Source organism: Vicugna pacos, chromosome 2 (genome assembly GCF_048564905.1).
Source record: "Vicugna pacos chromosome 2, VicPac4, whole genome shotgun sequence".
Taxonomy (NCBI): Eukaryota; Metazoa; Chordata; class Mammalia; order Artiodactyla; family Camelidae; genus Vicugna; species Vicugna pacos.
Window position 1 is genome coordinate 92,801,604 of NC_132988.1, and position 108,647 is coordinate 92,910,250.

The window sequence follows — 108,647 nt, forward strand, 5'->3', positions numbered from 1 at the left end:
CATGTACACACTACAGGCTTACACACACACACACACACACCCCTCTGGGTGTGTCATTTCTGATGCTGTATAGCCCAGCCTTGGGACAGAAGTGGGGGGAAATCCTGGGGAGTTCACAGTGGTAGTGGGAAGGAAACATGGGTATGGAGTTCCAGTAAGAACTAGACCCTCGTTATAAGCTGGAAGTCTTCCATGATGGCCACCCACCCCAACTGTGAGCCAGGTTCATGCCCTCCCATGAGTGCCCATAGCACCTGTTTACACTGCCAAGTGTTCACCAAACAGCCAGTCGTGTCCGGGGCCCTGGAGGCCCAGGGCCTGGCCTTGCTCACTGGTGCGTCTCAGGCAGTAAATAGTCAGCCACTACAGAAGCATTTGTGACCCATGGATGGACTCCCTCATCTGATCTCACAACAGCCTTATGTGGTCATCATTTTTAAATATAATTTACAGCCAAGGAGCCCTCAGCTGGTTAAATGATTTGCATGAAATGCCACAGCCACGAAAAGCAGAACAAAGATTCACCCCTTCCTCCCGCCCTGGCTCTTTACTCTGCTGTCTCCAGTGGGGAGGGCTGGGCTGCTGGTGGGGGACAGCCTGAGCCCCAGACCGCTGAGCACCCCTCCTCTGAGGTTCCTAGGCAAATACAGTTGGCTAAAGGTCATGACTTGCTTTCTCAAAAACACCCTCATTTGAAACATCCTCTGATAAGGCAGATGAACAGCTTCTTTTCTCTTTAACAGCCTCCCAAGAACGAGGATCTCTTTTAATAAGATTCTTAAATAATGTAATAATTGTCTGTGTACTCTGAACTCACTCCTAAATGGTATTCTTGCCCACAGTAAAGGTCTCAGCCATTTATATCAAAGAGAACTCTTAATGACAATGGTAATTGTAACAAACAGGAAACCTTGAAAACCCTGTGATATCAATCATTTACTCAATTTTTACCCTGGGTTAGTAAGATGCCTCCCCCTTCTCCTTACTGTTAGCATATGAAGTGAAATGACTTGGATTTAGTGGGTAGCTTTTAATGTTTACACGGACCCTCATTCACGATATGCCACCCCAAAAATAAAATATTTCAGTGGGTTCTGAAGATGGGAAATATGTACTAAAACTTTGTCTGAAGGCTTTGAGTTTCAAACCCAGGGCATTCATCAGGCTGTAATTATTTTACCCAGCTCCCCACTAAGAGATAAACAACGGTATTAAACCAGAACATGCATTCTTTCTGTTTGATTTTATTATGGAGATTGTAAAATGTTAGCTCTTCATAAGAGAAAGAGCTTAACTCTGATGTATCACTTTCAGTGTAAAAATACATTCATATAAAGTACCCTTTAAAATTATAAATATTAAAATATCCCGGAAATGCCACAGGCTAGAAATGACAGGAATGATTTTCTCCTTATGCATTTTAATTCTTTATAAACAACAGCCTCCCTAACCGGGAGGAATATCATTTCAAATATCTTCTAACTTCCCTCTTCCAGCCACAGCCATGAAAACATCATTCCCCTGCTGTTATTCTCATCATCCATTTTCTCTTTAGCTGTTTTAATGTAACATAATGTATTGCTTTTTGTTTCAGCGAATGTCAGGTTCTCAGGATTCTCAATTGCCGTTTTTATCCTGGTTTGTTTGCCGTGTATAACTGTGTTTATCTAGCAAACATTTACATCCTGGTCCTTTTTACTGTAGAGCCATAATTCATAACAAGGCAGGGTCTTGTTGCAGAAGACGGCAGCATCCACTGTAATCATGCCAGCTGTGGCTCTGAAGTTACGGTGTAACTTTTTTTTTAAGTGTCAGAGCAGAGTTAATGTCAAATGACTGTTACCCTTCCAAGCAATCCCTGGATATTTGGTGCACTTTTCCAACACTGCAGAGGCTAGGCAAAGCACTTTTAGAACCTTTTTATAATATCTTTCAGAGACAGTTTAATGAACTACAAAAGAAAAACAGTATCACTGCATTCTATTCACAGCTTGTTTTTGATTCAAAATACAATCAGCTTGTTCCCCACCTTATTCATTGGATGTAGCTCCAAAGGGCTGTCTCCCAAAATCATATCCACCTGAAGAGGCCAAAGATTGGCTGTGATTGAAGAAATTTAAAAGAATGTGCCTGGGACTCCAAGAACAAATCCCGACAAGAAGTTTGAAACGCAACGTAAGAGCAGCGTCATTGGGTCAAATGCACAAACTCCCAGGGAACTTCTGCACTGTGCACAAGACCCTCTCTGATGGAGAAATCCTGATCTGTCTAAAAAAGGAGAAAAAGACCATCACTGCGTCTTCTCAAATTCATCTTTTACTCGTTGCCTTGATAGGGATCTTTGGTTTGGGCACAAACATCACAGTAACTGCAACTCAGCACACCTGCTCAGAGCGGGGGTTGTCAACGTTTCAGTCACAAGGCAGGGCCCAGTGAGTGCTAACTTGCCGTCGTTTCAAAATAACAGATCTCCCGCACAGTTCTGGAGGGAGTGGGTTGAAGCTTTTACCCCAGAACAATCTGAAATTTTGGAGCAGGTAGAAATCTGGATTCAGACAAAGCAAGATTCAAATCCCAGCTCTGCTTATTAACCAGGACAAGGCCCTGATTTTCCCATCTGGAAAATAGCTATAATAATATCTACCTGAGAAGGGTTCTCTGAAACAGCTGTATCGTCCTTGGAAAATAGTAGACATTCAATACATGGTGGCTATCTTAGCCACTCCTGTTTTGGATTTCTGCCTTCTGGAGATTTCTCCCTGCATTCCTACCCTCTCTTTAAATAACAACCGCTGAATTTCAGAATTTGACCTTTGCCAGTGCCCAAACTCTCAATAAAAGTGGTCCTCATTCTTAGGAGATTGTTAAAGCCATACAAGCTTACACATCATGCATAGGAGTCTAATGCCATGTGTTTATTGTCTTAACAGTTTTAAAGGGTCTAGAAATTTTTACTCAGGTTGTTAATGGTACTTTATTTCTTATGCATAATCTGAACAATCATAGAATCTTCAGAAATGCCCTCTGAAGTCTTCTGCTCATCACACTACAAATGTCTTAAGATAAAAAGTGTATCATTTCCTTCCTCGTTCAACAAATTATTCATTGAACACTTGCTATAATATTTACTGAACACTGTGCTAGGCGCTAGCAGTGAACAGTAACAACCCAAAGATAAAATAGCCTGCTCTTATGTGTTTACATCTACCAGAGAGAAAAGCAATGAGCATGATGATTTAGTAAGATAGTAAGTACACTGTACTGTGCTAATTACTAAAAAGGAAAATAAAGCAGGGAGGAGGAATAGGAAGCTTGGGTGGGGAGTATATTTAAATAGGATTGTCAGGAAAATTCTGGGTGAGAAGATGAGGGAGGTAAGGGCTTTTTTAAAAAACATCCAAGAGTCACTTTAATGTTTAGTGGTCCTTAACATCAGCATATATCCCTAGATCTGATGATCATTTGCCTTCTCCCTGATGAAAGGCCTACCTCCTCCTCCGGACTTGGGAGAGAGGAGCTAAGCTCCAGCTCAGGGGGGAAGCCTTCCCTCAGCTGGAAGGGGGGCTTGTGCACCCTCACCTGTCAGCCCCAGGTGACAGTTCCACTGAACTGCTCACTGACCCGTACTTCTGGTCCTTTCTGAGTCTCTTCTCTGAATCTTTGTAAGTCATTTTCATGACAGACTTCTGATGTCTAGAGAGATATACGACCAGAGCTAAGTACCTAGTGGAAAATTCCCAGGTAGTAAGAGGAGCTTTTTAAGACACAGTGTCATGATGCTGCCTTGTCCTTCAGTTTGCTGGTCTCTGCTCCCTTGATCTTTTTAACCAAGTCATAATAATAACAGAAAGTCACACTGGCCTGCCATGTATTGCACATTTAACATGTGCCAATTAAGTGCTTTTTATGCAATTTCCTACTTAGTCACCCCAACAGTTATGAGGTAGGTAATGTTATCTTCATTTGTAGAGGAGGAAACTGAGGCAGAGAGAGCTTACGTGTCTTGCTCAAGACCTCAAGGCAATAAATGGCGCAGCTGGTCCATAGTCCACCTTTGCATTTCTTTATGATGGTACCCTGTTGAATTTTGCCATATCATTGGTACACTTGACTACAGGAAACAGCTATATCATTTACATGTTATTAATTAGGTCTCTCACACTAGGTGGGTACACCAACCTCCAAGCCGGTTTGCCTGATTCTGCATGGCTTATTGACAAAGACTGATACTGAACTTAAAAGCTGTCATTATTCTCATCCCCAATTTTTTTTTCCTTCGCACTCTTAAGTAAAAGTTCTTTGCTCCTTTTTGTCTTTTTTCCCTAAGATGACTCACATTATAAGCATGAATTTTAGACACTTTTGTTTGTAGATGTTATTTTTATTAGCTATTGCCATCATACAAATAAGCTGGAGGAATTTCACCCACTACTGAAAAGTTGTGCTGACAATGTAAAGGACATGTGTAAAAATGACTTTCATGTGCATGAATAAAGTTCTGGAAGCTGTTACAGACATTCTGATTTATAGAAGAGGTGAAGCACCATCTTCTGAAAATCACATAAAGCTAGAATTTATATGGCTTATCAGTTCATACTCTGAACAGGTGGGTCTCTAAAATGAACAAAATACATCTTACAGGAACATATAACCAACACAAAGAAGTCTAAGTATGTTCTGAATTGAAGATATGTTGACCAGTGGTATTTTAACTTCATATAGCAGTTTAAAAATTTTTTTGCACAAATCCCAATCATGTGTGTAGATTGTTGGCTTTGGATGAATGCAGTTGTTTTTTGCTTGTTTGTTTTTTAAGATTCTGTTTACAGTATTAAAAATGGTTGAGAAAATCATCCCAGGACTTCTTTAAGCTCATCAGAAAGTAGCATACTTCTTAAGCTGGTGTTTACTTCAGTAGAAAATTTATATTTGACCTGTTGGCAAATCTGAACTAATTTGGCCTGATCTTTGGGAAGGCAGATTTGAATAAGCATATCCCTTCCTCCTTACCAATTAACTTTCTGCCTTGGAAATACCCACTTGCTCAAATGATGAATGTTGAGTTAACAAAGTAAAATTGTGAATTCCATTCCCTTTATTACGGATGCAGCCTTCATGGAGAGAACTCACTTGAAACACCTATGTGAAAGTTTGTACTTACAGTAGTTATAGATTACAATTAGGCCCCAAGATAAAAACAAAACAAAACATCATGTCATCCAGCTGAGACTTGACACCAGTTGGCGTTGCTTATTAGAAAAATAGTCATGGGTGCAATGAAGCAGAGGCAGGTGCAGGCAGTAGGGGCAACTACTTTCTTCTGGAAGGCACTGATTTCATCTCTTTGCTGATGGTGACCCAGTCCTAAGAAGCAGGCAATTTCAGCCCACTATAAATCAAAAAATACTTCATGAAGTGGATATGTGCACACAACATAATGTTAAGTGAAAAAAGGAGGACACAAAACTTGAATTTGAATTCAACTTCTTATATGCACAGATGCAGATGTTAATGGAGGTAACCTCTAGGTGACAGGACACCAGTGATTTTTGTTTTCCTTTTGTTTATATGAGCCAGTTAGAAAATTATTGGGATTTTTAACTGCATTGAGCAAGTCTGCCTAAGTTTTCTCCATAAACCGTTGTTACTGCTCAGTCGCAATATGTTTTGCGTTATAACCAGAGATTTTATAGTAGTTGATTCTCAGCGAAGAGTCACTGAACCATAGCTGAACCTTGCAAAGTCATCTTCCTCATCGCTCAGCCTGTGCTGGGTCACATTTAGATGATTTCAACCAGATGCAAATTCCACTCCCACACAGGCTCCAAAAACAAGGGATTCCAGAGGCTTTTGCATTCAACCTCTTAGAAGTCTTATCTTAAATTTCCCTAAAAATGGAAATCATAGCTGGGAAAGATCCTAGGCTGTCTAGCAGCTCTCATTTCTCATGCATAAAATAAAGGAGTACTCAGAAGTAAAAGAGTGAGGTTTCTGGGAAATTTATTCAGTCTCTGAGCTCAAAAAGAAAGAGGTAGTGGGAAATGCTTGATGCTTATTAGAGGAAAACATGTTTGTGACAAGCGCAGTCAACGATTGCAAAATTTGGTTTCAAATTAAACCTGCTCTTTTCTTCTTATTATCATTACCTAAATTATTATAGTTGTGCATTTTTTTAATCATTTAGGAGAAAAGGGAGTATTTTTGTAAATTCTCCTTAGTGAGTGCTTTCTGTTTAAATGACATTTAAAATTATACATAAAATTTCAAGGCTAGTCATAAGCGATTATCTATTCTTTTTACTTTTTTTAACCACATAAACCTTTAAAAGGACATTTCTATTAAAACATTTTTTTCCAAATAAAAATTTTAAGTTCTCAAATGTTTATCAGAAACAAAATTGTTTTTATAATTTTGAACAAAACTTTTCTGTGGTATGTTTATTATTCAAAATAGAAAATAAGACTGTTTTTGCTCTGTATAATTCCTGCCTTTTAAAATCTTCTAAATATAAAATAATGAGTTTTTTTAATGCTTTGGGAGGAAAATATTAAATTAAGCTTTAACTTTGAATTTTTGTCTTTCAGATTCAATTTACAACTTACAATGTACTTGTATGTATCTTAGCATACTTTGTCCTCACAAAAATCTCTGTAAAATAGCTAAACCATTATCACTATTATTGTCAGCAACCTCATTTTATAAACGAGAAAACTGAAAAATAAAGAGATTAAGCAACTTATATAAGTCCACACAGCCAGTGAGAGAGAGAACTCTCTAGATAATTTACACCTATAGCATTTTCCCTCCAGAAAACAAATTCCTTTTTTCCAGTTGATTCATTAAAATACAATAAGAGATACACACTGAAGAGAGACATGCAAAAAACCCCAGAAAATCTGTTATTTTTAAGTGATCATAGATTTATTAATATAAAGAGTAAGATACAAAAATAAAATATCTGTATAATGAAATCCTAATTTTACAAGAAAAAAATTTGTTCTTACATCTGAAAGACTAAAATTAATTATGTCAAACAATAATAATGATTATCTCTGGTAAAATTCGAGATAATTTTTTCACTTTTTTAAAAATTTTTTGCACTTTGCAAATTTTTAGCAATCAGTAAGGATCAACTGTATAATCCGAAAAATAAACATTGTAAGCTATCTTTAATAAAGTTCTATAAACATACAGTTCTTTTCTTCAGTGATTCGCTAATGTATTTGGTTTCGCTTCAGTTTTTTGGTTTGCTGGGAATTTTTTATTTAAAAAAAAGGCATTTGTGGTTTCAACGTAAATTTTTAAAAGTAATGTGAAGTCACAGTATCATATTTTGAGGATTTGGTTCTCTCTTCTAGCCCATGTAGCAGTATAGGGCAAGTTTGGAAAAGTTAACCTGAAAAACTATTTCTGTGCTTTTCTTTGTCTCTGCAGAAAGTCTCAATGTCTAACTGTTAACTTGGATGACAACTTGTCCAACAGTCCTTTCTTTTCCTTGCTGAAAGAACCTCTATTTGGTGATGGGCAAAGTGTCCCAAATCAGGGGATGAATCATAATGTCCCATCTAGTAGAAGAGATTCTTCTGGTTCCTGGCTTCCCAGGTTCCCTTGCAGCTATGGGTAACCATGTGACCCCATTCTACTCAATGAAATATTCAGGAAAGCCTTCTTGGGTGTTCCTGGGAAAGGAATTCCTCACCAGTTAGATCAGGGAGAAACATCAGACAGCCCCTGCCTTCCTTTCAGGCTTTGACTGTTGTCATATGAGAACGCAGTGTTCTGAGGGCTACAGCAGTCATCCCGGGACAACTGGGAAAGCCCAGAAAACTGCAGAAACCCAGAGCCAGAACATTGTTGACCCACTCACTACCTCTTTATTTTTATTATATGATATAAGAATATCTCTGGCTCCCTGTTGCCAAACTCAAACTTCCCAGATTTATTTTCAAAGCCCTTCCTAACATGGCCCTGCCTACCTTTCTAGCCCCATCTCCCACCTTATGTCCTGTTCCAGTCATAGTGAACACTCTTTCATGCCTGAAAAGCCTTTCTTTATGTGCAACATAAACATTGCTTGTTGTGATAGAGACTCTTGGTTATTCCCCCAAATCCCTTTCTTCAGTGATAGAAAGTAATTTTCAACTGCACACAGTACTGCCTAAGACAAAGGCTGTATGTCCCAGCCCTCCTTTCAGCTGGACGTAGTCATGTGGCTTTGTTCTGGCTCCTGAGGCGTGGGCAACTTCCGGGTCTGTCCTTAATAGGAAGAGGTGCTCTCTTCTTTGTCCTTTCCTTCTTAGATGCTTAAGTTTGAGCAGCCAACTTGTATCATGAAGTGAAAGCTGTGAGTTGAGCTTGGAGGAACAAGATAGAGGGAGGCTGGGTCCCTTATGAGCGTGTTGCTGCCACACAAGCACTGGAGCGCCTGCCTCTGGATTCCATCTACGCTGGAGGCAGAAATAAACTCCTTGCTTGCACATCCCATTATTGGTTTTGAGTTACCTGTCATTCATAACCTAACCTCATCTTAACTGATATATGAATTTATGAGATAAGCTAGTGATAAAAATGCTTTTAGAAGAGGGATGACAACAATATCACTGAATTCAGAAGAAATGAACAGAAAGCTGGAGGTCTGGGACTGGCATGCAAAGGAAAACAGAAGGCTGAAAAAGAGAGGGCTGGGGGCTAGAAATATGGTGAGAAGCCAGGGCCACTAATGACTATCTGGGGGAGAGGATGGGGACAAAGATTTGGCAAAAGAAATTTTAAGATGACTAGTAGTAAATCTTAAGTCACCTAGTGTACTCTGCTACGATGTAATTCCCTAATGTTACCATCAAATTCTTGGTAAAAATCTGATATGAACAATAGCCTGGTGTGAGCAGGTTTTTTGGAAAAATCAAGGAAAGGGGTTCGAGGTAGAATAAAACAACAGCAGAAGTGTAACAGCAAAAGACTGTGCATCCAGTGAAAGCTGGAAATTAGAACTTATAATAAGCATAAGCTTCCCCAAATCTCCTCAAAAATAGGTAGAAATGCTATATTTCTCATTTGATATGGAATGATTTTTAGAGCCAGTATTGTGCATGTTTTGATGGCATGTTTATATTCATTTTGCATATCATTTTTCTTTATGCCAGAAATAGAGTCATACTAGACATATAGTTTGACAACTTATTTCTGTTTTGTTTTAACCAATCAGTATGCCATGGACATCGTTCCAAATAGATTAACCTCATCCTTTAATAACAACATAGTATTCCATCCTATGGAAGTACTATAATCGATTTAAGTAGTCCATACTGATGTGAATTCACTTTTTTGCTATTGCAGACAGTGCTCTAGTTGTACAAAACAATGTAACGCTTGAGTGCAATAAAGTAGTCTTGTGGAATAAATGACAGGAAGAGACTTTGCAGGGTTTCCAAGTAGATATATTTTTTATTGTAGAGATAGTACCAAATTACATTCCAGATAAGTCTGCCAATGATGAATGAGACCACTTCTTTGCCTGTACTCTCACCACACTAGGTGTTATAAACCTTTTTCATTTTTGTCAGCTTAAAATTGGAATCATGCTAATCAATTAGTGAGATTTCACATCTTTTCAAATATTTACTGGTCATTTGTATTTCTTTTCTGAAATGAATATTTATGTCCTCTGCTCATCTTTTCCATTAAATTATTTATTGTTTTCATATTGATTTAGAAAAAGCATTTATATAGTAAAGATGTCAATAATTTGTCTATGTATATTTTACAAAAATATCTCTAGGTCTGTCTTTGGCTTTTAATTTTGTTTATGGTGTCTTTTGCTGTGCCCAAGTTTTTAATTTCAGAGATTGCTTAGAAAGACTATTTACCACTCTAAAGTGTAAACAATATTTTCCTATAATTATGATTTATCATTCTTTCAAAATTACATAGCAATAATGTAACAGTTAAACGTGTATAATCCTTAGTGCCAACCTGCCTGAGTTCAAATCCTAATTGTGCTGCGTAACCCAAGGAAAGTTATTTAACTTCTATGTGCCTTGGTTACCTCAACTGTTAAATGGAGATAATAATAGCGTCTACACCTCACAGAGCTTTGGGAGGGTTAAACGAGTTAGTGTACACCAGGTGCTTAGAACATTCCTTGCAACACAGAAATCTTCAATAAACATTAGCTAGTATCATTTTGCTGTGTCTTAATGACAGCAGTCTTCCAAAATGTTTTAATACCTCCCTCGTAAATAAATGCTCCAGAAGTGCATCCAATTCTTATATCTGGCCTTAACCTTTCTGCCACCTGCCTGGATCAGTAAAAATGAAACTCTGCAACTGAAAGACAGACAGAAAACTGAAGACTGCAGATGAGAAGGTCAGAGGGCCACATAGCAAATCACATACAAGTACCAGTAGCAAAACCCCAGCAAGTTAGAGGCAAATAGAAGAGCATGAGGTAGGAATTATATTTTTCAGCTGTGAGTCTTGCCCTGACAGGCAAGGCTCCCAGACAGCAGCTGCACAAACCTGTCTTATTCCATCTGAGGCAAATGTGCCAATAATATTCAAAGGAAGCTCGTTACCTATGCATTTAGCTTACACACTGAGCAAGTCTCAGGGATGACCCTGTGTGCAAACCTTTCAAAAACTCTGAAAACTTTTTGCTTAGTCCTGAGCAACTTAATGTTGTTATCTGGAGACCTTGATCATTGTCCTTGCCACGCATTTTAGCTGAAGATCAAGTTTGTTCATTGTTTTACAATGATAAAGTATGCCCACATTTTGTTAATAATCACTGAAATCTACCAAAAAGGCACATGCTGCCGGAGTACTGGGTACTCTTAGTTCTTGTAATTCCTTAATCTTCCATATCTGTATTTTTTTTGTTCCTAAAGCTGAATTTTTTTTTGTCTTCTTCCTGGTGAGTCTTGCCAAAGTTTTCTCTAAAACTCACCTATCTTGAGGAACAGCTTTTGCTTTTACTTACCAACTCTTGTTATATCTTTATTTTCTAATTCATTCATTTTCAGTTTTCTCTATTTCATTCATATTGACACTGATAGGCGACAGAAGGTACAGACCGCTTTTTGATTGTACTCATTTCCGAGTAAACAGTTCATCTCCCTCTTACTTTCTTTGCTTTATTTTGTTCTTTGTTTTCTTTTAAGTTGCTTAAGTTAAATGCTTAGTCTCTTTCTTTTGAGTTATTCTCATCTCATAATAAAAACATTTAGTTGTGGCAATTTAATCTGAATTTCAAAGGACAAGGTCACCCCCAACAGACATCGAGGTGACATATGATTTATAAAAGTAAGACCTGCTGTCACAAGAAAAGGCCTGTGTCATATGACTGTGGGGAGAAATGACAGAACCTTAGAACTGGAAGCAGCCTTGAGGAGAGCCAAAATCCTTCATGCTACAAATGAAGGCTCAGATGACAGATAATGAGATAATTTGTCTGATATTAACAAGTCAGATAGCCTCACACTAAGTCTGTGCTCTAGCTGAGCAAGAAGTCTTAAAAAGCAAAGCAAGGAAGAACTACCTCCTTCTCTCCCTTCCTTCCCTCTGCATGATACCAGATCACCTAATATCCCACAAAGAACCTAGTCAGCCATTCCCTTTCATAAACACCCCAATTCCGAAATACTGCGCAAATTCTGCTTTCCAAGTTGAGCTTCAGCTGGGCACTGCCCCAGGCCTCCTCCTCCCTCACTGGGGGAAAGTTCTAGAAGGCAGAACAAGGCTGGCTGTTGGCGACATCTGCTTTGACATTGAATTCTAGATGCAAACACAGAGAGCTTGAATAATTAAAGTTAACTCAGTGAAAAGACATGTTACGATTATTGGAAACTTTATTATGGTTCCTGCCCTCATATCCTCTCCCAGTCACCACGGAGTGACTTCATTGCCTTAATCCTGCAATTCTTAACTGGAGCTGGGGGAGAGCTTGCTTGCTTATCAGAATCACCTGGACAGGTTTTTTTTTTTTTTTTTTCGTTGAAATTATACACGCTTCAACCCTGGAATGACAAGCAATGATCTAATCAAAGAAGAAAGGCAATAACAAAAGAGTCAATGGAACCTAGGAACCTAGTTTTGGAAATAATCAGAAATCGAGACAAATGTTCATCAAATTTGGTTTTAATTTTTTAAATTATTATTATTTCTTTATTTGGGGGGTTAATTAGGTTTATTTATTTTAATGGAAGCACTGGGGATTGAACCCAGGACCTTGTGCTTACTAAGCATGCACTCTACCACTGAGCTATACCCTCCCCCCTCATCACATTATTAATGATGAAAATTTTGATCAGCATGAATGTCCAACAATAGGAAAATAAATTATGTTATAGTAATCCATATACAGAATGTTTATAACTATTATCAATGCTTTTAATAACATAAGATGCATAGTTTAACTTCCTTGATAAAACACAGGATACAAAAATATATGCAAAGTATGATCTCAAGTGTTTAAATATTTAACTTATATACACAGCAGAAAATGGGAAGAGGAAGATCACCAAAATGTTTTTTTGTTTGTTTGTTTTAAATGGGATTAATGGAGAGTTTTAAAATTCTGTTTTCTTTTTTTTTTTCAGTGTTTTTCTCACAAGTTGTATTCTTTTATAATCAGAAATATATTAAGATAAACAACAAGGACCTACTGCACAGGGAACTATATTCAATATCTTATAATAACCTATAATAGAAAAAAAAATCTGAAAAAGAATATATATGTATAACTGAATCACTTTGCTGTACACCTGAAACTAACACAAAATTGTAAATCAATTATACTTCAATTAAAAAAAATCAAGAAAGTTTTATGGGTATAAACTTTAAATCTGTACCTTATATTTCTTGTAATCAGTTCTGGAGAGAAAAAAAGGAATAAGGAAAAAAAAACCAGTTTGACTGTAACCAGCCCACTCACACTGATGTGTTCCTGCTGAAGGTCAGCCTGTTTTCAGGCTCCCTTCACAAGGGAAGGCATCATTGGGAATATACTGACCATCACTCTGAGCCCTTGTATACATTTTCTCCTTGCACAGAGCACATGTACCTCTAATTCCATCTGTCAAAACCCTGCTTAGGTGCTCCGTCTTCCACGAACCTTTTCCAGGCCCTGCCAGTCAAAATAAACTTACTCCTGTTTCCCTATCACCTTCTCCCCATATCTTTATTGCAGTATGTATCATAAATGCTGCCTTGTAGTATAGCAGTTATGTGTCCTATTGTCTTTCCTGCTATTCCGGACCCCTGGAGTACCTAACATGGCAGAGATCACATTTGATCAGCTGTATTCTAAGCAAGGCTCTTTGTCTTCATAGGAAACCTTCCAGAGATGACCGGGAGTTAGGGCAGCCAACTGCCTTTTGCAACTTTGGGTTATGGGTTGGCTCATATCCAGGATCTGAGCAATTTACTGAGGTGGGATAACAGACAGTTTTCTTAAACTGGCCCCTCCGAGGAGACGAGGGGCTCAAGGGAAAGGTGGCCTGATTGCAAGGGATGCCCTCTACTGACAGGGAGAGTAGACTGGGTATAGGTAGAGTCTGGGATAAGAGTTGGGGGAGCAAATAGACAACACCTGGGAGGTGTCAACTGGACCCACTCCTGGAGACACCTACAGAGAAAACTGGGTGGTGCTTTTGCAAAAAGACAAAATTCTTAGCTTTGAAACATCATAGATGCAATGTAATTATTTGTTCACTTAGTCATCAAACATTAACACAGGCCATGTGCTGGGTATTGAAGATTAGACTATATATTGCTGGGAAGGTTATAGTGAAATGGTCACTCTCACAGACTTAAATGCAGCTGAGTTGAATTGATTTAAACCCACTATATTAGTTTGCTGGGGCTGCTGTAACAAAGCGCCACAGGCTGGGTGGCTTAAACAACAGAAATGTGTCATCTCGTGCATCTGGAGGCTGGAAGTCCAAGAGCAACGTGTTAGCAGGGCTGATTCTTTCCGAGGCTGTGAGGGAAGGGTCTGTTCCAGGCCCCTCCTTGGTTGTAGATGGCCTTCTAATCCCTGGGTTTCTTTACATTCTATCCCTCCTATGCGGAGCTCTGTGTCCAAATTTCCCTTTTTATACGGACACCAGTGTATTGGATTAGGGAGCACCCAAACAAATGACCCCATTTTAACTTGATAACCTCTGTAAAGACACTGCCTCCAAGGAAGACCACATTGTGAGGTACTGGGAATTCAAACTTCAACACGTGAATTTTGGGAGAATACAATTCAGCCCGTAATACTCAGCCACATTGTAGGGGATAACCCAAAGCTAAATCCAGACACCATCAGGCAGCCTTGAACTGGCCACGTTGCATGGGGATTAGCACCCACATTATCCCTGGGAGCAAAGGAGCAGGGACACCAATCACAGCAGCACAAGGTGCAAGATGGCACTCACATCCTGCCAAGGGGGCCGGCAGGCTTCTCCTGAAGCTTGAATCCTAATTTCCTGTCCACTTCCTGGCAGCAGGGACAGGATGATGATAGCAGGTTCTGGATCTTCATTGTGGAGGGCTTTGCCAAAGGCAGGCAACAAACTGAGAAAAGTGAGAGCCCAGTCCTTTAAATACGCAGCCCAGTGAGACAGGCTAAACACATCTGAACGTCTCCACCAAACCCCAACTTAACTGATACAAGCATTAAACCGAATACCACTAAATAAAGCAGATTGGCATCTGCTTTCACTGAAATATAAAACTGAATTTTCAAACAAGTCCCAAAAAACAATTAAATCTCTCAATTGTATACATGTAAAATATCTACTTCATATCATTTATTTCCTAGTTTCAATCCCTTTCCAAACACCAAATAGGAACTAAAGTAGAGAAGACATCACTGAACAAAATGAGGATATTTGAAATACAGTTGCTTTTCGTAAATGGCCCATGACACATTAACTCAATAATTTAAGTTAACGCATAACTCGACATAGCTATTGAACAGGAAATGATCTCATTTGGTAGCATCTGGCAAAAAAGATACAGCTGAAAACATATATATAGTCAACAATTTTCAATTAGAGCACAAAAACAGATAAGATCTGCTGAGCTCACTCATGTATCCTCATTAGAAGTCTACCTAGTGCATTTTCTGTTTTACCTGTAATCTTTCAATCTTTTACCACAATGAACTCTTACATTGGGATGGTTAGTGCGTGTAAGTGTGTGTAACGAGTAGGTAAAAAAAAATTAAGGTTAATGATTGAGGGTGCGTTAGAGTGAAGACTCCATGTCATCCAGTTGCTAAATTTTGGTGTAGAAAAGATACAGGGATTCCTTTTAAACCTCAAAGCTATCTGATTAGTATTCTGAGCCTCATCAGAAGTGGGTAATAAAGGAAAAATACATAAAGCATTATCTACCAGCACGCTCTTGAAGAAGTTGTGCAGGATTCACGGGCTTATTTCTGATCCCTGCTGGTAAAGTCATAATAAGATCTTCAAGTGTATCACATTCTATTCTGAATTATTGCTGCCATTAGGGAGAGAATCCACATCTGGGATGTTAGTGAACTCCTTGGCTGGCTTACGCTTCAACCTTGATTTCAACCTCGTGCAGGCAAACCTTACCCAAGAACTCCAGACAAAGCAACAGTCCTTGGATTTGTGTTCAGACTCTTTTTCTTCTTCCTCTCCCCAACCTCATCAGAGCAGTTGTGATTAGCACAAAACCCCAAAACAAGCAAGCAAAGGAAAGAAGGAAAGGTGTGGCTGATCAACACCCATGTGCGTGCTAACAAGTACAGATAACATCACTTACACGCTGAGAAACAAAAGTCAGTACTGATATTCCAAGGGGAATGCAACACTTCAACATCAGAAAGTAATCCTTCCACTCTCATTTATAACTAGTTAGACTTAAAATGTTGAAACCATAAAGTGGATGTAAGCATTCAGACACTGGCCTCATCGTTTAGAGTTTACACCAACAAGATATTCTTTTTTAAATAATGATAGAGCAAAGATAAAATTTGGGGAAAAACATCTTTTTTAAGAAAATCAAAACTATCTTCCTTGGTATCAACAGGGTGATCATTTTGACTCAAGTCTATTTCTGTAAACATAGGAAATAAAATTGGAAATTGCCCAATCTTAATTAATTGTAAGAGCTCCTTAGAGAGAATGCTGCTTGTGAAGCCCACGACATCTGGTCCATATCACAGCCCTTTCCACCGTTCTTCAGAATTTTGTCTTCAGAACCCACATACACATCCAACATTGCCACACCCACTCTCCAAACCTAGCACTTTCTTATATTTGTCTCTATGTAGGCAGATAGGCGTGTACTTTTATCTTCTTGTTTACCTCCACCCTCCATCTGGCCCCTCAACCAAAGTTAACTACCTGCTGTTTATCTTTACGTAGCCTTCGTCTTGTTCATATAATCATAAGTATACACATATCGGAGTTGCCATTAACTGTTTTACAAAAATAGAATTGTATTATATACCCTTTTCCAATTTTATTGTTTGATTGCTTAACAACCATACATCATGGCATGCCTTAACTGGTAAGGATCTGTGGAAGATTGTATTTTCCAAAAATAGCCACAATGTGTCCTGTCCCATGTGTTCTTCCAGAACCTTGCCACTGACCCCTAAAAATGTGGAATCTGGCTCCTCTCCTCTTGAACCCACAATGCCTATGACTATCTTGACAAATAGAATGTGGCAAAAGTGATGGCTTGTGACATCTAAGACGAGGTTAGAAAAGATGACACATCTTCCGCCTGCTTCTCTCCCCGTCTCCCGGTCTCCCTCTCTTTCTCTCTCACCAGCACCATGTTGTGAGGGAGCCCAAGCTACATTGGGAAACCTGGTGTAGAATTTCTCACTGACAGTTCCAGCGAAAGTCTCAGCCAACAGCCAAATGGCCAGACATGTGAGTGAATGAGCCTTCAGATAATTCCAGATCCCTTCCAACAAGTCACCCTCAGCTTTCTTGTCTCCCGAATGATGCCTTGGACACCGTGGAGAGTAAACCACCTCCAACATGCATGTAATCTCTGCCGAGACTTGTCCGCATCCCTGACCCACAGGGTCCATATTCTTTATCTTTGGCGGGGGGTGGGGTGCTTTTGATTTACTTACCTTTTCTACTGTTTTCTGCATTTCATTAATTTAAGCCTTTCTTTTTATTAATTCCCTCTTCTACTGCCTTTTTGGTTCTTTTTCTAATTTTTCAAGATAAACACTGAGTTCTTGTATTTCTGATCTTTGTGTAGTTTTCATTGGGTCTTGTAGATTTGGCTTTGTGGGTTTTCCTTTTCCATTTTAGAGAGTTTACAATTTTAGTTTTAGTTTCTAATTTGATGCAAGGATTATTTAGGAAGGTAGCCTCTTTTTTTTTGGATGGATTTTTTTTCATTTTAATATTTTTATGAGGTATAATTGACATACAACCCTACATTAGTTTCAAGTGTACAACACAATGATTTGACACTTGTATATATTATAAAATGATCACAGGAGGGTAGTCCTAAGTTTCAAATTAGTTAAATTATCTTTTAAATTTTTATTTTTAATTTCATCAATTTACTTCTTATTTCATCAGATAATGTGACCTATAAAAATCTCAACTTTTAAATTTTATTATTGGGTTTTTTGGTGGCAAAGTTTCTGACTAGTTTTTATACATAGTCAATGGCCACTATGAAATATATATGTATTCTCTGAAGAAGGTAAGGTTCTGTATATATTTATTAATGTATGCATGTTGATTATATTAATCTTTGTGTAGTCTTTCTTATTTTGTCTCTACTAGATCAGTCTAGTTCTGAAAGAGGTATAATAAAAATCTACTCTAATTTTATTTTTAAGAAGTTGTCCTTACATATATTTAGTTATCCATACATTTATGTTCTTATATTTAGCTGTTATATTGTTTGATGCATATCTCTGTATGTTACATCTTTTATAGGCATTGTTCTTCTTCCTGTTCATTAATAGTTCCACCTTGTCTGATATTAATATTGCTTCTCCTGGTTTTAATTTGTTTGCATTTTTGTGGTACTGCTTTTTCAATCTCTTTATTTTATAATAATTTTTATTACATTTTGTGAGCTTCTTGAGGACAACATTTAGCTGAGTTTGTTTTTAACCTAACGTGGCAATCTCTGCCTTTTGATAGGAAAATTGAGGTCATTTGCATTTAATATAATCACTAATATTCTTAATTCATTTCTTCTCTCTTGCCTATGTTTACTATTGACCTTACTTCATTAATTTCCCTTTTTCCTTTAATTTGTATTTACTAGTATGATCAAGTGATAATTTTTTCCCTTTTCTCCTTACAAACTTCAAATGATATTCTGCTTTCTCATTCCACTAGTGGTTATTTTCTTTTTTAATGTGCATCACAAAACATATATTTTATTACTAGTCTTAGACACTGTCTCCTCACCATGTTAGTCTATTTCCTGATACTTTCCCTCCACCTCAATAAGATAATATTTTTAGAATGGTTTTAATTTCCAGTCCTCTTCCTCAAACCCCACCGCTTGGGTTTTGCTGAGAAATTTTGCAACTTTTACTTCCAGGCTCTCAATAGGTGAGTCTCATTTTCCTTAAGAGTATTTATTTAACATATACAGTACACATTTCTAGCCAATCTATCATTATCCATATTGTTACAAAGTTCACTGTTCACTCACCACTTTTTCCTTTCTACGTCACTTTTTCCTTTCTTGAGATCTCTGTTCTCATTATTTTGTTACTCCTCTTTTTATGGCTTCCTTGGATGGGGCATATGAGTGATATATTCTTGGTGTCTTTACATTTCTGCATCCCTTTCACCCTGGCAAGTGAATGATGCGAGGCAGGAGAGAGACTTCCGAGGTAACATCTCTGCTGTCAGTAGGTATAGACATTATTCCACTGTCTGATGCTGGTCCGAGTCTTTTCCTTTTATAAATAATTTCTTACTTCTGTCTAGAAACTTAAAAGATTTCTCTCTTCAACCTTGGGATTCAGGAATTCTGAAAGAATATATTTAAATGTGTGCCTGTTCTCATCAATCATGCTTAGAACTCAGTGTACTTTCAACTGCAAATTCAAGTCTTTATTCAGCTCAGGATAATTTATATCTATTAAATTTGACTTTTCCCTTAGAATTCACTCTGGAATTCCTATTACATATTCCATCTCCAGGATCTGCCCCTACCCTTTCTTCTAGCAGTCAGAGTAGCCCTCTAACAGCTTGAAAAGGTATATTAATGCTTTTCCTGATAATATTGTATCATCACAGAGATCAGCTAAATTATCTAACTATAACATTTGGCAAAGCAGCCTACAGTGAATAATACACCTAAGATACACACTAGATAATTCACTCTATCACGTATGACATTTTCCCTATATTTTAAAATATGCATCTAATATATATATATTTTTTAATATTCTAAAAGCAATACACACAGGTTTTTTTTTTAATCTGTTCAGACAATGAAAGTAAAATCTCCCTCTCCCACCTCTGACTCCCCAGACCCACCCCTAAGGTAACCTGCTCTACATGGTTTCTTATAAAACCTTTCAGAAATTCCTCATGTGTAACAGGAACAAGATTATCACTGTGGGAGTATTCATAGTTTCTTTCCACCCTCCTGCCTACCAACAGAAATGCTGACATTTGCACCCTGACCCCTTCCCACCTCCTGCATTCATACCCTCCCCCAACCTAGTTATGCAGATAGGACAAATAGGGGTGAGGGGGCTTAAAAGTTAAAAACCAAAGGTGAGTTAGGAGATTTACATGTTAAAGGTCCAGACCTATTCACTACAGGGAGGGAAACACACCCCATTAAGTGAGGGTCCTTGGCTCTGCACAGGAAAGAATTCAAGAGCCAGTCATAGTTAAGTAAAAGTGGATTCATTCAGAAAGATACATACTCCACACACACAGTGCAAGCTGTTTCAGAAGGCAAGAGAGAGTCACCATGACGTGCTGGGTTGTTAGTTTTTACAGGCTTGGTAACTTCCTATGCTAACAAGTGGGAGGATTATTCCAGCTATTTTGGGGAAGTATTCCAAGGAATTTAGCCATCACCTACTTTTTGACCTTTTATGGCCAGCCTCGGAACTGTCGTGGCACCTGTGGGTGAGTCATTTACCATGCTAATGTATTACAGTGAGTGTGTAATGAAGCTCAAGGTCAACTGGAAGTCAAATCTCCCGCCGTCTTGGGGCTAATTGCTGTGTCACTCATTACTGGCTGTGCCCTGCCCCCTTCCCTCCTGTCTCATCTCCATATGTGGGTTTGCATTCCTGTGTGTGTGTGCACATGTGCACACATAGAAAGAGATGTATAGTATATAAGTGGATTTATCTACATACACCTTTTTTAAAAAACATGAATGGGATCATACTGTAAGTACCCTTTTGTACCTTGCTTCTTTTTCCCTTAAACATACAGATTTATTTATCTATATACTGCCTGCTTCCCAAAAAGATCTGAGTTAGTTTACAGTGAAATCACAGGTACAGGACCTAAAACTATTAAAACGACTCCAAGGACAGGAACCAAGAAATATAAGGGCCAGAGGAGAAACTATATTCAGAAATTTTAGAATAATTTCACTTCATGAGTGTGATTAAAAAGTTAATACAGTGTTTTAAAAATAGATTCCTAAGTAACCAAATGCCAGACATTATTTTTAAAGGGAAGAAGTGAATTTTACCTAAGAGAAGACAGAACACTGTAAAGAAAAATTTAGCCCAGGGCTTAAAAAGACAGTGGGCACTTCTTAACTATACAGCTCCACCTGCTTCAGAGTGTTAGCAAAGAAATTCAAGAGAGTATCATTAATTCTCAATTAAACTGATGTGAACAGGGAAACTGAGAAAATCCAAAATAGTGGGTGATTTTTAAAGTATATTTCATTGGTTTTTGTATATTCAAATGGATAAATGAACAGAAAAGAGTGACTTCAAACGTAACAGTGAAATCCCACTGCAAAGAGTTATTTCTGAGACACCAAGAAACTGTGCATTTACCACAGTCCTCTCAGCTCCTCCCGATGACCCCATCCATCTCGTCTCTCTAGTCAGTGCAAAACAGCACATTAAAGCAGAATTATCCTTATAAATCCTTCCTCAAAGTGGGGCTGTGTTGAGTCAGATCCTATCAGTGTGAAGGATGGAGAGCATGCAAATAAAGAAAACATTTTTTAATCCATGCATATATTCAGCAGCCTGGCTTTCCATCTTCCCCTACACTCCATTGCCTGTCAGCTTCCTGGGCAGTAGGTACATAAAGTGGATGATCCAGAAATGTGGACCTTCTGCACTCTGAAAATCATCATCTCCATGCTCAGCCACAAATCAAACTCTGTTGGGAACAAATATCTGCATCCCTAATATCTTACACTGTGAAATTCTCTCCCTACCTGCAACCTCCTTCCACTTTCCCTCTCCCTCACTGTTCTGAAACTATTCTTTACCTTTACTATTCACCTCCATTTCCTCAGTCTACCAGCCCCTACGGGGTGCCACCTGATTCAGTCTGAATCACAGCCATTTCAACTTTACATACAGCACCCTAAATTCCTTCCTTCCCACATTGACCCCCCTACTGTACCATCCTGCCTGCAAACCACTAACCCTACTTAATCCAACTGATGTCTCTACTTGTCCCTGACTCCTCAGACTTGCTGGAGAAAAAGCACTTGCCCCTGACTTCTGGCAGAGAGCTCTTGAAACCCTTGTAATCCCCTAAGTAATAAGAACACAAGGAGCACTTTTAGTCTAATATTTGTCTTTCACTCGGTCGCTGACACAGGGCTCCTAAAGCCTCTATAAATTCCTAAGCAATAAGAGCACTAGGAGAATCTTATTCTACGGAGGTGACTCTGAGTGGGCTCCTGGATGAGGGCTGGTCACTAAAAAGACCAAGTCATAATTAGAAGCTTGGAATTTTCAGTCCCTCATCCGCCAGAGAGGGGAGAGGGGAGGAAAATGGAGTTCATAATTGATCATGCCTACATGAGGAAGCCTCCCTAAAATCCTGAGGGGTCTGAAGAACTCCCAGGTGGGTAAACACATCCACGCCAGGAGGGTGATACACCCCAGCTCCTCAGGGACAGAGTCTCTTGAGCTCAGGACCCTTCCTCTATGTATTTCATCTGGCTGTTTATCTGTATCTTTTATCACATCCTTTAACAACCTGGTAAATATAATGAAGTGTTTCCCTGAGTTCAGTGACCCACTCCAGCAACATAAATGAAACTGAGGAGGGGGTCATGGGAACCTCTAATTTGTAGCCAGGTCAGACAGAAGTTGTGGGTAACCTGGGGACCTAGTACTTTCAACTGTCATCTGAAGTAGGGCAGGGGGCTAGTCTTGTGAGACTGAGCCCTTAACCTGTGGAATCTGATTCTCTCTCTGGATAGATAGTGTCAGAATTGAGTTGATTGTAGAACACCCACTCATGTCACAAACAATTGTTTGGTGTGGGGGAAAACCTCCACACATTTGGTGACCAGAAGTGAAGTGTTCTGTGTGAATAGTAAGGGAGACACACAGAAAAGAAACACACAGGAGGAAAGACTGGGTTTTCCTATACAACCATAATATCATCCTCTCTAATAGAAAGGAAAAATATAAAGTTATTTAAGATAATTAAGTACCTAAACAATGGTCACATTGCCAGTTGTCTTGTTATTGTCATAAATTTTTTATAGTTTTTTTTGCTGAACCCGCAACCGAAATAAGGGCCGCAAATTGCGATTGGCTAATATGCCTCTTAAGTCTTAATTATAAGTTCCCTTTCCATTTGTGGGTTTTTTTTTTCCCATTGTAATTTATTTGAAGGAAATGTTAGAGTTTCTCATAGTCTATATTTCTGTAGTGGCATCCTATGGTGTTAACATATTCCTGTGCCCTCTGTAATTCTTAGGAATTGGGTGTTGAATCTATAGGTTTGATCAGATTTAGGTTCAATTTGGTTTTATTTTGGGCAATATGTGATTTTCACTGATTTTTGAGCATCTGATTCTATGTACTAGGTATCTTTCTGGGATAACAGAAGCCACCAAAAAAAAACAAAAACAAAAACAAAAGCGTAATATTCTGCATCCAATCAGATGGGACCACAACTATAGTTAATGGGGATAAACAAACTGACCCATCATTTGGACATCAGGGGCAGAAATCTTTCCTAACATATTATTTAACTGATCTTTTAAATTAACTGTACTCTAAAGAGGTAGCATCACCAAAAGAGAAGCCAGTTCATTAGCTTCCATAATGGTCCGGGTAAAACGTATCTTGCTTTTCTCTTGATAAACTGTTAAGTCTAAACTTCCTAGACTTCCTAAACTGTTGATTTTAGCTTATATAAAGCTGAGGGTAGGAAATCTCCCAAAGGCTATTTGGATAATGGCTTCCATAACTTTCTTGGTCAAAATTATAACATGTGTAACTAAATCCCAAAATCTGCTTTCATTGCTGACTGTTACGGCCAAACACAGGTCTCCCAAGACACACTTTACTGTTTCGTCTCTCGGGAGCATGATGTTTTCAGTAAGATTTAAATAGCTTAAGATCCTAGATAACCTCTATTTTATCTCACTTTACTAACATGGCCAAGAAGTTTTAGCAACCTCATTCTATTATTAGTCAGAATTCAGTTCAGGGAACAAGAACAGTTCTTGGTACTTTTTTAGAAAGAGATCTCAGCTTGTAACCATTGGCTCTACCACCCAGTTTTAGCATTAGCATTAGCCAGTTGGGCAAATTGGACCCAAACCAAACTAAAGCATGTACAGGCATCAGTTCCTAGAAACAAGCAAACTTTGGCCTCCCCTGAGCCCTGGACCACCAAATTATTTACTCAGTGGACTTCACAGCAGGGGGTTGTTAGCCATTCTCCCTACTTCATGGCACACTATCATCTTTGGTCAATGGAAGGATCCTACATTTTATTGATTTATTCCTTTCTTGCTGCCTTCCTCATTTCCATACCCTTTCCCTACTCCCAGAAAACTCTGTATTTTTCATGTGTATCTGTTTTTGTAAAGCATGCATTGTTGTTTTGTGTGCATGTATTTTTAATTCACATAAATAGAATTGTGCTATGTATCTTTTTTTCACATTCACTGTTTTTATCTACGTTGCTGTGTGTCCATCACGCCCATCGCCTCTAACTCCTTCACAGCGCTCAATAGTGTAGTATCCACCAGCTTCACATTCCCTAAGTGATGAAGACCCAAGTACCTCCAGTTTCCCACATCCCTGCGACCCTGTCTGGAAATTCCTATGGATATACCCAGCAGTATGGTTGCTGTGTGACTAGCTACATAAACATCTGAACCTAACTAAGCACTACTAGAACGCTCTCCAGGCCTCTCACAAGTCTGCGCTTCCATCAGTAGTGCATGAGAGTAACGAATAGCATTATCCGGGTTCCCATTTTGCCAGACTAACACATATGAGAATATTTCATTTTTACTTTAATTGTATTTCTCTTTTTAGGAATAAATTTGAGCACCTGTTTATTGGCTTATTAGCTTTTAGTCTCCCATTCTATAAATGGCCTTATATTCTTTGACTCATTTTCCATTTTCACAGTTCTTTTTATATTTAGAAATTAGTCCTTTGTCATTCAGACATTGCAAATATTTTCTGCTGTCACTCATGATGTTCTTCATTGGGCAGAAAACCTTAATTTTGTTATCAAATGCATCAAATTTGCCTTATGGCTTTCGTTTCTGGGGTTTTAAGTTCCTCCCCACCCCTACATCACAAAAATGTTTTCCAAAACTGTAAATGGTATTTAATGAAATCTCAGATGCCATATGTAAAGATGCACACTGATTTCAGAGATGTTTAACTGTGGAAAAGAATGGCCAATGGCAATTGTAGAAAATAATCTATGGTAAGATTCATCTTGATTTCAGAAATAATAAACTGATTTCTAAAGTTGATGCCATTAATTGTATGCAATAATTTTATAGCTTCACCTGTCACAAATGTATCAGAATTCTTCTGGAGCCCACCTATGTTTACTGTTAGGTAGGAAGCCAGTTTGATTTTAATTCATATAGATCCAGTTTCCAATCTCAGGAGGAAAGATTTCAGCATTTTACCTTTAAGTATACTTGTGCTTTGTAAATAAATATTTTTTATCAGACAGAAGTAGTTCCTGTCTATTCCTAATTATCCAAAATATTTTTATAGGATAGGTGCTGAATTTTATCAAACACTGTTTCCATATCTAGGAAGTTAATGATTTTTTTCCTTTTTTCTTCCCTTATGTTAATATGGCAAATTATATCCTTGTATTCCTGAAAAATCCACTTAGTTGTGATATATCACTGAATTTGTCTAATATTTTGTTAGGATTTTTGCATATATGGTAGTTAAGAACATAGGATATATCTTTACATGGCTATGTTTTAACCTACTTTTGTCAACTAAGGCAGTTTTTACAGGTCTGTTTCTGCTCTTTTGTCTCTAATAGTTACCATTCTTGAGTGTATTAGTTCCTTGTATGCTTGGTTATTTTTTTATTGTAAACTGCTTGTTTTCCTTGGAAATTATTTGTGAAAAAAAAAATTTGTTTTTAATCCTCCAAGATAAAGGCATATTCTTCCTGAAAAGATCTGTGTTTGCCTCTGCCAGGCAACTAAGGCTGGGACCTCTTCAAACGCAATTCATTGAAGTTTTTTGGACTACAGAGGTCATGTGACTTTGGGCTGCTAATCTGTGAGGGACAGTAGTGGTTATAAGTGTTTTAAGATTTTTTTCTTTCTTTTTTTTTTTTCTTTTGGTCTCTTGCTCTGCCAAGGCAACATTCCTTGCAAATACAAAAGATAAGAGACTACTATGAACAATTCTATGCCAACAAAAAGAAACAGATAAACTGCAACCTAAAAGAAATTGATAAATTCCTAGAAACGTACAACCTACCAAGTCTGAATCAAAAAGAAATAGAACATCTAAATAGACCAATAAGTAAAGAGACTGAATCAGTAATCAGAAACTTTCCAACAAAGAAAAGTCCAGGACCAGAAAGTTTCATGGCTGAATTCTACTAAATATTTAATGAATTAACACCAGTTCTTCTCAAATTCTTCCAAAAAATTGAAGAGGAGGGAACTCCCAAACTCATTTTATGAGGCCAGCATTACTCTGATACCAAAGCCAGAAAAAAATACGAGGAAAAAAAAAAAAAAACTACAGACTAATACCCCTGATGAATATAGATGAAAAATTCCCAAAAAAATACTACCAAACTGAATTCAACAGTGTGTTAAAAAGACCACACACTACGATCAAGTGGGATTTATCTCTGGGATGCAAAGATGATTTAACATACATAAATCAATAAATGTGATAAGCCAAATTAACAGAATGAAATGAAAAAATCATTTGATCACCTCAATAGATGCAGTGTTAGACAAAATTCAACATTCTTTCATGATAAGAACACTCAACAAAATGGGTATAGAAGGAGCATTCCTCAACATAATAAAAGCCGTATATGACAAACCCACAGCTAACATTATACTCAATGGTAAAAGATTGAAAGCTTTTCCTCTATGATCAGGATCAAGACAAGGGTGCCCACTCTCACTACTCCTATTCAGCACAGTACAGGAAGTCTTAGTCAGAGCAATTATGCAAGAATAAGAAATAAAAGGCATCCAAATCAGAAAGAAAGAAGTTAAACTGTCTATCTGCAAATGATGTGATCTTATATAGAAAATCCTAAAGATTTCACCAAAAACTGTTAGAACTAATAAACACATCGATAAAGTCCCAGGATACAAAATCAACATACGAAATGCAGTTGTGTTTCTATACACTAATAATGAACTATCTGACAAAGAAAAAAGGAAATAACCCTATTTACAATAGCATCAAAAACAATAAAATACTTACAAATAAACTGAACCAAGGAAGTGAAAGATATGTACACTGAAAACTGTAAGATGTTGATGAAGAAAACTGAAGACACAAATAAACAAAAAGATTATCTCATGTTCATGGGTCAGAACAGTTAACATTAAAATGTCCATACGATCTAAATCCATTTATAGATTCAATGCAATTCCTATCAAAATTCCAATGGCATTTTTCACAGAAATAGAATAAACAACCCTAAAGTTTGCATGGAACCACAAAAGACCCTGAATGGCCAAAGCAACCTTGAGGAAGAACAAGGCTGGAGGCATCACACTTCCTGGTTTCAAACTATATTACAAAGCTACAGTAATCATAAACACAGACACAGGGATCAATGGAACAAAACAGAGAGCCCCAAAACAAACCTACTATATCTGACAAGAGAGCCAAGAATACTCAAGGGGAAAAGAATACTCTCCTCAATAAATGGTGTTGGGAAAACTGGATATTCACATGCAGACGAATTAAACTGGGCCCCCATCTTACATGGCTCACAAAATTTAAATTCAAAGCAAGATTACCCAGAAGAGTGCTCCACAATCTATGAAAGGTGCAACTGTATGGTTATACATATACAAAAGCCATAAATTTGCAGTGTTTAATCTTTTCCCTACAAAAAAATCATATAAAAAATTTCAATCGAGAGAAAAATTCAAATTTACCTCCTTCCCCCCAAAATTGCTTATTCTCCCCAGTGTTTCCACAATTCTTTATAAACAGCATCTAGTTCTTAATACATACACATATTTACATCTCCCTACTCCAGTTTACTTAGCTTTAAATCACTTGTACCAAGTACTAAGCTTTTTTATAAATGAATGTGATTAATAAATGTTTAATTAAAGAAAACAGAACGTCACTATGCAAATATATTAGCTAAGCAGTATCCTAGAAATAACTTAATCTAGGTGCCACAACTGAGTTATTAGATCAAAAGTGATCCAATTAGCAGTTAAGTCATCAAGTGAAGCCCATTCCATTAGCCATGTAGGTTACTGATATTACTTGAATATTTAACTAAAAACACATACAACTGTGATTTTCTTTTTATTATTCCTAGTACATAGCAGTCATCAACAAAGATCTGTTGAATAAACGTATAAAAACTAATTCTCATATAATCTGCATTCAGTGATCAAAAATGATGTAGCAGAGACTGCTATTCATTTCCCTAACATCCATTCTCTTTACTCCAAGAGAATGTCCAAAGTTTAGCTGATGATATGGCAGTCTGAAATATAGACAATTTCCCAGCCACTCTTGCAGCTAGATGTGACCATGTGACTAAGTTCTGGCCAATATGATGTAAGTGGAAGTGTCCTTTGGCAGCTTCCATAATTCTTCTATAAAAGATCCTTGGCACGTGCCCATTGCTCCTGTCTTTGTCCTTCTCCAACAGAATGTACTTATGAAGATTGGAGCTGTAGCCACCCACCGTGCTTTAGGAAAATGAGGGCCACATCTTGGATATGGTAGAGTGGTGAGCTAAAAGGATCCTAGATCCCAAAAAACTCCATGGAAATGAGCATGTCCATCAGTCCTGGACTCTGTATCTCTGGAATTTTAGATTAAGACAGAAAGAAACTTTCATCTTTGCCAGTGGAAAAACCCATAATACCAGCTTCCCTTGGATAAAGGAGGAAGACAGGTTTATAACTGAGACTTTCACAGACATATACTGTGGAGCCACATCTCTCTCCACTGGGGATAACAGGGTATTAGAGCTTTTTCAGTAATTATTCTTACTCTTATGACAGATGCAGTTGCTCTATACTAGGAGTCAGAGAACCTAGGTTGAAGTCTTACCTGTGTCACTAACTAGGCAAATCAGTCTAAGTCTCTGTAAGACACTTAGGTAATAAGATTCTCCTGAATCTTAAAATAATGTATATGAAAATATTCCACACTATAAATCACTATACACAAAATAGCTGATGAGAATAATTATAAGACACCTGTGGATAGAAGCTCTGTCTCATTCTGTATCCCTAGTAACAAGTGTTGAATAAACATTTTCTGAATAAATATTTTAAGTCTTTCTTGAAAAAGTAAATTATTCTACTTTGGAACTGACTAAAGTTCTAAGGTCTTTAATATTAATTAAAATACTACTTAAATCCTTCAGGGACACAATTCTTCTGACAGTTAAAAAATGCAAGGGTGTGAAGAGCTAAACCTAGTTAATCCATTTATCTGGTTCAAATGTAGACCTCTGTTTGCTACAGCAAAATAATTTAAACTAGAATAAAAGTTGTGGTAGAAAAATGGAATTTTTATGACCTTTTTCCCTTAAAATTAGAAAGTTTCACATAAAAATATATGTTCATATTTAAGCCACTAACTCTACCACATCAAATGAAGGATTTCCTCACACTGGACAGTGACTAAAGTATTTTATTAAATTAAGGTATGTAATTTGCAAATGGTTTCATAAGAAATTTTAAAAGCAAACTTATAAAACATTTTCAATAAAAAAGTACAGAGTTAACAGCAAAATTACATTTTCTTTACAGTACAAATAAAAACATTTTGTTTGTGATACACTGTCTGAAAATTTTATAATATATTCTCCAACTGACAGCTGCAATATATTTTAATGAGAAGTCTCATGGTTAATTCAATCACTTGTTAATAATGGGTTCATCATTTGGACCATAAAAGTCAATTGCTCAACTTTAAGGTAAATAATAAAATTTGTCATCATATAATGTGAAGTTATAAAAGGCTTTTAGGGATGTAAATGTATTCTAGCCTTGTTTCTCTAATAAATTCTGCAGAGACAATGAGTAATACTGTAAACTTGAATTACATTTTAAAAATAAGCACCATTAACATACATTCTACATGAACTTACTTCACGATTTAAATGACAATTTTTTTGGCCACATAAACATTTAAATCTGTGTTCTTTACGATGTAAATAAAAATAAGCAATATTTAACCACTACACAGAAAGATTATCAAACTCCACCTCATTGCACAATGGAAAAGCACTTAGAAAAAGCACTTGGAAAAAACAGTACACCTTATTTTTGTGTTTTTATACATTTTGTCATTTTTCTTAAATTGAGAGCAGTTAAAACATTGTCAGAGCAATTTCCTGAGTTTCAAAGTTTCCAATTTCCAGCTCAGAAATAATCAGTCTTGCTATTATACATGTTCTTTTTCTAAGCATAAAACACACTTGAATTTAAAAAGAAAAAGATCAAAAGGATCGGAAACAATCCAACAGAATTATTTAGCTTTTCTTCTCAAAATGTGTTATAATACACAAGACATTTTAACATATTACTCAGGATTTCTACTATACAATATGTCCTATATTTAAAGGCCATAGAATTGCAAGTAGTATTGAAACACTAATAAATTGAAGAAATCTCAACTTGAAAATAATAGAGATGTAAGAACAGCCAATAAATGTAAGACAATATGCTTCCATTTCTCACACTGAAGTAAGGAAATGAATAGATTGAAAATACTGTTAAGAGTCCCCTCGGTCCAACTCCACTTCCCCTGTGGTTTGCACATTAGTTCTCTTTTTACCCCCAGTAGATCCTGGTAACAGACTACTGAAGGAATATAATTGTTACTAAAACCTTCCAAACTACAGAAGTGTTACACTTTTTTAAATATTAATAAGTCTGCAAAAAGCCATTTTTAATGAATCATGTATTAGCACAAGCACACCAGTACAAACATGAAACCTGTGTTTACTTTTGATCTATAAGATTTAGAAATGGGCAGAAGAGAAAACTCTGATAATCCCCAAACTCTGTTTCCCATCAGCATATATGATTAGAAATGGGTAAAACAAGAAGGAAGCAATTATAGAATTTTCTTTCACAGCTATGTGTTGCTTAAACTCTGCCAGGTAGTGGTGTTGGAGGCAGTTTGGTATTCAACAATTTGATAAAAACACTTATGATACTCAAAATTTGTCTATATTTATGAATGATGATTAAGAAAGAATACCCTAGATATATCAAAAAAAGCATAAAATTAAGAGTTGATACAGTATAAAGCACAGCTTCTTTCATTTGCTTTCTGCCCACAAAATACCTCACCTCTTGTTCTTTTTGACTGCTCCCACATTAATCATAATTATAGTAAATAATATTGAAATAAGTCTAGTTGAAGTGCTCAAAGCTGTTTTTTTTTAACTAGGTGAGGAAAGACAAAAACATAGAAAATGAGTATGCAGCAGCACACACTCAAATAATTCTAGGTTTTACTACTGTTATTCACATTTCTTAAATCATATCAATTTATACACAGAAATATTTTATTTCATTAACTAAAAACTATAGTTTTATAATAAGTTGTTGAAAAGAACTGCTTTATTTTTAATGTATACAACTCTTCTAGACATTACAAAAAACGTGCCAAATTGCTGGCATTTTTTAAACAAATTACTATAAACATAATGTGAATACTTCAATACCAATCACTATTTCTAAGCAATAAACATATATTTTTATTTTTGTGGGAATAAATTCAATGATGTGGCACTCCTTTTACAAGCATGCTTTCATGATATATAAAAATGTGTTTCTGAGTTTTATTTTCATTAAAATGTTTGTTCTTTTGGGAAGCCATTCTGTAATTTAGGATTCTTTCAGTAACAGCTCAATCCTGTAATTCCTGATCCAAATGCTTTTTTAAGCTTATCAAAAAGCAACACAACTGTTTGCTAAAATTATATATGTTTAAAATATCCCCCGCATCCAAAGTTCAATTTATTTAAACCAGTGTCTTACATTGGAAAATTATACTTTACCACATTAAACTTGTGTAAGGAAGTTGTAACTGACATACTAACAGGACTTTTCAGCTCACCAAAAACCAGAAGTAAATGAAAGTTTCCTTTCAGAAAGTTGGCTCTTTTTAAAAATAAAGGTAAAAAACTTTTCAATTGTAAGAATTTATGATTATATAAAAAATGTTTTCTATATTTGTTTTAAGTCAATAGGATTCTGACTTACTGCAGTTTAGAAACTACATGCCTCAAATATAAAATATAGCTCTTTAGTACCGTCTTAAATACCACTTACAGAAGACAGTTCTATGAGACTTGAAGCAATTCTAGAAGACAGTAACAGTTGGTAGGTATCTAACCATTTCTCCTTCTCTGAAAACTTTTTTGCCTATGAAAGGTATAAAACTGCAATATAAGCTCAGACCCCAATTTTACTCCTAGAAAATGTAGACACACAGAACAAAGGAACAAAAGGTAAGAGATCAAGATTATATACACAGCAGAAGAAAGTACAACAGCACGTCTTCCTGTAGGACACGGCAAAATGATTTTTTCTGTATTTTTTGAAATCAAAAAGTACTCAAGTGTTTTTGTTAGATCTCCTTTCTTTAGTTACTACTACTTTTTTTCATACAAGCCTTTGAAGGGCATGAACCAGGCCTCAAAGCACTTTAAACATCTCTCATAGAAGTCTTTAAGACTTCACTAAATGTCAAACGACAATTAATACAAAGGTAACATTTTCTGTCTGAGAAAGAATCAGAGCATTTCAAACTTTAAAATTGCAGCTGATAATTTTCTTAGACACTGTGTAATCAATAAAAATTCTCTTTAGTTATTTGTAACAGACAAATTTGGCATTTGATTCAGTAAAAAATTAAACTTCTCTTGAGTTTTGAAAAACATTATGTTTTTCTGTTTTATAATTGGACATTATTTCTAATAAAACACAGGTTTACTGTAAAATTGACTACTGCAAATAAAACTAATTTTAACCTACAAACCTTCACACTTTTAAATCAAGGACATTTATTTTACTTTAGCATGACTTTCAAGCACCCTGGTTTAATTTCAGAGAACCTGCAGAAATGAGAAAAGAGGTATTTTAAAGACAAAAAATTTCAAACTGATAAATATATCCTGTAATCAATTCCAAGAACCTATGCTAAAAAACATTTATTATCAAAGTACTCTCTGTTAAGTCACACCCAGGGCCATTATCTATACTTATGTTCCTTCTAATCTATTATCAAAATAAATACAAGTCTAAGGCTGAGGGTTACTCCTAACTTAGTGCTTATTACAACTTAAGATTTTTTTAAATTCTCAACCCTGAATTTGACCTTCATGAAGAAGAGCATGCTGTAAGAAGGGCAAGTCAATGTCTGCATTACATTACTTCCATGCACTGTGTCAGTACCAAGAAGAAACTTCTGATAGGTAAGTCTGATTAATTAGGCCATGAAGTGCTCTCAACTCTCTCAGTGCGAAATTTAAAGAAACACTAGTCTCTAAAATAGATCATTAATCCCAATATGATAATGTTCTGGTCTAACTACTCCTTTTGTAAAAATAACTCTGAAATGTCATCTGTTTTCATGCTCAGAATACATATACCATTTTCTATAATGTAGCCAGTATTTAATTACAGGGCATAAACAAAATATGCTACATTAACTGAAACCAGAAATAAGAAATATAATGATATATATCTTCAGGGAATCTATCCATCAACAAATTTTTATTCTTGGACTTTTCTTGTCATTTGCTGTTACTAAATAATAATCTCTTAATAAAAAAGGACGTTTCATGTTTGTCAACTAAGACCATTAATGGTATTTAATTTATAAAGGTGTACAAATTCATAATTGACTGGAGATTACCACTAAAGCTTAATTATATCCAAATTATAACCGTATTTTAGCAGAAGCCTCAATTTTTTCCAAAATCCACAAACATGTTTCCCTTTAAAGGAATTAAACAGTAACCTTAAACTATAATATGTATAATCTAATTATATCTTGAATAATACATTATCAAAAAATACAAATATACTTATTTTCTTTTACATTTTTTTCCTTTTTTAGATTTTAAACTTATGATAGAGATAGTTTTGTCACATGATTACTTCAACAAGAAACACATCTGTCTTTCATTTTGGGTTTCCTGGACATCACAGATCCAGCAGGGAATGTTATATCATAATTTAAGCATGAATTTGTGTCTAAAATCAGATAGTTAAATTTAGTTAACTATTTTAACAAACCGCTCCTAGCATATTATTCGTGTTTACTATCTGTATATGGGCAATTGCAATGATCCACAGAAATCTATACTCACCTGAAGCTATGGCTTGTGAGGTATTTGATGACGGCTGGTTTGATGCGAGCAACTCCTCCCTGGCTATGGTTTCCTCTTCCCGTAATCACAGAGAGATAGGGCTTGCCACCGTTCTGCTTAAGTTCTGTTACAAAAGGAATTGGAACAGGTAAAATTAATTTATCCTATATTCTTAAGAGAAAACAAACCTTTACTCAAACACATGAGATTATTTTCATGAGGATTTAGAGATTTACAATTTCAAAAAGCCCCCAAATGAATGTTTTTAATGTATGTTTCATCTACGCTTTGAGGATGGAAGCCTGATAGCAATTCATCTACCTACAGACGTAAGTAGAACTTCTTCTGTGGGGAGAGAATGTCCGTGTGCTACCAGAATTTCTCTCTGAAATAATGATGACAACAATAATATTAATAATATCTAACAATTATTACACACATGATTCAGGCATTGCGTTAAGTGACTTATTAACAAAGAATCTTCACAACAACCAGATTAACTAAATATTCTGAAGCCAGCCAGCTTTGGTCTGGTTAGCAGCTCTGCCAGTAAATGACTGTGTAATAGGACCAACGACAAATACTCTGCCTATCTGTACCTATTCCCTTATCAGTAAAATGAGGCATAAAGCTATTGCTTTATAGAATAGCACCCTCAGGAATAGCCATTAGCAAATCCACTCATTATAGCATGAACTGCCGTCTTACTGTTAAAGATAATCGATTGTTAACTTATGAAAACTATTCCAAACAGATGATTTTAAAATATCAAATGAACCTGAGCCTCTTGAAAGACCACAGCTCCTGCCTGTGGAAGTCAAGTATATAAATCCTGAAGGTCAACAACAGCTACAATAACATAACAACAAAAAAAATCTGTTAATAATAAGAGTTGATTTAATGAATTTAATAGCTTCTTGTTCCTCGGTTATAAACAGTACAAGTTTTGACCTTAAGCATAAAATACATATGCACACAAACATTCCATATTCTGCTCATTAAGTTGCCCTAAGACTCCAGCAGATCCACAGATTGTTTTTCAAGTATCATATTTCCAGGGCAAAATTTAGCCTGAAGTTTTAAGCAAATATATTGTTCTTGGATTTCTAATTATTTCTTTGCTTAAGACTTCCATTTCTATTCTAATCCATATTTATTACTTCAAGCAATATTTTGTTCAAAATTCAACTCTGAGTGACGACTAAACAGAGGTATTCACTTTGTAAAAATCTTTTACACTACATAATTCTTATTTGTGCATTGTCCTTTATGAATGTGATATTTCAAATAAAAGTTTAGTTAAAAAAACAGCCAACCAACCAACCTTGGGGGGTGGGTAGAGCTCAGTGATAGAACACATGCTTAGCATGCATGAGGTCCTCAGTTCAAACCCCTAGTACCTCCATTAAAAAACAAAAAAAAAACTTAGATCTCTTTAACCATAATTCAGCTCTCATCGCTCCTTCTCTACTGCTCCCCTCATCAGTTAAGTCAGTTATTTATAGCATCTCACCTTTCAGTAGTTAGCTTACTGCTCTGAAAATGTTCTCTAATTGAATTGCATGCCTCAACCAAAGTTGGTGTTCAAAGGATGTTTACTGAATGAATTAATGTATATGCTTATGTTCCCAAATTTCAAGCTATTTATCTGCTGTTCATCACATTTAAAAAAAAAACTGTTAACTTACTTTTAAGCATGTCCCAGATTTATCATTTCAACTGTAAATATTTCAGTATGTATTTCAAAAAGGACTCTAAAAAAATATATAATAACCACTGTGTCACCACCATCTTACAAAATTAAAAGTAGTTCCTTAATATGTTTCTTAAAATGGCTAAAAGTTTCCTCCAGTAGTCTCAAAAAATTGTCTTTACAGTGATTTGTTTGAATCAAGGTCAAAACAAGTCTACACATTGCATTTGACTGATACATTTAACTTAATCTAAAGGTTCTCCCCTATCCCTAAGTTTTTTTTGGTTTGTTTTTGCTGTTGTTGTTTTGTTTTGTTTTGTTTTGTTTATTTTTACAATTTGTTGAAAAAATTAGATCATTTATCCCAGATATTCACAGTTTGGATTTTCCTGACTGTATCCCCATGGTGCCATTTAACATGTTCCTCTGTTCCCTATAAATCCATATAAAGTAGTAGTCAGATTTAAAGGCTTTATCTGCTTCTGGTTATTTGGAGGCAAAAAAGCTTCATAGGTGGTGGTAGTGTATTTTTCAATCAGAAGACACATAAAAGGTCAGATATCTTTTTTAAAAAAATTCATCCCCAATTTTGACAATCACCTTTTACAACTAAAAGCAATCCAGGGCAGAGCCACAGATTCCCCCCTCGGACATTTCTGTTCAACAATACTACCATCTGGTGGTAACTGACAGTAACTACAGGCTACCACAGGCAGCAAGCACAACATGGACTTTGGCTTCCAGAAAAGCTTTGTATCTTGAGTCTGACCAAGTATCATCCTACACAAGTTATTTAACTCTTTCATTTTCATAATTTTTTTCTATTGAGATAAAATTCACATAACATAAAATTCATGCTTTTAAAAAGTACAATTCAGTAATTTTTATTTACAATTTAGTGGTATTTATCAATATTACAACGTTGTGCAGCCATCAACACAATCTAACTCCAAACATTCCACCATCTCAAGAAGAAGTTCTGTGCCTGTTAGCATTCAATCTCCATTCCCCTACTTTCCAGGCCTAGCAAACATAAATGTCCTTTCTTTTTCTATAGATCTGCCTATTTTAGACATTTCATATAAATGGAAATCATGTATGTGGCCGTTTGTATCTGGCTTCTTTCCCACAGCATAATGTTTACAAGGTTTATCCATGTTGTAACATGTGTCAGTATTTCATTCCTTTTTGTGGCTGAATTATATTCCATTATATGGATATACCACATTTTATTTGTCCATTCATCAGCTAGTCAGACATCTGGGTTGTTTCCACTTTTTGGTTATTTTGAACATTCATGTACAAGCTTTGCTATGGATAAATTATGTTTTCAATTCTCTTGTGTACAAACCTAGGAGCAGAACTGCTGGGTCATGTTTAACCTTTCAAGGAATACCAACCTTTTCCACAATGGTTGCACCATTTAATATTCCCACCAGCAATATATGAAGGTTCCCATCCTCTACACCCTTACCAGCACTTATTATTTTCCATTTTATTAAACTTTTAAAATCATCAGTCTCTTTATCTATAAAATGAGAGGAATGCCTACTTTTTATTCAGTCATTTATTCAGAAGTTTTTAAGTGTTAAATGAAAGGTTCTATATACAATAATGATTCAATAATCATTACTGACTCAATTCTTTGCCAGAAAGACAGACATTTAATCATCAATTATACAACAAGCTTTTTATAAATACTGTGATACATAGGAGTACTATGAGAAGCTATTAATATGGAGCCTAACTTAGTGTGGAGGTCAACAAATGATAGTGAAGATAAACATACAGAAAAGAAAGAGGAGCAAAACACAAGATGAGAATGCAGAGGCAGGCAAAGAATGGTTATGCAGGGATCTGGGAATTTATGCTAAATGAAACATGGCAACCTGTACTTTCTTATCACAATGCTAACTATTTATGTAACTATTTATTCACTGTCATCTATCCTACTAGATGGCAAACACCATAAAGACAGGGATCGTGTGTCCTTTTCACTATTTTATCCCTGATGTCTAGAATATAGAAGAAAATTAAATTTTTATCGAGTAAATGATTTCCTCATTCTCTACAGACAGAATACTCTCTTATAACACTCCTGTATAAGAGTTTTTCTCTTCTCCAGTTTAAATAATGTATTCAAACTGCTCTTATATTTTCTCTTATATCAATACAAGCAAAGATATTTTCTATTGAAAATTTGTCATGACTACAGTCCTACCTTCAGTTTTCTGCTGTAAAACTGTTGTCAAATGTTCTATAGCCTCATCCACATGCAGCCCATGGAGGTCTAAAACATTCTGTGGCAGCAGGGAGGCATTGACTTTCTCAAAGATCTCCACGGCAGCAAGGTGATTGGCTTCTTTCATCTTCTGCTCATGGAGACTACCCTTTAATTACAAACATATCACCAGTAAGCACTTTTGATATCTGCTACTTAGTAGACAGTGAAGAAAAAAATAGTGCCCCACACAAAAGAAGAACAAAAAGGGAACAAATCTAAAACTTTAAATAATGTGATGGGCTACTATGCAAGAATGCAACAAAATTTAGGTGAATTTCAGTAGACTAATAACATAGTCCATAAAATACTAAGTCATTATTTCTAACTTATTCTCTGATCCAAAAATCATACAAGAGGGAAACTTAAAACATCACCCATTTCAAGAAGGAATCCACCAATTTATCTTTTGATAATCCTGGGTCTCACCCCTCTTAACACCTTCTAGTCACCTCTGAAGTCATCCTCAAGGTTTGCTAGTATTGCTGACAAGGTTATACAAGTTTGATACTTTTAAAAAAGTAAGCTATACGGAACCACAAAAATAAAAAAGGAGATCAGTCAGGTTTCTTGTAATAGCCTGCCAAGTGAGCCCAGGTAGAAATTTTCCTTCCCTAAAAAGATGTTAATGTAACTTTTTCTGACTATAAAAGTGAAACTACTAAAAATTCAGACATGATAGAAAGCACAAGGCCTCTGTACTCCCACTCTGAGATGGCCAATATTAACATTCTGCTGCCTTTCCCCCAGAAAATTTCTATCTGTTTAGAAGTGGTACTGAATAAGAGAATCCAAACTAAAAGAAAATGTAGACTGTCAAATTCTCAGAACCATTTCTCACTTATTAGGATACTTTATATCACTTTTATAATCTACATTTCCCAGAATAACTGAATCTAGTCACAATATGAGGTATTATCTGCTTCAAGATTATTCAGACATAAGTGACAATGAAAAAATAATCAGTTTTCCTCTTTACCTGCTGGGCATAAAACGTGGCCACGTTCTTCTTCCCCATCCGATAGGCTTCCTTTGCCTTGCTGTAGCATTCCATTCTCTTCTGCTGGTGCAGGAACGCCTCTGCCCTGTAGTCATCGTACTCTGGGTACTCAAAATCCTGGAAAGATGGTTCGTTTGGTGTATCTTCAGTCTCTTTCAATTTCTTTACCTGTACAATGTTACACAGTAAGTAAAATATAAAAGAAAGTAGAAAAACACAAGCTTTACTTCAGAAAACGTATATGAAAATTGGGCTCTACTATTTTTCACCTTTCTTCTCAGAAAACAGACAAACTATCCCAGTGTCTACCCAGTAAGTCATGCACTTAGTGACTACCATTAATGTTTTCTTGTCATTAGGGTACCCCTTCTTTAGCCACTCTTATCTTAGAAGATGTTGAAAATTTCTCTAAAATTATAAAATGTAAGTAGGTCAAGCCAAAAGAGAGAATATAAGATATTCAAAGAATAAAACTCATTTATTTAATGCAATATTTTCCAAATTTTAGTTTGTAAACCCATTCAAAGGGTCAAGCCAGTCATTGAAGGAAGTGATGGCATATTTCAATTTATATTTTTTTAAAAAACAACTAATAAGGTAATTGAATAATGTATATATATTTTTAAAGACAGACAGGCATATGGAATGACCATGCCTGGTAGTTAGTAAAAATCGTAAGTAGGTTTATGGGCAGTTTTCAATCAGCTGACTACCAACTAGCCACTAAGGTAGTGTTGACTTTTTGAGATTTCTGAAAAATCATCCATCAAGCAGTTGCTATCCAAAATGGACCCTTAAATTAAAAAAGCTAAACTCACTCTAATTTAAAACATGAGGTAATGAAAATAATAATTATGCAATGTAGCTTCAATGTTCTCCACAAAACAGAAGAGTAAATAAAGGTATCACCATATTCCTAACTCATTACCAGAGTCAAAAATCTGTAAATGTATAGTCTATTTATTTTTGCAACAAATACCCAGCTTATTATATGAAAGAACACAAGACTCTCTCTCACACAGAATCTGCACAGAACCTGCATCCTTATGTCACTCTCACCAGCTTCTTTCACATACTTCCTTCATATTAATGTTTAAATATTCTACGATTATATGGTTTGCATCTCTGATAAAATCAAAGGCTTTGCAGGGAGGGGATAATAAAAATGCTTTTTATGACTTTTGAAAAGCCCATGGTGCCTAACACTATGAACATAAATATTTCATAGCCTTAAAATCTCTCTCTGCTGGTATTCATACTGAAAAATGCAAATCACATTTGGTTCTCTGGGAAGAAATCTCTCATTCTTGCTTTTAAGAAAAGAAAATACAGTATATAATAAGAGATACTTTATCAAATAGCTATTCTCTTTTAAAATAAAACCAAGATTTATTTTTTATCTCTTTCATAGAGATGTGGTCTACTGTAACTAACTTCACTAACAAAGGCCAAGTGAAATACATACTTCCTAAGAATTCACCTAATTAGTGCCACTTATTCTCTTGAAAGCATGATGTAGTGTAATATCAAAACCATTCCCTATGGTAACAAACTTGTACATTTTATTAAATGCTAAAGGGAAAAAGTAGTAGTACTAATGAAACGTTTAAACGTTTTTTAAAAATGTTAGCTTCTTGAACAAAACAGATAAATCAAAATGTTATGGGTATTATGATACTCCCCTTAGTATCTCTGGTCCCTTAAGGTCCTGAGATATCAAAGACAGTATTTTAAGATTTGTGAACCAAACAGTCTAAGTCATAAAAAAAAATTCATACAACTACAGTTTTTTTTTCAATTTTAATGGACAATGGATATAAAGAGACATTTCTTCAAAAAAATATACAAAAGGCTAATAAGCACCTGAAAAGATGCTCATCATCATCAGTCATCAGGGAAATAAAATCAAAATCACAATGAGATAGCACTTCTGAATTAACTCTGTCTTTTATTTCCTGTATTCTGATGCTCTGACATCTGGGGTCTTGCTCCCCTGGAAACACAGTGCCCACCCCCCATCTTGGGGTAGCTAATTCCTAGAAACAGGAAACAACCTGCCTGTTGGCACACCTTACATATGCAAACTATGCAACCTAGAGCCCATACACCCAACCACCTCCTTTAAGGAGCTCTCTCACTCTCTGGGTCACCATTCACGTACCCTAATCACTGAAGCAGGTACCCCAAAACTAGGGACAGCTCCTATGCCCCTGAGCCTGCTGAAATTATTCAAATTAGCCAATCTTACACCTGTTTATTATCCTGCCTTGCCCATTCCTTCCCACAGAAACCACAAAAGAGGCTCTTGCCCACATTTCCCCCTGTACTCCCTCTGTCTCCCAGACCCTGGTGCTTCCTCATGTGTTTTTGGGTGGCAGGCCTCATATTTCTAGGGATCTGTGAGTATAATAAAAGCCTTCCTTCTTGGCATTCCCATGTCTGCATGTCTTACCATACCTGATTAAAACAAACCCCAGGACCCGTAAAACAACTTCACACCCACCAGGATGTCTATAATCAAAAAGGCAGATGATAAGTGTCAGAGAGGATGTGGAGAAATTGTAATAAACCCTTACACGCTGCTGATGGAAACGTAAAATAACGTAGCCACTTTGGAAAATGTTTGGCAGCCGTTACTCAAATGGTTAAACATTTCCACACCCACATATTTATACACCAAGACCCATCATATTTCCACCCCGCTGCTATTCAATTAAGTTTCATACTCTACTGTGTAATCCACAGAGAAAAAGTTACAGAAATTTAAATGCTTGTTGTGCACAAAGATACTGAAGAAAAAAAATAACCAGTATAAATTCATTATTTTGAGCAAACAGATATTCTAAACCAAATAGGCTATGGTAGTTAAATTTCCAGTCTACACAAAATGTTAAGAAATAATCATTAAATTATCTAACAAACCAATTACATTTTCATATACGATCATTTACCATTATTGTAAAAAATAAGTAGCTCTATACCTTTTTCTCCTTAGACTTCTGTGCAGCATGAGAAGTGACATTCTCATTTTGGTGAACAAACTCTTGCGCTACAACTGTTTTTACAGGGTCTCCTTCAAGAACACAATTTAGAAATTGCACTGTGTGTTCTAATGAATAGCTGTAGAGAGTTTAAGTACAAATATAAGATCAATAAATGAAAATAAAAGTTATGTGGAAACATTAACATAAGCAATCCTTCAAACATTTTAGAAGAATATGAAGAACTAGCTCATTTCTAAGTTTTAAACATCAAACATTTAAACATTAAATGCTCATTACATATCTCAAAGATTCAAAAATGACAAGAGGGAAAGTGTCAAGTTACAGGCTCTCAAAAACTAATTTTTAAATGCATATCACAAAGTAACATGTTGATAATTAACCCATCTTCTTATCTTTTATTCTAGGTAGATTTTCCACAAATCTTTCTTTCATCTTACCAGCTATACTTAAGTCCCTTATTGGATTCACACATGGTTTCAGTTTCTATTGTGCTAAATTTCACATTTTACTTATACCATGTGGGTTCTAGTCAAAGAAATTCCAAGCAGAGATACAGAAGGGAAAAAATAAAACACTACCTTACCTCCCACCCCTACATTATTCAGGCATATTTTCATGGTGATACTATATTACGTGGAATATGAAATCTTACAAAAATTTACACTTATGTCCCCATATCCAAAGAAATTCATTCCAAAGCAAACTGTAAGTGATTTTACACTGCTCAGTATTTCAGACTATTTATGCCTATGATTTCTTCCAATGGCCAGATAATGAAGAGCTGACCACAAAGGAATATTTTTATAATGTGATACATAGTTACCTAAAATAGTGTGGTATTTTGCTATTCTTCAATTTATTGAAGACAGTCGTTGAAGGGGAACCATTTAGGACCACCAGTTCCACTTTAGCATTCTCATCTTGCTACCCCACATATGCTCAACAAATGGGGGTTTCTAGGGAACAGAAGCTACCAGAAATTATCCACATCCTAACTAGTCTTTAAAATAACCTGGCTTGCCCACTCACAGGGCTGGAAGCCAGTCTCCACCACAGGTGTTGTTAGAAGTACATGGCCCAGGAAGATTACATCACAGGCTTATATTGCAGTAACTGAACAAACCTACCCTTCTTACCAGGATGAAGCTGGAACTACTGCTAACTGAGAAGATTATCTAGCAATTGGCAGACAAATGGAGGTAATCATTTAATACCATAATACCTACCCTGAGGGGCCTGACTGACCTATCACTCTGGGTATCCCAGGGAAGGACTCACTCAGTCTCTTTAACTAGCCCGGGGAACCACAACTCTGGGTTTTTCCCACATCAGGCCTTCTTGTCCTGGTTCCCCCACAGAAAAGAGTTGCCACATGCCAGCACCACACTTCTAACCCCCAGTGCGTTGGGGTATTTTAACATATAACTCTAAGAAAACAGTAGTTTAGGTAGCAAAAATAAAAAGGGAAATTTTGGATTGAAATAATATCATGAAAAATTTGAATCAAGTGACATATTTAGAACTCTGCATAATCAGCAAAGAATATTTTTCAAAAGTACTTTCATATAATATTTACACATGATCATAAAGAAAATCTCAAATTCCAAAAAGTAGAACTCTTCCAGGCTGCATTCTTGTACCCCAATGCAACAAAACCAAAATAAACAGTATAAACAAAATAAACTCCCCACATCACCAAACCATCAAACCATTTAGAAAATTAAAAATTCTTGAACAAATGAGAAAATCAAACCAAGTTAGGTATCATTTAAAAAATAATAAAAATGAAAACGCTATATATCAAAATCAAAACATTACATATATATCAAGAACATTTTACAGAGAAAAATTCATACCCTTAAATATATTTGCTATTAAAGACTGAAAGGAAACTAAATAAAGAGTTGAAAACAGATCAATAAATTTTAAGAGAAAGGAACCATCAAAATAGAAAGGAAAGGGGTGGGGGTGTATAGCTATAGTGGTAGAGTGCGTGCTTGGCATGCACAAGGTCCTGGGTTCAATCCCCAGTACCTCTGTTAAGAGAAAAAAAAAAAGAGGAATCACCAAAAACAAAAGCAAAAGTAAATGATTAGAGAATATAAAACAGACTTTGATAAATAAACTAAGAGCTTGTTCTTTAAAAGGGCCAAGCTGCAAAAACAAAGAGAACAGAATAAAAATCGGGAAAGGAAAAAGGCATATGATCAAATATAAAATAATGTTTTTAATTATCACAGCAGATTACATATAACTTAACAATAATAAACTTGAAAGCCCAGGTAAAATTAATGATTTTCTAGAAGAGAAACTACCAGAAAAGACTCATTAAAAAAAAGCAAACATCTGAAAAAAGCAGTAACCTTAAAGAGAGTAAAAAGTTCTAAAAATCTTCTTCCTAAAAGGCACAACCCCAGAACCTTCAAGGTACTAATTTATTTATATTTTCCAGAGCATTATACTTGCCAGATTCCTTTATTAAGCCTAATACCAAATAAAACTCTGAAACCAAAATCTGACAAAAATAACACAGGAATAGAAAATCACAGATTAATTGCATTTATTTACTGTCACAAAAATCCTGAAATCAGTTTCTACACTGCATTAAAGGAAAAAAACCTGAAGGTAATTTTTATTCCAAAAATTATTGTGACTGACATGAAATATACTAATAAACTAAAGTAAAAACTCTGTTTTAGATTCTCAAAAAATTCTTAAAAGGTATCTATTTAAAGCAACTCTTGATAAAATTGAAATTTAAGGACTACATTAAGATTGAAAGTATGTATTACTACTCAAATCAGAAGCATTCCTAATATACCAAACATCAAAACACACTATAACACTACAATAATTAAAATAAGATGGTGGAAACCCAGGACCAAACAAACAGCTCAATGGAATCAAAGAGTCTATAAAAGAAAATGTACATTTGGGAATGTAGTAAATATTAGTGTTATATTTTATGTCAATGGATAAAGATGATCTATTCATACAGTTAATCATTTAGAAAAACAAGTTAAATCTCTACTTCATACTACACACAGAAAGCTTTTATTAAAGAAAATTTGGCATTAGCTACAAAAACTTTTAATGCACACACTGAACCAGCAATTTCACTTTTGAGAAGCAGCCTACAGCAGCATTCACCCACACACACAAAAACGTATGTTCAAGAATGCTCAGTGCAACATCGTTTCCAATTTTTCTAACAGTCAAAAAGCCTATAAATAGAGCATGTTTAAATAAACTACAGTACTTTCACTTAAGAATACTACGGAATACTCTATAGACTTTTAAAAGAAAAAAGCCGACGACAAAGTATGGACAGGAAAAATAAGTAACAGCAAAACTGTAAAACACAACCCATTTTTTGTGAAATATATATTTCTATACAGACACAAAAGCAAATAGATACACATGTATGTACACACATTAATGTAAGTGTATGAGAAAAAGATTGAGGAGGACTGTGACTCAACTGACAGAAACTTCTCACTTTCTACATCATTACATTTAAATACTTTAATATACCTATAGTTATTTTTGTTATCAGAAATATAAAAATAATATATTGAAATACATGGCATATGCTCTCAAATGGTATCATAACAGAAACTACAAACAACCCTTCTAGCACTCACTTGTGGTCCTTGAAAATGTCCGCCAGAAAATTTTGGTTAATGGCTGGAAATATCTTGAAGAGCTGCTTCTCCTTTAGTTTAGTGGCACAATCTTTTTCAAACGTAAGTGGCTCCCTTCTCTAAATCAAACAAACAAACAAACAAAAAGACAAAAATCACCCCTAAGATGGAATTTACAATACTCGTTATGCTGATCCAAAGCAAGGTTATTTTACTGCAAGACTAATAATTTAAAAGCAATCACAGATTTTCTTCACTGACTAAAGGCTGAAATTAGTAACGTGAGTATTCTTGCACTATTTATTTATATCCCATTTTTTGCTAAGTATTCGAAGCTGCTCATTAATATACACACACATATAATCACACATATACATATATATGTGTGCATGTGTATATATACTCAAATATACACACATAACACATTCAATCATATTATACACAAAAGGATAAAGATATATATATAAACAGGATATAAATAAATGAAGTCAGAGAGTAGAGGAAATAAAGGTAAGAGTATAGGATAAAGCTAATAAGTAAAATTAGTATATAAATGCATGCCACAAAATCCTGTACAATTTGCTAAAGGTGGGCCACAAATTCAGTTCTGAGCTTCTCAGTGGCCAAAGCAAAGGGGGAAACAAAGATTCTGTGTCCATAAAATAAAAACAAACCAGTTGCTCAGGAGAAGTACAGCTTTTTCTGGTACTGAGACCTGAGAGAAATTTCTCCCATGGGTCTTCATAAAAGGGACACTGTGTGATGCTGTGAACAACGTCCTCAAAAACATATTCTCCTCAATGGGCAGAAACTACAATGTACAAATAAGTTCAAATTCAGGTTGACAGAAAATCTTAAAATTCACATTAAAAAAATTTTTCACAAACATATTTATGCCAAAATAACTGTATGTGAATTGTTACTGTTATTTTTTTCAAAGTCACATTTGGATTGTTTGACTTGCCAAACCAAAAGAGCTTTCCTAAAATTTGCTATTTTAATTCTAACTGAGGATTATGGCAAACATTCTTAAAGTGATTTCTAACTCTAAGACAATTCATTGATGTGGTGTAACTATGTAGTATTTTTTACTCCAAAAATCCTAATGTCTGAAAAATAACTTCCTATAAAATTTCAAAGGTATCTCTGAAAATATAAAAATTACAATTTAAGACAATCCTAGAATAGTTTTTGGTTTTGAAGCCTAACCATATTTAGGCCATTTATAACACCGAACAACAAAAGAAGGACCACAATAGATGGCAATCTGACCAGCAAAAAGGACTGGTAAAGCTGAACATATCACATATCACAAGAGTGATGGAAATATGCCACCTCAGGATTTTAAATATTTCATATTTAAGATATACATTATAATCCAAACCTACTAAAAAATTCAGTGATCAGATTTACTAGCAATCAGCTAGGTAGTAGAGTTTCTAAACTATAAGGTCTCATCAATAAACTGGAAAACTCATAACCTTAATCATTTTACAATTAATTCTTCTATTCATACATTATGCCTAATGTTTATTATATATTCTTTGCTTAAAAAGAATTCAAAGTGTATTCTCCTTTGGGAAATTCTCCTACTGAGGCTCTACCTAAGGTAATATCCTTAGGATCAAAAGAGTACAGCTTCTATTAACCAACCCACAGAAAGACAAGCAAAAATCACTGATAGAAAAAAAAAAATTAAGTTGGGAAGTCAAAGAGTCTTATTTGTTCATTATTATACTGAGAGATTAAAAGATATTTATTTGTTCATTATTATACTGAGAGATTAAAAGGCAGGTTAGAACCATAAAGATAAGTTTCAGTAATGGAAAATGGCATCTCAACAAAAAGTGTCACACCATTTTGGCATAAATTCTAGGCTTTCCTTCTTTTTTAAGAAAACCCATTTTTCCACTTTATTACATAAATTGAAGAGAGATCTGAAACAACACTAATTATGAGATCCTACTGAAGAGACTGTTCCTCAGATTATGTAAACATGCAAAGATGAAAATGGTAGCATATTTCCAATTTAATTAACAAGATAACTGGGATATTTAAAAATCAAGGTGGAGGAATACCATCAGTCTTTCTATGCCCTAATTCTATGTATTTCAGCCAGATATAAAGGTGCTCCTTTAAGCAATCAAATGAGTTAAAAAAAAAAAAAACGAGAGGGCAAAATTTTTTAACATCATCATCTGAGAACTTTTTTTCTTTGAGAACTAGACTAAATAACCTCTAAGGTCTTCACCCTTTCGTTTCTGAAATACTCAAACGCTAAATTTTCAGAATTTCAGAAAAGCCTAAGAAAAAGAAATGCAAAAGAAACCAAATTCTCTTATGGCTTCATATAATTAGATATGCTGAATAAGGAACAAAAATTAAGTTCAAAGTAAAGTGAAGTTTCTGTTTGAATTTGTTTAACTGAAAAGTTAGAAAAAGAAGAATACTTAATTTTTAATTCAAGTTCTTGTTTCTCAAATTTTTTTTCTAAAAAATTTTATTTCAAAGATGGATATTTCTTTAATAGCAAGACAGTCATTTCTTATTACTAATTTATGAATAAAATCTTCAAAAGGGACTTTTTTTGTTTTTCTAGAATTAAAAAATTACAGAAGTAAATGTTAAAAGAAATATGCAGCTCAATCACCTGCAAAAATAAATCTAAAACAACAGATTTAACACAGATTGGCTTACTGTTAACAGAATATCAATAAATTTCCCAGAAGTAAAAAAAAAAACCCCAATTTCAAGCTATATTTAAAACACTTTTCAATTTTAACATTAACTTTGACCAGGTTAAAATACAGATTCCAGACAAGGAAAAGTAGAACCAAATGAAAATCACAAAGTAAACACACAATCAACCTAGAATCAGAGACAAAGGCTTAATGTTTATACTAACTCATACCAAATCATGCTTTTCCTGTAAGGCAATTTCTTCTGACATTATTTCTCTGAGCGATACTTTTTTAGTTTGAGTGTTCCAATGATCCAATAAGGGTAGCATTTCAGGTGCTGCTAAAGTCCTCAGTAATTTTTTGCCTGTTCTCTGAGATGATTTTTGTTCAGGATTATCAAGACCAACATGCCCAACCAGGGAAGGATCTATAAAAGCAATATCAACAGTATCAGACCCTCAACAATAAATGTACAAGTTAGGCAATATTCATTCTGTTACACCTAGCTCAGAGAGACTCAGGAAACATAATTTTTTACTTTCAGCTTATAAATGTAACATAACTCTGAAGTTTCAGAAGATATCTTCATATAATTGCAAGCAAGAAATGTGTATAAACGGTAGAATATTTCAAATGAGCAATGATCTGGGTATTATCGTAAATCAAGTCAGCACTTCCCACTCTTTTCATATCACCTCAACACACAGAAAAAGTGGTACACATACACTGGTAAACAGAGGAAGGTGCAGCCAGCCAGAAGAGTCTACCTAGATCGGCTCTGGTCAGCTCTTCTTAGCCACTCCCAAGAACTGAAAGGATCAATTATTCCTGCAAATCTGTAACCCACTGGAGGCACACAATAAATACTGAACAAATGATATTCAACATAAGGAACTGAATATTCTAAGAAGTTCATAATCACAAGATTTAGTGTATAGTATTTCAGTGTTTCTAAGGGATAGCAACACATTCTGATATACTAACTTGCTTTCCTGGAGAGTGAAGACAGCCAATACTGTCATCTGAATAACTCTGATATCCTTTGGGCACCTTTAGCTTTCAAACAACTTTAGTTCTTGAAGCTGCAACATGAGCATAGGTCTGAACTAAAGCTAAGGATCTTCACTCTGTCCATCTTCAATCTGGAGTCCTAGTATGGACTGGACAAGAGCGGCATCTGGAGGAACTCACGCACAAAAGGAGGATGCTATACCAGGTCTGCCACCCTGAACTAATCATATAGGACAGTGCTACCTAAGAAATCTTCTGGAATCAAATATTTTCAATTTGGCAGATATCCCGAAAAAAGCGTGCTGACTTCTGTGCTCTAACAATATTAACATCAATAAAAATTTTGAATGACCAAGTAATAATTCAATGATGTTCTCAAACACATGAACATTTTATTGTTCTCAAACCAGAATGGTTTTCTATCATTCAGAGCAAAATCATAAATAGGAAACACCCTGACTACATATGCATTAGAGCACACCTTGTGTGTTCCACAGCACTCCTGAAAGTTAAACATTATAGGAGCTTTTTTCTTAAGTTTTACTTTATTTTATATCAATATTAAATGTTAAATATTTTTAAAGAACTTTTTTTTGCAAATCAAAATTCTTGGGTAACATATTTTGTAGAAGCATATTTAAAATGAGTTGAAATTCATACACACACACCAAGTTTCAACACCAAGACAAGAACGTAAGACGTAAAAGTATGTGCTTTTACCTTGCATTAACTTGCCACAGGATACTTCTTCCTGTCTTTGTCGCTCCTAACATAAAGGCAGAACAGGGGATTGGCAAAAGAGGGTGCATTAGAAAACCAAGCGTATGTCATTTTTCTCTAGTAATCATTTCTCCTTGTAAAACTATCACCCGTTCTTGCTAAATCTAATAAAATTAGACAAAAATTATAAAGTATAACTATATCTATATATTTTTTCTTATAGAGCTCTTATGCTGTATTTTTTTTAATGTTTTTGAAATTTAATTAGCACTGCAAGCCTTTAATCTAGGGAGGAAAAAACTAATTATGATATTTTTTCCCTTTAAAAAAAATATCAACAATCATATTGAGCTCCATCCTTAATCATACAGTTTGGCCAGTGTGGAAGTGATCTACAACACTGCATAGAGAAAAAAAAATTTAGTAATCCATTAACTGGTGAAGTTCATTCTCTCTCAAAGTCTAAATTCAGTAGAACTCTTTCATATAACATAACAGATTTTACTGAAGAGCAAAGGTGACAAAATGCACACAAAGGGGGCTCTTTATAAAATGAAGCCTACCAACCATTACAGATTCTTTCCATTTCTCATGAATCACTTTAGCCAGATTCAGATCTATATGAACCACACAATCCTCAACTGTTAGGGACCCTTGTGAAGGGAAAAAAAGAGGAAAAAATATGATCATTACTCATTATACATTTGCAGAAAACATATTCAACTACTTTACGCATCATGAAACTAATTTGTATTTTTAATCACCAACCTATGTATCTAGTTCTAAATCTCCTGGAGTACTTTTATGTAGTATGTCATTGTTTTCACACTTCTTGGCATGTACAGTGTTATACAATGCTTCATATATGTAAGTTATTCACGTCCATTAGTCTAAATATATTTAATATATATTTATATTATTATAAATGGAAATATATTCATTTCCATTATTCAAGACCTTCCAGCAAGTGTGTTCTAAGAAATTAATCTTGCCCTAAGGATATCTGGAGTAGCACCAAAAGATTCAGAAAGATTCACCTATGCAAATAAGGATGAGCTGAATACCAGAGAAAACTTCCAATATATACATGGGATGAACACAAATTCCATATAAATATTGTATTTTCAAATTATATTTTTAAAAATCTTCTACAAACACATTGTGTCAAAAATAACAAAGTAGGCAACACAAATTATTTTACATTTCAGTTAACATATGAAATAATTTTAAAACTGAAACAGAATTCTCTATCTATATTCTATTCACACAAAGACACGCATATAGGTAATTTACTTTTTTCTTACCTGAATCAATACCAACAGGGCCAAATAATTCACTGAGCTGAAAAGCCAGTTCAGGGGGTAATGCCAATTCTAGACAGTCTATGCTCAGAGATTTGGCCATCATGGGTGTAGAAGTCAATACCTCAGTTTTACCTTCTTCAGTAACTCCAGCTGACAAAGTATTCCCTGCCATTAGAATTTTTTCCATTTCCCGTTCATCTTCATTCATAAATTCTTCTGTGTTTGGAAATTTCACATAATCCTTTGGAAGATTTTCATTTTTATTTATTTCAAGAGAGTCTGTAAAATAAGTTTCTTCATGCAATTCAAGATTTGAAGTGTTTGATCCAGAGTTTAAAATATCAGACAAATTCAAAGAAGAATGTATACTGTCTCCAACCTCTGTGACTTCTGGATGCTCTTCCATTTCATTCACATTTTTAATGGTAGTAGCTTTCAGAGTACCTGGAAAAAACTGCTTAATGCTATATAAACCTGAAAGTTCTGCCTGACTATTAGGAAGTATTTCATTAGTATTCTTTAGATCTACAGTGGGGTTAGGAAATATACTTGTTATTAATCCAGGTTTTTCAGTAGTTACAGCTCTCATTTCTGCCTGCTCTGAGTTTTCCTTTTCTGAATTACAGGGAGACTGTACATTAGTGTTACTGATACCAATTCCATGGCTAAATTCTGGCACAGAAGAACAGGAATCCTCTAACGTTCCTCTTTGGCTAATAATTTCCTTCAAATTCAGTCCCAGAGAAAATGGCCCAATTTGTGCTGCATCATACGATTTCTGGATATTCTCAAATTCTGTATCCTCACATAATTTAGTTTCAGAATCCAACAAAAGGCTTGTGGCCCAAATAATATCTTTGTTACACCTCTCATATAAGTCCTTTAGGGCTTCTAAAGAAAAGGATCCAAACAGCTTACAAAGAATGTTAAGATTTTCAGACTCATCAGCACTAGTAAGCTCACTTTCTTCAACGTATGTGCTTTTGTCATACATTACCCTATATGGAATTGTATCTTGAACATCTAGTGTTGTGTTAATACTGAAAGCCTTTGGTTTAAATCCATCTAATCTTCCTGTTAATACTCTCAGAGAATCTGAAACACTAATTTTATTCTTTTCTATTTTCCATAAGAGGGCAAAATCCTGTGGTTCAGTCTGGGTACACATGCCTACTCCTATTCCAGGAACTTCTTTACACTTTTCTTCTGGAAATTCAGCTGAAGGTTGTGGTCCTACTCCTCCAGGAATAGTTGGCACATTATTGGTGTAAGTGAGAGGCAATGTGTGTTGTGTATGAATCTTTTTACCTGGACAAGTCTTATTCTCATGGCTCATTTCATTGGACAGCATTTCAGAACTTCCTAGAGAATTACTACCCAGCGTTTTTAGTTCTTCAGGGCTTGTGCCCCAACAGGCCTCATGTGCTGTGTATAAGGATATTTCATTCATACTGCTGTTTGTTCCAAATTCTAGGTGGGGTTCACTTAAGCTAGCCTTTGGCATTCTTGATCTGTGCTCTCTCTGAGCTAAAGAATCAGATGAAGGCCAGTCTCCCACAATGTTCAATGAGTCTTTTTCAGTATTTTTGTAAGGATCATATTTACTGCTATTGAAAGATTCTGAAGCATCCTCACACTGTGACTTGTCATCCTCTACATTTTCATGTGGAGAGCCTTGTTGCTGGATACAATCTATACTCACAGATAAACTGCTATCTACCACTTTGCGTGATTGAGGGCGATTATACTTTTTGTCACTTTGTACAGATGAAGCCTTTTCAGTTTTTCGGTTCCTTTTTGTCCTCTGACCAATAGTCTTATCCACTGGCCAGTCACCAACAAAAGACAGCTCATGTCTTGGGAACTTTTCCAAAGTTGATTTGCTTTTTTGTTTTCCAAAGGCTTTTTTCTTTACTGTTGCTCTTTCTTCCCACATTTCACCAGGTGGAGATTTTTCATTTTGAGGTGGCACAGTATTTGAAAGATCACAGTCTTCTTGACTATTTTCACCATAGCAAGTACCCGGTGGCACTCCTTCTACAGAACTATCTGCACTGGTTTTACTGCACTCTTTATCAGAAGCCATTTCTACTTGTTCTTCTTTTTCACTTTTATCTGTAACTCGTACTTTACTTTCAGAATCAGAAAAACAAGTGTCTGGAAATTCCTGAATGAAAGCACTCTGAATGTTAGAGTTCACGCCACTTATTTCATTTCTTCCTCTGTTTAAATCTGCATTAGGGAGATATGTAACATTTTCAGGCAACATAGTTTCCTTGGTCACTTCAAGTTTCTTCTCTTCAGTTAACTCCAGGTGCTTCAAAGATGAGGATAAAACATTTTCTTCTTTTTCAGAGGTAATATCTTCATTGTCTCTTGGGCTGTAAAAAAAATTTTTATTATAGGAAAGTCTCTTATTGTTGCCCTTAATATTATAATTTAAATTAAGGGATCATAAAAGAGCATTTATGAATTTTCTCTCCCCAATTCCTTTCTAATACAGCCTCTCATGCATAACTTACTATCAAAAAATGTGAGCAATTTAGATCTCTATTTATATTTAAGGTTTCTTTCTTATTTATTTATTCAATTGTCTATGTGTCCTAAATGTTTTTTACAGAATCAGTACTATCCTAGATTGCAAACTTTCAAAAGGCTATGACTTGTATTACCTAGTAAAAGTATACAATGAATAATAAATTTTTACAATACTAGTGTGAGAGAGTATTTTTATTAATACCTAAGAAAATCAAGAAGTAATGTGAATTTATTATACAAAATAATAGTAGAGGCAAGATAAGGTAACAGATAAATACCAGAACAGCAGCAAGTTAAATAGAGAAGGCAGGAGTATTCATAGGATAAACATGGGCCTACATAAACCAGAAGACAACGCAACAACTCCCATGTGTGTCATCATTCACATAAACTTTTACTTCTCTTGCTAACCATACACATCTTGCTTCAGGTAAGACTATATAAATCCTACAAATAACAAATGTCTACATTATTTTTAAAGCTATTTGGCAGTGATTTCACAAGCTCCAAAATTACATTTTTCTTAAATTATGTTTTAAATTGAATTTTTAACCTACCTAGTACCGTCCTCACAAGAATATGCACACAACTCAATACGTTCGATTTTCTCTGGAACTGAAGAACTCATGATTATGGGCACTGAAACAAAACGCTGATAGTGTTCCAACATTCTTGTTATTTTTTCTTTGCTTACCCCATGAATATTACGCCTAAAATTCCAACGGAAAAAAGAGTAGACGGAACATCAGTAATCAAGTTAAAAAAAAAAACCCAGCTCATATAATGCCAAGAAAAACAATGATACATTTTTAATACATAAAAATATCAAAGCTTTTATTATGACATGATATAAACTATTTGATTTTAATTTTCCTTGTATTCAAGATTTACTCTATATTACCATTTTCTTAATCATTTCATACAATCTTTTCCAAAGATCCTTTCTCAGCATGGAAAAAAAAAACAGCAGATCTTAACAACTTTAAAAAGTTTTTCTCAAGCTTTGCAAAAAAGTCTCATAAGAATATGACCATCATTTCAAGCATTTAATTCATTAACTAGTGAATAAAAAAATTCCACTACAGAGGCTTCCACTTATGCCAGTACAGTAGACTAGATATCTCAAAGGGCCCGCCCATTACAATAAAACTGGACCCCATATAAATTAAAGCAAACACATATTTTAATACATTTTTAAGTTCAAGCAAAGGAAAAAGCTTCCTACTATCTCTGGATGTCCAAATACGCATCTGTGTTTTCACTCATGGTGGCTTATTTGTGTGCTTCTGTTTGTGAGTTCATATTTTGTTGAAGCTAATATATGGGACTCCTTAGGCCTTAAACTGGGGGTGCTTTCATTAATATAATATCTGGATTTGCATCTGCCAGGAGGCAAGATGATATGCTTTAGTCCCTCAAGGGTCTTGTCTTAATGAAAACATCTCAGACGCAAGCCTCCTATCTTGAATTGGATCTAAGGTTTAATGTCTGGATCTCAGGGCTAATATTAGCATTTGCCACCTGAGCAAATCTGGCTTTCATATTTACATACCTCGATCTTGTCTGGTTTCAGATCACAAAGAAGCAAAGAGATAGAAAATATGAAAGAGAGGTTAAGAGACATAGATATAGAGGACAGAGCAAAAAGGTCTAGTACACATCTAATCTAAGTCCCAGAAAGAAAAAAGAGAACATGGGACAGAAGCAATTTAAAGGAAAATGGCTGAGAATTTTTCAGAACTGATGAAAGACATCAATCCCCTCATCTTACAAGTCCAACAAATCCCAAACTAGATAAATAATAAGAAATCTACAATGAGAAACACAGTACTAAAATTGCCATTCACCAAAGATAAAGAGATGACGTTAAAAGCAACTAGAAATTTTAAAAACTAATCTACAAAGAAACCAACTATTAGAATTACAGCTGACTTAACAGAAATAATAGTGGAAGTCAGAAGACAGTGAAAGGTAATCATCAATAACAGAAACTATCAACCTAGAATTTATACACCCAGCGAAAATATCTTATAGGGATGAGGACAATAAAACAATTTTCAGATTAAAAAAAAAAAAGAGAGTTTGACATGAAGCAGGCCTAGACTAAAGAAAATCCTAAAAGATGAATGTCACACAGAAGGAAATTCCCAGATGAAAGGCCTATAATGAAAGAAAAATTAAGCACAAAGCAATAAGTACATGAGTGAAAACAAACACTGTCTGTACATTCTAAAGTCAGAGCATGTAAGTTGGAAGGAGGTAAGTATCAGAGTTAACATGCTTGAAATCCTTGTATTTGTGAGGAGTAAGGCTAAGAAAATGGTTTAACTTTAAAGTTTGCATGATAAAAATTTAATGTAGCTACTAAAAAGCTACAAATACTATATATAATTTCCGTATTAGTAGAGAAGGGAAAAAACAAATAAGAAAATGTGCATTCAATAAAAAAAATCCAAAATAAGGTATGATAGGAAGAAAAAAACAAAGACATAATTTTCTGTGATAGGAGAAAAAGCAATCACAGAAAAGGTAATCAAAGAAAAAAGAAATTACAAGTCCAATTATATTAATAACCAAAATAACTGTAAAAGAACTAGTCTTACCAGTTAAAAGCCAAAGATAGAGTGGACTTTTTAAAACCCAGACATACTGGTTACAAGAGATATACCTAAATATAAAGATATTGAAAAGTTGAAAGTAAAGGAATAAAAAAAAAAAGAAGTAACACTCAAATACTAACTAAAAGAAGCTGGTATAGTTCGATTGATATTAGACACATTAGATTTTATAACAAAAATTAATATTAATAAAAGAAAATCACTAGACAAGGATAAAATATTCAATTAATTAGTGATATAAAAGTCTTAAGCTATGTGCACTGCAAAAAATATTCTCAGTATATATAAAGCAACAATTGGCAGGAATATAAGGAAAAACATGACATAATCAACATTAGAGGGAGATTTCAGCATCTCTCACAGTAGATTTTCTCATCCCTCCCTTCAACATTAATCAAGCAAACTTTTTTAAAAAGTAAAGTTATAGATGTGAACAATAGAATAAGCATGATTTAGTGATATATTAATACAATATAACCATTATACATTTCTATCAAGCAAATATGAACATTTATCTTAAAAACTGACAATGAATTAGTCAAGCACATCTTAAAAAATATTAGAGAATTAGTATTATACAAACCACACAATCTTACCTACTGCAGTAAAGATGAAAACCAATTTTTTTAAAAAGATAAAATTAAAACCATCTGTTCAGAAATTTAAAACATAGTTCTGAATAATCCAAGGGTTAAAGAATAAAACTGTAATGCAAATTATAAATGATAAAAATAAGGTATAATATATTAAAAAGTCTAGGAGAAGCTAACATAGTACCTAGGGAAATTTATAGCATTGAATGCTCATATTAAAAAATGACCTAAACTTTCAGGTAAAGCCTTTTAAAAATAACAATAAAAAGAGCAAAGTAGACCTTTTTTAAGCAAAGAAAGTAGAATAAAAGAAAAACAAATGAATTAAACATAAAACAAACTTATAATAGAAAGATCAACCAAGAAAAGAGATGTTTATTTGAAAAGTTCAATAAAAAATCTGATCTCTAGTAAGAATAATCAAGCAAAAAAGAAGGAACACACACATAAACATACTAAGATTATAAGGAGGAACTTAAATACAGATGCAGCAGAGATACAAATGGTAAGAGAATACTATAACTGTCTTAATAAAATCTTAATAAATCTGAAAATTTTGAGTAATGGACAAATTCTAACTGAAACTTCTCACAAAGAAAACAGAATCCAGATAGTTTCATAAGTAAATTCTATCCAATATTTAAATTTACATAAACTCAGAAAAGAGAAAAAGAAGAAACACTTCCCAACGAGTTTTATGAACCCAAAACCATGATACCAAAGCCAGGCAAGTCAGGGCAAGGAAGAAAAGACTGTAAGTCAATCTCACCCATTTATATAAATGCAAAAATCCTAAATGAAATATTAGAAAACCAAATCTAATAATGCATCAAAAGGACGATAAAAAAGAATGAAGTACTGATACATGCTACAACATGGATGAACCTTGGAAATATGCTAAATGAAAGATGCCAGACACAAAAGGTCACGTATTGTATGATTCCATTTATATGCAAAGTCCAGAATAGGCAAATTCATAGAGAAAGAAAAGCAGATTAGTGGCTGCCTACAGGAGAGGGGAATTGGGAGTGACTAATAACAGGTACAGGGTTTCTTTTTGAGGTGATGGAAATCTTCTCTAATTAATAGTGGTGATGGTTGCACAACATTGTGAATATCCTAAGGTTAGGTTGTCCTTTAGTGAGTACTGAAATTAGTTTAAATTACCAAGAAGAAAGTACCCTGACCAAAATTAATTTAGAGTTATCTCTAAGGGAATCCAGAGCACAAAACAAAACACACTGTATGTCCATGTCCTAAGTAACATTTTTATTCAAGTCAAATAAAGCAAAAAATACAACCTTCTTAGGGGAAGCGGGACAGCAGGTAGTGAAATACCTGGACAGCTGGACATTTGCTACCTTTCCCATCTATACTTCCTCACTTCCTTTCAGCATTTTAAGTCACTAGGCAGTCACAATAATTTGTTCCTCCCAGTAGCACAAAGTTCAGGTATGCTGAACCCTAGAGTCCCTACTAATTTCAGATATTGACATCATATTACTAGTAAGTAATAAAACCCTGACTACATAAGACAATTAGAATTTTTCTGACTGTTAGATAACAATTTTAGGAACAAAAAGATACAAATTCTTCATAAACTGAAAAAGCAAGCCTATAGGCAACACAAAATTTGTTATCAATTTAAGTGGCAAAGCTGCAATCTAATCCCTTTTGTTTCATTCATTACTTATAAGGGGAAAAAAATTCTAGATGGACTCTAACACGTTCATGAAATTAAAAATGCGTTAGGTTAAGTTCCAAGTTTTACCTTGCAAGTTCCTTTGGTTTGAATTTCCACCATGTGTCCGGTTCCCGAAAAAGAACTTTATATTTATGTTTTTGAGACTACATACAAAAAAGACAAACACATTTAAAAATAATTACTTCTACGAAATTAAAATCATTGTTTCCAAATTCACAGCATGCTAAAACTGAAAGAACCTAAAAGATTATCTAATCTTGATGAGTGTGTTAAACTGGTAAAATGCACAATCTCTTTGATGCAGCAAATAACTTTCAGAAATTTATGCTGATATTTATGTAAGAGTGCAAAAATACAAATACATCAGGATATCCAATTCACCATCATTTGTAATAGCAAAAGAATATAAACAATTCAGTGTTTATTAATATGGAACTGGCTAAATAAATGAAGGTATAATCATACAATGAAAGCATACAATGGTTTTTAAAGTTAGGTGTTAATGAGAAAATGTTCTTAAAATAAATTGTTAAGAAAGTAAGGTACAGAAATCTCACTTGGACAAAAAAGGATTATTCACATATTTGTACATGTATAGAAAACTTCTGTAAAGATCTCAGAAATACTATGAAAAGCATCTACCTCAACGGAATAGGACTTCAGTATTTTTTATGGTTTGAATATGTATTATATATAGGAATGACTTCCATAATTTTAAAACTATTTTAAATGACAGTTCATTCTATTCTTCAAAACTCTAGTAAGGTTATAATCTAAAAGCCAAGCCCTACACCTGTGCACCACATCCATCTTCTCTATCTCAAGGACAATTGAGTTCAGCAACTCTCCCTCTCTCTAAGGCATCATTAATTTTTCCCTCTCTGTTGGATCAATCCCATCACATTCAGTTATTTCTCCCATTCTGCTTTAACCCCTTTCCCCTGCCAGCTATCTCTTCATTTTCCTCCTCCCTTTGCAGGACAATGTCTCAAGTAATAAGTATATCCTCTATCTCCAATTCCTCTCCTTCCAAGCTCTCAAACCCATTCCAATTGGCTATTCCACTGAAATTGGGTGTGGAGAGAATGAATTATTTCCACATTGAAAAATACTATGGTTCCCACTCTCTTGACTCTCAGCAGCATTTGTCACAGTTCATTGCTCTCTTCTCCCTAAACTTTCTTCATCACACACTACTTCTTTTCCTCCTATCCCACCGGGTGAGCGTTGTCCGTCTTTTTTGCTAGCCCTTCCTTTTCACCCAGACCTCTTCTCACAATGGAATGGCCCAGACTTACTCCTTGGTCTTCTAGTAGCCTTGCTCTACATCAGCAATATTTTTTACTCCTTGGTAATGACTCTCAAATATATAGTTAGACCAGAATTCACTCCTGAACTCCAAACTCATGGACCCAACTACTTATTCAACAAACTTAACATATTCAAACTTAAAACTTCTGAAATCCATTATTCTACACCTACCACGAAACTATTTTATCTCAACCCTCCCCATCTCAAATGATGACAACCTCTATTTACACAGGCCAAAAACTAAACCTGATGTAATACTTAATGCCTCTCTTTCTTTCACATCCATATCAATCCAAAAAGAAATTCAGTTGGCTCTACTTTAAAAATATATCCAGAATCTAATCTCTATTCGCCATTACCTTCACTGTTACCACGTCAGTCTGAGCCACATGGTCTCTAATTACCACTACAGGCTTCTAATGATAACTAGTTTCCCTGCTTCCATTCTCCCCAGCTCACAAGTCTATTCTCAACACTGCACTACAGTGATCCTTCTACTACTAAGACCATGTCACTACACTGCTGAAAACTGTTATAAACTGAATGTTGTGTCCCCTTAAATCCCGTTGTAGAAACCCCCACCCCACCATGTGACTGTGCTTAGAGACAGGACCTTTATGGAATTAGGGTTAAATGAGGTTAAAAGGTTAGAGTCCTGATCAGAGAAGATTAGTGTCCTTATAAGAAGAGACACCAGAGAACTTGCTCTCTCCACCATGTAGAACACAGCAAGATGGCTATCTGCAAGGCAGAAAGAGAACTCACAGAAACTGACACTGCTAGACCTTGTTCTGGGACTTCTAGCCTCTAGAACTGTTAGAAATTAATTTCCTGTTGTTTAGTCTATGGTATTTTTCTGTGGCGGCCTAAATAGACTAATTTATTTTCCACGTCACTTAAAATCCAAAGTCCTTACAGTGGTCTGTGAACCCTTATATAAACTGCCATACCATCTTCTCAACTACCATTACATCTCTGACCTCCCCTTCCACTACTGATCCCCTCAGCTTGACGACAAGATGCCAACAGTGGTCACTATCATCTTCTGTCGTTCTGACAGAAAAGTCCAAAAGTCAACCCAGACACCAAGATGGGAAATGACATAACACCCTGCAATGAGCAAAGGGAGTATAGGCTGGACTGCTAAGGACAAAACATAGTAATGGCAAGTATAACATTCATTAACCAAAAAAACAAATTAAGCTTCAACGTGTCAGACATGTGCTAATCTTGGGGGAATAAAACAAACAATACCCATACTCACGAAAGCTTCACTCATCAATTTACTCAAGAGAATATATACTTACTACATGCCAAGCATAGTGCTATACTCTGGAGAGTCGATGATGAATAAAAAAATAGTCCTACCCTCAAGAAAACAGATTCTCTACAGCCAAATTCAACCTATCAGCCAGCATTTGTACAGCCCAGGAGCTAAGGATAGTTTTTTATCTTTAAAGGGTTGTTTAAAACATATATGCAACAGAGACTGTGGCCTGCAAAACCTAAAATATTTATTATTTGGTTCCTTATAGAAAAAAGTTCACCAACCCACGGCCTACTGATAGGAAGTGTGCATAACATTATGACAAAAGTACGCTAGAATGCCATTAAAGTAGAAAGAGTGCCCAGTGTGCTAACTTCCTGGAAAAGGTGACATCAAAGCTGGGCAAAAAAGGAATCTAAGAAATATGGAGAACTGAAAATACTGAGTTTACAGAATTCTGAATTCCTCAGAACAGCAAAATTTCAAAAGAAATTTAGGGACTAAAAAAGGACCATCAAATTTTGATTCTGTCAACTAAAAGCAGTAAGAAAACAAACCATGTATACACACATACATACATATAAAAACACAAACATAAAATTGTAATTTAAAACCAGTATCTTTTCATAAGAGATATCAAAAGAAAAAAAAATCTCAGAATTTAAAAACTGAATCTCAAAATTTGAAAACTAAATAAATTTAGTTTTATGGAAAAACTTCCTATTTTTCTCATTTTGCTAGAGACCAGAGAAAGCTCAGTTATATACAGTCCAAGGACTGTTTGCTTGAAATTCAGTTGTGTAATTAACATCCCCCAATAATTTCAAATCCACTGTTAGACTTATGACAATTCATGGTACAAACCAAAGCAACATATGGCTTCATTTCCCATGCCTGTAGGTTTGTATTATCTATTATTACAGGAGATATCTTCTTCTCAAATGCTTCTTTTGCTAAAAAACAAACAGAAAATGACAAATCACTTTTAATAACAACATTAAGGATTACCTTGATATTTTAAAAATGTGATCTTATTTTCATAATTTGAAAATCACAGATACGTGCTAATTTTACTCACAATTCTACTTTTTTTTTTTAATTTTGTTTTTATTGAAGCATAGTTGATTTACAATGTTAGTTTCAGGAATAACAACTCTACTTCTAAATACCACTTTTAAGTATTCAAGTATAGGTAAATGTTGAATAATAAATACTAAATAAATACTAAAATTATAATCAGAGGAAATAAACAGTATCATGCTAAAAGCAACATGGTATCCTGGGTAAGATTCTGGAACAGAAAAGGACTTTACTAGAAAAATTTAAATTTAAAAAAAGTCTGGAGTTCAGTTAATAATAATGTACCAATGTTAATTTCTTAGTCTTGACAAATGCACCATAGTTACACAAGATGTTAACATTAGGGCAAAATGGGTGAGGGTTATAGAGAAACTCTATACTGCTTTTGCAGCCTTCCCATAAATCTAAAATTAATCCAAAATAAAGTTTAAAAACAAACAAAAAACACAAACACACACACAGAAAAACAAAATGTAATGATTTGAAATAAAGAAAAAATTATACACCATTGCACAAGAGATTTTCTTATAAAACTGCCTTTTTCCCCAAGGAATTAGGCCATTCAGAAAATGAATGATGAACCACAATAAATAAGCCTTACAAGTAAAGGTCTGGAAGTTTTTAAAGTTCTGTATACTCCCTTATAACTCAATAATAAAAAGAAATAATCCAAAAGGCAAATGATTCAGACAGCTCTCCGAAGAATATAATCAAGTGGCCAACAAGCATGTAAAAATACTCAACATCACTAGCCATTAGGGAAATGCAAATAAAAACCACAATAAGATATCACTTCACACCCACCAGGATAGCTATAATCAAAAAGACAGATAATAACAAGCATTGGTGACAACATAGAAAAGTTGGAACTCTCATAAACTGGTAGTAGGAATGTAAAATAGTGCCAGTGCTTTGGAAAATAGCTTGGCAGTTCCTAAAAAGGTTAGACATAGACAGGTATATTCATAGCAACATTATTCATAATAGCCGAAGAGTAGAAACAACCCAAATGTTCATCAACTAAATGAATGGATAAATAAAGTGTGGTATATCCATACAATGGAATATTATTCAGCCATTAAAAAGGAATAAAGGACTGATACTTTCTACAACATGGATGAACTTTGAAAACATTATGCTAAGTAAACGAAAGTCATTCACAGAAGACCACATGTTATATGATTCCACTTATATGCAATGTCCAGAAAAGGCAAACCTACAGAGATATAAAGTAAAGTAGTGGTTGCCTGGGGCTGGGAGAGGGTTGAGAAGAAATGAGGAGTTACTAATGAGTATGGAGTCTTTTTAGGGGTGATAAAAATCTTCTAAAATTGATTGTGGTGATGGTTGTACAACTCTGAATATGCTAAAAAACTATGTGATTCATATCTCAAAAAAACTTTTTTAAAAAAGAATTCTGCCAATTAATTTCATAGTATTATTGCTGTGGTTGCTGCTGTAGTAAGGGCATGTTAAACTATTGCTAAGCACTTTTCATTCTCATTTAACTACACAAGAATCCTGAGGGTTTAGTATTATTAAGTCCTTTTACAGATGAAGACACTGGGCCCTGGAGAGTATAAATAACTTGCACAAGATCACTTAGCTAGTAACTGGCAATCCAAGATTGCTCTTCATCCCATCATACTGTTTCCTTTATTTTCAATTGTCTTGGTATTTTCATATTCCCAAATTCTCACTTTAATACTTAATTCAAGAAGGAATACAGAAAATTTTAATAATATCAAAAGATGATAAATTCAAGAATAGCCTTCACAGTGAATTTACCACAAAAGAAAGTCTAAGTAAATAAAATATTATCTATATCTCTTAGTAAGAATTTCCCATATAAAATTTAAACTATTCATAACTAAACATTTCATGATAAAAAACACCTTCAGTGAGTAGACAGTTGCACTAATAAAGAAATTAAAGTTTTATCTATGATCCCTGCAGATTCAGTTTGAAGAGAGTCATTTTTACCCTCACACTATCTTTCATAAAAATTAAGCCAATCTAGGGAAGACCAGTGGTTAACAATGCAGATTCCATTTCAAGAAACAGGAACCAGAGAGCATACTAGACAACTATAAGCATCTTGAGCTATTCTGAGACCAATGTAGAAAATATGATTTATTTCTAACAAGATCCCCATTGACTGTATAAAACTTAAACATGTCATGCAATATTTCAAACATTTTACAAAAATTAACTTATTAATCCTCGTAACGACTCTTTAAGACCACCTTTTTTACCTCTTCTTATGTAACATAAAATTGTTGTTAACTTTATTTATATTATATATAGTACAATAATAAACTAAAGTTAACTGTAACTCTTTAAAAGTTATGTCACAAATACTAAGTGGATTTTTTTCTTTATATTGCTCTTAATACTACCCAGCATCTGGTGTCTATTCTTACCACGATTCTGGTTCCACTCATGAGCTTCTCCTAAGTACTTTACATCAAACTGGTACTGTCCATTTATGTAAAAATAATCATCAGTACTAAGAATGACTCCACTCGGATTATCCTCTTGCAAAGTTCTGTGAATGATAAATGGAATTATTTTCATTAATTTTTCTTCTAAATTCTCTCTACTAATTTTTGCAAGGTCATAATCTTAATTAAAAATTCAAGCATTATTATTTAAAAGAATGAGAATATTACAATATTCAAAGAAATTATATCAGAAATCCTCTAAGCAGAAGTTTGACTCCCAAGAAAACTGACCTAAGGCAAGTCTGCTTTACTTTATGTAAATTATTATTTCAGTATTATTCAATTATTTCAGTATTATTCAATTATTTCAATATTATTATATTGTAAAGTTCTTTATCCTTACTATAAAGGTTTGAAAATTAACACATTTTTAATTATCAAGGAAACCTGGTAATTGAAAATGCTTCAGAGCTCTTTATCAGTCACAGGCATCTCCCTCATCTGGTTACTTGAATGCACCCTGATCTACATTACCTACTCTAAGGCGAAGGTCACTTCAAGGTCGGCAAGCACCTTGATGTTCAACAGATCTTCAAAAGTAGATGAAGCTTTGTATATTGCTATAAATTTACTGAATATGCCAAAAACATCCAAAAATATAATATTAATAGACTATTAATTTAATCTGCTAAATTACGCAGTTAAGACATCTCTTTCCTGACTCTGAAATTCATCTTCTATATAATTGAGATACATGCAAAAACTAAGCAAACAGAACCCAGAGACATAACAATGCTACTATTCTTAACCATTTGTAAAATATCAACATTTATCCTCTCCTAAAATATGCATAAATATTTCTAAAGCTAAAATACATCTTTTGAATTTAATTTTTATTAGCATCTACTAAATGCCAGGCACTATGTTAATCACTGAGCATATATCAGTGAACGAGAGACATTCTCACACACACGGAGCTTACATTTTAGTGAATCCTCACTTCACCCCACTTTCTATGACTCCTACATTTATCCTCTTTTCTTTTATCTCTAAGTTTTCCCCTCTCTGACACTTCTCTTCCCTTCTTCCCTTTAAACATATATACATCTCAGCTATCTTTTAAATTTTTAACCAGACTTTAAGGACCCCTTTTCACCTATTACTCAACTTCTCTCCTTCAACTACTTCAGTATAAATGCTTTTTTGAGGTCTTAAGGTATTCTACCTTCCCAGCACAACACAACTGTTTTTAAGATGTGACCTTAAAACGATCTTCTTTCCAATAAACCCAAAAGCCTTTCTTCGCCTTTCATTTTCTGTGGGCTTGCACACTAGTTTAATACTATGAACCATTCTGTCTGAGAAAACTCAGTTTCTATGCCTCTGTACTTCCCAGTTATTTCTCTATTCATTCAAAAGTACAAGTAAGTTCAAACTTTGTGACAAGCACTTCTTTCTCTTCCAATCTCTAACTATAGCTGCCTCTCACTCAAAGGCCTCTGAAACCTAGTTCTTCAAACCTGTGTCACAGCTCTATTACCTTTTAAGGTACCACCTTCTGCTCCACTCTTTCACAAAATGCAGTATCATAACTCACTGTAATATCTGTAATACTAAATTAAAATGGTTTTTATTGTTGTAGTCATTAAATCAATGAGAAAGCCTATGTCTACAGAATATACTTAAAAGTGTATGAATAGACTATATGGAAATATATTGAAAGATATATCTAGACTAAGAAAGCACTTTAAAGAACAACTGAAAATGAGCTCATCAAGGACATTCCAAGGCACATATAAATTCACAAAGACTAGGTACACCTGGGATCAAATAGAAGAGACCTAGCTAAGAACAGAAGAGAACAAAGAGTTAAAATTTGGAAGGAAGAGGAAAAACACTGGCAAATAAAGCATATTAGATGTAAATATTCCGGAATTTAAAAAATAAAGGGGATGCAGAGATTCTGAAAACAATACTTTTTAACAAGTGAAAACACAACAAAGCTGCTTCTAACCCTGACTCTAGTCTCTCAGACCAAGGAATCCACAATGGAACTTAACTACAAAAGGGATACATACAGATATATAAAACAAAATAATTGAGGATACCATATTTTGCAACAAATAAAATTGAAAATTTGAAGTTCTCTGACTACCAGTGATTCATGCTGTGTTCTCTTCCTTCAAATCACACATTTCTAAAATTTTATTTAACATGCTACAATCCCAAATTTCCAATTACCAGTAGAATCCTTCTATGTAAGATTTCCTTGAATTCAAAATCAATTATGGCCCTTTATCTCTGTAATCAAAGTTGATTTCATCTTTCTCCCACTCAAATTAGTTCTCTTCCACATGAACTTATTTCTGTTCATTTCACAAGCTCATCATCTTAGAATCATCTTTAATTTTTTCTTCTATTCTGTTTCTCAAAATGATATTCTGAGATGAAAGAATTCAATAAAAAACTTGTGGAGAAAACAGTACTATTAGCTACAAAGTTAGAAAAAATTAGTAAACATCTCTATTAAGCAAAAACATTTCACATATTCATGCTGTTATAAATGTTCAAGTTCATACATTATACTGTTTTTTTTTAAAAAACTCAATTAAACCTCATACCTTGCCAAAAAAGATTTTCCTGATCCCGGAAGCCCTCTGAGAAGAACAAGAACTAGTCCAATATAAGATGATGTCTTCTTTCTTACAACCTGAGAAACTGGAGTTTCTTGTACTTGATAAGCACTTGTTCCCTCTTTATTTCTCCATATTTTTGTTGGGGAAGTGTGAGAAATAACCGGGGATGGAAATGTATAGTTGACAGGCCTCCAGTGTGCAGCTGTGGTTACAACGGGAGCTACAAAGCCATGGTTTCCTTGAAAGAGGTCAAAAGCAGGAATCATCGGATTCCACATTGGTGGAGGAGGTGGCGGCGGCAGCAGTAGAGGGAGAGGGGTAAGCACTGGGCAGAAATTCACATCCTTCCCCTTTGGTGGCAGCTCAGTATGTTTGTGTGGCTGGAAACTGAATTCTTCAGAAGGTACAAACACATCAGGGACAGAAATAGATTTCTGATCTCCACCTGTACTTAGTAAACCAAGCCCCGGATTTTGCACAGTAAGGTTTAAAGGAGCCTGAGGTTCGCCGGCATCCACATCCACAGGGGCTTGAGAGAACTGAGTCTCAGCACACTCAGATTCTAAAATCTCTTTCTGAATTTGACTGCTACAACTTGCCATAGCATCATTTGCTACATTTAAAGAACTGGTAAGAAGAGAATCTTCCAATGCCAAAGTATTATCCTTTGTAAAACTTTTGGACTCTTCTGAAACTGAACATGAAGTTAAGGAATTTGAACATAATGCAGAGGCAGGATTCTCTAAATTTTCATTGTTCAAAGCCATATTTTGGGTAGAAAGAATGGGAGTCGTATTATTTGAATCTGAATTTATAAATGCACTCGGGTCACTAAAACTATTAACATCTTGCAAAGGCAAAAATGAGTAGACTTGGTCATCAGGAGAAGAGTTCAATTTCTCAAAAGCATTCTGTATTAAGGAATCCAAGTCTTCAGTTAGCTGCATGTCCAAAAATGAATCCATTTTTGAATCTTCACTCTCTTCTTCAGGAGGACACTTTTCCATTATTGCACAACCAGCTGCGTTGACTTGGTTCTCAGAAGAAATTAAGCTTTTTGAAGAAGAGTCTTCTATCTTAGCATCAGTGGTAGATAATTCTAACAGACAATCCATGGCATTTTCAACTGTACAACAAGAACAACAATAACAACAACAAAATGTATCTGTATGTGTTGAAAACAGTAAAATATAATTTGATTAAAATCCACATAAAATTATACTAGATTTTGCATTGAATGAAATATAGAAAAATTTATAAATATTCAAGTCATTTTTGAATTAATATTTTATTAATATACCAGTCTGTGTTAGGGAAAGGTTTGAATGATGGAGAAATGCAGTGTTGTTACTTTCAGATGAATAATAATAACCCAGGCTAGTGAACTGCCATCACGTAGATGTTCTCTATTAATTTACCAAATAAATATAAAATATCTGTAATTGTATGTATTAGGGTTTTTTATAAAATCCTAAAACCAGTTGATTTATTCAATGAATACTTACCCTCTGCATGTCCTTTTAAGTATGAAGTATTTTAAGTACTCCCCTAGTAAATCTAATTTGTTTATATGGTCCATGCTATGAATTTTACTTAATACAAAAAATATGTATGAGCATGTACTACGTATCAGACATACTTCGTATAAAAATGAATAAGACAATTTTTACTATACTCAAAGGATGTTTGCAGTCTAACAGAAGCAATTAAAGATAATTAACTACATTAGAAGACAATTACATTATAATATAATAAAGATGAAATAATGCATACTTTTAATAATATACAAATGCCTTAGCAGCCTTATAGGAGAGTAAGGAAAGATTTCACAAAAGGCGGTATGTGAACTGGGAGTTGAAGATTAAAAAGAAACTTGTCAGACACAGAAGGGAAAGGTAAAGCCAGTCTTAAAAACCAAAATATGTTTAAGGTATTAAGATAGTTGGTTGGAATGTGAGTACATGGTAGTATGGCAGATAAAAGAAGGAGATGAAACTGGAAAAGGAGATCGAGTGAAACTGGAAAGGGTCCTGTATGTCATGGTAGGAAATATCAACTTAATTTTCTAAGGGAACTTGAAGGGAAACTACCTGTCATAGTATTTGGACTAGAAGCTTCATACACATCACCTCACTGAATCTTCAAATTATCCTATGAGGGATAGTATTCCTAGCAAACAGACGAAAAGAATGAAGTTCAGAATATACATTAACTTGGCCCAAGTCACACAGATAATAAGGGACAGAGCCAGGGTTGGGACATCTGACTCCAAGGCAGAGCTCTTTCCATTATAACATAAACACAGAGACATTAGAATCGTTAAGCATCTGTAACTTGAGGATTTTTTAAATATTATTTTTGTGTTTTACCTTGTTTTATTTTAAGGAAGATAAAAATGGAAACAGCACAGCACAGTAGGTAACAGCTCTCTGATCAGGAGTCAGAATGACATTTAAATCCCTACTTGCTGGCAATGACACTTTGAACAAGTTACTTAACTTTTCTAAGCCTTGATTTTCTCATTTGCAATATGGGGATAATAAAAGTACCTACCTCATAGGTTTGTTGTGAGGATTAAATGAGATAATCCATGAAAAAGGGCGTGCACAAGGACTGGCACCTAGTAAGCACCCAATTAATGTTCCCTTAAGAAGAAAAACAGAGAGGGATTGGACGGGGCAAGCCTGACAGAGAGACCAGTTAGAAGATTATAGCAACACTACAAAGGCTAGAAGCCCTAAACATGGAAAAAAGAAAAAAAAAAATCGAACAGAAGAGGTATTTCTAAGAAGAAAATCTACATGCTAGAAAAACCACAAAAGAAAAGATCAACCAAAAAATTAATGTATATATAATGAAAAACAGTATTAAGTAAAAATAGGTATAAGATCAAGACATATACATCACACAAAAGAAAAGTTCTTACACGGTGTTGAAAAAATTAAAATGGTATATAAAAACAATGAAAAACACATCAGTGAACAATTCACACAAGAATACAAGAATTAATGAACAATTGTGTACAAAAATGTTCAACATTCTTCTTTATCTAAAAAAAAAACAAAACAAAACAAAACAAAAAATACCATAAAGAAAAGGTAAAATTTTATTCCTAAAATCTTAAAATAATAGCACTCAATGCTGAAAAGGCTGCGGTGAAACCACTATACTTATACAGTGCTGCTGTTATTACAAACTGGCACACCTCTTTAGTAGGCAATTGAGCGGTATGCTTCCAAGAGCCGAAAACTGTTCTCATCTCGTGATACAAGAAATTAAAACTTTGGGACTAAGAAAAAAAGCCAAAAGACAAAAAAGGTTATTTGAACCAAGATGTTCTTTGCAATATTAATTTTTCATGTAAAACGACATTATAATTTTAAAACAGAGCACAACTACCCAGTGGAATATTAGAAAGCTGTTAAATAGAAAGACTGCAGCAACACTGAAAAATAATGTTCAGGTTAAGTTTAAAAAGTAGAATAGACAATTTTATCAATGTTATTATTCAAACTACTCAAAATATCAGTATTTATAAACAATGTGTAGAGAAGATTCTGGAAAGAGAAATGTTTTTTGTTAGGATATTTTCCTTGTAATTCCTCACTGCTATGTTAGTGTATGTACAACAAATAAATTTTAAACACATCAAAATTAGGAAATAAATGTCGAAGTCACATATAAAATTGTAGACAACAGGGTAGATAAGATATGCTCACATGAGATACCATGCAACGTAAAAATAAAAATGGAAGTTTATCACGCATTACCAAAACTTCCCAAATCTAGAATAATTTTAACTTATACTAATCATACCCTGTAGCAATACTAAGCATCAATATTTAATTTACTCATCCAGTCAAGTTTGATAGTTTCCCCTCTGCAAACATAACTTCCAATTTACTACAAGTCATTAATAGCTTACTAAAGATTTTATCAAGAAAAACAAAACCTCAGTCCTCACCAAAAAAGTCCTATGAGGTACATGCTATTATTTTTCTTATTAACAGATAAGAAAATTGAGACCCAGAGAGGTTAAATGGTAGAGCTGGCAATCCAACCCAGTTTTCTTGACTCCAAAGCCAATGTTTTGAAACCACACTATTCTACTATTCTCAACTCAATCAGCTCTCATTTCCACAATTATAATTATCTTTTTACCCAATATTTCCTGTGATCCTACTATGAATCATTCGCTATTTTAGGGGCTGGAGATACAACAGTAAATCAAAAGTTTTTTAAACCCCTGTCTTTATGGAGCTTACATTCTAGGTCAATGGTTCTCAACTGGGGATGATTTTGCCCCCAGGGGACATATGACAATATAGAGGCATTTTTAATTGTCACAACTGGGGGAGGGGGAAGAATGTGCCACTGTCATCTAGTGGGTAAGTCCAGAGATGCTGTTGAACATCCTATGATGCACAGGAAAGCCACTCACAACAAAGAATTATCCGGTCCAAAATGTCAATAGTGCCAACCTGTTCTAGAGGGAAGATAAAAAGAAATAAAACACAGAATATGATATCTATACATTTATCTTACACCTAAGTACATTTCTTGAAAGCAGAAAATATGCTTTACTCTTCTTCATATCCCTATTAATACCAAAATTAGTACACTACTCACAGCAGATACTCAATAAATGATGAACAAAATAGAAATAAAGTAGTCATTTTCTATATTACTACTGGTCATGGCATAATACATGAAGTCTCCTTATAAGACGCAAAGGGTTCAAACTCAACTTTGTCTCACCTTTGAAATCACATTCAGAAAGCATCAAATACACTACATCAGGATCCAGATCAGAAAACATCTCTGAGATACTGGTGAAGAGTTCTTCCTGATCAATTTTTGTCTCATACATGGAAGGAAGAGTAGTGGTTGGCTCCTCATGACTAGTAACACTGGATACAACTTCCTTAGAGTTTGCAGTCTTCCGAAAATGATTTCCCCCAAGATTTTTCCTTCTCCTTGGCATTCTGACTTCCAAAACTAAAATGTTTCCCTTTTCTTATTAAGATGTTTGATATTTAAGTCATACCTCAAAGAAAACAGGGTTAAATATCTTGCACAATCCAGCAGTAAAAGGACCTAAAATAGAAAGCAAGTAGAAAAACTCAGACTATATAGTTATATTTCCGTGTCTAAAGTCGGAATGACATCTTTATTTAACTCTAAGAAAGTACCATCAACTCTGCTGGCAATAAAGCCAAAAAGCAATCAAACAGTTTCCCTCTCTTCAAAATATTCAAGTTTTGCCAGGATTGAACATGTTAAAAATTAAGATATTAGCAAATGTAATATATTTTCAGAACAGTGAATACACCCTCTGTTTTAAAATAATTATTTCATTTTTAAAAAACAAAACAGTATTCATAATGAGAATGCCTACTGAACACTTATTTGCATGTCTAATAGGCATCATAAACTTAACATGTCCAAAACTGAGCTCCTGATCACCTCCCTCAAACCTGCTCTTCCCAGTCTTTCGCATTTCAAATAATGCAACTCTATCCTTCCAACTGCTCAAGTAAAATACTTTAGAATAATTCTTGACTCTCTTTCATCCCACATCCAACTGGTAAGCCAATTTTGTCAATGCAACCCTCAAAAGGTATGCAGAATATGAACATTCTTCACCATCTCCACTGCTGCCTCAGCCTCTTGCCTGGATTGCTGTAAAATCTCCTAGCCAATCTCCCTGCTTCCACCCTTCCCCCTTCAGTCTATTTAGCACAACTGGAATGACTCAGTTTAGCCACAGGTCAGATCATGCCTCTCTCCTGCTAAACCATCCACTACCCTCCCATCTCACTCAGGGTAAAAGATCCCTTAAAATGGCCTGTAACCCAGACACTTCTACTTTGGTGCTGTCATCCCTAATCTCCTTTCCCTTGCTTATGTCACTCCAGCCATACTTTGCCTCCTTGTTCTTCAAACACACCAGACATGTTCCCATCTCGGGACCTTTTATATTTGGTCCCTTCTACCTAGACTACTATTCTCCCAGGTAACTAGAAGATTGATTTCCCTCACCACTTTCCTATCATTACTCAATTGTCATCTTCTCAGGGAGTCAGTCTCTCAAAATTATCCTTCCTTCCTCATTTGAACTTTCTCCATAAAACATCTTCTAACATTGTATATGTTTTATCCATTTGTTTTATTTATTTATTGTATTTACTACCCATATTCCAGTAAAGCATAAGCTCCCCAAGGGCAGGGACTCACAGATCCAGAGAACTCTGACTTCCTCCACTTGGATCTACCTAATAAACAATTCAAACATAACATATCCAAAACCAAATTTTTTTTCCAAAACCTGCTCTAAACATTTGGTCTGGCTACTGTCATCTTTCACCTGAATTCCTGTCTCCTAAATGGTCTCCCTGCTTCCACTTCTTGTCCCCTACAATCTATTCTCAACACACCAGCCACAATGGTTTTTATACAACTTAAGTCAGAGTGAATCAGAATCTTCAAATGGTTCTTCATGTCCCTCAGAGTAAAAGTTAAAGTTCTTACTATGGCCCACCTCCTTGCTGGCCTTTAATATATTTTTCCCCAAGATATCTGTATTGCTAACTCTCTCACTTCTTGAAATCTTTGCTCTAGTGTCACATTCAATGATTTTTTTCCTTGATTACCCAATTTAAAATCATATCTCCCACTTTCTCCCAATCTCCCTTTCCTGCTAATCATCCATTGCCCTTAACACCATCTAACATACTACAAAATTTACCTTTTAATTAAATTTATTGTATCATAGTTCTCTCCATCTTCCAGAACTGCAATGTCAATATGGCAGCAACCAGCCACATGTGCCTATTTAAATTAATTAAAATTAAATAAAATTACATTTTTATGTATTAATATCAAATAAAGCAGAATTTGGAGCAAAAATAAAAAAATCACCAGAAGACAGAGAAGAATATTATACAATCATAAAGGATCAGTCTACCAAAAAAACACAGCAACCTTAAATGTGTATGCATCAAACAACAGAGCCACTAAACAAGTGAAGCAAAAACTGACAGAACTGAAAAGAGAAATAGACAAGTCCACAATTATACTTAAAGACTTTAATGCAAGGATACAGAACAACAATAACATCAATTTTTCAATACCATCAAACAAAATTTATAGAACATTCCAACAACAGCAGAATACATATTCTTTTCAAGTGCCCACAGAACTTATACCAAAATAGACCATATCCCGGACTATAAAACAAACCTCAACAAACTTAAAAGAACAACAAAGTATGTTCTCTGACCACAAAGGAATCAAACCAGAAATCAATAACAAAAAGGTAATAGGAAAATCCCCAAACACTGGGAACATAAGCAATATACTAAATAATCCATGGGTCAAAGAGGATGTCTCAAGGAAAATTTTTATATACACTGAAATAAATGAAAATAAAAACATACCATATCAAAATGTGTAGGACACAGCTAAAGCAGCAATGGCAGAAATGTATAGCACATTTTTACTAAATGCATAGATTAGAAAAGAAGAAAAGTCTCAAATCAATAACCTAAGCCCCCACCACAAGAATTAGAAAAAGAAGAGCAAAATAAACCCAAAGCCAGTAGAAGTTAGGGAATAATAGAGATCAGAGCAGAAATTAATAAAACTAAAAAAAGAAAAATAGAGAAAAAGCAATGAAACAAACTGATGGTTCTTTGAAAACATCAATAAACTTGGTAAACCTCTAGCAACACTGACAAAGAAAAGAGAGAGAAGGCACAAATTACCAGTATCAGGAATGAAAAAAAGGGACATCACTACAGATCCTGCAGACACCAAAAGACTAAGGGACTACTATGAACAATTATACATGCAAAAGTTTGACATCTTATATGAAATGGACTAATTTCTCAAAAACCACAAATTACCACAACTCCTCCAACAAGAAATAGATAAAGCCCTATGATTTCTAGTGAAATTTAATTCATAATTTTAAAACTCCCAAAAAAGAAACTCCAGGCCCAAATGCCTTCAATGGAGAATTCCAAATATTTTTAAGAATAATTAACTAACTCTATATAATCTCTTCCAAAAACAGAAGAGGGGGCACTTCTTAATTCATTTTATGAAGCTAGTATTGTCATCCTTATACCAAAATCAAACAAAGCCAGTATAAAAAAAAAAAATAATTACAAACCAATATCCTTCATGAATACAGACATAAAAATCCTTAACATGACTAGTCATGAACTTTCTAGAGTTTTTATATAAAATAATCGGCTCTGTAGAAAAAAAAACTTAACAAAATATTGGCAAATAGAATTTAGCAATTTATTAAAAAAGAACTATACATCATGGTTAAGTGAGGTTTATTCCAGGGATACAAGGCTGGTTCAATATTCAAAAATCAGTATAATCTACCATATTAACAGGCTAGTGAAGAAAAATCACAATCATATTAATGAATGAAGAAAAAAATCTGACAGAATTCAATACCTATTCCTGATTAAAAACTGCCAGAAAAATAGGAATATAAGAGAACTTCCTCAACTTCATTAAGAGCACCTACAGATAACATTTTATTTAACAGTAAAATACTATACACTTTCCTCCTAAGATTGGGAACAAAGCAAGGATCTCCACTCTTACCATTCTTATTAAACAATGTTGGAAGCTCTAGCCCGTGAAGCAAGGCAAGATAAGGAAATAAAAGACATACAGATTCAAAAGGAAAAAATAAAACTGTCCCTATTTTTAGATGACATAGTTTTCTATGTGGAAAATCCTGAGGAATCAAGAAAACCTTCAACATATAAGTGAGTTCAGCAAAGCGCAGGATACAAGATAAACACATAAAAGCAACTATATTTAAATATTCCACAATGAATACGTGAACACTGTAACTAAAAATACAATATGATTCATAAATGCTAAAAAAACAAATATTCTGGTATAAATCTAGCAAAACATATACAGGACTTGCATGCTGAAAATACAAAATAGGGATGAAAGAAATAAAAGATGTAAATGAATAGAAAGATAGCATATTTATGGATTGTAAGACTCAACAGAGTAAAGATGTCAATTTTTCCCCAAATTGATATACAGGTTTAACGCAGTTCCTATCAAAACCCCAGCAAGATTTTTTGTGGATATGGACAAGATTATTCTTAAATTACATGGAAGGACAAAGGTACTAGAATAGCTAAAACAATTTGAAAGAAAACAGAGGGAGAGGATTCGGTCAACTCAATTTTAAGTCTTGTTATAAAACCAGTTATCAAAAATGTATGGTGTCAGTGGAGGGACAGACATATAGATCTGACAACAGATTATAGATGTGGAAACAGGAGAACCCAGAAACAGACTAATATAAATATGTACAACTGACTTTTGACAGAAGTACAAAAGCAATTCAATGGAGAAAAGATAGCCTTTCAACAAATGGAACTAGAGTAAGTATACAACCACAGATAAAAAAAAAAACCTCGACCTAAGTCTCACATTTTATTAAAAAAAAAAAAAAAACTCGAAATGGATCAAGGATTTAAAATCCATAAAACTATAAAACTTTTAGAAAAAAAAAAAGGAAAAAAATCTTCAGGATCTAGGGCTAGGCAAAAATACCAAAAGTGTGATCTATAAAAGGAAAAATGGATGAATTGTACTTCATTAAAATTTAAAACTTTTGCTCTGTGAAGGACCTTATTAAAAAGATAAAAAGATAAGCTACAGAGAAAATATTCGCATACCACGTGCCTGACAAAGGACTACTATCTTAAATGCATATTAAAATTTTTATCAAAATGCAACAGCAAAAACAAAACCAAATAATTAGAAAATGGGGGGGGGACAGAAAAAAAAAAACACACCAAAAGGATATACAGATGACAAACAGGCACACCAAAGATATCCAACATCACTGGCCATTAAGTAAGTGCAATTTAAAACTACAATGAGATATTACTTACATATCTACCAAGTTGGCTAACATAAAAAATAATGACAACACCAAATCACGGCAAGGATGCAGAGAAACTGGATGGCTCATATGCTACTCTTGGGAATGTAAAATGACAAAGCCACTTTGGACAACAGTTCAGCAGTTTCTTAAACTAAACCTGCAACTACCACACAATTAAGCAATTGCACTTCTGGGCATCTGTCTCTGCAAAATGGAAAATTATGTTCACCCAAAAACCTGTACACAAATGTTTGTAGCAGCTTTATTCATTATAAGCAAAAACCAGAAAACAACTCAGATGTCCTTCAATGGGTAAATGGCTAAACAAACTATGATACTTCAATTCCATGAAATATTAGTCAGCAACAGAAACAAACATACTATTGATACACAAGACCTCAATTAATTCCAGAGAATTATGCTGAGTGAAAAAAGTCAGTCCCAAAAGGCTATATATTGAATGATCCCCATTTATTTAACATTCTTGAAATGACAAAGGTATAGAAATAAAGAACAGATTAGTGGTTGCCAAAGATTAAGCAGAGGGTATGAATGGGGAGCAGTGGGTATGGCTGTAAAAGGGTAACTTGAGGAATTCTCATGATGGAAATGTTCTGTATCTTGACTGTATCAACATCAATATCCTGGTTGTGAAGCCATACAACAGTTTTGCAAACATGCTTCTTTCACTGGGGGAAATGGATGAAGAGCACAGGTGATTTCTCTGTATTATTTTTTACAACTGCATGTGAATCTACAATCTAAGAAAGTTTGCTTTTGAAAAAAAGCGTATAAAATTAAAAATTCAGTTCCTCAGTCACACTAGTGACATTTCAAGTGCTCAATAGCTACATGTGGTTAATGACTATCATATTGCAAAACAGCAAACTTTTCCATAAATACAGTAAATTCTATTGGACAGCACTGTTTTAGAATATAAGTTCCACGGAGCAAGTGAATATTCCATTTTAGGAAAATAAGTTATTTTTATAAAAAAAGTACAAATTGGAGGTCACAAAGAAAAAGAAGTACTAACACATCTGGCCACATTTGCATGAATGTAAAATACCTGTCTTTCAAAAAAAAAATTAGGGGAAAATATGTATAACATATGGCAACTGTTTCCAATTTCTCTCCTTCCATTCTTTGTCAAGGAGGATTTTGTCCCCACTACTTCTACCACTACACTAAAATTGCTCTTATCTAAATCATCACTGATCTTCATGTCAAAAATGAAAGTCAAAGATGAAAGGTCTAATCCACTGGGAAAAAGCAATTCTAAGTTTGCATTCAACTAATAAAACCCTTGTCTCTGTAACTATTAGAACAAGGAGGGCCCCACCCTCTCACCCCAACCCTCACAACACACACAAAGGAGGAGGAGTAGAAAGGAGAGAAAAAAACAGTAAGGACATAGATTTGAGCCACACAGTAAGTATAACTTGACTTGTATCTATACAACACTGGACAAAACAACTTTATTTTTAAGTACACATGGAATTATGCTAGAAACCAATAGCAAAAATCCAATTAGAAATACAAAATTATTTGAAAATTAAGAAATATATTTCTATATCAAATAAGAATTCATTGTGTTAAATATTAATAACTTTTAAAATTATTAATATTAACTAGAAAATAGTTTTAACCAAATAAAAATTATATATATCCAAACTTGTGAGATACAACTAAAGTCATGCATAGAAGAAGAGCATTAAAATGCGTATATTAGAAAAAAAGAAAGACTAAAAAATTAATGATGTAAGCATCCAACAAATAGGTGGGGAAAAAACAACAAATCAAACTCAAAGAAACTAGAAAGAAAGAAATAATAAAGAGCAAAAAGAAACAGAAAACAGCTACACATTAGAGAGGATTAACAAAGTCAAAAGACGGCTCTTCGGGGAAAAAAAAAAAAACCTGTCTTTAAAAAAAGCACTATTAAGAATGATAAGTTCCAGGCAAGCGTGGTCAAAAAAAAAAAAAGAGAAAAGGCACAAATAACCAGTATCAGAGATGAAAAGGGAGACATCACTGTCAAGCCCACAGACATTAAAAAAAAAAAAATGAAGACATCATAAATAATTTTACTCCCATAAATTTTAAACTTAAATGAAATGCATATTATTTTGTTAAAAATAAGCATACCATGCCTGATATAAAAAAAAAAAGATCTGATAGTTCTATATCTACTAACGAACTGTGAAATCTGTAACTTAAAACCTTCCCACAAAGAAAACCCTAGGCCTAAATGGCTTCATCAATTAATTTCACTAAATAATCTCTAATACCAATCTTATACAAACTCTTCCAGAGACTAGAAAAACAAGAAACACTTCCAACTCATTTTATGAGGCCACCATAACCCTGATAATGAAACTTTGCAAGGGTATTAAAAGAAAGAAAAACTACAGGCCTATTTTATTCATGAAAATAGATGCAAAATTCCTAAACAAAATATTGAAGTAGTAATACAGAAATTATATGAATGATATATTACATAAAATGTAAAAATTATATTAGTGATTGATAAAAACAATGCGAATTTATATTAATATAAAGTTGTTAACAATATTTGAAAGTCAACCAATGCAATTCCTGATGTTAACAAAATAAAGTCACAAAATCAACTCAATATATGTAGCAAAACCAACTCATCATCCACTTATGATAAAAAAAAACTGCACAAACTAGAAAGAGAAAGGAACTGATAAAGGCATTTACCAAGAAAACACACACACACACACACCCCTCATACTTAATTGTTAAATATGGAAAGCATTCCATCTACAATCAGAAATGAGACAAGAATGACGGCTATCACCACTTCCATTCTACACTGCTACATTGTACCAGAGGGCGTGGCCAGCACATTAAGACTCAAAGGAAATAAAAATTCTAAGAACTGGAAAGGAAGAAATAGAACCATTGTTACTCACAGACAATACAATCAAGTGTATATGAAATCCAAAAGAATCTACAGATTATCTGTTGGATTACCCAGATAATTTAGCAAGGTTGCTGGATTGTAATTGTATATCTCTCTAATACCAACACTGAGAAAATAAAATTAAATCTAATGACATAGACTTATTAGTGGGATTTACACAGCTGATAAATCCCTCCACCAAAGACCACCCTAACATTAACTTTTTCTCAGGACAGTGCCACTCTCAGGATTTTCTCATCACTGAACTTGGAAACAGTGGAGTGCTCCCAGCTTACCCACTCCTTTGGTGATCTCTCCATCTCATGGCTTTAAACACTAACAAAATGCTAATTTACATCTCCAAACTATACCTCTCCCCTGACTCCAAACCCACATCAAACTACCCACTAAGTACCCCCACTTTGTGTAACTAATAGACATCTCAAACCAAAGATGTCTAAAAGTGATCTTCTGATCCTCCACCGCAGATCTGCCCTAACTACAGTCCTGGCAACAGAAATTTTCAGTTGCCGAGGCCAAGAAAACTGAGATGTTTTTGCCTCCTCTTTCCCTCCCATCTCATGTCTGATCATTCAGCAAATCTTGCCAGTTCTAAATTCAAAATAAATTCAGATCATATGGTAACTCTGTTTAACCTTCTGAGGAACTACCAAACTGTATTCCAAAGTGGCTACACCATTTTCAGTATCTACCAGTGTTGTATGGGGATTCTCATTTCTCTAGGTCCTCACCAACACCTGTTGTCTTCTTGACTATGACCATCCTAATGGTATCTCATTGTGATCTGAAGTTGCATTTTCCTAATGACTAATGTTGCTGACTGTCACACAGATGCTTGTTGGCATTTGTGTATCTTCTTTGAAGAAATGTCTATTCAGATTCTTTGTCCATTTTTAAATATAAGGGTTACTTGTCTGTATTACTGAGCTGTAAGAGCTCTATATTTTCTGAATACAAGTCCTTTAATCAAACATAAAATGTTTTCTCCCAGTCTGTGGGCTGTCTTTTCACTTTCTTGATGGTGTCCTTTGAAGCACATTTTTTTATCTTGATGAATTAACCTATTTTTCTCTTTTGTCATTTACACTCTTGGTGTTCTACCTAAGAAACCACTGCCCAAACCAAGTTCAAAAAGATATATATCTTTGTTTTCTTCTACGAGTTTAATAGTTTTCATTCTTACATTTAATTCTTTTGCATGTGGAATATCCAGTTGCCCCAGTACCATTTGTTGAAAAGACTTCGTTCTTCATTGAATGGTCTTGGTACCACTTGAAAAATCAACTGATTGTAAGTATAAGGGTTTACTGCTTGACTCTCAATTCTATTTCATTGATCTATATGTCTACGCTTATGCAACTAGAACACTGTCTTGATTACTGTGCTTTGCCATTAGTTTTAAAATTAGGAAATGCTGAGTCTTCCAACTTTGCTCTTCTTTTCCAAGACATTCAGGACCCCCTGCATTTCCATGTGAAATTCAGAATCAGCCTGTGAACTGCTGCAAAGTCAGATGGAATGTTGACAGGGACCATGCTGAATCAACAGATCATAAGTCAAATCTAGGCACTCCTTTACTTTAAAACCTTCAATAGCTCGTACCTCATGCAGAGCAAAAGCCCAAGTTCTTAAAATGGCCTAGTTACAGTCCTAAATAGTCTGGTTCCCTAATAACTCTCAAAGCATTTCTTGCTACTCTCCCTCTTGCTCTTTCTTAAACTCATCCAGTATTTTCTAACTTCACTGCTGTTACACTTGATTCATAGCCTGAAATGAACTTCCCCAATAACTCTCAAAGCATTTCTTGATACTCTCCCTCTTGCTCTTTCTTAAACTCATCCAGTATTTTCTAACTTCACTGCTGTTACACTTGATTCATAGCCTGAAATGAACTTCCCCCCTCAGATACCCACCTGACTTACTCCTTACAAGACATTACTCATGGCACCTTTATGAGGCTTTCCCTAGCCACCCAGTGCAAAACTGTACACACACAAAAGTTCTCTCCATCTCCTCTTTATTATTTTCTTGCTCCAAAGCAATTATTACTCTATAATTTAGATGTTTATTTTGTTTAATGTCTGTATACTCTGACACTAGAAAGTAAAACTCTTTGAAAACAAATTTTTTTTGTCAATTCTGTTCACTCCTACATTGCCATCACTAAACCGTAATAAGTACCAAAATTAAATACCAGTACTAAAACAATGTCTAGCACATGTAAGCATTCAATCAATTCTTGCTGGATAAAGGAAGGATTAAGGCAGGGAAAAAGAAGCAAAAAGAATGGGAAAGCAGTAAATACAAGATTCTAAGAAGAAACAAATACTCAATAAACATTAAAAAGTTTAACCCCATTACTAAAACTACATTAAAAGATAAAATAAGATGGAATTAAAATATTGTTATAGTGCCTATTAAATAAAAATAATAATTTTTAAAATAATAATAGTGTTGACAAGGCTATAGTAAAATAAAAATTATCAATACATTGTGATGAGTATAAACTGGTATAACCTTTCTGAAAAGCAAAATGGCACTATGTATCAAGAAATTTTAGGTTCTGTATATTCTTTGACCTAATGATTCCACTTCCAGGAATTCATCATAAAAAAAAATCACAGATTTATATAAGAATTTATAAAGAGATGTTGAAAATACCAGAACTTTTTACAAAGGAAAACTGAAAAACAACTAAATATCTGGTGAGAAGGTAATGATAAAATAATTTCTGGTGATAGTATAATTAAATACTTAACATATTCCAGCTAGAATGTTAAGACCACAATTTTACTTAATTCTTAAAATAGTAAGTAATACTATGCCTATTTTGCAAATAAGAAAACTAAGGACTAGAAAAAGTAAGTATCAGGCTTAAGGCTTTTAAACAGCAAAACTAAGATCTGAACCCAGGTTTGTTAGACCACACTAAATACAATATCCTTGTAGATTCATAAGACAGAATTTTATACAGCCATTAAATACTATATTTTGGATACTACTTAATTGGAGTTTTTTTAATGATGTTAAAAAAGAAAGCAAGACACAAAACTTAATATAATTTATACAGATACCAAAGGGGACTGGACTATATTAGACTAGAATGGAAATCCTGGGTAATGGTAACTTTATTTTTATCTACTACTTTTTTTATATACTACTTTTGCATTTTCCAAATAATCTATAATACATACATTCTTGCATAATACAGAGAAAAAACAATCACTATCATCAATTAAAGCTAAATCTTGTACCTCCCTGTATACTTCCTCCAGCTAGCAAACTATAGAGCCCTTCACCTCTTTTTTCATTGTGTCTATCTATGTGGAAAAAGATCTAAACATATAAGCAGTGTAAGTATCCAACCAGTATTTAGTATAGAGAGGAAACTCTTATGTATAAAAACATAAGTAGCTGATACTACCTTCCAATCACTTTGTATATCCAGCTTATTTCAATCCCATTTATTCACTTAATGTTCACATTTAATTATCACCTGATCTTATAGAACTTCCTTTTTTCATAACAAGAGTCTTATTAATATACTAGTTTAAACAAGCTTGTGCAGCTTCTTCACATACATACCTGACCTAAATATTCTAAAAGGATATGGGAAATAAGGATGGGTAAGTAAGTTTTAATATATAATGGAGAAATGTGGGAGGACTGATTCTCAAATGAAGAACCTAAAAACAAATAATATAAATTTTTATTAATAGTGATACCATGAATATATAAATTTCATATACACATTTTCCAAACTTTTCTAACTCTATTACTCAATTTTAACCTGAGAGAACATAACTAATACATATTTGCTCACAGTTTACCAATATTCCAGCATGGTAAGCAGAGGTCTTAACAACTCTAGTTTGTGTTTTTTTTTTAAACAAATAAGGATACCTGTTCTTTTAACCATTAAGAAAAAATTGAGGGTGAACATGAAATCTATAAATAATAGTGAATACGAACTCTAACAATGGTATGGCAATGGTCAGTACTGCCATTAAAGTGGATATACAGTAAGCACCACTTGGGGGAAAAAATATCCTCCTACTGAAAACTCTATCATCAACATCCTAACACTTAAAAAATTTCCCGTATCATTTTATGAATTAGTCTGTTACATGTGTGTACTGTAAGGACTAGTAATTTTAAATAACTTACCTCTATGGAAAAATATCCAGAATAAATTTCTCTAATAATCAAGAAAGATATTCTATTTAATACTCAATATCAACTATCTAGAAAGAATAGGTCTAAGAAAATTGATACAATTAAATACATTGCTAATATTTTAGCTCTTTAAAAACATCAAAAAAGGAACAAAAACAAAAAGCATCTCTCTGTATAGGAAAGTCAGAGAACATGGCACAATACCAGACAAGGTCAGAAAACATTTCTCCCAGAGACAATTGCTACTAACAACCAAAATAATCAGTCTTTACAGGGGATTAAGTTACCTACAAAATACTGCTGTGATAAGTCTGAGGAAGACACTAAACTCATCAAGGTACCAGAGTGTCACTAAAAAAGACAGTATGTATAGAAAATGTAACCAAACTAAGGTAACTAATAATCTTAAGATATATATCTCTGTCATAAGAACTATTAGAAGTGAAAACTGAAGACATTCTAAATATTGATAAAGTCTGGTTAAATAAATCATGGCACCAAAAAAAGAAAATCATGTTTTGGTATACTATGCAGCTATAAAAAAGTTGAAGGGAGAATCTAGAAACCAGAAACATCGCTGAGACATAGACTCAAGGGGAATTAACAGTTGCTGAATGACATATAGCTTTGGGCTAAAGAGTGACAGGAAGGTATGTTTCTCTATAATTCTTCAACACTTTCTATAATCCTTCATTACTTACTACTGGTACTAATCTTGCTTAGTTATCTTAGAGTCTCACACCATTACTTTTACTGACATATTTTTATCTGTACTTGTTTATTTCCCCAATTAGCCATGTTCCTTGAGAATATAGATGATACATACTACTCTGATCTGGCTTTTAGTCATAGTCCCATACATAAAACAGGTACACAAATAATATTTGTGGATGGCTACAATGTGTAAAATACAAAGCAGCAAGAAGTGGCATTTCAGAAGCAAAAACACTAAAACACACATTAAATGGGAAAACCGCAATATAGTTCTTTAGATTTCTTGGATCAACATATTTTATACAACCACAAACTAAGAAATTCTGGTCACAAAATCTGTGATTACATTTTCCTTGTTATAAGATTTTTTTAAATCACTCAAATATGTAAATAAAAGCTTGAAAAACTATGTGTAAAACATACTTACTCTATGACTTTAATAATACTTACCATCTGTCTGGCAATGATGCTGTCAATGTGCTTATTAAGGTGACAGCTGATACCTGCAAATTCTACAGCTCTTCCTGTTATCCAACATAATGTCTTCTTACTATAAAAAAAGTAAATGATGATATAGTATATATTTATATAACAAAAGCAAATCTACATCAAACTATAATTCAGAATCAAAGTCCAAAATATATATAATATTTATAATATAAATACATAATCCTATTCCAAAGAGAAAGCAAAGTTAAAAAGACCAAACTCATTACACTCTGGAAATGGTTATATAAACGGAAAGAACCAAGAGTTTATTCTGCCTTTTCAGTAAAACATTATTTCAAGGTTAACAAAATAGCTCTAATTGATGAGGGAAACCTCTTTTTTATTGAAGACAACTATGCAATAGAGTCCAAAACTAATTACCCTATTGTAAACCACAATTAAATAGCTGATCAAGAATCATCAACAATCATCAATGAAGGTTAAAATCATTAAGTGAAGGGATGACAGATACACCTGGTGCCACGGTACCATGCCACCGGTTATTTGCTGGAAGTAAAAAGACAAACATAACTTAACAATAAAATGATCTGGTTGTCACCACCTTTACCTGGTGATCAACACAGCATCCAAATGGTGTGACAACTAAACATTGTATGAGTCTAAGTGAAGCAGTATGAGTACACAGCACTGCTAAATGAAGTACTCTTCCAAAAATGTTTAACCTGAATCTGAAACATCTTTAGACCTAAGGTCTAGTTTATAGAAAATATAGGGAATAGAGGAAAAGTTAAACTGCACCATGAAGAAACTATCCACAATACAAAACGTCAGATGTTTTCAACAAAGCTAACAGTTCTGTATCATGGAGGAGGAGAGGGAGAGTGATAAACATGGTGGGTAGGTAAGAAAGACAGTTCTATAATGAAAAAAAAAAAAAAAAGACTCAAGAGATAACAAATGCAATGGGTAGCTCTTGACTGGATTTTGGTATTTTTTTAAGGCAATAAAAGATGTTTTTGGAACTATTAGAGAAATCTGAATATGGTGTATTATATATTAGAGAATTATTGGTAATTTTGCTAGGAAGGATAATGGTTTTGTGGTTATATAGAATATACTTTTTCTGGAACATATATGTCAGAGATAACATGTCATAAATTTTTAAAGGAAAAATTTAAAGCTAAATCTTTAAATGAAATTTATCAAAGTCCAAAATATATACATTTATAACACAAATGTATAATAAAAAAAGAAGAAAAAATCTCACTTGTCATCATTTATTTTTAAATTATCCAGGAAATTTATATATACAATAGACATATACATATATAAAGCAAATGTAGCAAAGTTATTAATAATTATTAAATCTAGAAGGTGGATATACATGAGTTCAAGGTACTATTCTATTTTTCTGTATGTCTAAATATTTTGCTAATCAAAGTTTTTTAAGTGTACTATGCTGCAAGTAAACTGGTTTGTTTACCTCTGCAAAGTAAAGAAAAAAATCTTTTTAATTCAAATACTAACCCTTGATTTAAAACCTCTAATCCAAACATGCCAAGTTTTTATAAAGCAGGCCACACTCCATATTTTAAAGGTTATATCTGGTTACATGTCCACATGTGTTCTAAGAAAAAGAAAAATTCAATCATGGTTAAGTAAAGGGAAGGAAGAAAATAAGAGGAAAATTTTTAAATGATAAAAATTAAGAAAAGAACCCCAAATAGCCAAAACAACCTTGAGAAAGAAAAACAAAGCTAGAGCCTTCACACTTCCTGATTTCAGAATGTATTATGGCTCCTTAAAAAACTAAAAATGGAGATACCATATGATCCTATAATCCCACTCCTGGGCATATATCCAGAGAAAACTCTAATTCAAAAAGATACATGCACCCCAGTGTTCACAGCAGCACTATTTACAATAGCCAAGACATGGAAGCAACATAAATGCTTGACATGACAGATGAATGGATAAAGAAGATGAAGTGTTTATGTGTGTGTGTATACACACACACACACACACACACACACACACACACACAATGGAGTATTACTCAGCCATAAAGAATAAAATAATGCCATTTGCAGCAACATGGATGTACCTAGAGATCACCATATTAAGGGAAGTAAGTCAGACAGAGAAAGACAAATATCATAGGATATCACTTATATGTGGAATCTAAAAAAAATGATACAAATGAACTCATTTACAAAACAGAAATAGACTCACAGATACAGAAAATAAACTATGGTTACCAAAGGGGAAAGTAGGGGGTGGGGAGGGATAAATTAGGAGTTTAGGATTAATAAATACACACTACTATAACTCACAGAGAAAAAAATGTGACAATGAGTGTGTATATGTCCATGAATGACTGAAAAATTGTGCTGAACACTGGAATTTGACACAACATTGTAAAATGATTATAAATCAATAAAAAATGTTAAAAAAAATACACACTACTATATATGAAACTAGATAAACAAGGACCTACTGTATAGCATAGGGAACTACATTCAGTATCTTGTAACAACCTATAATGGAAAAGAATCTGAAAAAGAATATAGATACACACACACGCACACATATCACATAACTGAATCACTTTGCTGTATACCTGAAACTAACACAACATTGTAAATTAACCATATTTCAATTTTTAAAAAATATATATGGTTTAAAAAACATACAAAGATACTATAATCAAAACAGTATGGTACTGGCATACAGACAAACATAAGAGCAACAGAAAAAAACATAAAGCCCAGAAATAAACCCTTACATTTATGGCTAAATAACCTTCGACAAGGATACCAAGGCTACACAACAGGGTGGTGCTGGGGAAACTGGATATCCACATTTAAAAGAATGAAGCTGAACCTTCTGTAACACTATATACAAAAATTAACTCAAAATGGCTAGAGACCTAAATGTAAGACCTGAAACTATAAAACTCCTAGAAGAAAACATGGGGGAAAGCTTCATAACATTGGACTTGGCAATGATTTCTTGGATATGGCAAAGAAACACAAGAAACAAAGCAAAGTAAACAAATAGGACTACATCAAACTTAAAAACTCTGCACAGCAAAGGAAACAATCAATAGAGTGAAAAGGCAACCTATGGAATGAAAGTATTTGAAAATCATGTATCTGATTAGGGGTTAATATCCAGAATACATAAAAAAACTCCTAGTGGGGAGGGTATAGCTCAGTGGTAGAGTACATGCTTAGCATGCACAAGGTCCTGGGTTCAATCCCTAGTACGTCCATTAAAAATAATAGTAATAATGAAATAAAAATAAATAAATCTAATACCTCCCCCCTAAGAAAATAATTAAAGTGGTAAAACAAAACAAACAAAAAACAGAAAAATTCAAAAAAAAAGAATTCCTACAACTCAACAACAAAACACAACTCGATTTTAAGAACGGACAAAGGACTTGAATAGGCAAATGGCCAACAAGCATATGAAAAGATGCTCCATATCATGAATCATCAGGGAGAAGTGACCAAAACCATAATGAGATATGATGTCACAGCCGTTAGGATGGTCACTATCAAAAACAAAAACAAAGCAAAACAAATGCTGTTAAGGATGTGGAGAAATTGGAACCCTTGTGTACTGTTGATGAGAATGTAAAATGGTGCAGCCACTAAGGAAAACAATATGGAGACTCCTCAAAAAAGTAAAATAGAATATGATCCAGCAATCCCACTTTTGGATATATATCCAAAGAGACTGAAAACAGGATCTCCAAGAGATATTTGCACACCCATGTTCAATGCAGCATTATTCACAATAGCCAAGAGGTAGAAGCAAACTGTTCATGCAATCTAAATGTTCACCCATAGAAAACTGGATAAAGAAAATGTGGGGTACACAAATACACACACACACATACACACATATTACATAATGGAATATTATGCAGCCTTTAAAAAGAAGAAAATCTTGTCATATGCTATAATATGGATGAACCTGTCGGGCATTATGCTAAGCGAAATAAGCCAGTCACAAAAAGACAGATAGTGTATGATGCTTCTTATGTGAGGTATCTAAGGTAGTCAAACTCCATACAGATGGCCAACAGGCACATGAAAAGATGCTCAACATCATTAATCATCAGAGCAAATTAAAACCACAATGAGCTATCATCTCACACCTGTCAGAATGGCTATCATCAAAAAGACACAAATAACAAATACTGGCAAGGATATGGAGAAAAGGGAACCCTTGGGAATGTAAACTGGTGCAGGCACTGTGAAAACAGTATGGAGGTTTCACAAAAAAATTAAAACTACCATATGACCCAGCAATTCCACTCACGGGTATATACACACACAAAAAAAATGAAAACACTAATTCCAAAAGATACAGGCACCCCAATGTTCACTTAGCAGCACTATTTACAACAGCCAGGATATGGAAGCAACCTAAGTGTTCATCAACAGATGGATGGATAAAGAAGATGTGGTATATATACAATGGAATACTACTCAGCCTTATAAAAAAAAGAAAGTGTGGAGGGGGGAATACAGTTCAGTGGTAGAACACATACTTAGCAAGCATGAGGTCCTGGGTTCAATCCTCAGTACCTCCATTAAAAAAAAAAAAAAAAACAGGAATGAAATTTTGCCATTTGCAACAACATGGATGAACTTAGAAGGTATTACGGCAAGTGAAATAAGTCAGAAAGAGAAAGACAAATACTGTATGATATCACTTATATGGAATCTAAAAAATAAAACAAACTAATGAATATAACAAAGAAGAAACAGACTCACTGATATAGAGAATAAACTAGTGTTTACCAGTGGGAAGAAGGGGGGTAGTACAAGACAGGGGTAGGGAATTAACAGGTACAAACTACTATGTGTAAAATAAATGAGCTACAAGGATATATTGTACAACCCAAGGAATACAGCCGATATTTTATATTAACTATAAATGGAGTATAAACTTTAAAAATTGTGAATCACTATGTTGTACACCTAAAACATAAATAATATTGTACATCAACTATACCTCAACAAAAAATAAAGTAGTCAAACTCTTAGTAAGATGATGGATGCCAGGAGCTAGATAGAGATAGGGAGATGGAGAAAGGAATTGTTCAGTAGTATAGCTTCAGTTCTGCAAAATGAAAAAGTTCTAGAGACCTGTTGTATTAACTATGCACATATTAACACCAGTTTCTGTTCACTTAAAAATAGTTAAGATGATAAGTTTTGCTATATGTTTACCACAATTAAAAAAAAAACTCTAAGGGGTTCAACTACAAAGAAAAAATCTAAGAGAACGTGGTTTAGCAGGGAAAGAAAATGTTCACTCAAGAGAGGTGGAGTCAGAAACAGAACAGAAAAGAAAATTACAAATAGAAATCCTGAGAAACATACATTTAATTACAACTACACAAATATTTATCAAGGGTGGTTAAGAATTTATCAACTTTAGGTCTCCTGATATAATACGTTTACTGGATCTTTATAACTTCAGAAACTATATGCAAAATACTCTACTAGGTACTCTGTATTCCCCTGTATGACTGACTGTACATAAACCATCCCCTACTCAACCACCACTTTCCTACCAACTACCACTCACCAAAAAGCTCCATTCTCTCCTTCCTATATTTAAAAATTCTCACACATGTCCCTCTACCCCATCCCACCCAACCCATATTTCTTGGCTCAATTAACTTTCCTTCAGGAAAGTTTTCTACTGTCCCAAAGTCTGATTTACACACAGCTCCCACTGCACCCTAGATTTACCTCTATCTTAGCACCTCTGTGTTTACTTGTTTAGATTACTAGTCTATAAGCATCTCACAGATAATGTTTTTTTTATTTAGCAAACAAGAGCTTATTAAATATTTGTTAAATGCCAACACAAGCCAGAAAGTCACTTTAGTTCTTTAAAATATTGGACTTACCATTTCAGTACCTGGAATACCCACGTCCACAATACAGGGCATCTCTTTCCCATAAATAAAATACCTAGAAAAACAAATTTATAATCAGAAGGGTGGTTAAGAATTAGACTGGCTGTTCTTCATATCTACCCAGAACTCTTTCTCCTCCCCTACTCCACAGGGGTCTGATTTCTAAGAGACCCCTGGCCTTATCAGTGAGCACATCACATGATCTAGGCTGAACCAGGCAGTCACCTTATCCCCTAAGCTGCAGGAATTGGTCAAGGCAGAGGCATGTGACCAAATCTATCTGGAGGCTCCAGGTAGATAAGCCTATGCTGCCAGGAACCAGGTCCCACCGTGTGAAGAAGCATATCCACAGTAGGGGAGAAGGGGCCACTGTGTACTGGTAAGTGTATGAAGGATCTACCTATGGGCAAGTTCCCACCTTAGCTCCTTATTGCCTTCTCTGTCCATTCAATTTCTGTCATATGCTAATTGAACCAGTAACTTTTCCTTCCATAGCCTACTTAAGGTGGTTTCTCTGTTATTTGCAATCCAAAAAGTCTTAACTAAAAACCAGAGCAACTGAGTAAGATGGAAATTATCTGTAAAGATATTTCATTGACGCTGTAAAAGGACCTACTGACTCAGCCTTTCCTATTTAGAAAACTTTCATCTATCAGACATGGCGTCGTTCTCTTCCCTACTAGGTATACCCCCAAATTACTGTTTAATTCCCTTTTTATACACACTATGCGAATCACATCCTTTTTTTACGCAGTCTATCTGCCTCTTTTTTGTTGCATCCTAAGCAGTACATGGTAAGATGACAATAAGCAGTAACAACACGGTAAGAGAATTCTGAGAATTCACAGCACTGGGGAAACAAGTAGAAGATGCGAGTAGCCCAGCCTTAGGGTATAAAAGAGGGCTGGCTTCCCCGAAGAGGTACCACCTCTATAGACAGAAATGTGTGAGTCAACAAAACCAAAGGGGAGGGAAGCAGGAAGCTAGGGAAGGCATTCCAGAGGAAAGCTTCTGTTCTCAGGCCTAGATTTCACAAACTTGGCATCTAGAGGGAGAAATGCAGCAACTAAATATGGTTATTCAAAGGAAAAAAGTAACAGAGGACGAAGAGGTAAACAGAAGCCAGATCATGAAGATCCCGAAAGCCAAATTAAGAAGTTAAGATTTTATCCTGAAGGCAATGAAAAGCCACAAAACAAGGTTTTTAGCAGAGGAGTTACAGGTTCAAATGCGTCAGAGATTACTCCGGCTACAGTGGGGAAAATGGAGTGGAAGGCAAGTCTGCAAGCAGGGATAACCACTTAGGAGGCCACCACAGCAATCCCGGTGAGAGATGGTGCTACCCATGGAGGAGGATGACAGCCTTGGGAATAGAGAAAAGGCAGAGATTCAAGAGAGATTAAGGAGAAAGAATCCAACAGGGCTCAGTGATCAATCAGAATCCAAAAGGAAAAAGAGAAAAAAAGGAATAGCCCATGTTCCTGCCAAATTATTATTAGCAGTGCCTACTATTTACTGAATGCTTACCACACATGCATTATCTCATTTAATCTTCCCCTAGAAAGAAAACAGAAGAGAGGCAGTTTGTTTGTATTTTTGGTTTGAGGCTCAGAGAGGGAAGGCTGATAATGACTACAGTTTGGGATATGCTCAATTTAAGACGCCTGTGGAAGCATACAAATAAACATGTCATGAAGATAGATGGTATATGAGCCCAGTAATCAGGAAAAAGCCCTGCATGGGAGATAAGAGAATTATCAGCATGCAGATAGTAACTGCGAGAAATATTTTTTAAACTAAAATATCCCCTTTATTCATGCCAAAATTATTTACTATCCTATATACCTATAGCTTTGGGACTAATGTTAGGAGGAAAAGTGAGTAAAATTGAGTGAAGCTCACAGTTACCATAGGGAGGAGGTAGCTCAATGTAGCAACAAGCGTATAATGGAAATACTACATCAAATGCTCAGAGTTAATACAATGAGTAAGTGATTATCTCTGCTGGGGAAAGAAACAAAAGAACACTTTACAACAAATACCACCTAAATCTTGAAGTAGGTTATCAGAGAGTTTAAGGGGAGGAGGACAGGGAGACCAGGGAAGACACTACAAGCAGAAGAAATTTTTCAATTTCAATTCAAAGACAAAAGAAATTTTTTTAAAAGGATGGTTTGCTTCAGAACAGAAAAATTAAATATTATTCATGTCAGTCTCCCAATCTAATTCTTAAATTTAATGAATAGAGTGGATGTATTAAAAAAAATTTTTTTAAAGGAACATAGGGGATATTCACTCTACTAAATACCTGAGCATATTATGAAAGTAACATTATAAAAGCAAATGGTACAGCTACAAAAATCCAGTAAAAGACAAAAGAAGTATTATTAAAGGTCAAGTCTAGATATAGACCTAATAGCATCTGGCTTACTCATTGTCTGGCACGGTAAATATCAAAAAAATTACAGTCTCTTCTTTAATTGCTAATAAAACTACTTCTAAAGGCATTTAAAAATGTGATCTGATAAGATCTGATGTTCGACCTGACAAACTGAGATCCTTCCAAAGACTTAAAACGTGAGCTTGTATATAAGGTGAATGGAAGGAAGGCAAAAATGGTAGCTATTCTCCAAAATTCACCTTGTCTAATAAATGATTACTGCTTTGCATATCAAAAAACATGCCTAACCACGGATAATCACGAAGAAAAGGGAGATTTTAAGAGAAGAAAAATCCTCAGATGGTATTAAAAAAGCATGTACCAACACTGGTAATATTTATCTAGCCTCTATTTTATACAGCTACTATGCCTACTTTAATAAGGAAAAAACATTCCTTTACTATAACTTGAGCTTACTTCTTCTATAACGTCCAGTACTGGGTCCTCTTTACTCTCCCCTTCAAGGCAACCAAAGTCAACAGGTATACAAATTGACAGTCATAAGTACTACACTCTGATTTGTCCTGGGTTGTGTTGTTTTATACGTTAGTCTTTTTTCATGAACTTAAGTGTTGCATCCTTGTAGGAAAGTAGCCATTTCCTTCCTATTCTTTTCACTGTCTCCACCACTGCAGACCCCTACCCTCCCGCAGCCCCTTGAACAATAAAGGCTCTGGCACAGTAACAAAAAGTTGATTGGATTTCTGACCTTTAAAAGCAGACAATATAAGAAAATTGAACCACGCTGATTATCAAAACACAAAACACATGATGTTTACGTAGCTTTAAAGATTTAAGAAGTCTTTCATTGAAAACTGAAGAATGAGGATTTAAATGAGTTACAAAGAGAGCTGGGCAACTGAGAGAAAAACGATGGAAATAATAAAAACAGAATTAAATGGCTGCTGTTGTTGGGATGAAAAGATAGCAAAAAAAAAAAAAAAAAAGTGGAAGAGAGGCAGCTGCAAACCAGTCATTGTTTTCTGAGAAGCCAGGTTCATCTCCAGATTTTCTCTCGGAGCTCAACCAATCCCCACCTTTTCTGAGTTAACCAGTCTCCAGGCAAGCAGCGCCTTTTGATTGGCTTAAAGACGTTGAGTAGAAAAACCAGCCAATCCAGCTGGATTGGCCAGAGTCAGAACTGTGCTATGGAGACATTACAACCACTGCATGGCGAGAATGTGTACAAACCTGTCGGTGCCACAAATATCAGATCCTAGTTCGGCAAAGACTGTTGCCGAAAGGAAGGTTCTTTAAAACCAACAGTGAGCTTGATCTAGCATCTACACTTTTTTTTTTTTAATTACTCTAGCTCTCTTTCTGAGAGAGGGTAAAACAAACAAACAAAACCACGTTTTAACAAAAAGAGCGTAAGGAATAAAACTGTCCCGGGTCAGATGACTCACTCTATCAAAGACAAATTTCCAAACAGACATCTTGGAGCGGTCCAGATCACACTAGGACTCACAGAGGGTCCCAGTGGGGATCAAAGTTGCCATGGGGGAGAAGGGTGTGGACTAGAATCAAAGGAGGACAGATAGCAGGAACAGGGAATGCCTCCCCGCAGCACCCAAAATCGGAACGTGCGGAGTGAGTGGCTATGTTTGGATCTGAAGAAGTGAGTAAATAAAGGGCTATGCTAGGACTACGTGCGCGGGAGGGTGGCCCGAAGTTCCAAGAAGGCTTTTCGGGGAGAAGCCGAAGGCGCTCGGAGGGGCGCGAGGTCAAGACCCGGCGGGAACCGACAGGGAAACCCTGGGGGGCGAAAGGGGTGTGCCCGTGGCCTGGAGGCCCGCCAAGGACTGGGAGGCCCGGGAAGCGGCCGCAGCCCCCGCCTTCGCCCGACCTCGGGCTGCGCGCCAGGGCCCGCCTCTCTTCGCTTCCGTCCGGGCGGCCGGGCTCACGGGCCGGACTGGAGACGGCCCGCGCTGGCCCCCCACGTTCGGGGGTTAGGGTTTCGGTCGCAGCGCCCCCCCCGCCACTGCCTCAGGCTCTCCGCTCCTGCTCGGGGACCCCAGGATCCCTTCCCTCCAGGACCCTCACCCCGGCCCCGCCGCCCCGTCTCCCACTTACCGCCTTTACCTGTTCTAGGAGTGGGCAGACGGCGTCGAGGCCGGGGCCGCGTCGTCCAGAGTGCGACGCGGCGCCGCGAGTCCGCAGCCCTTTCCCGCCGCCGCCACTGCGCTCTCCGACGCGGCGCAGGGCTGGCGAGCAGCGACGGCCGCGGTGGGGAGACGCGGGGCGAGCGGCCGGCGGGGAGACACTGCCGCTCTCCGTCCGGCCTGGGAAGAGCAGCTTCGCAGCAGCCCGCCGCGAGAGGGCGGGTGGGCGGCCGAATGGGGAGGGGTCTCGGGGAGTAGGGAATGGCTGCCACGTCGCCCAGGTGGATCGCCGCCCTCCGCCTCCTCCGCCTCCCCCCACCCCCGCCCGCTCCCTGCCGCGACCTCTGGTTCGTTCCGGAGCTCCGCTAGGGCGCGTCGGCCCGCCCCGCGAAGCCGACCCCGGCGACCCCTGCCGCGGGCGCTCCCGCCTCTCCCGCTCCCTCCGCTGAGCGAGTCCCGGCCTGGCCGGTTCTGCCGCAGCGGACCCGGCCTCCCACTCACTTACCCCCCCCCCCGAAAAAAGCTCTCCCGAAAGCCTGACGTGTTTCCCCCTTCCCTTTTCGGGGGGTCACATGAAGGAACAAGCCCTTTTCAATGTGTTGGGTTTTCGGGGAAGGTGGGAGCTGTTTTGAGCTGGTGAACGTAGCAATAAGGGGCCCGAAATTGCTGAGGATATAAGCGGTGAACCACAGCCTTGTCTGAGCCTCTTCAGACTCTCCCTAGCGCCAAATGCAAAATAAACACAAGGTCGTACTCGCTGGTCGAGGCGGGGAACGAAACGTGAGCGGGGGCGGGCCCGCCAGCGCGCGGGTCCCGGCGGCGAGTAGGAAGAGGCTGCCAGGCGAGCCGGGCGGCCTCGGCGTGGCCTAACTGGGCTGTTGACTCGGGGCGTGCTAGGCGGCGGCGGCGGGCGCGCGAGCCCGGCCTCCGCGCGCGCTGTGCTGCCCGCGGGGGGTTTCCGGGCGCGCGGCCGGCTGCCCCTACGCGCGCTCGGGCGACGGACTCGGCGCGGCCACCTCGGAGCGGGAAAACAAAGGGGTCCGCGGCGGCTGCGGCCCCGACCGAGACTGCCTGGCCCCGACCGAGACTGCCTGGCCCCGACCGGCGCTGCCAACGTGTGGTCTGAACACGCTGACGGAGGCACAAAAACGATTGCATGTTTGCAACGTAGACCCGGAGGCGCTGACCTTTGCCCGGCTTAGAGCTTCAGTTTCAGGTGCCAAGAAAAAGCAAAGATGTTTTCTTCCCTTTTGGGATCACTGTATTATTAGACTGCCCCCGAAGCCTGCTCCATTTTTTTTTTTCCTCTTAAACTCTGCTATCCTTAGTTTCTTCTATGTTCTGGCTTGAAATGTTCAGTGTTTTCAGGTACACCAGTTTTTCACCCTTGCTTTCTGGTGGTGGTGCTTATGCTTACTGGTTTTTTCTTCCCCCTGCTTCCCTCCCTTTGCAATTACTTTTTATTCCACCATCAGTGTTTTTCGTAACGAAACGAAATAGCCAACTGACAAAGTATTCCTTTGCGTCGAAGAGACTGTCAGTGTTGCTATAGTAATTGCTTTAAACTGAGTGGAAATTTGGGGGAAATGCAAGTGAATTTTTATCTTCATTTAAGTCTAATTGAAACACTCGCGGAGACATTCTAGTTTTTTTTGTTTTTTTTTTTTTAAGAAACCAGTAATCTTTAAGCAGACTCCTGGGGATGGATGGTAAATTTTCTAATGAAACCAACCACACAGGGAAAAAATAGATGTTTTCCTTTTGTATTATTTTTGTATTTTTTAAAATCCCTTGAGCCTCTGTTAAGAAATTACAATACAGACACCTCTATTAATGTTTTTATTAATTTCAAAACAGGAAAGTTTTAACAAAGTACCTAGAATCTCAAGATACAGCTTATTGCTGAGAACCTAACATTACCTCTGCCTGAACAGCTATTAAAAGAGACTAATAACAGTGATATATGCCACTTTATGAATGAAAGAACACTAGTAATTATAAACTTCAAACAAATCTAGCAAGTTAGTATTAATTTTGTTCATATGAAATATGTTCACCATGATAATAAAAACTGACATTTAAATTCTTGATTTTTTTTTTGAACATTGTTAAGGATTCATCACATTTTAGATCTCGACAATAAGAAATAAACTATTCTTAACATTGGAAAATGTATTCCATGCTAGCAAGACATCATCCAGGCTGAATATTTAAAGAAAAACAGTTTGCTTAGTATACCAAATAAAGGAAAAAGTCAGTACTATAAAGTCTGAAATTCAGACTCAAAGGAAGAACAAAGCAATCTTTACTCAACAGTCACAATGCCAGCTTTCTTTGTGAATATTTATAAAGCGTTTCTGCTTCCTTATTGGTTTAAACTCTAAGCCAATAGGAAAAGTACAACACGTCTTTTAAAGGTTGAGACATTAGCATTGGGTTAAACATTGGATAAATGGGTTGTTTATCATGCTCATTCTCATTCCAGATGGTGTATCTTTTAATTTAAAAGAAGAAATTTAAGACTTTGAGTTTTTGAGTATTTCAATGTACCTTGAATACCAAGATACTACTCCTGATCACACTCTGCTCTCTGTAATCTTCCAACTGGTTGTTACAGTATTTAATTCTCTAAAATGCCAGATAAATCTGAAGAATGACAAAATGCTGCCTCTTAACACTTTAAGATGAACTCTGGCATTTCTTTAGATGAAAGACTGGCCTTTAAGGAAATAATAAAGTTTACGTTTTGGAAAATATCTTGGATTTTTGTAAATAAAATAACCAGTGCATTTTAAGTAAATCTTTTATATTTGTCTAAAGCATCTTTAGTCTAATGAATAAATTCTAAACATGCTTATTTATATTAATGTTTAAAAACATCAGTGATTTCCTCCCAGTCACACATAATCTATGTCACCTTTACATTCCTATACTTTGATTTTTGACTTGGAGCATTCTGCTTAATTATGATTATTTACAAATTTATAATCTCCCTTAGTAGATCATCAATTCCTTGAAGATGGGTTCTGTTTTCCATTCTGCCTTGTATTCCTCACTGCCAAACTTAGAATCTTGTACAAATAAATAGCCCTTGGACATGTGATAAGTGAAAGAATGAGCATTACTCTATGGCACAGAATTTTTTTCAGAAGAAAATGTCTCAGGATTTTTTTCCTCTTTTACATGATAGCTGACAAATACTTGTTTTCATTCCCAAGTAAACTTAGAATAACACTTTGTAAGAACTTTATTAAAAGAAAATAAAGACCAACATATGTTGGAACTCCTGTGTTTTTTAGTTTTATGTCTGGTAGATACTAGATGGTGGGTAATAGGCCTGTTATCTAAAGTTAGTAATATCAATGGGCTTATCTTTATAAAATGTTTCTTTACCACACTTAACAGGAGCTGCAAGGCCTGTGGCCTTGGGAATATTACTTTAAGCCCTCTAAAACTCAGTTTTCTCATCTCGCAAATACATTCGTTATATCTACTTGCTGATTAATTGAAATAATGAAAGCATATAAAAGTAAGGGCTCAATAGATGTTAATTATTACTTGCTGATATTAGTGGACTTAATCATAAAGAAAAAGTAATTTTCTTTGTGCAATTATTTATCTATAAAAGGCAGGCATGTAAGTGCTGTTAAGGAAAAAGAGGATGAAACAAATATCCTGAGGGTAGGATGAAGATCTACTGAGAGGAGATAAACTTTTAAGAATTGAAATTTACTAAAAGAATAGCTCTTAAGTGTTCTCAGCACGCACACATACGCACACACACACACACAAACACTCAAAAGGTAACATAACTATGAGAAGTGATGGATGTGTTCATCGTAGCAAGCATTTCACAATGTATACCTGTATCAAATCATCATATTGTGCACTTTATGTACAGTTTTCTCAATTATACCTCAATAAAGCTGGGGGAAGGGGAAGGGAGAATTAAAGGGGAAAAGTCAATCTGTTAAAAAACCAAACGACAGCAACAACAAAACCCCAAATCCTGCCACTCCTACAGAAATGGACTTCCAATAGACCTCAGACCTAGATCCACTCTTGAGAAGTTTATGTTTTTCCCACTTTCTCCATAAGCGAATGGGCAGACATGAGGCATTCTCCAAGCTTGACATGCAAAGGTAGAAATGGAAGTGACAAAAGAGAGTATAAAACAAACAAACAAACAAAAAAAAAACACCTAGAGAACTAGAACCACAGAATGGATGGCAAGGACAGCTTCCTTGTGCCTGGGATAATCCTTTTGTGACTAGGATAGCAACTGTAACAAAGAAGAACAGGTATGACTCCATATTAGATCTGTTCCTTTGGCTCTAACCCTGTGCTTTGGTTCTTGTGGTTAGTCATGCTGGTTTTACGCCTTTTATAAAAGAATATCTCAAGGCTCTGACCTTTAAGGGTATAACACTTTCCCATTCATATGAAGATAAAAAGTTGCAGAATAGAAGGTAATATATGTCTTGTTGGAGGTTTACAGGGGCACCATGACCTGACCCACATGGACAGCTCCAAGAACAAAGGATTTGGACACCAAGAAGTCTGCAACAACTAATCACACACCCTCCTCTTTTTAGTATAAAACGAGCCTGAATTCTGACTTGAGGAAGATGGTTCTCCAGGATATTAGTCTGCCATCTTCTTGGTCTGCTGGCTGTCTGAATAAATTCAGTCATTATTTCTTGCCCCAACACCTCGTCTCCGATTTTTTGGCCTGTCATGCAACAAGCAGTACGAGTTTGGACTTGATAACAAATGTTGGCGAAGCCAGCCTGGAGACTTGCTGCTCATGGCCAGCCAGCCCCAGTTGGGGAATTTTGGGATAGGCCCCAGCAGCTGCCAGGACCACTTGTCCTGAGGATCTTCCCTTCAAAATTCCCTGAAGTGGCTGCCCCAGCGCTTGGCAGTTGGAACTAGGAAATTGACATCTGGGAGCCAGTGGGCTCCTTAAAGTAGGGTAAGTCGCTCTGGTGTGTATAGTCGGAAACTTTATTCCTCTCCAGTCGGGGCTTTTTCTCCAGAATAAGCCCATTTGTTTTGTATTTGGGTGGGGTGCCCTGTTGGAGAGAGGAAATAGTTGTCGGACTTTTACCTGATTTGTGAACCAGTTCATTTGTTTCTTTGGATGCTAGTGTTTATGTGTGCCATTTGTGTTTTGTTTCTCTTGTATACTTGTCTTTTAAAAAATAAGGAATGTTTCAGCTGTCCTTAAACAAAGTCCTCCAAGGCACATTTTGGATAAGTGGTCTGATTACAGCTATGAACCCATGCCTAAGAAAAAGATGAACAATGTGTGACCATAGTACCTGTTCCCATCTCAGGGTTTTGTTTATGCAGGGTTATCTGCATATACTGCCACCCTTGCTATGTTAATTACATTGTTTGTGTCATCGGTATATATAAAACCCGAAGACCAAACCTAAGCGTTTATTCACGGTTTTGTGTTTGTCCTTTGGTTTTTCACTTCATTTTGTCTTACTACCATTTCTCCATTGAACAGCCAAGTCAGTTTTATGATATTTAAAATTTTACTGATGTCAAACAGAGGAAAAGAACAGAAAAAAAAAAATCCTATCTGTTCTTGTCTGAGAGTAGGACGTTCCCAGAGAGAATAGAAAGGTTCCACTTGGTTCCTAAAATCATCAAAAGCCCCAGACCAGAATTCAGCCTGGTTGGTTAATGCCAAGGAAAAATGGTTAGAGAGAATCAGTTGCTATTTATAGTTTTACAATAAAATGCTGAGGATTGGTGGCCTTTGAATATCTCTATACAATCCTACAATTATTGATATTCTGTGAAAAAGCAGGGAAGAATGATGAAATCCCGTATGTGCAAGTATTTATGCTATTATATCAGGGGAAATAAGGAAAGGAAAGGAATGAGAGTTAGGCCTTCAAACCTCAACTCCTCTGGCTGAGCTAGTGGTCCCAGCTACTCCAGCCACTATGCCAATGTGTCCACCCCTTCCACTGCCTCCCATTCCTACACAGCCAGCCCCAATTACCAACACTGGGCCTTGGGTGGTGGTCGGACTGGCTCCCCCTCCTCCTGGAATCAATTAGAAAATCCTGTGTTAGTTCCTAGGGCACAGGGACCTGGTCTGGTATTGCCGTCTAAGACCTGACAGGACACCTAGTTTGGACCAATAGCCACTCTCAGCATAGGACAACTTCCCCTACACCATTATCCCATAGAGAACCTAAATGCAAATAGCTAGCAGGCTGGGATTAACAGAATTAAATAAATCCAGCAAAAAACAAATAAAAACCCCTCTTAACTTTTGGGAAGGATTTATCAGGTCTACAGCAGACCACCCGAGGCCCCTGAAATGCTAGAATGCTAAATATGAGAACAATTGCAAAAATTAGATGATGCATTTGGATTGAACCCTTCTCAATTGGTAGATGTTGTTTTTAAAAGTGTTAAACAACTTTACCCAAGGTTGCCCTTATATCCTTTATCACCACCTCACTCAGCTCAGCTTCCTTGAGCCTATGCTGTCCCTCTTTGTTTTGGAGAAGTTTAATTTACCAGCTAGATATGTGGGACCGGTATTCCTGGGTTTGGCACTGTCCTATGCCATTTCTTCACCACCATTGGGCCTAGCAGTGATAAAATGCCACATCTAAAGAAATGGCTTCTGGTTTTTGGAAACTTAATTCCAGCAGGATGCTACCTGCTCTTAGAGCCTGTTCCAGTCTTGCACATTAACAGGTGATGGCTCTTCAGAAAGTGAGGCACACAGGTGGCTTTCAAGAGAACAGATTTTTGTGTTGATGTCAGCAGCTTCCATTAACATGGGTTCCGTCATGTGCTGTTCTATCCTTGGGCCCTTTCCCCCAAGGTGGCTGAAGAAAAAAAGGAGCTAGCAATACAGTTTTTGGTATGACCTCTGGATATTATACTTTGTTGGACTTGCTGGCATTTGTCATATTTGGAAAATATCTTATACATATTAGAGCAAAATTTGTGTTTGTAATAGGCATGTTTGTCGCAGTAGGAATTACAGTTCTCTTTGGTATATTGGACCACATTCTAGAAGGACCAGTGTTTATTGGTATGTGTTTTTTAGTGAGAATAACTGGTGCAATAAGTTTCGCTGCAGCAATAACTGCATCTTCTGTCCTTACAAAGACATTTCCAAATAATGTGGATACAGTATTGGGAAGTCTTGATACTTTTTCTGGACTGGCCTAATGCTAGGGCCTCCTTTAGGTGGTTTCTTGTATCAATCGTTTGCCTGTGCAGTACCTTTTATTTTTCTGGGATGCATAGTTCATGTGTATTTTACCTAATTATGATGTCTGATCAAACAATTTTTTTAAAACATGGGAGCCTCTCATGTGATAGACAGGAACACTCTGATGATAAACAAAGAGGCCTAGGGGCTCCCTTGGACTTGAGGCATCCAATTCCAATTTCCCCACAGAAGCACTGGGTAAAATTGGCAGTGGGGAATGAGCTGATTGACTTTCTGATAGATACAGGTGCAGAATATTATGTGGTAAATACCAAGGTGGCACAGAAAATACCTCAATCTGTCCCACTCATAGGAATCTCTAAGGCACAGAACCATTTGTTTGTACAACCTCTAGAATGCCAGTGGGGGAACCTCACCCTGAAATATCGTTTATGGGAGAGATGCCACCTTACAATGGATTTAGAAGTATGTAATAGGGCCTAGCCTACAAAAGACCATCCAGCAACTCAGAATTGCATGATTTGTGCTAAAAATAACCCAAGACTGTTGTCAGACCTCCCCAGATGGGGACTCAACACAGAGGACCCTGCCTCATTGAAGACTGTCAAATAGACTTTACTCAAAAAACTCGTGCTGCAGGAAATTTCAGATACCTGCTTGTGTTTGTGGGTACTTTTTTAGGACAGGTAAAAGCATATCCCACCCTGACAGAAAAGGCTTCCAAAGTGGTTAAAGCCCTCCTTAAGGAAATTATCCCCTGATTTGGATTGCCTAACACCCTTCAAAGTGATAACAGGCCTGCTTTTGTCTCAAGCAAGTGTCTAAAGCATTGCAAATTAGTCAGAAACTACCTTCATTCTGGAGACCACAGTCAACAGGAAAAACCAAGAAAATGAATTATACATTAAAAAGGAATATTGCTAAAATATGTTAAGAGACTAATTTAACTTAGGATAAGGCCTTGCCAGTTACCCTGCTCCAGAGTGGCTTCCAGAAGCAGGCTTAAATTAAGCCTCTTTGAAATATTGTATGGCAGGCCATTCCAGGTTCGTCCCCAGGCAGGAGAATCTATAAATGCCCTAAAAGACCTAGCAGTTGCCAGTTATGTTAAAACTTTGGGCACTGTACTAACCTCTGTTCATAAGTTTGCCTCCAACAGGTCTGCCTATCCAACTGAAGTAGCCTTACATCCTTTCCTATCAGGTGGAGACTGAGTCCTCAGGTGAGAACAAGGGCCTGACCATCAGCTGACTGCAAGGTGGACAGGACCACACACGTGGTATTACTTACCACACACTTGCCTGTCACGTTAGCTGCGGTAAAGCCATGGATTCATCACACATGGATTAAACCAGCACCACCATCATCAGAAAACAACCCAACTCCTGAGAGACCTGGGAACTGATGGGCTTGTGAACCCTTGGAAGATTTCAGGTTGCTCTTCTTAAAAGATAAGAATTGAGATTATTCAGGTATAATTTCATTGTACCTGAAAAAGGTCAACCTATTTGTTTAATCTTGTCCAAGTAAAGAGCATAAGAACCTGGTGTAACCATGGCACAGTCACAAAGGTAAAATTAATAGATATGTATTGGGAACTGGAACCAAAATCCCCAAGTTCAACTAAGTACTAAGGGGTTTCAAATACTTGCAGATAAAGGAGGAAAGAGGACTGTACTACTGACTAAAGATTCTAAGGAATGTTCCCTGTCTGAGGCTGATCAATTTCATTCCATGATCACCCCCTCATCGCCCAGGTTCAACAGAAAGTAGCCAGAACATTCATTGCCCCATTCCCAACAAGACTGTGACATGGACATTGACAGTGAGGAATTATAAAAGGGAAGAACAAATCTGACTCCCTGTTAGATCAGTTCCTTTGGCTCTAACCCTGTGCTCTGTTTCCTGTGGTTATGCTGGTTATGTACCTTTTGCAAAGAATGTTGCCTGTTAGCCTGAAATATGCAAGATAGCCCATTCTCAAGGCTCTGACCTTTAAGGGTATAACACTTTCCCATTCATATAAAGATGAAAAGTTACAGAATAGAAAATAATATTTGTCTTGTTGGAGGTTTACAGGGACACCATGACTTGACCTATGTGGACAGCTGCAGGAACAAAGGATTCTGACACCAAGAAGTCTGCAACAACCGACTATACTCCCTCCCTTTTTTAGTGTAAAAGGAGCCTAAATTCTGACTTGGGGAAGATGGTTCTCCAAGACATTAGTCTGCTATCTTCTCAGTCTACTGGCTTTCTGAATAAAGTTGTTATTCCTTGCCCCGACACCTTGTCTCCTGATTTTTTGGCCTGTTGTGCTATGAGCATTACGAGTTCGGGCTTGGTAACACAACCACATTTCTGGGTCTTTGTGAGGAACTTTTACAAGAAGCCATATTCCAATCCAGAAGCATATTGTGGTAGCTCCAGCTTTATGTAACTGTAAGATTTTATATCCTTTGTCAGTAAGGAAACTTTACATCCTGTAACCATGCTTGTTGACATCTTTCTGTCAGTTACGTTACTCTTCCATTTGTGACAATCACACACTTTCCAACATATTTACTTCCAATGATGTTAAGCCATAGGCTAACCTAGTTATTCATTTTCACTTATCTATTCTTTACAAACCCAGCTTATATTCCCTTTCTCCTGTAAAGTTTTCCCAGATGCCCCAAACATAAAGAACTGCTTCTTCCTCTATGTCCAGAGTAATTTGTATATACCTCTCTTACTCAGTTGCAACGATGACTATTTTTTTATGTGTATCTTCACTAGAATTGTGAGCTCTTTTCCACTAGACAAGGAGATACATCCCCAGTGACTAGAATACGTTCTCTGTACATTGACATGTGGTACACCACTTTCGGAGTATCTCCTAGCTCACAATTTCCCATTTAGCTATACTTAACCCCCACTCTATAGGGTGGACTCCAGGGTATTAAAAAAATGACTCCACTTTCCTGGCCGCAGTTAATTAACCAAGCTTGGGGGTTCTAATCCAATTAGCCCTTTCCTGGGAAATTTTAGAATTGGGACAACGACAAAAAAATACCATAAGGACACCATGAAGCACACTAATATTCCCATTATAGGGGTCCCAGAAAGAGAAGAGAAAAAACCTGAGAAATTTTTTGAAGAGATAATAAATGAAAACTTCCCCAACTTGGGAAAGGAAACAGTCACCCAAGTCCGGGAAGCACAGAGAGTTCCACACAGGATCAACCCAAGGAGGAACATACCAAGGCACATAGTCATCAAATTGACAAAAATTAAGGATAAGGAAAAAATATTAAAATCAGCAAGAGAAAAGCAACAAATATTCTTTGAAAATTCTCAAATATATGGCTAAGAGTGGAATTGCAGGGCCATATGGTGGTTCTATTTGTAGGTTTTTGAGAAACCTCTATATTATTTTCCATAGTGGTTGCACCAATTTCCATTCCCACCAACAGTATACAGGGGTTCCCTTTTCCCCACATCCTTGCCAACATTTGTTATTTGTGTCCTTTTTGATGATGGCAATTCTGACAGGTGTGAGATGATATCTCATTGTGATTTTGATTTGCACTTCCCTGATAATTAGTGATGTTGAGCAACTTTTCATGTTCCTGTTGACAATCTGCATTTCCTCTTTTGGAAAAATGTCTGTTCAGTTCTTCTGCCCGTATTTTAAATGGGTTGTTTGTTTGCTTGCTTTTTAATTGAAGTACAGTTAATTTAAAATGTTTTAGTAGTTTCTGGTGTACAGCATGGATGGGCTTAGAGGACATTATCCTAAGTGAAATAAGTTATACAAAGAAAAACAAATATGTTAAGATATCACTTACATGTGGAATCTTAAAAAATACAACAAACTAGTGAATATAACAGAAAAGAAACAGACTTACAGATGTAGAGAAGCAACTAGTGGTTACCAGTGGGGAGAAGGAAGGGGGAGGGGCAAGACAGAGGTACAGGATTAAGAGGTACAAACTATCAGGTATAAAACAAGCTACAAGGATGTATTGTACAGCATGGGGAATATACCCAATATTTTATAATAACTATAAATGAATTTAACTTTTAAAAATAGTGAATCATTATATTGTATACCCAGAACATATATTATACATCAACTATACTTTAATTTTTTAAAATATGATATTGTAAAATAAATACATAAATAAATTAAAATTTTTAATAAAAAATACTATTAGGAAAATCAAAAGATTCAATGGAATACTACTCAGCCTTAAAAAAGAATAAATTAATGCCATTTGGAGCAACATGGATAGATATGGAGACTGTTATTTCTAAGTGAAGTAAGCTAGAAAGAGAAAGAAAAATACTATATGATATCACTCATATGTAGAATCTAAAAAAAGAAAAAAGAAGACTAATGAACTTATCTACAAAACAGAAACAGACTTAAAGACATAGTAAACAAACTTACGGTTACCAGGGGGAAAGGGGGTGAGAACAATTAAATTGAGAGTTTGAGATTTGCAAATAATAACTACTATATATAAAATAGATAAAGAACAAGTTTCTTCTGTTTAGTACAGGGAACTATATCCAATATCTTGTAGTAACCTATAATGGAAAAGAATATTAAAATGAATATAGGTATGACTGAAACATTATGCTGTACACCAGAAAATGACACATTGTAAACTGACTGTACATCAATTTAAAAAAAATTCAAAAGACAAATGATAAATAAGAAAAAATTGGAATTCATATCAGAGACAAAGGTCTGGTTCCCCTAATATACAAACACCTAGAAATCAATAAGAAAAAGATTAACAACCCAATAGAAAAAAAAAATGGGCAAAGCATAAAAAAATGCTGCTCACAGAAAAAGAAATACAAATTACTCTTAAAATTGTATATGCACATATGTTTTTAATATACACATCCTGGTGTTTTATTGCAGCATTATTTATAATGGCAAAAAATTGGGGAAAACCTAAATGTTTATCAACAAGGAACTGATTAAATATAGTATGTTACTTCAAAATTTGGAATCCTATAATATTAAAAAAAATGATATCATCACAAGGAAAAAACTCTGAGTGCTGGCTACTGTACGATCTCCAGAATAAATTGCTCAGTGGGAAAATGTATGTATGGCATACTGCCATTAGTGTAAAAAAAATTGGGAAGAGGATAGA

General features: G+C 35.5%; 1 protein-coding gene and 1 long non-coding RNA gene across 12 annotated transcripts; one reads left to right on the plus strand and one right to left on the minus strand.

The window, feature by feature from the left end:
- Positions 1-29,301: 29,301 nt before the first annotated feature.
- Positions 29,302-96,388, minus strand: N4BP2 (NEDD4 binding protein 2). 10 transcript variants are annotated; one of them, XM_072944729.1, is made up of 23 exons: positions 96,253-96,375; positions 93,258-93,287; positions 91,722-91,785; positions 87,311-87,410; positions 85,784-85,883; positions 84,029-84,129; positions 74,299-74,381; positions 72,309-72,647; positions 67,536-68,676; positions 64,894-65,018; positions 62,255-62,343; positions 58,879-58,955; positions 54,454-54,606; positions 51,359-53,739; positions 50,622-50,707; positions 50,055-50,100; positions 48,554-48,750; positions 45,643-45,761; positions 41,975-42,113; positions 38,973-39,161; positions 37,934-38,102; positions 34,020-34,143; positions 29,302-32,759 (listed from the first exon to the last, which is right to left on the minus strand). In XM_072944729.1, exons 8-23 carry the CDS (start codon positions 72,532-72,534, stop codon positions 32,714-32,716), a joined length of 5,307 nt encoding a protein of 1,768 aa, XP_072800830.1. In that variant the 5' UTR covers positions 72,535-72,647; positions 74,299-74,381; positions 84,029-84,129; positions 85,784-85,883; positions 87,311-87,410; positions 91,722-91,785; positions 93,258-93,287; positions 96,253-96,375; the 3' UTR covers positions 29,302-32,713. The 10 variants fall into 10 exon arrangements, with proteins under 10 accessions (XP_072800830.1, XP_072800831.1, XP_072800832.1 ...); XM_072944730.1 differs by lacking the exon at positions 93,258-93,287 and having other exon boundaries at positions 96,253-96,388; XM_072944731.1 differs by lacking the exon at positions 87,311-87,410.
- A 716-nt stretch (positions 96,389-97,104) lies between these two features.
- On the plus strand, positions 97,105-105,777 carry LOC140687664 (uncharacterized). 2 transcript variants are annotated; one of them, XR_012062089.1, is made up of 3 exons: positions 97,105-97,488; positions 100,771-101,247; positions 104,651-105,777. It is a non-coding gene; the product is annotated as an uncharacterized lncRNA (long non-coding RNA). The 2 variants fall into 2 exon arrangements; XR_012062087.1 differs by having other exon boundaries at positions 104,695-105,777.
- Positions 105,778-108,647: the final 2,870 nt, after the last annotated feature.

Bases quoted from the DNA above. Each gene is read 5' to 3' on its own strand.
- N4BP2 (XM_072944733.1), bottom strand. From the start codon at position 72,534: ATGCCAAGGAGAAGGAAAAATCTTGGGGGAAATCATTTTCGGAAGACT. The intron at 50,708-51,358 runs GTAAGAAAAAAG...TCCCTTCACAAG, and splicing joins CCCTGTTGGTATTGATTCAG to GGTCCCTAACAGTTGAGGAT. The intron at 38,103-38,972 runs GTAAAGAGGAAA...TTGTAATTAAAG, and splicing joins CCACGTTTTATGCCCAGCAG to GGTAGTCTCCATGAGCAGAA.